This window comes from Rousettus aegyptiacus, unplaced genomic scaffold (assembly GCF_014176215.1).
Source record: "Rousettus aegyptiacus isolate mRouAeg1 unplaced genomic scaffold, mRouAeg1.p scaffold_m13_p_6, whole genome shotgun sequence".
NCBI classification, from domain to species: Eukaryota; Metazoa; Chordata; class Mammalia; order Chiroptera; family Pteropodidae; genus Rousettus; species Rousettus aegyptiacus.
The window spans coordinates 75555697-75699022 of record NW_023416309.1 but is presented as its reverse complement, the minus strand read 5'-3'; the positions used below and the strand labels follow the sequence as shown (position 1 = coordinate 75699022).

General features: G+C 41.0%; 5 protein-coding genes and 2 pseudogenes across 20 annotated transcripts; 4 read left to right on the top strand and 3 right to left on the bottom strand.

Annotated features, from left to right (window-relative positions):
* Positions 1-9816: 9816 nt before the first annotated feature.
* LOC118604665 lies at positions 9817-9935 on the bottom strand (annotated as a pseudogene).
* Positions 9936-19233: 9298 nt separating this feature from the next.
* Positions 19234-48233, top strand: SLC13A5 (solute carrier family 13 member 5). 3 transcript variants are annotated; one of them, XM_016138778.2, is made up of 13 exons: positions 19234-19442; positions 20984-21056; positions 23692-23820; positions 24057-24193; positions 26689-26876; positions 27881-28049; positions 29476-29598; positions 34199-34414; positions 34878-34978; positions 35864-35982; positions 37974-38135; positions 41321-41458; positions 42598-48233. In XM_016138778.2, the coding sequence occupies exons 2-13, from the start codon at positions 21024-21026 to the stop codon at positions 42727-42729; spliced, it is 1647 nt and encodes a 548-aa protein (XP_015994264.1). In that variant the 5' UTR covers positions 19234-19442; positions 20984-21023; the 3' UTR covers positions 42730-48233. The 3 variants fall into 3 exon arrangements, with proteins under 3 accessions (XP_015994264.1, XP_015994262.1, XP_015994263.1); XM_016138777.2 differs by lacking the exon at positions 19234-19442 and adding an exon at positions 19626-20204; XM_016138776.2 differs by lacking the exon at positions 20984-21056 and having other exon boundaries at positions 19235-19442.
* Positions 48234-65912: 17679 nt separating this feature from the next.
* On the bottom strand, positions 65913-74893 carry CUNH17orf100 (chromosome unknown C17orf100 homolog). 2 transcript variants are annotated; one of them, XR_004951236.1, is made up of 2 exons: positions 73875-74208; positions 65913-69912 (listed from the first exon to the last, which is right to left on the bottom strand). XR_004951236.1 is itself a non-coding variant. In XM_016138770.2 (2 exons), the coding sequence occupies exon 1, from the start codon at positions 74602-74604 to the stop codon at positions 74206-74208; it is 399 nt and encodes a 132-aa protein (XP_015994256.2). In that variant the 5' UTR covers positions 74605-74893; the 3' UTR covers positions 65913-70753; positions 73875-74205. The 2 variants fall into 2 exon arrangements, 1 of the variants encoding a protein (XP_015994256.2); XM_016138770.2 differs by having other exon boundaries at positions 65913-70753; positions 73875-74893.
* Positions 74894-74975: 82 nt separating this feature from the next.
* Positions 74976-83336, top strand: MED31 (mediator complex subunit 31). Its single transcript, XM_016138767.2, has 4 exons — positions 74976-75089; positions 75943-76020; positions 76289-76385; positions 80872-83336. The coding sequence occupies exons 1-4, from the start codon at positions 75062-75064 to the stop codon at positions 81062-81064; spliced, it is 396 nt and encodes a 131-aa protein (XP_015994253.1). The 5' UTR covers positions 74976-75061; the 3' UTR covers positions 81065-83336.
* On the top strand, positions 75955-142073 carry KIAA0753 (KIAA0753 ortholog). Of its 13 annotated transcripts, none has more exons than XM_036222013.1 (18): positions 84720-84771; positions 90158-90317; positions 95941-96565; positions 99137-99243; positions 100403-100465; positions 100871-101086; positions 103226-103436; positions 113948-114174; positions 115468-115634; positions 117053-117172; positions 118242-118331; positions 121898-121976; positions 123252-123335; positions 126169-126354; positions 127495-127576; positions 131625-131745; positions 132222-132446; positions 140547-142073. In XM_036222013.1, exons 2-18 carry the CDS (start codon positions 90222-90224, stop codon positions 140662-140664), a joined length of 2817 nt encoding a protein of 938 aa, XP_036077906.1. In that variant the 5' UTR covers positions 84720-84771; positions 90158-90221; the 3' UTR covers positions 140665-142073. The 13 variants fall into 13 exon arrangements, 11 of the variants coding, with proteins under 11 accessions (XP_015994248.2, XP_015994249.2, XP_015994246.2 ...); XM_036222016.1 differs by having other exon boundaries at positions 84749-84771; positions 96276-96565; XM_036222015.1 differs by having other exon boundaries at positions 84749-84771; positions 96128-96565.
* LOC118604249 lies at positions 78045-78160 on the top strand (annotated as a pseudogene).
* On the bottom strand, positions 82254-84340 carry TXNDC17 (thioredoxin domain containing 17). Its single transcript, XM_016138775.2, has 4 exons — positions 84172-84340; positions 83534-83615; positions 83039-83114; positions 82254-82433 (listed from the first exon to the last, which is right to left on the bottom strand). The coding sequence occupies exons 1-4, from the start codon at positions 84314-84316 to the stop codon at positions 82365-82367; spliced, it is 372 nt and encodes a 123-aa protein (XP_015994261.1). The 5' UTR covers positions 84317-84340; the 3' UTR covers positions 82254-82364.
* Positions 142074-143326: the final 1253 nt, after the last annotated feature.

Below are 143326 nucleotides of genomic sequence, written 5' to 3'. Positions count from 1 at the left end.
ATATATTTGACCCAATATGTCAGTATTGGTCAGGAAAAAATAAGACAATATGCCAAGTCAGCAGGATATTATTTTACAAAGCAGAGGGCATGATCTGGATTGAATTATTCCTTTATCCAAGTTTGCTATTCCAAGATATAGTAGGTAGATTATAGCCTACTCTATTTTCTACTTTATATGGTATATTAATTGATGTATTTAACAACCAAATGGCCTATTTACACCTGGCTCAGGGGACCACAATCACGAACAAAGTCTCTGCTCTTAGAGAGCTCACAGACTAAAGAAGTGAAGCTAGCTAGGAAAGAAATGAATCCAGTTGAACCTGATAAATATCAAGAGATAATCTCACCCATGTTGGCGAATTGGGGGATTTGATCCATTTCAGCTGGGTAGCGGGGATGGTCTTGTCAGATTACCATCATGGAAAGGCGGGACCCAAGGGAGTATGAGTGTGAGTGTGTGTGTGTGCGTGCACGCACGCGCGTGTGTGTGTATGCGAGGGTGAGGGTGCGGTGACATATAGACCGTAGGTGAGTATGTGGAAGTGGAACAGCACGTTACACACCTATCGTTCCATATAGGCATAGCGAGCACTGGGAAGGGATAATCTATTTCTTTTCCCCAGAAAACAAGAGGTTGAGACGCTCTGCTTCCATATTTTAATAAGAATGCTTAGTACATTAACACTTAATATAATTATCGATATGGTTAAATTTAGGTTAGTTACATTGTTGTCATTTTTTCAATGCCTCCTGTTTTTGTTCCTTTCACCCCCTTTCTTGCCATATTTGAATTGTTCGAATATTGTTTAGAATTCTGTTTTAATCTATCCTTGGCTTTTCAGCTGTGTCTCTTTGCATTGTTTTTAAGTTGTTCCTCTAGAGATGACTGTGGTAGACTGAAAACTGGCCCTTGTCCCTCATGTCATTTAGGTTTGAATCCCTGGAACCTGTGAGTATTGTGTTGTATGGCAGAAAAGATTTTACAGATGTGATTAAATTAGGGATCTTGAGATGGGGAGGTTAACCTGGATCCTGGTGGGCCCTAAATGTAATCACAAATGTCCTTAAAAGAGGGAGGCACAGGGAGATTTGACTAGAGAGACAGTACGGGAGAAGGTAATGTGTTGACAAAGCAGAGAGAAATTTGAAGATGCAATGCTGTTGACTTTCAAGACAAACGAAAGGGCAGTGATCCAAGGAACCCTGCTCTGGAAGCTGGAAAAGGCAAGAAATGGATTTTCTCCTAGAGCCTCCTGAGGGAACTCGGTTGAGCCCACACCTTGGTTTCTGCCCAGTGAAACTGATTTGGGACTTCTGACCTCCAGAACTGTAAGAGAATAAATGTATGTAGTTTTAAACCACTGACTTTTGTAGTAATCGGGTTTTTTTCTTTTTTTCTTTTTTTTTTTTGCTCATCAAACAGTACAAGATTGAGTCTTGAACATTGTGAATATTATGTTGTAGAGATTCTGGGTTCTGCTATAGTCCTCTGAAAATCATTGAGCTGTTTTTTTAAGCAGGCAATAACTTATTGCATGCAAATGCAGACTGAATCTCAAATATCAGTTCAGATTTTTATTTGTAGCGAGGTCGTTTAGATCTGCATCATATATGTGCGATTTAGGGGTCATCCAGGGATTTGGGAAGAATTTATAAAAATTTAAGTCTCCCTCTCTACGACACTTTTTTTCCCCCTGAGATTTACCCATCACTTTCCAAATGCTGTGGTGGTTCTCTGGTCTTCCAGGCCTGAAAAAATGAGGATTTTCTATTAAACTCTAGGTAGCTTGCTTTTATACTAAAAGCTATGAAAATGGAAACTCGCCAATTTCTCTCCCCTCAAGTGTTAACTAACGTCAAGCTATTCCTGAGTGTTGGGTAGTGCTGCTTTTCCCCTCTTCAGTGCCTTTAGGTAGGTGTTTTTCTGTGTGGAGGGGGAGTATTTTCCCCAGAACTTGACAGTTATTATATATAAGAATGTCAGTCCTATAAAGAGATTAGTTGGCCATGGTGGAAGTGGAAATTCCTCTGCTTTCATCTTGAGGTCTCCACAGTGTTGTCTTTCTCATTCATACCCCATTACCATCGCACTTGCTCGCTCCATTCCAGGCACACTGGCCTCCTTGCTGTTCAATGAACTAAAACCACGCATGCCTACACTACAGGTGGATATTTGCATTAGTTGTTCACTAACGGAAGTCTGGAAGTCTCTTATCCCAGGAATCAGCTTCTTCACTTCCTTCAGATCTTTTCTCAAAGACATATCTCAGGAGGGCCTTTCCAGGCCACCCCATGTAACATTTTTCCTCCATTCCATGACATTTCATATTTCACTTTTATGCTTTGTCCCCCCCACACACACACACACATTACACTGTATATCTGATTTATTCTTTATGTATCTTATCTCAACTAGACTATAGCTCCATAAGGGAAAAAATTTTGTCTGGTTTGTTCACTATTATAACTCCAGTAATTAGAACATTGCTTAAGACATACTAGGCACTAAATAAATACTTACTAAATGAATGATTGAATGAATATATGCTCTCATCATTATCCCACATGCAAACATTTTGTTTCTGCATTTTCCTCTCTGCCAAGTCAGCTACTTTTTTATTATTCAAAATTACTTTGCTTTTTCTTCTCCACTCCTATTTGTGGGTTCATACCATTTTTGTATTGTGTTGTATTTCTATCATTTTAATAAGATTTGAGGAAGACACAGAATTAAATACCCACATTCAATTCACCATATTTAACTAGAAATTCAAGTTATTCATTCCATTTCCACCTTTTACTCAGTTTTTTCCTTAGCTTGTTTGGAAACATTTCATCGTCTGAATAATTTAAATACCAATTTAGCCAAAATGTTGATATACTACATTGAGAAGATATGGGGAAGCAAAAGAGAAATGGGTGAGTGCGTTGTGTTAAGATTTGTGAGCTGAATACTTATCTTTTTATTTTAGAAAGTCAATAAATAGTTTCTAAAATTCAGAAGTTACAAAATAGCAGTGTAAGTATTTTGTTTAAAAATATGGAGGTAAATACTGGAAGAAAGTGCTGGAGGTACTTTTGTAAGTGTGTGCCTCTGGGGAATGGAAAGAGATGGGGTAGGCGGGGTAATTAATATGTTTAATGCTGTTGAGCATCTTGCTTTAGTTCCTTCTTGGGGCCGTCTGAACCCTGTCTAGTGGTACCAGGGAGCAGGGGGAGCAGAAGAGATAACAGGCTGCCACAATGATGATGGCCGTTAATGACCAGATTAAAAATGTTTTTAGGAGAACGAACTCTTGTTCTCTTTTATTCTGGGGACACTTGCATATAGGAATGCTGATGGGAAAAGCAAGTCAGGCAATGTTGGTTAGATCGCACTGGCTTATTTTACCTTGACAGCAGTCTGTTAGTGAGAAGAAACACCAGCGTTCAGAGTAATCAAGAAATTCTAGAGCACGTTGTTGAGAGAACACTCACATTTATATACAATCTAAGGTTCTGCCTCTCTGTCTCCTTCCTCCACCTATACTTCCAGGGTCTCAGAACTATCCCCAGGGCAGATAGAAAGTACCATACATATCAATTCCAAATTAGATTCATATATCCATCCTTTTGGAATTATACTAAGGGAAGTCATTTTAGTGTGCTAGGAAACTTTCCATCTCTTTGCACAATTTCTCTTCTGTTGAAATTCCTTCTTGATTGTCTTTTTTGTACAGTCATGTGAAGAGAACTGTCCCTTTTTGGTTGAAATCAAGCAAAACTAGATTATTTACTAACTCAGGTCTTATAAAACAGCTGGGGCTTTGTTGATATTTTCTCTGACGTATTTTCTTTTTTGCTAATATTTTTAAACAGAGACCTGAATTTCCCTATTTCCATCTTAAATAAAATTTGATCTCTCTATAAACTTTAAGTTTATTTTTTGAACTAATCTTTTCACTGTTTTTATGTAAATAAAAATTATTAAGAATATTATAAAATATCAAAATTAGACTATAAATATCTGTTAATCTACTACTGACTTTAAGAAAGAAAATATTAGAAATAACAGTTGAAGTCTGTTATGTACCCCGATTCTATTTCCCTGCCTCCCCATGTGTAGCTACTCTCTTGAATTTGGAGTTTATTGTTCCCTTGCATAGCTTTTAAACATCTGCTACATAAGCATGGACCATAGGAAATATATAATATTGTTCTTGCATACTGTTAAAATGTGTAAATATATTTTAACTGAAGTTAAAATGTATATAGATTTCTACAGCTTACTTCTGTCAGCCTTATATTTTTGAGATTTATCCACATTCAGACATGTAACTCTAGTTTATTTATTTTAATTTCTGAAAGTTGTCTAATTGTCTGACTATGCACAAGTTGTTAAACCATTTAGATTTATAATTTTCTATTTTTCTGTCATTAGAAACAATATCATAATGAAAAGGCTTCAAAAGAACTATTTTTTTTAAAGATACTCTTTGAAACAAAAGAATGCTATTAAAAAAACTATTCAAAGAACAAAAGACCACCCTTGGAAATTAAAAATGTAATAGCAGAAATTAAAAAAAAAAAGCAACTCAATAGAAATCTTGGAAGGTAAAGGTGAGAAAATTCCCCCAAACAAAGCAAAAAGACAGACAGAAAAAAGAGTAGGAGAGAAATGATAAAAAATTAGAGTACCAGGAGATCCAACATCCAAATAATAGGAGTTCCAGAAAGAGAATAGAAAAAATGAAGAGGAAGAAATAATCAAAGAAAGAATTTAATAAATTTCCCAGATCCAGTTTGATATCAGTTTGTGGAAACTTCCAAGTGCTCAGCACAAGAAAAGTCAACATCCTGAGAAGAAGGCATTTAATATGAAATTTCAGGACACAGAACAAAAAGAAGATCCTCTGAATTTCCAGAGAGGGGGGAAAAAAATTACAGATTTTCTTTTAAAAAGCCAAAAGCAAGAATAGATTTAGACTTTTTAATAGTGACTCTGGAAGTTAAAAGAAAATAGAGAAATGCCTTTACATTTATGAGGGAAAGCGATTTTGAACATAGAACTCTGTATCCAACCAAACAATTAAGGATGGGTGTAGAATAGACATTTTTGATGCTCTGCTGGACTGAATCTTGTAGTAATTTCTTTAGGACATGTGCATATGTTCTTCTGTCAGCTAGGCTTTTACTTTTTATTTTACAAACTGCACTTCCCTGATTCTGGTGTTGAGGTTATGTCAACCTCGTAAAATACTGTATTTTTCTATTTTCAGTAGCAATGTACATGAGATTGGGCTTATCTCTACTCTTTCAACTTTTCCATTTGTCTGAAAATGTTCAAAATAAGGTGATAGGAGAATAATTAGAGCAAAGGGGAAAATTTGAATCCTCACTCAGCCCAAAGGAATCTGCAGTTTCAGGTTTACAGACTGTTAAGACCATTATTATGATTTCATGACACAAAACTGTGGACCCAGCATCAATTTAGAAAAGAGATCAAAGTTCACATTTTAATTCAGACATCATTTACATATACAGTGATCAAAAGGAACTTGCCTAACTTAAAAAAAAACACTACAGGCTTTTCATTCTGTGCTGCTCTCTCTTGGTCTTGAACTGCTCCACTCCCCCACCCTCAGCCCCCACAATGATGACTTTTAGAAGGGACTAAATTTTCAGTAAGTGAGATATTAGCTCTTCTTATTTTGTCTGAAATATTTGTCCTTTACCTTATACCTTGAGTCTCACTAAGGTTTTTCTGGTGTTAAATGTATGTAAGCCCCTTTAAAAATGTTATAAACATTTATTTTGCAATATATAAAGTATAAAAGTAAAAAGGATAACATCTCTGTATCCATATCCAGTTAAAATAATAAAATTTCAGAATCAATTGAAGATCCCTCTCTAATTACGGGCCCCCTTTCCCATCAGCTTAAAACAAGTAAATTCTGTATTATACTGATATTAATTTTACTTTTACCACTTCATTTGTATTCTCAAGCAAAATATAGTATATTCATACTTATAAATATACCTCTAATTCCTTCATTTTTCTTGCTATATAAAAATTTGGCACGAAAATACCCCAAATTATTTTTGTTAATTTAATTCACTTTCATTTTTAAAAATATTTTTTTATTTTTTAGTTATGATTGGCATACAATATTATATTAATTCCAGGTGTGCAACATGGTGATTAGACATTTATATAACTTACAAAATGATCACCCCAATAAATCTAGTACCCATCCAACACCATACATTGTTATTATGATATTATTGACTATATTCCTTATGCTATACTTTACATCCCCATGACAATTTTGTAACTACCAATTTGTATTTCTTAATCCCTTTCCCCTTTTCACCCCACTTCCTTAATCCCTCTCCCATGTAGCAACCATCAAAATGTTCTCTGCATCTATGAGTATATTTCTGTTTTGTTTGTTTATTTTGTTCTTTAGATTCTACCTGTAAGTGAAATCATATGGCATTTATCTTTCTCTGTCTGATTTACTTCACTCAGCACAATGCCCTCTAGGTCCATTCATGTCATTGCAGATAGAGAGATTCCATTATTTTTTTGTGGCTAAGTAATATTCCATTGTATATATGTACCACCTCTTCTTTTTCCGTTCACCTATTGATGAACACCCAGGTATCCTCCATATCTTGGCTATTGTGAATAATGCTGCAATGAACATATGGATTCACATGTCCCTTTGAAGTAGTGTTTTGGGTTCGATTAGATAGATACCCAGAAGTGGGATTACTGGATCCTTTTTTGTCTCTTTTTATAGCCTTTTTTCTTAAAGTCTATTTTGTTCATTGTAAGTATTGCTATCCCAGATTTTTTGTTTGTTTTTGTTTTTATGAAATATCTTTCCCCATCCATTTACTTTTAGTCTGTATATATCTTTCAATCTGAAGTGAGTCTCCTGTAGGCAGCATATGTGAGGGGCTTGTTTTCTTATCCATTCAGCCACCCTATGTCTTTTGATTTGAGCATTTAACTCATTTACATTCAAAGTAATTGTTAATAAATATGTAGTTATTGTCGTTTTATTATTCATATTTTTAATCTTTCACCTCTTCCTCCTCGTTCTTCTTCTTAAAGAAGACTTCTTAAAGAAGTCTCTCTAACGTTTCTTGTAATGTTAGTTTGGTGGTGATGAACTCCTGTAGCTTTATCTTGTCTGTCCTTTGATTGTCCTTTGTTTGTCCTCTTGTTTGTCCTTTGATTCTAAATGATAGCTTTGCTGGGTAGAGTAGTCTTGGTTGTAGGTCCTTGTTTTTCGTCACTTTGAATATTTCCTGCTAATCCCTTCTGGCCTGCAAATTTCCTGTTGAGAAACCAGCTGGGAGCTCTGATGCTCTAGATGCTCTCCTCTTGCTGCTTTTAAGATTCTCTCTTTGGCATTTTAATTATGATGTGTCTTGGTGTGGGCCTCTTTGGGTTCATCTTGTTTAGGACTCTCTGAACTTCCTGGGATTTTATGTCCTTTTCCTTCACTGGGTTAGGGAAGTTGCCTATTATTTCTTCAAATAGGTTTTCAGTTCCTTGCTCTCTTCTTTTTCGGGTACCGCTGTGATGTGAATGTTTTTACATTTGATGTTGTCCCAGAGGTCCCTTAAACTATCCTCACTTTTTTGGATTCTTTTTTCTCGTTGCTATTCATATGAATGTTTTCTGCTACCCTATCTTCTAAATCACTGATTCGATCCTCCGTTTCATCTAATCTAGTGTTGATTCTCTCTAATATATGCTTTGTTTCAGGTACTGGATTCTTCGTTTCTGACTGGTTCTTTTTTATGTTTTCTATCTCTTCGTTAGGGCCAGTGACGCAGTCTTCCCTGGTCATCTGAGCCAGGTGCTTCAGTTGTGTCTCTTGAATGGGTTATGTGTGTTCTCTCATTGTAGTTGAGCTTTGGTTGCTGTTTGCACATCATAGGGAGGGATTGACCCTCAGGCTGATTGATTTTGAGGACTGGCCAGTAAAAGTCTGACCACACAGAGCAAGATTTGCTTTAGTGGGGCCCCGGTGCCTGCCCAGTCTGCTTTTTTGGTGTGTCATCCTCAGATTCAGCCCTGGGTCATGCTCTGGCTTGGTCTGAAGTCTGCCACTGGGTGTGCTGGCACAGGGGTCTCCTGGGAGGGGCCTCACTACAGGCCAAGTTCAGTCAAAGCCAGTGCCCTGCCCAGGGCCACCTGGCTTGGAGGTTCCTTAAGAGCCCAAACTTTAAATTGAGGCCAGCTACCACTAATGCTGGGCTTGGGGCTGTTCAGTGAGAGGTGCGGGGCATGCTGTGGCCAGATGCTGCTTGTTTGGGTTTTGTGAGCCTTTGAGAAATTTCAGGAAAGTCTGCAGTATGAGCCAAGATAGGCCATTTTTATGGGAAAGCCACTGGAAGTGGCTTGGGGAGGCTTGCAAATTGGTTGGGGCAGGGTCTCAGGGAATCAGCATGGCAAAGTGACCAGTGTTAGCTAGGTTGATGGAGATGCAGATATGGCAGCTGCCTGAGTCTGCATGCTGAGAGCAGGGAGGGCTCAACAAAGGCATAGTGGCTTCCACTAACTCTTCTGCTCCTCCAGCTTTCACCCTGAAGCCAGAAAACTCACTTACTCCCTGTATGTACCTTGGTACCTTTCAATCTGCTGCTCTAGTGCTAGAGTCAAGAGCAAGTGACTATGTCACTAAGTCTATGTACAGGCCTCTTAAGAGGAACGTCTACTTCTAGCTGTCCTCTGCCTCACACAACGACCATCTCTTTTGGTTTTCATAGCCAGAAGTTGTGGGAACTCCTATTCCTGGCACTGGATCCCTGGGCTGGGGAATCCAGTGCAGGGCCAGGACCCCTCACTCCTCCGGGGGGACCTCTGCAGCCAAGATATCCCTCCAGATTGTCAATCACCACACACGAGGGTGGGACCAGTCTAATTCGTGTCTCTGTCCTTCCTATCTAGTTGAGTTGGCCTCTTCTGTATGTCCCCAATTGTAGGACTTCTGTTCAGCTAGACTTCAAGCAACTCCCAATAATGGCTGTGCTGTAGTTTAGTTGTAATTTTGATGTGGTTGTAAGAGGAGGCAAGCACAGCGTTTACCTACTTGGCCGTCTTGACTGGAAACCCTACTGCAATTTATTTATTCATGCTCCTGTTATTGCATGTTTCCAAATTTTTGTTCTTGCAAACACAATTACCACAACTTCCTTTTATATATATTCTTGTACACATATGCAGGAGATTTTATTTATTTTAGGACAGGGGTCTTTGAATTTCTTGGCTCATATGCTCCCTAAAATAAATTTGGAAAAATTATTTATCTCTTTCCACATTTTTAAATTGGCATCTAAAATTTTTAATCATAAGTTTAATATCAATTTGAACCATATGGATGCCATATTTATAGGTTGAAATGGTTCGATCTTAATAATTTCTTATGGTTCAAACTAATAGTTGTAAAGAATGTCATGTCTGGTTATTATAAATATCATTTAAAAATAAAACTGCTACTTCGCTCTTCAAGATGTATCCAATGGAATTCAAATACCATAGTAACTTGATACTTGCTATTATTTACTTTAAAAATATTTAAATAAACTCTTCCTTGACAGACCAAAATTTTATGTAGTTATTTTTTTCCCATGAATCTTATATTTCCAGTCCATTTAGCTCATAAAATATGTCAACATATTTTTCATTTGAAGTCTTCTATTGTTCTCCTAATCATATTTTTTTTTAGGTGAGGCAACCCTTGGTTGACCTCACAGATTGCAAGGACCTTGTCAGCTTACGATCCCTTATTTTTAATTACTCATTTTTTTATGCCTATTGCACCTGGTCTTCCTAGGTGGTCTCCCATCCAAGTACTATCTAGGCCTGACCCTGCTTAGCTTCCAAGATCAGATGGGATCAGGCTTATTCAGGGTGATATGGCTGTAGACCCAGTCACATATTTTCTGCAATAAAAATGTGTATATAAAAAATGATGTAGAAGATAGAGGCACTGTTTATCCCTCTGATGACCAAATCAAAGTTGTGAAAGAAACAAGGAACAAACAGCAAAGAAAATCACCTGCGACCCAGATAAATAAGCCCTACAACTAGGGGGAGAAATAAAAAATAATAAAGAACACATTATCTTAGATAAGAAGTATATTAAATGGAATAAATGAAGAAATAAACAAAGTGAATAAAGAAGAGGATCAAATGACCTGGGAAAGCCAAAGACACTCAATCAGAATGGCAAGAAAAAAGAAGCCAAGACTATAATAATTTAAGGAGCCTATGGGACACTATTAAAAGTAAAGATGTATATGTCATAGGGGTACGCAGAGGAACACAAGATGTTGAAGAGCCATTTGAAGAAATAATGATGGAAAACTTCCCTAATCTGGTGAAGGAAACGGACATAAAACCCCAGGAAACTCGGAGAATATTTAGAGGGATACTAGATGGGAGGGAGGTTGCAGTGGGGAAAAAGCAAAGGGATTAGGAGGTACATATGGATAGTGCCAGAATAGACATAGAGATGTAGAGTGTAGCATGGAGAAGATGGTTAATAATGTAATAAATATGTACAGGGAAGTGGGGTAATAGATTTAGTGGGGTGATCGCTTTGCGAGTTATATGAATCTCTGATCACTATGCTATACAACTGAGACTGGTATATTATTGTATGCAAACTATAATTGAAAAAATTCATTGAATTGTACAGTGTAAACACAAGCAACTAATTGTCTATTATATTTCAATAAAGATGAAAAAATAATGCAAAAAAAAAAGAGTTAAGCCCACTATGCCACAAAACTGTGATGACATCTTAAGAAACGATGTCCTCTTTTCCATATTGTGGTGATGAAACAATTTTAGAATTAATGCGCTCAAATGTCAATATTATTACAAATTAAAAAGTAAAAAAATGTGTGTATAAATTGAAATACTCATATTTTAAAGTTTCTTATGACAATAAAACTAAGTGTTAAAATCTTCATCTGCTTTGAGTTATGACAATTATTAGTATATATTTGACCAAAGAAACATAAACGTAACATGGATTTTAATAATTATTATACATAAAAGCGAAATTTGATAGGAAAGGCAGTGCAATAAGGTTGTAGAAGCTTATTTTTTGTTATCAGTTAGCCAAGGATGTTACTTACTTGGGTAAAGCAGGATTCAACATCGATTCTGTCGTTATTTTCTGTTATAGATGTGATTTCTGAGCAACTTTGCTCATATGAATGGATAGGAATAGAAGATGTTTCTCTTAATTCTATGACCTTTTTTCAAATTACACCAAATTCAACAAAAATTATGTAATGCTCTATCATGGAAAGTTGTTTTGGATGTTGTAAAGATTGACAGCTTGATTAGATTCTCACTCGATTCGGTTGACCGCAAAGAATTGGAAATAACCTAACTTGGAAATACATTTGTTGTTGAGAATTTAGGGTTATTTTCTTCTTCAACTTTCAAGATGTACACCAAAAAGTTTTTATTAGGATTTTCAAATGATAATTAAATATCTATTTCATGTAGAGGCATTATTGAAGACCCAATATTCTTGGAACGATTTGGGAAAATAAAAATACTGTTAATTTCGATACATTTCGCAATTTCAATGCATCTGATAAAATAGAAAATTATCTTCTGTTATCATGTGCCTTAAATAGTACTTGTTTCAAAATCTTGGAGCTACAAACTGAGCCCAGTTGGCTTATGGGAAGCATCCTCTGTATAACCTAAATGGCAAAGTGAGTCTTTAAAATTTTTTAAAAATTTATCAGGGTAACAATAGTATATATGCTCCTATATTCATTGCGACGTTATTCACAATAGCCAAGACATGGAAACAACCTAAGCATCCTTTGATAGAGGATTGGATAAAGATTTGATACACATACATACACACACACACACACACACACAAACACACACATACACACCACACACACGCAATGGAATACCACTCATCCACAAAAAGGTGAAATATTGCCATTTACAACGACATGGATAGATCTTGAGAATAACATGCTAAGTGAAATAAGTCAATGGAATAGGACAAGGACCAAAACAAAAAGCAACAAAACAAACAAAGGAGTCTTTATTGTCAAATTAATCATCCAAATCAGCCTTACTTTTTGTTTAAAAAGTTTTATTTCAATTTTCCAATTTAAATATCTATGGTAATTTGCATCCCTGTAACAACCATCTCACTTCTGAATTCATGTAATTCAAGTATCCAAGCTCATATAATTCACATAAGTTGATACCGTTTCCACACGTATAACTTTAAAAAATTGTAAATGTATTGGCCTGGACTTAATAATATTTATCATGTGTGGTAAGTCATACTATTTGCACACGATTATTTATTCCCTCCCCACCTTTGCAATCCTTATCCATAGACAAAGTACATTTCCTCATCCCATTGACTTTGGACTCGATCATGAAATGTGCTTAGGCTAGTAGAAGGTGAACGTTGTGCCACAGGCTGTACCTGAGCAGACGCTTTAGAGGTGCTATAAGGTTTCACCGGCCCTCTTGCTCCTGCTTATCACCAGAAGAGCATGTCCTGAGGGTGTCTACTTCCTCAGTCTGAGTCTTGGAATGGGAGAACATGTGAAGCAGACCCACAGTCCAGAATGAGAAGACTATGGAGTTGGCCACAGTCTACCCACAGCCAGGAGCAGAGTTGCAAAACCACACTCCCAAACGACCTGCAGCTGGGAGTAAATATTTGTCGTTGCAAGCCTAACCTAATTAAAGTTGACCAATGCTCGCTCTCTTTGAACGGTTAACACCCAATACTCTGAGCAAATCAGGCCCTGACTTTTTAGCAAGCAAAACTTGTTTACAAATAAAAGTGTTCCCAAATTAAAGTGGGAAACAAATGACATCAGTTTGGTGACTGGTCGTTAGAGCAAACCTATTTATAGAAATACTTACACACCCTGCCCAAAGATGCACAAAAAGATTCAAATAAAAGCATCCAAAGTTTAAGAAATTTATTTACCAGCTGCATTCTTAGGCAAACCTTATGCATGTCACAATTTCATCAGTAATATCATTTTCTTTACTATGAGCCATAAAATATGAGCTGGGGGGGACAGAGTCATCAGTCTAAAGTATATTTTTTATTTATTGCAATTTAAAAATTGATTTTTTCAGCATAGTTTGAGTTGGAAGGAGTTGTAAAAATAGTACAGAGAGTTCCCAAATACTAGTTCTCCAGAACACCCCTATATAACATTCTACATAACAGTAGAGCATTACTAAAAACTGAAAACTGACATTGGTACAATACTACCAACTCAGCTACAGACTTTACTTGGATTTAGTGATTTTTATGTGCACAGTTTGTGTGTGGATGTGTGTGTCTCTTTGTGTAATTCTCTCAAATGATATCACATGTGCAGATTAATGTATCCATCATTACGATTAGGATATAAACCTGTTCAGTCACCTTTTTATAGTCGCATTCTCCCCCAACCCTAACCCCTGGCAACCACTGGTCTATTCTGCCTCCGTCTAATTTTTTCACTCAGAAAATGTTTTACAAATGGAATAATACCATATATAACTTTTTGAGAATAACTTTTTCACTCAGCATAATGCCTTTGGGATCCATCCAAGTATTTTTTTTTAACTGCTGAGTAGTATTCCACTGTATGGATGGACTTTAGACTGTTTATATACTTACCTGTTGAAAGACATGTGGATTGTTTCTAGCTTGGGGCTATTATAAATAAAATTACTGTGAACTTTATATACAGGTTTTTGTGTGAACATTAGTTTTCATTTCTCTAGGATAAATAGCCAAGAATATGATAATGGGCTGTATGTCAAGTATATGTTTAACTGTATAAGAAACTGTCAAACTGGTTTTCAGAGTGTCTGTACTATTTTCTATTCTCAACAAAACTGTACAAGAAATCCAGTTGCTACACATCCTCATCAGTACCTGGTCAGTATTTTTTATTTTAGCCATTCTAGTAGGTGTGGATATGTACTGCAATTTATGACAAAATTTGATCAACAATGTCTTCCCCCTCTTCATTCCCTCTATGGAGTGCAGTGGTGTCTGCTAAGGAAACAGATTTAATTGAAGAAATTAACTTGACATTCAACGACTATTTAGCACCAACAGTGTATCAGCCATGAATATTTTAAAGAGTAATCTATGATTTTTTAGTCTTTGCACTATTTTATATGTTTTCCAAAGTTGACTTTGATGACCATGTGAAAATTTTAAGCTTACTTAACATTCTTATTTAATATTCTCAGCTTTTCTCACACAAAAAAAGTTAGCGAGTGTAAGCAATCTTGAGAAGGAAGAACAAGCTGGAGGCATCACACTCTTTGATTTTAAATGTATTGCAAAGCTATAGTAATCAAAACGGCATGGTATTGGCATAAAAACAGACACATAGACCAATGGAATAGAATAGAGAGCCCAGAAATAAACTCACAGATGTGTGATATATTAACATACAACAAAGGACGCAAGAACGTACACGAGGAAAATCTCTCCAATATATGGTGTTGGGAAAACTAGACAGTCACATGCAAAAGAATGAAATTGAACCACTATCTCACACCATATACAAAATTTAACTCAAAATAAAGACTTCAATGTAAGACCTGAACCCATAAAACTCCTAAAATAAAACAGGTGATAAGCCCCTTGACATTATTCTTGGCAATGATTTTTTGGGCCTGACTTCAAAGGCAAGGACAACAAAAGTAAAATAAACAAGTGAGACTACATCAAACTAAAAAAGCTTTAGTACAGCAAAGGAAACTATCAACAAGTGAAAAGGCAACTTACTGAATGAGAGAAGATATTTGCAAATCATATATCTGATAAGGGATTACTATCCAAATTATATAAAGAACTCATACAATGGAATAACAATAACAAAAAATCCAATTAAAAAAAGGGTAGAGGATCTAAGTAGACATTTTCCCAAAGAGGATGGCCAGCAGGCACATGAAAAGATACTCAATATCACTAATTATCAGGGAAATGCAAATCAAAACCACAACGAGATATCACCTCATGCCTGTCAGAGTAGTTATTATCAAAAAGAAAAGAAATAATAAGTATTGGTGAGGATGTGGAGAAAGGGAATCCTTGTGCACTATTGGTGGGAATGTGAATTAGGACAGCCACTATGAAAAACGGTTTGAAATTTTCTCAAAAAATTAAAAATAGAACTGTCATATGATCCAGAAATGTAACTTCTGGGTATTTATCTGAGGAAAATGAAAACACTAATTTGAAAAGATATATGCACCCCTAAATTTATTGCAGTGTTATTTACAATAGCCAAGATATGGAAACAACTTAGTGTTCATTGATAGATAAAAGGATAAAGAAGGAAATCTTACTATTTGTGACAACATGGATGGACCTCAAGGGTACTATACTTAGTGAAATAAGTCAGACAGAGGAAAGAAAATATCATATGATCTTACTTATATGTGGAATAAAAAAAAACTGAACTCCTAGATACAGAGAACAGATTAGTGGTTGCTAGAGGCAGGGGCGGGAAGGTGGCAAAATAGGTTAAGGGTGTCAAGGTACAAACTTCCAAAGAAGTCAAGGGGAGGTAATAAATGCATGGTGACTATAGTAAATAATACTGAATTATATACTTGAAAGTTTCCAAGAGAGATAATCTTGTAAGTTCTTATTACGAGAAAAAAAAATTTTGTGACTGTATGTTGATGGATGATAACTAGACTTGCATTAATCATTTTACAATATATACAAACATAGAATCATTACATTGTACACCTAAAATTAATGTATATGCTAATTAGATATCAACAAAAAATTATTGTTTGTATTTTTAGAGGCTGACTGTTTTGCAAATCAATGCTTTTGCTCAATAGATGGTTTCGTGAAACAATGTTTTTGCTAGAGAGATGGCATTCTGAACTCAGCACTGATTTGATTGTTCTTGGATTTTGTGGAGTTAAAAAACTTTCTGTACTTGTATCATGTCTGGAGTCTGTTTTATTGAAAAATTGCATCTTCCATCTTACTGTATCCAAAAAATTTTTTATTGCTATTTTCTTCAACATTCCCATCTTCTATTTATTAGAAATGTATCCATAGACTGGTGAATTTTCAAAAATTTAAATTGTATATAATGCCACTTAATTCTAACCAGAAAGTAGTAACTGCATATTGAAAGTGAGGTCAAGTTGATAAAACACACCAAACTAAAAGTTTTTTATATCGAAAAGTAGAATTTGACCACCTCAGTTTTAAGATGAAAATTCTATTAAATTATTCAGATGAGGATAAGAGTAGCATCACACAATTACATACTATATATCATTATAACTAAATATTCCAAAATAATTTTGATTTTATGTACGTCTCTATTTTTAGTTAGGGAATTGTTTCTTTTTATGTTCAAAATACACATTCTATTATTTGGATTCACATTTTGACGAATATTATTTTAAAAATCCAAGAAATAAAATATAGAACACATCCTGAGATAAGTTCCTAAAAGTAGCCACACTGAGATAAAATGATTGGCCCCTAACTTAATTAATTTGTTTTATGATGTTATCAATACAAGATGTAAATTGATATGCTCTTTTTCATACTTAATTTGTTATCATATAATATGTGGCTAAAATTATAAGTTATTTGTAAGGTTGGGAGTGTGATAAAAAGCAGAACATTTCTTTGGTAAATAAATTTGCATGCATAAATTGAACTCTCGGCTTTTGCAAGTAATTCAATGACTTATAAATAAAAAATCATAAATAACTTTATTAATTTATTACATATACGATCAAACTTTTCTTATGTGTTTAACATATTTAGTGAAAGGAAAATGTCTCCACTGCTAAAAACTAATTGGCCCAGCAGCTGCCAATAGGCATCAAATAGTCCATACGATCGCTCTTATAAATTTCTGTGTAAGCATGGGGCTATTTCTATGCTATTTCGTGACTCTTTATTCTATGTTACTGATCCATTTTTCTATCTCATGCTGATATTTAATGATTATATTAATTATTATAAATTTGTGAATCTTGAATTCCGATAGGTAATTTCTTCCCAGTTCTCCAGAAATATCTTAATTATTTTTGGCTCCTTGCAAAAATTTGAATTTTAGATTTAGCTTGTCAAATAAAAATTCTGTTGGGACTTTAACTGGAATTAAAGTGAATTTACAGATTAATTTGCAAGGAATGAATATTTTTACAATGTTTGGTCTTCCTACCAATAAACTTGGCATAATCTCTCCATTTATTTAGCTGTTTTTGTTGTTATTGCACTTTAGTCTCCAGTATTCCTTAATTATCTTGGGATTTTTCTCAACAATTTTAATATGATCTCATTCATTGGTGGTTTTGACTAGCCTCCATTGCTGCCTAACAAATTTTACTTAGCCTTGAAGTCTCAGTTCAAATGCCACGGCCATGGTGAAGCTCTCCTCCATTCTTCCTGCAACTCAGAGGATTTTGCATATAATTGCAGGAGCAAATATTTACTGATTGCTTACTATATGCCATAGCACTGTGTTAAGCACTCTCTGGGCATTAACTCATATAATCTTCAAAGCAACCGTTTGAAATCGTAGTTGGTGTTATTATCTCCATTTATGAAAAAATAAGCTCAGAGAGGGCAACTTGTCTAAGGCACACAGCCAGGATTAGATAGGGCCAGGATATGGGTCCAGGCAGTCTGTCTCCAGAACTCTTGTTCTGACCATGTCATACTCCCCTTCAAGCAGTTGTATTATTGTATGGAAATTGTATACATGCATTCATTCTTACATCCCAGAGAAAAAATGTCGTGTGCACACACTGGATCAGAAACTGCAGAAGGTGCTGGTGGAACATAGGGTGTTAAATAAAACAGACATTAAATAAAAATCACACCAGTAAATATATAGGTACAAATAGTGCCGAGTGTCCTGGGATGAGGGAGAGGAACCCAAGGTTAGATGAATGAAAATAAACAGGGGGAGGGTTTAAGGCAGGCAGATGCAGCAGGAAAGGTATGGGGAATAAGTGTCTTTAGGTGGAGGTCACAGGAAGAGAGTTATGAACTTGATTTAGGATGTGTTGCGTTTCAGGGTCTGAGGCACAGCTAAGCTGGCAAAGGTTGGAAAATATGGAGTCTGGGACGCCCGCATCGTGGCTGGGCTGAAGACAGAGGGTGGTAATTACTAAGGAGCAGGCTGCGGTTAAACCCCAAGCAGCGGCATGACTCCCCAAAAGAAAGCTGCAGAATAAGATGACAGGCAGGCAGAGGAGGAGAAGGGAGCAAAGTGATAAAGGTGACAGTATCTGTATTTTTGTATCTCCAGCACTTAAAACAAGGCTTGGCACGGAGTAAGTTCTCAGTACTTGTCGGCAGGCGGCCTGCTGAATGAATGAATGACCCTTTGTGTAGCCATGGCTACGTCTCATCCTCGCTGAGGACCCTCAGTCTCCTCCGTTTCCCTCCGTAAAATGGTAGTAGCGGCTTGGGTCAGGCGAGCAGTGGCTGCTGGGGCTCAGTCAGCCTCCCAAACGGACTTCTGATTCCCACCAAAGTAACTGCGTACAACGGCAGGTGCGTGGGTGTCCACTGGAGAGCTGAAGGGCCTGGACTGCGGAGGACAGTGACCTCGCCTCCTCTGCGATCGCCGAAGAGCGCCCGGCGCTGGGTGGGAGAGGGCGCGCGCGGGGTCCTGTGCCCAGAGCAGCACCGACATGGCGGGGAAACAAGGGGTGACGCGGGAAGGGGAGGTCGCCGATACCGAGAGTCCAGGCGCGGTCACCACCTCTGCAAGAGATCCCTCCGGGATGCGAGTGCCAGGGGCAGAAGTAAAGAGGTGGAAGGGAGCGAGAGATTGGGGAGATAGATTTGAAAGATCCAGAGGCCTGTGGGGACTTTCATCTGGGATCCCTGCAGGGCCCGGGAACGGCAGGTGCGAACGCAGAAAGGAAGCCGCTCGCCAAAGCTGGCAGAACAGATGACCCATCACATCCCGCCTGGCAGTCCCGGGGCATGCCTCTATCCAGGACAGAGAGGAAAGGCTTGGAGAGTCTTTAGGTGCCCGGGCTCCAGTCGCTCCGGTAGGATGTGTCTGAAGCGCTGGGAGTCCGCAGGCTCCTCCTGCCGCCGCCGGGTGGCAGAGTTGGGGGCAGGCGCACCCCACCGACCCCGCCCCGGGGCCGCGGGGAGGCCCCGCCGTGGGGGGCGGAGTTGCTACCGCTTCCCCCCCACACCCCCCCTCCGCGGGGACTGTGGCCCCTTCTTAAGCCCGCGGAGCCTCTGGCTGCCCCTCACTCGCCTCTCCTGTCCGCTTCCCTCTCGCGCGATGGCCTCGGCACTGAGCTATGTCTCCAAGTTCAAGTCCTTCGTGATCTTGTTCTTCACCCCGCTACTGCTGCTGCCACTCATCATTCTGATGCCCGCCAAGGTCAGTTGCATCTCCGGGCAGCCCCGCGGACTCCAGGCGCCGGGTCCCAGCAGCGGGCACCGAACCCGGGAGTACTGAGTTGGAGCGCATGGACTCCCGGGCAGGCACAGCTCCCCCTGGGGCGCGCACACTCGGGAGCTCCGGATGCCAAATGGGAGGTGCTCTATAAAAAATTCCGAGGGGCACGAAGGCCCCGAGGCGCACCCACTTTGGGGTTCACAGATCCCAGGGCGCAAGAACCGTCCCAATAAGCACAGAATCCTAGAAGTTAGCTTAGGTCTCGGCCACACAGCACATCCATAGGCTCAGCCCAGGGTGCAGAATCTCCCTAGAGTGCATAACTTCATTCCCTCCCCCTACTCCCAATACCACCGGTGCTGACAAGGAGCCTGGGCCTTTGTCTTTCCCATCTTCTCACTCCTGTCTCTTAGTGAAGGGGAAATTCCCAGCTGTAGGGACCCACAGGAAAAGATCATCAACGAAGTGGATCCTAAGTGCTGTCTTTGCCACTCTCTGGCCCTTCTTAAGCCTCAGTTTACCTATCTGTAATACACATTTCTTTCCAGCTCCGAAACCTGGGAAGCCACAACTAAATCAAAATCCTGCTCAGGCTGAAATGCGGATCAGGATTGGCCTGCTTAGCTTGCTGCCTGCTGTGGCTGTGGCAGGAGGCGGACATGTTCCCAGAGCTCACACCTTGGGTGGCAGGACCCAGGGTTGCAGGGAAGCGGCATCCCATGCCCTGGCCTCCTAGTGTTCCTGGTAGGCGGGCAGAGAATGAATGGTCTTGGCCACAGGGTGGGGGTGGTGCTGGGAGCCCTTGCCCGGGCTGTGCTGGGCTGTGCGAAGCCTGTTTGGCAGAGGCCCGAGCCCTTTGAAGCCTTTTGTGGCTTCTGGCTGCTCCTTCCTCATTCCCTCTTTCAGCCCTGTTACTCTCAGCCCAGACAGGAAATCCCCAGCTTCCCCCCACCCCCACCCCTCCCAGGCAGGTTTGGGAAACAGAGGAGCTCTTTAGGGGATACTCTGGAGACAGTCCTGGAGGAGTGGGGCTGTACTGGTACATCAGAAAGCCAACTCGGCAAGAAAACCGGACTTCCTCCATTCAGTCATTTTGTGATTTTAGCTAAGCCCCTGGGTTTTCTGGGCCTTGGTGTTCTCATCTGTACAATTGGGCAAGGTAGTTTGGTTCTGACACTTATGGCTTGGGTGCCCAAAGGAATTATGCCAATTCCTAGGATGGAGGAGGGGGAGGCTGTGAGGAACCCTTGGGTGGGTTGGGCACAGGCCTTGGATAGACCGAGATAGCAGAGCCAACTGTGATGGCCCTTCAGTTGCTATACCAACCATGAGCAGCCATATACCTTCTGTAGATTTGGAGATGTTATCATCCCTGTGAGGGAGCCAGGCAGGAGAGCTGTGATTTTAGCTCTGCTTTGATGAGTGATGTTCCCTGGAATATAGTAGCTTGGCTGACTTTCCTGCTCTGGGAGACTATGACTGAGACCCCACTTCTACCCTGTTCCCTCCACTTTCACACGCAGGTGGCCCTGAGATGGAACACCCAACTCAGTGTGTGTATATATGTCGTTAACCTGCCCTGGGAGTGAGAATCAGGTGAGAGAAGATGAGACATCAGTGAAAGTCTTTCCTAAGGGGGCCCTCACGTGGTGTTCCTCTCACCAGGGCAGGTGACTGGAAGCCTGGACTCCCATCTTGGTGTTTTCTCCCTTTGTGCCTCTGTTTTAGTCACCGCTGAAGAGCTCCCTGCTCGTTCCCCCTCCCCCACCCCATGGCCACACTATTGTGCAAGGAAACCCAGAGGTACTGGCATAGGGCAGAGAGGCCGAGAAGCCAGGGAGAACTTGGCAGCCTGGCAGATACTGTCCAAGTGGAGTGGTGACTCTGAGTGCATGCCGCCCTCAGCTGGTGCCCTGGCCCCTCTCCTGCAGGCTTCCTTTTTTCCTCCTTTCCTTCACTTTATTTTTTTTCTGGCTTCACCTCTCTCCACTTTTTCTGCCCTTTCTCTGGGTCCTTTTTTTAAAAAATAGCTTTTTAATAAATGATATGTTGATCGCATCATTTATTTTATTAAAATTATTTTTTAAATCTTATCTTTAAAGTCTTAACATATGAAGTAAAAATGAAAATACCCTCAATCCCATAACTTATTAATATTTTGGTGACCTTCTTTCCAGAAACCAGTCAATTAATCTCTTCTCTCTCTCTCTCTCTCTACACACACACACACACACACAGAGCATGTTCTCGTAACTACATTTTTTCCATTAAGCAACATGTCGTGGACATCCTTACTTGTTAATAATTAGACATGCTTTTATTCAGTTGTGCATCTAACGTGTATTTATCGAGCTCCACTATGTGTTAGGCATGTGCTGGGTGCTGACTTTTAAATCCCACTGTTCATTTTTAACTCAGCTTTAAGAGCTTTTCCAGCCACGTCCCATCTGCAGGAAAGCACTATGACCTCACCCACAGGAAGCCAGCCTCCTCTCTGCAGGTAGAATCCATCTCATTCTGCACAGTTACCACCCCCTCCTCAGACTTGCTAACATTGCCCATCCTATTCTGCTCTCTCCACTGATGCTGTGGGACCATTCTAGACAAGGAGGGTCAATTTTGCTTCAGGCTGGGGCATCTTCTGGGCCTCCTGAGAGTGGCGTGGAGGTGAGGGAGTCGTCAGCCTTGCGTCTTTTATATTAGTTATGATTGGTGCCTCCAGGAACTGTGCTGTGAAAATTGGTTACATGTGCCACCTACTGCTTCTAAGTTTGGCTAACAAACTTAACAAAATTTCACTGAGCACTTTCCGTGTGCCATACATTAAAAATACATATTAAATCCTCAGTTTTTAGGTGATGTCATGAAACAGTGGGGAGTGAGAATATTTTATCAATGGTATTGTTGAGTGACAGCTGAAGACCAGACAATGGCAGACAGTGGATACTGATCAGGTCTGCTTGGTGTCAGCATCTGGACTTCTAATTACACTGCTGTCTTGAGTCTGGTGGCTTGAAGCAGCATTTGATACCTGCAACCCCCCAAGCAGGGGACATCTGGCAAAGCTTGGAGATATTTTTTGTTGTCACAGCTGGAGAAAGTACTACTGGCATCTTGTGAGGTGGAGGCCGAGGATGCCGCTAAACACCCTATGATGCACAGGACAGCCCCTTCTCAATCAAAGAATCATCCAGCTAAAAATGTAGTGCCGAAGCTGAGAAGCCCTGCATTAGGCAGGCGGGAGGTGTCTGCAGTGCTCATGGGATGCTGAAGGAAGATTGTGTTATGATTGATAACACAATTCCAACAAAGAATTTCTAGGTCTTGCTGCAGTTCTTCATGCACTTAATACGTGCTCACGTACTTAAGTAGTGATAGTGTACAGGTATATCTTTACAGCACTTTATTAGCACTCTAATAGGCACTTACCGAGGCCCATGCTAGGTACCAAGGACAGAGTGAATCCACAAGCACTGGCTCTGCCCTCAAGGTGCTCACCTTGTGGTGGTGGTGGTGGAGACAGTTAAGAAAACAAACACTGACAACTCAGTGTGTGAATTGCTGGGGGTTGGGGGAAAGACACAGAAGCAGGCACAGACCAAAACCGTGGGGGAGCGGGGGAAGGTGCCGAAGGAGAAATGCCAAGCTGAGCCATGAGGGGTGGCGTGCGTAAGAGAAGGAGCCTCAGTTACTGCCAGTGCTCTGGGGTGGCTGGAACTCGGGTGTGAGTGTGCAAGGGGGTGGGGCTGGAAGGGTCTGTAGGCCCTGCTCTGTTGCAGAGCATCTCCCAAGTCATGCTAAAGCATTTGGGTTTTGTCTTGAAGGCAAGAGAACGGTTTTACACAGGGAGTGACATGATCAGATTTGCAAAAGATAAAGAGGGAGCAGCAGTGTGGAATGATACAGGCAGAATGATCAAATTAGAAGATAGTCTCAGCCATCCGGGCCACGGGAGATGTGGTCTGAGCAAAGGCGGTGGCCATGGAGTGAAGGCGGGAGGGAGAAGAGGCCAGAGAATAAAGGGCAAAAAGCTACAATCTTGGTGGCTGATTTAATTGGCTGGGTTGGGATGAGGGAGAGGGCAGAGTCTGGATGGTTAAACATAGTTATAAAAATGCTGATGAGACATTAAACAACCTAGGGAAGTGGGTGTTATTACCCACATTTTAATAGATGAGGAGACTGAGGGCGGCAGCAGCAGCATGCTGAGGCCTCAGGGCTGTCTCTTCAGTTTGTCAGGTGCGCTTATGTCATCATCCTCATGGCCATTTACTGGTGCACAGAAGTCATCCCTCTGGCTGTCACCTCCCTCATGCCTGCCTTGCTTTTCCCACTGTTGAAGATTATGGACTCCAACCAGGTGAGCAGACCCAGGGGATCCTGGGAGCTTCCTGCGTCTTTCATCGACTTATTCTCCTAGCCTATGGATATTCTTTGCCATGAAGACATACCACTTGACCCTCCATCCCCACGCCAAGCTGTCCCTGAAGTCAGCATCTGGTCTGCTCACCTGTCTCTGGGGACTTGGGTGGTTGTGGGCACAAGAAGTATGTGGCCAGGAGGCAACCCTGATGGGGCCTTCGTACCACCTTCCAGGTGTGTGTCCAGTACATGAAGGACACTAACATGCTGTTTCTGGGTGGCCTCATCGTGGCCGTGGCTGTGGAGCACTGGAACCTGCATAAGAGGATCGCCCTGCGCACGCTTCTCTGTGTGGGGGCCAAGCCTGCACAGTAATTATACCTTCTCTTTCTTGCCACGGGGCTTCCTGTGGGCCCCAGGGCTGGGGAAGAGCTGTAGCACAAACCAGATCACTCACAGGCGAGGGGCCATGGGATTACCTGGGCTTGGCAGGCAGGTGGATCCCTGGGTGGGACATATGACAATCTCAGCTAGAGACACTAGATGCATGGGCGGTGGTGGGGGCCAGTGGTAAGCAGCAGTTGGTAAAGGTTCTCTGAATCCAGAAGAGACTGGTCAGCAAGGGTCCCTGTATGTTTAGAGGACTTCCTGGAGAAGGGGCTATGGGGTTCCATAGGGAACGAGGTAGGGAGGGGGAGGCTGAATCAAGCCATGCCGGATAGGGCATTTGTGGGAGAAGCAGGCCAGAGGTGGCTCAACCACCCAGCTCAGGGGAAGGCAGAAAGGTCATCCTTCCAAAGCTGGCACATCTGTTCCTTCTGTAAAGAAGCTTCTTACCGCATCTCCCTCCACATCACTTAGAACCTCAGCTTCTCCCTCTTCTGCAAGATCTTCCCTCACCAATAACAAGCCATTTCCAACCAACCCATGGAGTTGATGTAATCGGAATTACCTGCATATATCGAGCGTCTGCAATGCACCAGGCATGATGCTAGGAGCTTATTTATTCCCCTATCTAACTCTCACCACAACTCTAAGAGTTGGGTATTATTCCTACCACCAAGTTCTGTAGATAAGAAATTTGAGACAGAGAAGGGTCACATGGGGATTGGACCTGGCCTGTCTGATGAGGCCTTGCCCCCTCTAGTCGAGAACTCAGGGCGTACCTTTCTTTTGAGGCAATGTGCTCCTTAAATGATGGCATGCCCCAGATAGCCCTGGGAAGGCAGTGGTTGTTTTTCACAGCGAATTCTTCCCGAGATGTTCATGTGTCAGGGACTTTGCTGGGCCCTGAGCACACAGACTCTGGTCTGCCCTCTAGAAGATGATGCCTGGCTCCCTTGGTGCCTCGGGCTCTCCTGAGCAGAAAACGTTGTGACTCTCTGATCTCTGTTACCCTTTATGGTGTCGAATCCCACCGGTGATTGATTTATAGGGTCATATCAAAAGCCATTGCATTTTCTAGAAATGTGAGAGCTCAGGATCCTTTTGAGTGGCCAACTTTTCTCCATCAGTGGGTGGGCCTCATCCTGAGAGTGCTGAAGAACTTTTGCTCCCAAATCCAGAAAGTTTACAGATGCTTCTCCCTCCTGCCACCAGGCTTCTCCTCTGAGCTTGGCTTCCAGCTGTCCATGACACTGCCTGCCCTGGGGGTAGACCTGTATGATGAGGCCCGCTTGGTGCCTTGAAGCATCATGTCAAAGCCTTGTTCATGCACTTTTTGACTTTCATCCCAGTCTGGCTTCCAGCCTGCCTCTCAGCCTTTGTTCTTGTGGGTCCTTGAGGCCAACCTGCATGAACACCAGCTTGGACCTTGGTACAGTACAGCCCCTAGACCCTTTCTTCAGGCAAATTAGTGGCCTTGGGGAGAAGACTGACTTCAGAAGGGCATGGAGACCAAGAGCAGATGTGCTCCATTCAGCCAGCCCTCCCTGAGCACCTTCCATTCCTGGCTTTGTGCCAGAGTACATGGAAGCCATGGAGAAGAATCAGACCCTCCCCCTGCTCACCATCCAAAGAAGGAGCAGACATGGAAACAGGTTCTCCGAATCCAGCCAGTGCTTAGTGTTAGAGGGAGGATGGAGGAGATGTGTTCAGCCCTCCCTGGTGTGAGCTGGGAGAAAGGCTACAGAGGAGGGACAGGTTTTGAAGAACCATGAAGTGTGTTCTAGGCAGATGATAAAGATGAAACAGAGGTAGAAGACAGGTGTTATAAATTAAGGGAGTATCTTTTCCGAATACTATTAGCTTGATCTAGTCCATTGCAGAGTGGAGGGGACACAAAGTGTGTATGTAGAGAGGGGCGGTGGGGTGGGGGTGGTCAGCCATGAGGAAGCTCCTGCTTCCCTGGACCCCTCCCAGGCTCACCCTGCTCCTGAAGGCTGACTCCGCGTAGCCCTTCTGAATTCATGAGAGGTGGAGCAGGGTCTGGGGAGTGTGGGAATCTTCTAGATAGAAGTGAGATGTTGAGGCTACTTGCACATAGGACTGTTCCAGCCCACTCCTACATCATACTAGGGCCAACTCTCCACATCTGGATGCCTATGCTGCCCCTGCTAGATGGAAGCTTCTTAGAACCATTACTGGATCTAAGATGAACCTTGGTGACCTCTTGGTGACCCTGGTAACCAGCAGAGTAGACATCAGTAATGTTTGCAGGGAGAGGTAGGAGGGAGGAAAGAAAGAAAGAAGGGAAAGAGGAAGGAAAAGAGGGTGGTAGAGAGGGAGGGAGGCACTAAAACTGCGGCCCTCTCCTGGACTCCCTCTGCATCCTTGCAGGGGGACCTAGCCTCCCTGTTACTTCTAAAGGCTTGGGGGTGGGCCGGGTGGGGATTCTCCTGCTCCCCTTCCTGCTCCTCCTCTGCAGGCTGATGCTGGGCTTCATGGGTGTCACAGCCTTCCTGTCCATGTGGATCAGCAACACAGCCACCACCGCCATGATGGTGCCCATCGTGGAGGCCGTGCTGCAGCAGATGGAGGCCGCAAGCACAGCCACCGAGGCCAGTCTGGGGGCCCTGGAACTGGCAGACAAAGGCAAGGCCAGTGACCTGCCAGGTAAGCCCCCAACCAGGGTGCTGCCAGGGTTCCCAATGACAGACTTCCTCTCTGTTGCCAAAAGCTTTGGCCAGCTCCCTGAATCCTGAAACCCACTTTTAAATAAGCATACAGAGAAATACTTAGAAAATGCTGTTTTCCTAAGTTTTAGGAATATAATCATTGCATAAAAGTTAGATCCGATAGCAAGTTCCCACCTTCAGTTCTTGCCAATCACAGAAATCAATATGTGTTCATTTGGTTATTCATTTGGTCATATTTCGAGCACCTATTGGGTGCCCTTTACCCTCTTCTTCTCCTATTCATCCTTAGGTAGGAGACCTCCCCTGAACAGGTCAACCCCCCCCCCCACTCTCTGCTTTCACAGGTATCGGGGTGCTTTCCCACTATGTGCTGAGCTCAGAGAAGTCAGATGGTGCCTGTTTTAGTCTCTGTGTTGTTTGCTACCCTGTTGCCAGGGCCCAGCGCAGGGGGCTTGACCCATGCTGATGGCTTGATTGCCAGACCCTGGGCCAGGAACTTGGGTTGCTGAGACGAAGCAGACACACTCATACTGGACTCATGGAGCCCAAGGGGTGGGGAAATAAGGCTCCTTGTACAGTTCCTCTGACTTGGGGGAAAATACAGGATGCCACAAGCCAGATACTGAGGGAGCCCAGACACGGGAGAGGCCTTGCTAGGAGAAAACAACTGAGATGGATTTGGACACCCCCCTAGATGGAGGGACAGCTAGAGTAACAGCAAGAAGACAAAACAGAAGGGTGTGTGTCTGAAGTTGCTCAATTTGCACAGGGCATCAAGGAGCCTTGAGGAAGCTGTGGGAAGTGACTTTGGGAAGGCAGATAGGACCAGACTACAGCTTTGGGCTAGAGGCTGAGGACAACTTGAGAAGGGAACCGGCATAGTTGTCATGTCCCCGCCCTCAGAGCAGCAACAGAGTTAAAAGCTGGAGCTGAGCCAGAGGCCCCAGGACTGGCTCAGCTCATGGCGGTGTGTCACTACAGGGAGCCAAGTGATTTTTGAAGACTCTGCTATGAGGCAGCGGGAGAACTGTGACAGGAAGAGCATATGCAAGGCCATGACCCTGTGTGTGTGCTATGCAGCCAGCATCGGAGGCACTGCCACCCTGACCGGGACAGGACCCAACGTGGTGCTCCTGGGCCAGATGCATGAGTGAGTCACTGGCCATGCCTTGTGGGGACAACAACGTGGGCCCTGGGGTTGGAGGGACCCATCCACCTCTCCCTCTTCCTTAGCTGGTTCCTGAAGCTAGGACCTAGCTGGGGTGGGAGGATATGCCCCCATAAGCCTCTGGGTCCCAGCATGGCTGCACTTGCTCAGGACCCATTGTGGGTGGGAGCTGATGACAGCCCTCAGATCTGGTTGCTTTCTGTCCTGGGCTGAGTCTCACCTTTTCTCTCTGGGCTCAGGATTCTTGCTCAGACAGGTCATGTGATTGAACTCTGCACTAAAGTCATGGAAAACAACAATATAGTTTCAGATGTCAGGTTTTTGGTTAAAACTTGCAGAAAATAGACACCCCTACAGATGCTCCCCTTAAACCTGGCTCACTGACCTTGGCTGGGAGTAGTAATGGTTTTACGATATCGGGGATCTAGGGATGGCTTCAGGGGTTAGAGGTGAGAGCACTCATTGCCTCACCAGCTTATTCGCTATAGTTCCTCTAATTGCCCTTGAGGTGACTGGTGCCCTTGTGAGGCCCCAGGTGGAACATAGGGGTGGTCTGGAACTTTCGTTGGTCATGAAGGGACATAGGCCTCGAGGACCCAGTTCTGTGCCTGGCATTGTGCCCAGTGGGGCTGGGATCACAGAAATGAGGGAAACCTTGGCCTTGTCAGAGGGATAGTCTTAGTTGGCTGAGGGCAGTGGATGTCTGGAGAGTTCTAGGTGGGTCATGTAAATGCATTAATGAAGGTAAGTACAAACTGCAGTGGGCACAGAGGGAAGAAACTTAAGTATGATGTTTCTCGTTCTGCGCATACAAGAGTTCTGGACAGGCGGGGAGGGCACTTAGGAGGTAGGAAAGACAGGCCTGGAACCTGGCTGGCACAGTTGAGATCCAACAGGCAGACTATTCTGAGCCTGTGAATGTTTTCTGTAATGATAGCCTTACGGTTCTCCCTGGAGTTCCTTTGAGAATGGCAGCTGTCCAGCTGAGTGCAGAAAGCTCTGTGTTTACTTTGACACCCTTGGGCCACAGAGAGCAATGCCTGGGGGCAGAAGGCGGGGCCTGGAGTGAAGTCCCACCCTGAAGAATTTTGAGATTTGCTTTCCTAAGGGGGCTCTTCCTTTGCAGAAGCCCACAGAACGAGGGTTCTGAGGCATCCATAGATCCCCTGAAGCTTCCAAATTATGTGTGTAGAAAGGTGTATTTTTCTGGAGGGACCATGGCTTTTATGATCTTTTCATCAGGGTCAGTTGGTCACCATGTTCTGAGGCCCCCACTTGACTCGGGTAATACCGGGTGGCAGGCTTGGGTGGCTGAACCTCAGGAAGATGAGTTCCCTGCTCCAGACCATCTCTCGGGGTCTATGGCTCAGCATCTGGTAGAGATGTGGACCAGTGTTTCTCCCTTCAGATTGTTTCCCGAAAGTAAAGATACCGTGAACTTCGCCTCTTGGTTTGGATTTGCCTTTCCCAACATGGTGTTGATGCTGCTGTTCGCCTGGTTGTGGCTCCAGTGTATTTATATGAGATTCAAGTAAGTTTGATCTACTTCCTGAATGAAGAGTGTAATCTGCAATGCACCTGTGGAGGAACCCTCAGACTTAGTAGGCAAGTCCAAAAAGTTTTTCCTGTCCAGCCCCAACTACTTCCCCAGCCCCATCACCTGCTAATCTGCCCTCCCATTTTGTCCACCTCAGCCTGCTCACTGTGTCCTTGCACAGGCTGTTCCTTCTTCCTGGAATGACCTTCCCTATCTTCCTACCTTCTAATCTCCTCAGCCTTCAAGGCCAGTTCAAATGCTGCTTCCTCAGAGACACCGTTCCTGACTTTTCTCCACCCTCATTCCATCGTGGAAGAATTTCTTGCTTGCTCTTTCGTCTCCTCTGGGCTATGAGGTGCCCTGTCCCTTGGTACCTGTAGTCATGTTCCAGTGCCACCTCTGCCCCCTGACCTGAGCTCCTCTGGGGCCTATGGTAAGTCCTCACTATCCAGGCTCCTGGCCCAGGGAGAAAGAGTGTGTCATCAATGTGAGTCAAAGCAATTAAAGGGAATCTTGTTCCCGTGTGGAAATCGATACTGCTGGACAAACTTCCACTTGGCCGTATGTGTCCGTTAGGTCAGGTCACAGCACTAACTGATAATGTCCAAACAATCCAAACCCAGCACTTTACTGAATGCCACAATGTTCCTAGCAGCGTGTAGGTTCTGGAAAGTTTACCTTCCTCTCCCCAGCACACTGGCAAGTTCACCAAGAGTCGACCTTGACAGCAGCCAGACTTTGGACAGAAACCACAATGTGTGGCTGTCAAACATCTAAAAAAGCTGTTGTGATTTTAAAACACACAAATGTATCTATGGTTCAAAAGTGGCCTCCTTACACTGGGATGGAACGTACTTAGCTGTGCCTTAATTTACAGGCAGCTGGAGCCAAATGAAAGACACGGGCCTTTGTGGCCAGAGGGAGGAGATCTCAGAGATGAGAGGCAAAAGTGCCCACAAAAACCTATGAGTCAATGGGGAAATGGGGCAGTTTTATAAGTTTTCTTCTGAAGAAGGAGCTGTTTTGAAAACTGCCAATAAAAAAATCCCTATACATAATCAGAGCAGTCATAGCGACTCTATAACAGTAGTAGCAACCCTCACATGCCGCCCTCATGTGCGGACCTCACGTGAGAGGGAAGCTGCTCCCACAGGTGCTTACGTCCAGCTTGGTTTTGACTGAAGAGCTTTTCTCTGCTTCTCACACCTGCTTCAGGACGAAAATCCTCACGCCCATCAGTGGGCCTCAGGAGACCTGCCCCAAACCTGTTGCAGGCTGCAAGTGAGTGTGTGTGTCTCGTCAAGGGCAACAGTAATAATAATGGCCCACATCTATTAAACGCTTACTAAGTGCCAGACAAGATTTTAAGCACTACGTATATTAATTAATCTTCACATCAATCTGTGAAGTAGGTACTTTTGTTATTCCCAACTTACAGGTAAGGCGGCTGAGGCATGGGGAGGGTAAATGGCCTATGCAGAGTTGTATAGCTTGGAAGTCGTGGGACTGAGATTTGAACCCAGGCAGTTTGGCTTTAGAGCCTGTGCCCACTACTCTACATTCCTGTCTCAGCCAGCTCGGGCTGCCATAACAAAATGCCAGACTAGGTGGATTAAACCACAGACATTTATTTCTCGCAGTTTTGGAGGCTGGAAGTTCAAGATCAAGGTGCCAGCCGATTTGGTTCCTGGTAAGAGCTTTCTTCCTGGCTTGCCGAAGGTCACCTTCCCACTGTGTCTGTACATGGGTGGGACTGATGGGGGAGAGAGACAGAGAGACAGAGACAGAGAGAGACACACAGAGAGAGCTCGGCTGCCTTCCTCTTCTTATAAAGGCACAGGTCCTAGTCATTGGGCCCAACTCTCATGACGGTATATAATCCTAGTTACCTCTAAAAGCCCACCTCCTAATACTACCCCTTTGGGGGTTAGGGCTTCAGCATATGAATTTCCGGGGTCACAATTCAGTTTATGACAGTCCCTACTTGGGGAGGCTGAGGGTCGCTGCCCTCGACTGCCTTGAGGCCTAGGTACAGCTGGGTGTCAGAGACACCAGTTGTGGCCACCCCTCATGCTGGGGTTGGGGGCCTTGAAGTCCTGAGGCCTATGGAGTTCCCTGGCAGATAAGCACAGGGGAGCCAGGGTGGCCTCAAGACCGCAAGGAACCACCAGCCTCTAGAAGTGGACACCATGCCCCTGGAAACTCACAGCCAAGGACCAGAGCTGTGGTTTCACCTGGCCTGATGTGGCCTCAGTCATCTCTTCTTGACTGGCAGGGAGCCTAGAGACTTCTGGAGTCTGCCTACGGTTGGGTCAGGGCTGCTGCCTATTCCACCCCTTTCTGGCATGTGGCTCCAGCTCAGGAGCCCTCGCCGACCGGACATGGAGTGTAGTGGGCAGGGGGTGGCTCGCAGGCAGCCTCCTTTGGACAGCTTTTTACAATCAGCTTGAAAGACAGGACAATAGGAGATGTGCTCCGGCCCAGGTCATGTCCTGACATATACCGGGACCCGTTTCAGGATTCCTGCCCCCATGCCTCCTGGCCCACCTCACCTGAGGCAAGGCAACACCTGTCTCAGCTGTGGAAAGCATCTTCGCTGTGCCCTCACTTGACTCTCTCATCTGGAGGGTCATGGAGAGCAATGTTAGGGCCCTTGCCTTTGGCCTAGTCCATATAAACTGGATCTTCCTAAATTTATGGGACCCCCCAGGACTCTCCAGGACTAATTGGGTATCACTGATAGCTTATGCCCAACTTTCCTAACTAGGCTGATCCCTGGGTGAGGGCTCTTCTGGACACCTGTCGTAGCAGAGGCAGTCCTCAGGGACTCAGGGGTTCCTTTGCCTCTCTTTGGCTCTTCAGCATTTTCACCCAGTTGATCTGCATCATCCTTAAGGCTATTCTACTATAGAAGGACAATTGGCACCCACCTCATCCCCAGACTCCCACAGGCAAACTGGATCAATTTGCCTGTATCTCGCGCTAGGCCTGTGACACTAGACGGGATTAACCCAGCGATGAGGGTGAAACTGCTTAGTGTAAGAGGGTCTTGAAGGCTTGGCAGCACCACTGTGGGGGATAACTGCATGTGCATAGCAGCCCCCAGAGTCTGTAACCACTCTGGTATCAGGACTCATCAGCACCATCTGACACAGGCTCTGTAGCTGGGAGTACCAGAGTCGGCCCTTACCCTGGAAACCTGAAGCCTCTGGCCCAGCCTTAGAGGCTAGAGAACAGCAGGTGCAGCAGATGGGTGCCTGATAGGACACTGACTCTCACACCGAGGGGGCAAGGCCACCTCCCAGGCCAGCAGAGTCGTCCTTAAGTTGGGCAATCTGGAGGGTGTCTCCAGCAGCTGATCCTTGGGATTCGTGGCCTTGCTCTTTGTTCAGCATGAGATCCTGGCAGGCTGTGCAGAACTGAGGCCCCATCGCTGTCGCTTCCTTTCCCAACCCCTGAGCACCTTGGGAGACGATGTTCTAACATCCTGTGTCCCACGCTGCAGGCCCTGCCCCATCACCAGCATGGCCTTCACCCTCTCATGGGTGGTTCACATCCAGCCCTGGTTTCAGGAATTGGCACCTTGGCATCCATTCCAATACCCACTGCTCTCCTAGGAAGTCTATCTCAGGGCCCCAGGAAGGACATCCATAGGGCGGGCTCTCTAGGAAAAATCCTCTTGGCTTGGCCCACCAGTTTCTGGCCAACCGGGGCTGGAATGCGTGTATGGAATCCTCAGAGAGTTCCTCAAGGCCTGCGTCCTGGGCCCCAGTGGCCTAGGTTAGCTCCTCCCCAGCACTGAGGTCCCCTTTGCACCTTCTCCAAGAATCCCTCCTTTCTGCCCTTTCTTGGGGACGTCTTGCAGGGAACCCTGGGCAGGCTTTGTTGGCCAATGGGCACCAGTCCATAGGGAGCCCATCCAAGAGCAGGGCCAGGGCTGGCTTCCTTCCTGCCATAGCCATGCCTGCTGCAAGCTCCAGAGTCTCTTGGATCCTGAATCCTACACTTGCAGCTCCTCAGAATGGAGGCACCTACCCTGCTCCTGTTTGGCCCACTCTGGTTATTCCTTGTGTCCCCTTGAGCCACCCGATGATGGGGCTGGCATCCCAGGACCATAGAAGGCAGCTCCAGGCAGTGGTGGGAGGAGGAAGACTCAGGAAGCATGTGACAGAGCCGTGCCCCCACCTTGAGCCAGCTCTAGGACTCATATCCTCTCCCCTTCTTCTCAGCCTCCCACCTTCCTGGATGCCCTCTCCTTTCCTGCCTTCGTTGTCCCTGAGACTTGACCCAGAACTGGCTGCCTCACTGGTGCCATTTCCGGCCTTCTCTGGGAGTACACTTCAGTTCTGGGGGCACCTTGGGGCATGTGCTGGGCACGCATAACAGAGACTTTCCCCACTATGTCCTGTGAGGTAGGGGAGGCAGAAGACAGAAACGAGGAGCAGGAAAGGGACTTGTTCAAGGCCCCCACAGGTGACAGGCAGCGCCAAAGGCCTTTATGCCAAGTTCTGCTGACCGATATTTAGGCTTCTATCTGACCAGCCCCTGAGCTAACCAACTTGCATTGCTGTTCTCTTGTCTTCACATCTTCTAGTTTTAAAAAGTCCTGCGGCTGTGGGTTGGAGAGGAGGAATAAGGAGAAGGCTGCTTACAAGGTGCTGCAGGAGGAGTACAGGAAGCTGGGGCCTTTATCCTTCGCCGAGCTCAACGTCCTGCTCTGCTTCCTCCTGCTGGTCAGCCTGTGGTTCTCCCGGGACCCTGGCTTCATGCCCGGCTGGCTGTCGGTCGCCTGGGCGGAGGGCGAGACACAGTACGTCATTTCTTCTGCAGCACCCTCCATGGCATCCCTGTGTTCTGTAGTTGAGTTCTGGATCACTCTGTTGGTTTCATCACAAATTTTTTCTCACCGATCTTCATGACAAGCCCATGGACATGTTCCTGTGACCCTTCTGCCTCATCAGGCTGAGCAGAAAATACTTGGCCAGGAAGGGTGACCAGGGCTGTGATCAAGAAAGATTCGTTGGGCTAGAGTGGAACCCCCAGAGTTCTGCTCTGCTATCTTTTCTTTCTTCAGAGCCAGAGCAAGAATGGGGTGTCTTGGTTTCCAGCCAGGATTCAGTCTACCACACCACTCCTAATCTTGGTCTATGGGATTCCAGGTTCTGTACCCAGCTGAGCCTGTTTCTTCATGTAGGAGCATTTAGGCACGGTATAGTTTTGTTGCATGACTGCCGTTGCAGCTGAGCTGGCTCATCCCACTGTCCCCTACCTAGGTACGCCTCTGATGCCACCGTGGCTATCTTCGTGGCCATATTGCTATTCGTTGTGCCTTCTCAGAAGCCCAAGTTCAACTTCTGCAGCCAGACTAAGGAAGGTAAGACTCCTGTCCTGGCCTTCCATCCAACAGGGTTGAGGCCCTGGCCAGCAATGTTTCTCTGTGGGGGTCCCTGGGCTCAGGAAGGAGAAATTCGCACCCTATGGAAGAGGACTGGTAAGGTTACAAAGTATGGACAGAGAGAGTTTTTCAAGCCTTCTCTGTATTGTTTAGTTCCAAATCTCTTCTTTGCTTTTTAAACATTTGAAATTTTACTAATATTATAATAGAAGCAGAAAAATGTTTCACATTTTTCATAATGCCAGCAGTACTTTTGAGTTCCTCTCTTCCTCCTAGTCGTTATTAACATATACATATATTATATGGGTATAATTAAAACACACAATTTGAATATCATTACTTTTTTGTATTTGTTTTCCTATTTTTACTTGAGGTTACATAAGTATTTCCTGTTATTGCTACAATCTTCAAATTTATCTTCTCTAATAATAGCATTATATTGCATTAAGGGACTGTAACCATTCTCCTATTATGAAACAATCTGTTTTTGAATTTTTCATTATTATAAATTAATGTATTCACATATGTAGCTTTTTCTTGGAGGGTGTTTCTTCTTTCGGATAAATTTCTAGGACTGATGATGCTGGGATAAAAGAGTATGTATGTCTTAATGGCTCTTAAATGTATTGCCAAATTACTTTTCAAAAAGATTGTACCAATTTATAATGCCACCAGGAGTGTGTAATTGTTTTACCATATCTTCACCAGCAGTGGGTGTAGTAATTACTATAAATTTTAGCTAATTTACAGATATGAGACGGTACTCACTGTTCTTACAGGTTTGTATTCCCCTTCATTAGCTCTCTTTTGCTTTCAAATGCTGTTCTGGGTTGTGTATATGTGTGCTTTATTGTTTCTTCTCAGAAAGGAAAACTCCATTTTATCCTCCTGCACTGCTGAATTGGAAGGTGACCCAAGAGAAAGTTCCCTGGGGCATTGTGCTGCTACTGGGGGGCGGATTTGCTCTGGCTAAAGGATGCGAGGTAACTTCTCCAGCTGCGGGTTGCCTGGGGCTCCATTCTTTCACCAAGAGGGTAGCCAAAAAAACTACTATGTCCCTACACCTCTGTACCCCTGGGCTGGTTCTCTGCCAGTCCCCTTCACTAACTGCATATTACTTGAGGACAGGCACTCTGTCTTGTCATCTAGGAACCCTGCACCACGAATAGTGCCTGGAATAGAGAACATACTCTGCGTGATTGCAGAAATGAGTGAATTTAAGTGACCCTGGTTAGCCAAGAGAGGCAGAAAATGATGTGAGGTCTCCTTTGGGATTTGGTAATAAGGATCTTTGCTCTGATTTATCCAAGGGAAAACTTTCTTTCAAGTCCTTGTGACTATTTTCACCATTACCTTTGATTTTTCTACTTGCTGAACTCTTCCTTGATATGGCTGGCATTTAAAAATTCTTCTCTAGCTAAGTATACAGCAGTGTAGGAGAGGAACACCTTTTGGGGGAAAACACCCCAATATGTAACTTTCTTACCTCTGACAAAGAAGAAATGAGCCAGAGGAACGGATGAGCCAGCATGGCGCTGCTTTCCTCCATCCATCCATTTACCTATCTGTGTATTCATCCATCTGCCCATCCACCCAGGAATAGAATGTAATAAACAGAAAGACTTGATTTATCTTGTTATCACTGCTTCCTCAGCATCTAAGGCAGAGCCTCGTGCACAGTGGGTGCATAAATATTTTTTAGATGAACAAATCCATCCGTCTAGTCACTTCTCCATCCAGTCCTCCATTCATCTATCATTCATTCATTCATGAAACATTTCTATTATGTTCATATTAGTCTAGGCATGGGAATTACAGAAGAAATGGAAATTATTCCCTGTTCTTCAGGACTTCGCAGCCTAGAGAGGGGGACATATTTGGAAGAACATTTAAAGAAGAAGTGACACATGAGTAAAGGAATAAGTGTGTGGTATCTAGCTGAAGAACAGAAGATGAAGCTGGCGAGGCTCACAGAAAAGACATAATGGGGGGTCTTGAACTCAAGATAGGGAGTGTGGACTTTATTTTGAAGACAGTGGTCAGCCACTGAAGGATTAAGGAAGAGGGTTACTTGGTCAGACCTGCACTTGGGGGAAAATCACTCTGATTTCTGAAGTGGAGGCCTGGGCAGGGTAAGGGTTGAGGGAGACCCAGGAGACACTCTATAGCCTTCATCCAACTGAGTCTCAGAACACTGGACTCCATGAACCATTCTCTTCTTCTTGAAAGTCCCTCTTTGGCCCTCAAGACACCATTTTATCTTTGTTTCCTTCCAACTCTGACTGTTCCTGTTCAGCTTCCTTTGCCGACTTTTCCTCCGTTCTCCCTTAAGTATGATTGTTCCTCAAGGCTCTTGTCCTTGGCCTCTTCTTTGTTCACTTTTCATTCTCTCCCTTGATGATCTCTTCTCAGCCCAAAGAACCAAATCTAGATCCCCAATTTCTAGCTCAAATCATTATCCTGAGCTTCAAGAACTGTGGGAGACTGAGAGGAGACAATGGACATGAGATGTTTTGGGTGACTTGGTGACTGATTGAATGGAAGAAATTGGAGGGGCAGAGACCCCTAGGACAACTCTCAGTCTTCTAGGTTAGGTTGGACAGTAGGTAGATGGTGAGTCCATTCACCAAGCCGGGGAGCCCAGGGGGAGCAGTAGACTCTGAGCTTAAGAGGATGAATGCAGGTTGGGCTATGTTGAGTCTGACATGCTCATGAGACATTTGGCTAGAAATTTCTAGGAGTATAGATGTTTAAATCTGAATAGTAGACCAGCTGGGTTGGAAACACAGACTTAGGAGACAGCAGAGTGAGGATAATGATTGAAATTTTGGGCATGGATGAGATCACCTATGGAATGTAAACAGACAGAATGAGAAGTGGGGGATGGGTTGAGCTCCCTGGAGAAAGATGAGGGTCTCTACTGGCCCTGGAAGAATTGTAGCCCTGCAGTGACTGCCTTTCTGGTGCTTTCCAGGTCTCAGGGCTGTCCGAATGGATGGGAAAGCAAATGGAGCCCTTGCATGCTGTGCCTCCGACAGCCATCACCTTGATCTTGTCCTTGCTTGTTGCTGTGTTCACTGAGTGCACAAGCAACGTGGCCACCACCACCCTGTTCCTGCCCATTTTTGCTTCCATGGTAAGTAACTCTGCAGGCAGTGGGCCCTTACCCATCATTTCATAGGAAGCTATCGAATCAGGGGCCAGGGCCCAACCAGGCTTTGGAGACCTGTGTCTGGCTCTGGCTCCGATGGGACTTGTGTGCCATTGATGACCCTGGGCCTGTCCTCAATGCTTTGTTAGTTCTTCTTTGTGACCCCTCTGCTGGCCAAAGTACTAAGCATGAACCAGGTGCTCAAAATTTATAAATGTAACTGACTACTTCTCCAGATGAGAAGACAGGACCTGCACCAAGGAGGAGCAAACAAAAGACACGAGGGAATGATAGAGGGTCTCAGAGTATGTAGTATGGGTATGCAGGAAGCCTGCAAAGCAGGGAGATACTGCTGGCTAGGACCCACCAGGAAGCGGTCTTGGGGAGGGGAGGGCTTGGGAACGGTTGAGGGGAGAGGATGTTCTGGGAAGATGGAGAGCCCAAGTAAAAGAAATGGGGTACATGACAGAAGACTCCCAGAAGCCTTGTGTGGTAAGTGCAGGGATCAGGGGTCAGTAGTGGGTGGTGGTGGAGGGGGGTGCTGAGTGCCGGGCTAAGGAGCTTTATTTTATGCGCAAGCATGTTTTGGAGTTGGGACTTAGAAGAAGGCAGAGCTTATGGAAGAAATTTGCTGTGATCTTTTCTTGCATTTCTTTCTGTCACTCATCACATGGCGGTACTGACCTCAAGGTGGCACTGGAAAAGCCCTAGGCTTGGAGTCAGAAAGCCTGAGACCCAGTTGTGGGATCTTTGAGCATATCACTTACATTCTTTCCTCCTATACTTACATTGAGGGCCAAGAAACCGCAAAACTAGCCAGAGAGAGGCTGTGGTTGTCATTCTAGAATTGGGAGACAGACTTATCAAAACCTGAACACAAGATTGCAGTTGGTAAATTTCCACTTGGCTGCTGGGGTGTCCATGTGTACAAAAAGCGAACTCAAGAGGTTTTCTCCTTCTGTCCAAGCGAGGTTGAAAGTGTGAGTGATAGCAAGGTGGCTGCACCTCTTCCTCCCCTAAGCAGACTACCCACTCAGATATAGAGAACATCTTCTGGTGATGGGCATGTGGGGAGGCCTCTCTCCACCCCCAGCAAAGACCTTGTTTTGTCACCTTCAGCCCCAGCAGTGAGCACTGAGGGCCCCAAGCCAGACAAATGGAGGTCTTAACCCAACAGGGTGGCCAGGCCCTTTGAAAACCAGCTTTTCTAGAACAAGAAGCCTCCAAGTAGGATTTCCCATGCTATCTCCAAGCCCACTCACACTCCTGCGCCCACCTGCAGCAAAGGGAAAGGTGGTGACCCCTTAGCTAGGTCACGGAGTCACATAGGGTGCACACATCATGCATACCCAAGACCAAGACAAATGAAAAAACCAGGAAACAGACTGTGCTCCTGCCTGGGTCCTCTCAGGTATTCCCAGAGGGAGTGTAACTTGGTTCAGCCTTTTCAGAGACCTGTTTACCCACAGAAAGCTTAACCTAAAACCTGTTCATACCCTTTGACCCAGCAATTTCATGTCTAGGAATACATCTTAGGAAATCATTGGAGAAGCCTACAAGTATATACAGTTGACCCTTGAACAAAGCGGGTATAAGGGGCATCGACCCCCTCCACAATCAAAAATCCATGTATAACCTTTGACTCCCACAGAACTTAACTATAGTCCTTTAGTATCCATGAGTGATTGGTTCTAGGACCTTCCTCAGATACCCAAATCTGTGGATGCTCAAGGCCCTTATATGAAATGGCACAGAATAATGCATATAGTTGGCCCTCCCCATTTGTGATTCCCAACTTCAAATGGAAAAATAATGTTTTCAATCTGTAGTTGGTTGAATTTTCAGATGGGAAACCTGGGGATATGGAGGGCTGACAGTACATTTATTGAAAAAAATTGTATAATTGGACCTGAACAGTTTCAATTCATGTTGTTCAATGGTCAACTGTATTATAAAGACTCACATCACAGAATTATTTATTATGAAATATTTCCATAATAGTAGATTGATGAAATAAGTTATCATATATGTGTACAATGTATTACTATCAAATCATTTTTTAAAAATCAGAGTTTTGAAAGGCACTTAATAAAATGGAAACATGTATAATTTTTGGAAGTCGAAAATGTAATACATTCATGTGGGCTAAAATACCTAATAATACCAAGGAGTATAGGCCCTGACGCTCTAGCATCTTCCCTAGAGACAACTTATGTTATAAATTTCTTAAGTATCTTTCTGGATGTATATCACACACGCGCACACACACACAGACTCTTTTTAAACAAAAGGTATTATTGTATTATTCTATGCTTCTGCCCCTTAATTTTGTAAATCTAACAATAGAGCTTGGAGCTCTTTCCATGTTAGCACATAAAACCTATTCGATTCTTCTTTACATCTGCAAACTATTTCATAGCTTGTATGTATGTATTTTATTTAACCATCCTGCTATTGATGGCTGTCGGGTCTGTTTCCTATGTGTTTTGCTGTTATAACGTTGCAATGAAGATCTTTGCATATGTGTCTGCCCTCATGTGCATGTAAATCTGCATGCTAGATTATTAATTTTGATAGATATTGACAGGTGTTATGAATTATATCATGATATTCATTCATTCAACAAATATTTAATGAGTGTCTGTCTACTTTGTGCTAGGTGCTATTACGGGTGGCTGAATTTTAAACTGTAGCATAAAAAGATGGATACCAAATTTTATATTTAAAATGATCTCAAATGTGTACAAAAGCACATACATACATAGATGTATCCACAGGTGAGAGGACGTGGTTCCTACCCTCTAGGCTCTCTTGGTCTGTGGCAGGATGGACAGATAATGTGCACACATCGACTGCAGGGACACTGAAAGATTTATTGCAGTCTCAGTGGCCAGCATGGTCTCTGGCACACAGTAGGTGGCCAAAAAATATATGTTGAATGAATTGAGGGGGTTCAGAAAGGCCTCCCAGGGAGATGGCCCTGAGCACAGCTCCTGGGGTCCAGCCGAGTTATATTACCTGAGACATGGCAAAGGGTAGAGGACCCAGAAGGACAAAGGCACAGAGGTGGGAACACATGCAGTACATTAGAGGAATGTTTTTCAGAATGATGGTTCTGGAAGCTTTTGTTTTCCGTATCTGTGATGCTGCAGTGCTGTGTTTTCCCCCAGTCACGTTCCATTGGCCTCAATCCGCTGTACGTCATGCTCCCCTGTACCCTGAGTGCATCTTTTGCCTTCATGTTGCCCGTGGCCACCCCACCTAACGCCATCGTGTTTGCCTATGGACACCTCAAGGTTTCTGACATGGTAATGCAGCCACTTTTCTTTATTCCTATCAGCTTTGATGCTTTTGTTGTAACAGATGTCCCGTTTATTAATGACATGTGATGTCATATGATTTTGGAATACCACCGAATGTCCAGATCTAACCTCATTGTTTGCATTTATATGCAGCTTTTCTTCTTTCTGGAAACAATCTCAAATTTCATACTCCCAAAGCTGAAATGGAGGAGGTAGATTGACAGAGGTGTCTGCAGATGTAGAAGCAGGGAAAGGGCGAGAGAGAGAGAGATGATAGATATAGAGGGAGGGAGGGAGGGAAAGAGAAGAGAGGAGAGAGAGAGAGAGAGAGAGAGAGAGAGAGAGAGAGAGAGAGAGAGAGAGAGAGAGAGAGAGAGAGAGACCATTGCCTGGGAACAGAAGATGCTTGGAGAAACTCTTTAGTTCTGCTCTGGCTTTACCACCTCTGACAGGAGAAGGAGGGCAGCTTTGCAGCCCTTGGAAGGGGAGAAGAAAATGTGTGGCAGGGGCAGGCTAGAAATGAAGGTCCCTATCTCAGTCCAATCAGGTGTTATGTATCTCGGATCCTCCTCTGGGTATCTTTGAAATTCCATGGAGCATTATCACAAAGAGGGTAGATTCCAGAAACCATAGACTGCAAACTCAATTCCAATCCACGGTAAAAAATCTACAACAGGGCTTGAAAGCAATGGTTGATGAGCATGAGGAAAGAATGCAGAGCAGGCATCAGAAAAAGCCAGGAGAGGTTCTTGGGAAGCCAGCAAGTGCTTGTGGGACAGTAAAGGTGCTGGATGAGCAGAGGACCTAGAGTCAGGCCCGTGCGCCCCCAATAACTCCCCAAGTGGCTTAGAAGATTGCCTCAGGTTGCCTCCCTGAGGCCATTTTCCAAATGCTCAAGTGAGCACAAAGAACCCACTGCCCTGCCTGTTTTCTAGGGATGATATGAACACCAATGATACTTACTGGACAGGAAGTTGCTTTGTCTGGGGGTGGGGTGAGCACAGAGCATGACTCAGCACTGTGGGGGCCAGCAAACCAGCCATTGTCCCCTTCTCTGAGCACACTAGTTCCTAATGTCCCATTCACTTTTGCTTTGACAGCCCTGCTGACCCAAGGATACTGATTCTGGCCCTCTTGTTTTCCAGGTGAAAACAGGAGTAGTGATGAACATAATTGGGCTGTTCTGTGTATTTCTGGCAGTCAACACCTGGGGACGGGTCATATTTGACTTGGATCATTTCCCTGACTGGGCCAATGTGACGCATATTGAGACTTAGGAAAAGCTACAAGACCATGACACGGCCTCCGCCTTCCTGAGGACTCCTGAACCTTCTGGCACACGTTACAGCAGAGCTTTGGGGTTTACACCCACTGATGCCCATACCCCACAGAGACCCAGGCCCGGGTCATAGCTGGGGATGGGAAGCTGGAGGGCAGACACAGAAGTTAAGGGAGCCTCCCAAGAGGCTTCTGGCATCCATCTTTCCCAGAGCCCTGTTATCATCTCTGAGACAGGCAGGCTGCCGAGGGACCAGCATGCATGTTCCTAACCCCATTCGGCCTCCAGTTGGCCCCACGCTGGGCTCTGGCATCTACTTACTGAGTCCCAAGGTCATCTAAATGGGATTCAAATCCCAGCTTAGGAGGTGAGAAAACTACCCTCCAGAGCCAGTGCCTCTTGCAGGTGACCTTGGGCTGTCTCAGATCACTCCTGGCACTTGGAAGGGACGACCCAGGCCAGGGACAGAATGTCTGGTCCTGGGCAGCTTCCCACTGCTGGAGTAAGAGTGGAAATCAGAGCCTCCTGGAACCACTAGCAGTATAGTGTCACCACCAAAGAATGAAGAATATGAATTAATAACTTCTAGATGATACCACCTACAGCACATCATGGGCAAACCTGCTCCCCTCCTTCCCTTGCTGCATTTTAACTGACAATTTGGACCCCTTTCCCAGCTCCCCAGTACACCTTCTTCAACTCCCAGGGCCCCCTTTTTTTGTCTGGACTGATGTTTTCTGTGATCCTCTGGCTGGGGCCCCCTCATATCCTCTTTTCCCGCAGGCAGGTCAGTTTGGCTCTTCTGGGAGATGCTTTTCCTGCCACCCCACACAGCTGGGATCACACTCCAAGTAAGGGAAGTGACAGATCCTCTGGGGCCACAGGTGGGTATCTAGGTCCTCCCTCACCAGAGTGGACAGAGCTGCTAATTGCCAAGAGCAGGGTCCCTTCAGAATTATCCTGTCCTGCCAGAGTTCCAGCTCCCTTGGGGAAAGCCTTCCCTTCACTGGCTGGCCTTTGTGGCCATGCGTGGTAGTGACAGAGCATTGCTGAGAACAGGCAGTGCTTGCTGGTCCCTGAGCAGAAAGCCCCTGCCTATGAATGAATCTACCTGAAGCAGACGGAGTAAAGACCCCAGGGTGGCTGTGGGAACCCTCAGAATCCCTGTGAGAGAAACATGAGAGACACCTACCCTTTTGCCCACCAACCCCATTTTCTCTCCCTCTTATGCTGCTCTGGAAGAGGCAGTAGCAGATATAAGAGGTCCATCGATGGCATTTTTCAAAGCAGGAGAAAGTATGGGAAACCAAGGAAACTCTCTCAAAAACAGAGTAAGTACCTGGTTCCTTGGGGGAGAGAATTTTTGACCACCCTGTCTCTCTCCCATGGAAGGGTGCACTGTGTTGACTGTCTCTGGCTTTCTGCCATGTGTGAGGGGCAGAGGCAGGTGGCTGAATGAACACTTACTGCTCGCCTCCTGTGTGCCAGGCCTCCCTGTACCTGGTACATCCATTACTTATCTCATTTGATCTTTGCAACATCCCTGTGAGATAGATAGGTATTATTATCCTTGTTTGCCTTTCAAGAATACTGAGGCTCGGAGAGGCCAAGTCATGTGTCCAAAGTCACATATCAAGTTAGTAGCATTTACGGTCCTGATCTAGATCTTTCACCTCCATGTCCACTGCCCCTTCCTCCTTAAGGGCCTTGGCCTTATGGGACCTATAGGGAAAAGTGTGTGGCCAAGAATGAGTCCTCCCCAAGGCCCTGCTTGCTCAGGAAAGATATCGAACAAGAGCCCCTTTTGGCTGCCTCCTCTGAGATGAGCTCAGGACAGTGTTGGAGCCGATCTTTGTCTGAAGAAGCAAAGCATTTAGTCAGAGAAGTATAAAAATGGCTACATGCTCCCCCCACCAACGTAAAACCGACCTACCCTTCTATTACTGCTCTGTGAATGTGTCTGCCACACCAGTCTGAGTGCTCCCCAAGGACTTGCACTGCCTGTTGGGTCCCATGCGAGCACTATGACATAGAGCAGGACACGAGTGTGACTAGTAAAGAAACAAGTGATCAGTGTGGTCCATTAGATCAGGGGCTCCCAACTCCAGGCCACAGGCCAGTACTGATCTGTAGCCTGCTAGGAACCAGGCCGCACAGCAGGAGGTAAGTGGCAGGTAAGCGAGTGAAGCTTCATCTGATTTGCAGCCACTCCTCAGTCCTAGCATCACCGCCTCAGCTCCACCTCAGATCATCAGGTGTTAGATTCTCATAGGAGCACCAGTCCCTGGTACCAAAAAGGTTGGGGACCGCTGAATTAGATGCAGTGACGGTCATCCAAGGTGGGCATTGAAAGATGAGCAGGACTGGCTAGGCTGATGAGAGAGGATGCGATGGGGTGGATAGAGGACTCTACCAGACTCCATTTGGTTGAGGGCCGACAAGAAGCTAGGTGGAGGCTTCAGGAGAGCAGATTCCACAGTGAAGAGGCTGACCAAAGGCTGTTTGTATATAATTTCTCTTGAAGTTTTCTGGAGTTGCACTAACATTTATGGCCAGGATTGCTTTTAACTGCAAGTAAGAGAAAACCCAGCTAACAGTAGCTTAAACCATAAGAGTATTTAATGTCTAATTAAAAAGAAGTGTGGAGGTAGACAGCTGCTGGTATTGGTCAGCAGCTCACTCAGGCCACAAAGGACTTGGGCTCTACCACCCACTCTGCTATCCTAAGGGTAGCTTGCATTTCTTTACTCTCATGCTTGACCCTCATGCTATATACACATCTGCATAGAAGACAGGAAGAAAGGAGTATGGGGCAGGGGCATGACAAAGCCTGCTTCATCTTTCTCTTTTATTAAGAAAGCAAAAACTTTTTCAGAAGCCCCTCAGACTTCCCTTTATGTCTTAATGGCCAGAACTAGGTTATATGCCCATCCTTAGGCCAATCCTTGACAAAGAGTAATTGAAATACTTTGGGAATATTACTGAGACTAATTAAGACTCATCTCTTGAGCCTGGGGAATTGGCCTGTATTTCCCGAAATGAAGAGATATCTGCCCACAACAAAATCCAATTTTGGTAGGACAAAAGAGTAGGAAGCTGTTGGATGGGTGATAAACAGGGTCTGGTGTTATGACACTTTCAGAGGGCTGCCCTCATTCCAGGCTACTTGAGTGGCTCCCTTTCCATGGAATTTAGTAGAAACATGTTCCAAGGTAGGCCAAGAGTATATCATTGTCTGGTCAAAGGCTTCAGCTCTGCTTCCACTTCCTAAAGGCCAGGTCTCTTCCAGGAGACCCGCTGGATTGGGAGGCCAGAGTCTGAGTCATGAACCACGCTCAGTCCTGACATCTGACACTGAACAAGCCAGTCCACTCTCTGGGCCTCAGTTTCCATTAGGAGGGGGCTGGACTAGAAGATCTCTAAGGGTCTGTCCCCAGAGTCATGAATTCCATTACCCCACCAGATTCTTCATCAACTTGGGCCAGACGCGGTCCCTATCCCCAGTCTCCACTCTGTCTCGTCTTGGAGTCTATTACACAGCCCACGCCCTGTCCCTATCTGGGTCTTAGCCATTCTATGACTTTTTCCCCATCCATATTTTTGCCTCTTACATTCTACAAAGAGGTTCTAACCAAGACTCTTGAGTTCTTTCCTCTTAGCATCCAGATGAGACATTTAGGCCAGAGGTTAGCTGAACACATAATCCTGACCAGGACTGCTCTCTCAACTGTTTTGCCAGGGACTTATGGGTGCACAAGGATCCCATGCATTCCAAAGGTTTGGCCCCTGGGGTTCTTTACCCTCTGATGCCAGAATCGAGACCCTTCCCCTCTCTGAGCTGAGAATTTCCTTAGGGAAAGGCCTGGGCCACCTCCTCTGGCAGGGCCAGTGAGCAGGGCATCTCCTGGGATGCAGGAATTCCTCTCTCCTCCCCATCATCTCCTTAATACTAACAAAAATAATGAATGGTGAGGAATTTGCATTAGACCCCAAACAGGGAATCATGTCAGTAGCACAGAGTCCAATTCTCAAAATGAATACAGACATTCTCAGGTATTGATGACATGTCCTTGTTTGTGGAAATAAAAACCATATGTTGGATTGTCCAGTTAAAAATTGTACCTGGAAGTACCACTCTTAGCTCAGAACTCCTTCTTCCAGGGACTCTATCCCCCTAGCTCCACAGACTCTGAAAAGCTTGGTCTCTCAACCCACCAGGGAAGCTTGTTGTCACATTAAAAAAAAAAATTTTTTTTTCCATCGAGATAAATCTTTCACACCATGGGAGAGGTTTGTAAATTCCTTAACAGAAAGCTTATCATTTCAGGCTGAAATCTTTGCAATCAGATATTTAATTTATTTCCCCTGATGTCCTGAGCCTGAGCTCAGGTTCTCACTTCCCTCCCCCAGGAATGTCTTCCAGGCACTTCTGTGATCTGCCTTTCCAAATGCCCACTTCCACACTCAGAGACACAGGCCGCCCACTGTTGACAATTTTAGAACAGCATTTATGTCCCTGCTTCCAGCTATCAAGGGTAAAGAAACACTAAAATTCAATCTCAGAGCACTGTGTTATCTAATCGAGAAATTTTAACTAATTTTTATATTTAAAAAACGATATGAACACAGTAAAAGAAATTCTAACAGTACAAAAAAGTATTGAATTGTGCCCTCTCACTTAAGACCTGACACCTCCATCCGCCTCCAGAAAGACAACCACCGTCAACAGCCCCTTACATGTCTTTCCAGAGATATTACGAGCTTATGCAATAGATATATATACTCTTCATTACATATGGGAGCATACTACACACATATTCTGTCCTTGTTTCCACCACCCGCCCCACTCTCCACCCGCGCTAAATTTATTTGGAGATCATTCCATTTCAGGACATACTAAGTTTGACCAGGGTGTGTTTTTTTTTTAATTCAATAATTTTGTTTTTAAATTGAGGTAAAATTAAATTCAGTGAATAGCATGGATCTTAAGTGTACAATGCAATGACTTAGACAACTATATACCCCATGTCAGCAACACCCCATTTTCATTTCCTCCCCGAACACTCTCCTGCCCTTTCCAGTAATCTGCACCTTCTCTAGGCAACCACTGTTCTGATTTCTGTCACCATGGGTTAGTTTTTCCCGTTAAACTTCATATAAATAGAGTCCTACAGTACATACTCTTTTGCGTCTGATTTATTTTACTTAACAAAATGCTTTTGAAATTCATCCGTGTTGTTGTGTATATCCATTCATTCCTTTTGTTAGTGTTCCATTGTATGAACATGCCACAATTTGTTTATTCACTTTTGATGGACATTCGGGTTGTTTCAGTTTGGGGCTATTATAGATAAAGCTGTTTTAAAATTCTCTGTGCAAATCTTTTTGTGAACATACGTTTTCATTTCTTTTGAATGTATGCCTAGGAGTAAGCCTCAGTCTTTTTAAGAGCTGCATAACATTCCATTGTAAGTATATACCATATAATAAAGAAGTCTCCTATTGGTGGACGTTTGGTTTGTTTCCAGTCTTTTGCTAATACTGTAATAAACACATCTGTACTTACATCTTTGGGCACCTACATAAGAACTTTCCTAGAATGGCATGTTGGATCAAGGGATATGTGTGTTTAAATATGGGACAGATATTGCCAATTTACTTTCCAAAGAAGCAGTGCCAATATACATTCTCAGGAACTGTACATGAGACCTTACGATCACACACTCTTAGCAACTCTGTGTGTAATCAAATTTCTCAATTTTTGCTAATCCAATAGTTAAAAAACACTAATGATTTTCATTTTCATTACTTTAAATTGCAAGTAACATTTAACATATTTTTTCACATATTTATAATCCATTTGTGTATCTTTTTTTGGTAAATTTCCAGTCTTTTTATCATTTTTTAAAGTTTTTAAAAAAGTCTTTTCTTATTCATTTGTAAGAACTCTTTATATATTAAGGAAATTAGTCATTTGTCATAGGAATATTTATACTACTTGTTAAGATTTGGTGAAGCTAGTTACTATTTATTCTTTTCAATATTCTCCCTAGCTAGTCTCACATACTTTTCCCTAAGAATTTCCGAATCAGCTTCTCTAGTTCCCCAAAAAACATAATTGACATTTACTTCTCTGGCTAACTCTCCTACTCCCGTTTCTCTCTCTCTCCAGGGTTTCTTGACTTCAGCACTGCTGACAATTGTACCAAATAACTCTTTGTTGTAGGGAGCTGTTCTGTGCACTGTGGGATAGTCAGCAACATCTTGGCTTCTATTTACCAGATGTTAATAGCAGCCCTGCGCAGCCCCCCCCCCCCCGCCCCAGCCGTCTCCAGGCATTACTAAATGTCTGAGAAACCACCGATTCACTCTGATCTAGCTACACGGCTCTCTTTAATGTTCCTAGAACATGCAAAGGACATTCCTGTTCCCTCACCTCTTTTCGATCTCTGCTCAAATATCACTTCTCAGACTGTTTCAAATTGTAACTTCCCTACCCATCCCCCACTCTCTATAGTGTCCCTGATTTTTCCTATTGCAACTTTCATCTTCTAATATACGGTACAATTTACGCCTTTGGTTTTTTAATTTTGTTTGTCTGTCCCCCATATTTAAGAGTGTAAGTCCCATGAGGGCAGGGACTTTTATCTGTTTTGTTCACTCCTGTATCCCCAATGTCTAGGACACATCTGGCACATAGTAAATGCTCAATAAATATTGAATGAATGAATGAGCGAGATTTGTAGATTGTGTTAGGTGAGAGATGACATCCTTACAATATTGATTCATCCTACATAATAAAATGGGATATCTCCATATATTAAAGTTTTCTTTTATGTCTTTCTGTAAAGTTTTAAAATCTCTTACAAAGGAGAAATTCTCTCTCTCTCTCTCTCTCTCTTTTTTTTTTTTTTTTTTTGTAGTAAATATTTGTCCAGCTTGTTTTTTATTTTCTCTATTAGTGGACTTGGGAACTGAAACTGCCCGACTCACAGGAATGGGGAATGGGCTGCCAGTGGGGCGAGCGTCCCCAGTGACTTCTCTGGCAGGGTGACCCTGGGGCCTGCTGTGATGTCTGGAGGCTCCTTGTTCCCCATTGCCCAGCCCAGACCTCTTCCTCACAGTCTTCTGGGAGGGCCCCTGGCTTGGCTGACAGTGCTTCCTAGGCACGCATCCCCATCCTCCTCTCTGAGGGGGCTCTAACCAAGAGACATTGAAGAGACATTGCTCAGGACAGTCCCACTGTGTGGGGGCTCTGCAGAGAACCAAGGGTTCATCTCTGAGTGCTCCTGTGGAGCAGGTGACACAAGCTGAGGAGGATCTAACCTTTCCTGGCCTATTCCTTAGCCTGAAGGGAGGCACCATGCTAGCGGACAGTTTGTTCAGTAGAGTAGTGGATTGAAGGAGAGACCTTTCCTTGGCAGGCTCTGAGAAGACAGAGAATGAGGAGCCTTCCTTTCCTCCGTTTCCACAGACTCATTCAGGTGGGCCCCTGCTCCCCAACTTGCACTGTACTCCCACCCAGGCCTGAACTGTGGATGGGGAGACCCAAGGCACAGCCTAGCCCTGGACCCTCCTTCATAAGTGTGGCCCCTCACCTGGAAAATGGGCACAATAAGCTTTTCGAGGTTCTGAAAACTCTGGGCTGAGCACACATTGGGCACTTTGTGAAGGAGGCTGCTCTTATCTCATCACCCATGGGTGTCACACCTTGGGGCCTCCTTTTTAGCAGTGCCTATGAGGAGGGCCATCAGGACCAGAGGAGCCCAAGGTCCACCCTGATTGTGCCTGAGGTAGCCACCAGATGGGCCTAAAACTGTGATCTAGTGCCACCCAGGGCAGGAATAAAACCTATAGAAAAATCAAAGTCCAAAAAGTTTAGTTTTCGAGTTTAAAATTTCCAAATGGGCCCCCTCTTCTTGGGTAAGTCAGCATAAAACAAGATATGCCTGTGAGGCAAGACCGGAGGCACTGACTATTGGTGTTGTGCTATGTAGTGCCTGGGTGCTCTGTCAGGGGGTCCCCAACAGGCTTGCTTAGAGCCCAGGGATGGAAGACCCAGCAGGCAGGTCTGGGCTGTTTCAGAGGCTTGGCTGGGGGCCCTGCAGCTTGCAGGGAGCCTGGGAGGCTATGGGGCTGCGGCAGTGTCCCGCGGTTTGCCACTTTACATTTATAGCTACAGTGCTTCTCAGTTTACTGTCCCTGCAGAGGGAGGTCTGGCTCTCTGGAAACCACAGCTGTGGTTAGTTGGGTGCCTGCCTGAGTGCTGAGCTGTGAGGGAGGCTCAGAAGTTTCCCAGGACACTGAGGCCCGGTCCCCACCTTGGGTTTGCCCTGGTCTCTTCCCAGAACCTGGTTCCAAGTTGGAGGGAGCTACTAGGATATGGAGGTCTCTGGGGACCCCTCCCCCAATTGGCCTTGCCAGAGAGTGCTCCTTCAGGCCCCAGTGGACTCTGGGACAAGGGAGCTGATGCAGGAGGTGAGACTGAGTCGTGAGACTAGAGAAGGGGCTTACTAACCAGGGCTGTGTTGCCTGGAGCTTGATACTGGATGAGCACACAGCATGGAGCTGCTGTTCTCCAATACGAACTCCTAACCCTGAAGGGTTTCACACACAGTACCACTGCCACAGTGCCTGGCCCTGTGCTTCCCCTGCCTCATGGTGTAACTCTCAGCGGACAGTGCATCAGGTGTGTCTCCATTTAGCCAGTATGGGTTCTGAGGCTGGGATAGGTTAGGGAAGCAAATGATTGCCTAAATGGTGGCAGCTGTGGTGGAGCCAAGACCAGGCTCATGAGCCTAACTCCAAAGCCCTGTTCTTTTCACTGTACCATGTGGACCCCAAGTTTTGTCTAAACTAGGGAGAAGGATCCTGATCGCTTAAAGGAGACCTGGGAGATACAAGGCCTGGCTCCTGTGTACCCACAGTGAATCTACCATGCTCTGCTCAGTTAAGGGGCTGCTCAGTCACTGACTGGCTTCCTGCCCTGCCCTCCCCAACCTGGGCCTGTAAGCCTTGACTCTGGCCTGCCCTTTGGGAACCCTAGGATTAGAAGGGCAAGTCAGGGAGAGAGGAAGGGAGTCTGGGGCCAGGCCTCAGGGGCGCCTGGAAGCTCATACCCTGCAATCGAGGGAAACCCCAGAGAGCAAACAGGGGAGGGGTTCGGAGCAGGTAGGGTCATGATTATTGGGTGAGGTTTGGAGGGGACCCATGAGAGGGCAGGGCCAACCTTAAGGAGGTGAGGCAGGAAGGCAACTACCTAAAAATGAAGCTGAATTTCATATAAATAGAACACCTATTGCATGTGTTTTTTTTTACAGTTAGGATTTATTTCAGTGTTCCCTTCCTCAGCAAACTCTCGTGGCATGCCAGGCTATGGTGGTTTCAGCCTGGTGACAAGGGCAGCTGGCTGGTTCTGGTCATGGTTACCCTTGATCTGGGTCTCCAAAGCCAAGAGCAATTTAATTCTATGTTTACTGATGCTGCTAGATTCCTAGTCTGGGCTGAGATGGGGACACAAGGAGGCATCAGGTCCTGTCCCTGACCTCCAAAGTGTAAATAATCCTCCTACAGATTATATAGGAGGGGACAGGGTTAACTCAGTCTGTGTCAAGCAGGAAAGACTTTCCAGGATCTATTCTAAGCAGAGTTTTGGAGGATGAATACGAATTTTTCAGACCCTCCTATTTTTTATTGCAACAAACCATAAGTACCCAAGTGCCAAGTGTCAAACTAGTTAACACAGAACACAGACTCTGCCCTGAGAAGTCTAATAGGAGAACAATGTGAATAGTGATAACAATGTCTTAACTGTTAAAACTGAAGTTTGTGCAAGATGCATCAGAGGCCAGATGAAGGAACCATCCATTCTATGTGGGGACATGAGAGCAAGGGTTTGTACAAGAAGCTAGCTGGCTTGTCCCAGGGAGTTGTGGCAGCAGAGCTTGCTAAGAGATAGGTACTGAGATTCAGCTTTCTTAGTTGCCAATTGCTTGAGCTGCCCAGGGGCTTGGGCCTGCCAAACAGCAGCAGGAATGGGGCTAGTTGTTTTAGGCCAATTGTCTGTGGATGTGCTCTAGGGACTTTTGAACAACTGGGTTCTAGCTCCCAGTCCCTCATGTATGCGCTGGGTGGCCTTGAGCTCCATACTTCACCTTTCTGAGCTCCATTTGCTCATGCCTAAAGTGTACATCATAACACTAGTCACATCTACATGGCAGCAGTGATGTAAATGACATGATGCATGTGACGGATCTCCTGTAGTTTATCGATAAATGGGAGCTGTTCTATCCCCCCTATGGGCTACCAGGAGGCAGGACTGGGTGTGGAAGGCCCATGCGGAGGAAGTGGTGCTCTAGGTCTGCAAGCAGGGATCCAATCCCACCCTTGCTTTGTCAGGGGCACCTTCATGGAACAGAGAGATGATGTTCTCTGGTGGTTCCTAGGACAGGGAGGGGTGCAGCCCACTGTGAGAGAGGCCTGAATTGGCCCAGGCCTGGTTGGTTAGTCATGGGGGCTGACTGTGTAAGCCTGGCTCCTTCATGCTCCTCTGCCTTTTTATCCTCTTTTTTGGACTAGGCCCCTTTGGGTGATGCCAGCCTATCTGTGACAACTATACCCAACAGCCAGGGCTTGGCCCATCTGACCCCATTCATGCATCTTTTAGTTTGCAGAGGTCTGCGACTGGCCTGACCGATGGAGGCTGGCCTGCTCCCCTCAGCTTTCCAGGCCCCTGCTCAGGCCCCTGGCTCAGGAGGGCAAAGTAGGAGCATCCCAATTGCTCATAAGCATCTACAGTCTTCTCAAAAGTCCAGAGTTGACTCGGTATTCATGCTCCTCTGGGAGGGGCGCCAACATGACAAGCCTTGCGAAAGACCCGTTACCTGCCAGTGCTCAGCATCCAAAATAGAATCTTGAGAGCAACAAGGCCTTTAATTCAATGTGTCCCAACAGCAGGTCGGTGTGGGGATAACTATGATCTGACTGGTCTTGAGCTGTAATTATGGAGTCAGAATAAAAAATTACAGGCATTGTGTGGGCTTGTTTTAAATATAACGTAATCCATACCGTCCTCTCTCTTATTTGCTAGATTTGAGGTGAAGATTTTGGCAGTTGGAACAGGTTTTGCCTGACGTGTAGCAAACAAAAATGACCCTTGCCCAGTGAGAAGGACATGGTGGGAGGCCTCCCCAGGCCCCTAATGTTCCCGACTGCCCTTGGCCCACAGCCCACAACCACACGCATGCACATGTCTTGTGCAGTCCTCTTCGTTATTATCTGCACGTCACATCTCCCCAACTAGTCTGTTTCCAGTCTCCCCTCCACCAGTCCTCCAGAAACAACTTTGTAAAACACAGTCTCGATACACTTAAGAACCCATTAATGGTGCCACTCTATGGGTAAATCCAAACTCTGAGTTCCTTTACATCATGGTCCCAAACCACCTTTCAGCATCTTATCTGGAAACAGCAGCTACAGATCAGAGATGAAGTACAGGGCCCTGGGGTCTGACTGCTTGTGATAAAATCAGGCTCCCTGTCTTGAGAACTGAGTGTGAGTCTAGGTAGGTCACCTCCTCTGTGTGCTTTGGCTCCTCCACTAGTGTTGTAGTTTGTTGTGAGGATGGAATGAGGTGACATACTCCTAGAGTGACCCCAGGCATGTCCCTTTTTTTCACCAAGTCTCAGGTTACCTACTAAAAAAAAAAAAAAAAGCAATAGACTTCCTGCCTTTTAAATTAGCAATTGTTTTTTAGAATGATATATTTTTGGTGCAGTAGTGTGTGGTAACGTGGGCATGCATTAGTTCAACCTTATAAAAAGCAAAACAGAAACACATATGAGAAGTCTTAAAACATGCTTAGACCCTATGAGTAGGAATCTAACCTAAGGGAAAAATCAAATTGTGGACAAAGATTTATATCTAAAAGATACTTACTTTAGTGTGTTTTATGCTCTTGAAAAACTGAAAACATAAGTGCCCAACATTTGAGTACCAGTAAGTATTTAGTGTGTCCACTTGAAACATTCTTATGCAGTCATGAAAAATTTATGAACATTTCAATAGACTAAAAATGCTTATAATCTAAAGTTAATAAAACAGATAAAAATTACATATGCTGTATGATCTCAGTGATAATAAAAATATATATGACCACAGGGAGTTGAGATGGAAATATAACAGCAGTTATCTTTGGCGAATTTACAGGATTATATTTTTTTCTTTATTGTTTTCTGTATTTTCCAAATATTTTGGAATGGGCATGCACTACTTGTATAACAATGATTTTTTAAAGAGCTGAGTATTAAAAATGGTAAATAAAATGAGAGGGTAGAAACTGATGTCAGAGCTCCCATCCAGCTTTTAATAATCTCTGACTGTAATGTGCTGGAACTGTCCATAGGGTCTGAGAGGTGACAGCAGAGACCCAAACTCTCAAGGCCTGTCAGTCTCAGTAACGAGTAGCAAAAAGTCCAGTGCCCAGAGTGAGCAACTCACCAAGCACAGGGTACCCCAAGAGCATCTGCATGCACTTCCTTTGAGGTTAGCTGTCTTTCCGGAATTTTCCCAAGGGCTCAGGAACCTTCAATGCCACTGGACGTGGGGCAGTGTGCTTTGTCCTTGCCACACCGTGGATTGTTGGTGTGCCTCCATCCACCTGGGTCAAGTGGGTTTTCAACCTGAGAGATGAGCTTTCTGCCACTTTGGGCAAGAGGCTCATTGGAGCAGGAAGACAGGCTGAGCTGCTGCCATCGCTGTGCGCCCCTCTGCTGTCCGCACATCTGGACTTTGGGGACCCTACTCACTGGCTCTGCCAGACCATACATCTCCAACTACCAGGGCATGCAGGTCCCTCTGGCAAATATGTTTGTCCTGAGGGTAGAAAGCCTGTAACACTTCATTAGAGCGGTGTCACTGAGGGACAGCCCGGTCATTTCCAACCATTTCTTGGGAGGTCAGCTCACATGAGGCCACCTGGAGAGATGAAAGGGTCTTTTGATGAGCCCGTGGTGCAAGTTAAGGCCCTGAGTTCAGCAGAGGAGGGAGGCCTTAGAGGCCAGTGGCCATAGTGTCTGGGTCTAGCCGGCAGCTTGTCCAGGATCTTCATGAGCCAGCCACGTGCCTGCCCAGTTAGAAACCAGAGAAAGACAGGAATCAGAAGCTGAAAGACCAAGACAGACAGACAGACAAGCTTAGAGAGAGAGCATGGACAACATATAGCAAGAGGCAGTGAAATGGAGAGAGACAGAATGACAACCAGTGTTGCATGGAAGGAAGACCATCACCAAGAATGAACCCCAAGGAGTAGATCAGCACCTAGAACATGCTCATCCTGGCTGCAATCAGAGAAATGCATATTAGAGTAGCCTAATGTGCCACTTTTTTAAAAACTAAGTTTATTGGGGTAACATTGGTTAATTATATAATTTTCAGGTGTACATTATAATTTGACATCTATATATTCTATTGTGTGATTACCACCCAAAGTCCAGTTTCCTTCAGCTACCATATATTTGATCCCCTTTACCCACTTCACTCTACCCCTAGCCCCCTGTATTTGTCTCCCTTTACCCCATCTACCTCTCCCCTCCTCCTGGACCCCCTACCCTCTGGTAACTACTAGTCCATTGTCCACATTCCTGAGTCTCTGTTTGTTTGTCCTGTTCATTTGTTGCTTTTAGGTTTACATCCTACATATAAGTGATATCATATGATTTTCAACTTCTTCTTATTCCACTTAGCATGATTATCTCGAGGTTCATCCATGTTGTCACAAATGGCAGTATTTTATCTCTTCTTATGGCTAATATTCCATTGTATATATGAACCACAGCTTCTTTAGCCAATCATCTATCGTAGGACACTTTGGTTGCTTCCATGTCCTGGCCACTGTGAATAATGCTGCTATGAACATCGGTGTGCAAATATCTTTTGGGATATGGGTTTTCAAGTCTTTGGAGTAAATACCCAGAAGAGGGATTGCTGGATCACATGGTAGATCAATTCTTAGTTTTTTGAGGAACCTCCATAATGTTTTTCATAGTGGCTGTACCAATTTACAATCCCACCAGCAGTGTATGAGGGTTCCATTTTCTCTGCATCCTCTCCATTTGTTATTACTTGCTCTGTTGATTATAGTTATTCTAACAGGTGTGAGATGGTATCTCATTGTGGTCTTGATTTGCATTTCCCTACTAGCTAGCGATGGTGAGCATCATTTCATATATTTGTTGGCCACTTGTATGTCCTCTAGGGAGAAGTGTCTGTTCAGGTCCTCTCCCCATTTTTTGATTGGATCGTTTGTTTTTTGTTGTTGCTGTTACTGAGTTGTATGAGTTCTTTGTATATTTTGGATATTAGGCCCTTATCAGAGTTGTTGCTTGCAAATATGTTTGCCCATTTGGACGGTTGCCTCTTTAATTTGTTGACAATTTCTTCTGCTGAGCAAAAGCTTTTTAGTTTGTGGTAGTTCCATTCATTTATTTTTGCTTTTACTTCCCTTGCCTTTGAGGTCAAATTCATAAAATCCTCTTTAAGTCCAAAGTCCATGAGATTCGTTCCTATGTTTTCTTCTATGCATTTTATTGATTCCAGTCTTATATTCAGGTCCTTAATCCATTTTGAGTTAATTTTGGTGTGTGGAGATAGACAAAGTTTATTTTCATTCTTTTGCAGGTGGCTTTCCAATTTTCCCAGCACCATTTATTGAAGAGGCTTTCCTTTCTCCACTGTATGTTTTTGGCTTTTTTGTTGAAAATTATTTGCCCATATAAATGTGAGTTTACTTCTGGACTCTCGATTCTGTTCCACTGGTCCGTGTGTCTGTTTTGCTGCCAATACCATGCAGTTTTGATTACTGTCGCTTTGTAGTATAATTTGAAGTTGGGCAGAGTGATGCCTCCAGCCTTATTCTTTTTTCTCAGGATAGCTTTGGCAATTCAGCGTCTTTTGTCCTTCCATACAAATCTGATGATTTTTTGTTCTATTTCTTTTTTTAAAAAAAGCCAATGGGGTTTTGAAGGGGATTGCATTAAATCTGTATAATGCTTTAGGTAATATGGTCATTTTAACTATACACACACACACACACACACACACACACACACACACAGTCGTCCATTTTCTTCTGCGTATGCTTTATCCCCACTCCTGTTTGCAAATCTGGATGTTTGAATCCTCCCCTTTTCAATCATTGTTATCTTAATTTGTCCCTATGTATGCTGAATGTTCATTACTATCTTGCTATAGCAATTCTCTTATTATTTAAGCTTATAATGCTCTATTCGTAGTAAAGATTGCACTCCTCTACTTCTATTTGCCCGATGGTCACTTTACTCCTAATTATGTATTTTTTTGTTGTTGTTATTCTGTTTTAGATGAGCTGACCCCTTTCAGTATTTCCTGTAGTGCACACCTCATAGTGGAGAATTCCCTCAATTTTTGTATGTCTGTAAGGTCTTAATTTCTCCTTCATATCTAAAGGAGAGCTCAGATACATTATTCTTGGCTGGTAGTTCCTTTCACTTAATAGTTTAAATATTTGATTCCATTCCTTTCTGGCTTGTAAGGTCTGCGTTGAGAAGTCTGAGGATAATCTAATGGATTTTCCTTTACAAGTTACCATTTTCTTCTCCCTGGCTGCCCTGAGAATTCTATCTTTGTTGTTGATTTTTGATAACTTTAATACAATGCGTCCTGGTGAAGGCCTTTTGGGGTTGAGATAATTAGGTGTTCTGTTGACTTCCTGAATTCCAAGCTTCAGCTCATTCCTTAGATTTGGGAAATTCTTGTCCACTATTTGTCTGAAAATGCTTTCTAGTCCCTGCTCCTTTTCCTCACTTTCAGTAATGCCCATTATTCCTATGTTTCCTCTCCTGATAGTATCAGCTGAATCTTGTATTTCTCTTTCATTATTTTTTCATTCTTCAGTTTCTCTCTTCTTCCTTCTGAGTAATTTCTAGATATCTGTCTTCAATATCACTGATCCTTTCCTCCATTTGGTTGATTCTACTTCCCAAGCTTGCTATTTCATTTTTCAACTCTTGTAGTGTGTTTTTTTAAATCTCCAAAAGATCTATTCTGTTCTTCTTGAGGGTTTCAATCTCCTTGCTCTGCTCATCTAGTTGTTTTTTTTTTTCAATTCCTGAAATTATTGATATGAGTTTTTTTTCAGAAGTACCATCCTGAATTCTCTGTCATTCAAGTCACATATTTCTAAGTCTGTAAGCTTATTTTCTGGAGATTTTTCTTTTTCTTTCTGAGATGCCTTGTCACCTTTGTTGTACATGGTATTTAATGGACTATTTCTCCACCTGGGCATTACTGGAAGTGTATTCTGCTGTTTTTCCAGAAAGAAGATTTATTATATAAAGGTCTCTTTAGCCAGCTAAAAAGAAGGCATTTTTCTTTTGGTTTCCAGGAGGTGTTGCGTAAACCTCTTGGATCCCTTTTATATACAGCTTAAATAATGTTGTTGTTTTTTTTATTTTCTCGTAGAAATTTAATCACACTCGTTACTCTCAGTTTCAGGCTCTGTCAGTGTTAGCAAACAGTTTCCATAGTGTTTGCTCAGAGTCCCTGGGGATCCGTGGTGTTTGGTCTCAGAGGGTATGGGGGAGGGGTCTTCTGGGTCGGGGTTTGGGGTCTGCAGCTCAGACTCGGTTTTGCAACCGGAGCTGGTAAAAAACAACTGTTGTTCCTCTGTGGTCCTATCCCACTTCTCTGTTTTCTGCCCTGATGACGGGGCCTTGCTACCAGCTGCATAGAAGTCCCAGCTCTTCCAGGCAGGGTCGTTCAGGGAAGTCGTCGCACCTTCACCCTGTCCCTTCTTCCTGAAAGCAGCTCCAGAGTCTGTGAGAGGCAGCTTCCTTTTTCTCCCAGTCACCCGGGGTTCTGATCTGTGGTAATACTTATGCGCAGATCCCATGCTTAGACATGCTGGTGTGTAGTTTGTTTGTTTTTTGTTCAGTTTTAGATGTTTGGTTTATTGTTTCAAGGGGAAGAGATCTGAGGACATCTCTCACTCTGCCATGTTTCCCAGAATCCTCAATTCACAAGCTTCAGCTGCTCGTAGGTCATTGCCGCCATCCTGCACCACCACCTCCTTCCCTGACATGCCATTTTACACCTACTAAATTAGTATGCATTAACAAAACGATAACATCTCATGTTGCTGAGGTTGTGGTAAAACCAGCTTACAAACACACTGTCAGTGGCCCTGCAAATTAGCACGACTTTTTAGGGAAGAAATTGGGCAATATGGCTCCAGTACTATTAAAATGTTCATCTCTTTTTATGTGGTAATTCCATTTCTGGGAATGTGTTGCAAAGAAATAATTTAATGAATAAATGACAGGTTTGTACATAAAAAATGATGAGTGTAGTGCTATGTTATGTCCGACATGCTACAGTATGGCACCATGAATATTTTTTTAAATAGAGAATATGAAGACTAAAAAACATTTCAAGATCTTTATGATATGTGTAACTGAGCACAAAACTATTTATGAAAATTAATAATTACATAAAGTAGCTGTCTGGATGCCTAGCCGGCCCCACCCTCGTGGGTGAATCGTGGTCCTTGACTCCTGTAGCCATACAGACTCTCCTGTCTTCCCAAGGGATGTGCCCTGCCACTCCCTGTCTGGAACTCTAACCAAGAAGCCTAATCCGCAGACCTCAGACTAGAGCAGAGACAGTCTCAACTGAGCCTGCCCACCTGGCCAACTTGTAATGGCAGCCCCAGAGAGTCTGGATGATGTCCACTGAGTCACTCCAATGTCATATCTCAAGAAGTCAAACCGAACAGATAAGGTAGAATTAGGTCCTCATTTAAGAAAAAGGGTAACGTGGTTTTTTTAGGCTGTGAAGTGTCTTGCTATTTGCAAGCACAGCAATCTGTTTAAGCCAGCTGAAGTCTGGACTCCCATCTGGAGCATTACAGGGTAAAGAACAGACTAAAGGCAAAAGGAGGAAGAATCGTGGGGTCACCCCTGCTGGCCTGCCTCAACAGGAGGCACAGATCTGATTCTGAACTTGAATTATCCAGTTCTATGTCTTCCCCTCACTCCTAGTGGCCATCACAGAAGCTGGCAGTGAGTGAGAACTCAGTAAATTGTGGGTGAATGAAAAGAATAAAGGAAAAAGATCATGTAGTATATGAATGAACATGTGTCACCAAACAATTCTGTCTTTATTCAAAGCCTGTCTGGCTTTCCAAAGTGCCCTTAATGGTCTGCAGAGAAGCTACGTCCCTTGTGCCTGCCCTGCTTACTGCCAGAGGATGCCCTGCCTTACAGGGACCAAGAACATTCAGTGACCATGCCTGTGTCCAGACAAACTTAATCTTGTTCATTTGATCCATGCATAGTTACTGGACACAAAGAGGCTTTATCATAGTCCTTCCCCTTGATGTGCTTTCAATTTCATGGGAGAGACAGGAGTAAACAAGGAAGAATAATTCAAGGAGCGATCACGAGTGCTGTGAAAAGAGGCTGCAGCGTGAGGGAGTAAGAACATCCAGGAAGTGGGCTCAGATTGGGGTGGAGGACCAGGGAAGGCTCCTTGGGAAGGTAGAAATGGAGAATTCTATCTGACAGAAGAAACAACAGAGGGCCAGGGACAAGCACTGGAGTCCACCTCGGCTTTCCCCGGCTTTTCACCCATGGGCCTGCCAACGACCTGGGCTCTGTTCCAGCCAGTCCTGCTTGAACTGATGTAGAGAGTGCAGTACCATCCTGAATCTGAGTCTAAACTGCTGAGGGTTCTAAAAATTCACCTTGGCCATTTATTCATTTCTTCATTTGCTTACACCACGAACACTTATTGCACACCTGCTCTGTGCTAGGTGTTATTACAGGTTTTAGGGGATATAGTGACAAAAGAGTCAAAGTCCTTGCCCTTCCAGTGGGGAAAATGGAAAATAAACAAGTGATGAATAAAATAAATTCACACTAAAGAAATAGAAAATAAGGGTCAGGGGATAAGGGTGATGGAGGTGGGAGAGGTGGAAGAGGTATTTAATCAGTAAAATCAATATCTGATTTAACACCTAAATGATGTGAAGAGGAAAACCATTAAAATCTGGGGAAGAACATTCTAGGCAGCATACATGGAAAGTGTAAAGGCCCCGAGGCAGGAATTAACTTGGCATATATAAGGATTAGCATGAAGGCCAGCAAGGTAGAAAAGGAGTCAGTGGTGGGGGATGAGAGCAGAGAGGTGGCAGAAAGCCGGGCCTGGTAATGACACTGGCTCCTGGGTTCCAGGAAATTACAGCATGTCTTGCATCACAGCCAGGTTCTTGCCTTGAGTTAAAGGTCTCAGGACTAGACCCAGGCCCTGCACATGAATATGCTTGACTGGGCCATATTCTCAACCAGAAGTGCCCACTGGATCAGATGAGGACAATGGACAAGTCACACCTGGTGTACCATTCTCACAGAAGACAAGATCCTCCAGCTTCTTTGGTTTCACCCATTTCTATGCTCTACGCCGCCTGTTCCTCCTGGGAGTAGAGTTGGGAGTCCCAGCATAACGTGAAATCAGGTCACAGAAAGTGCGCTATTCAGGAGTGAGCACAAGCAGGATGTGGGCTGGAGCAGTGCCTGGAAGGGCCTTGTCGAAAATGATGCCAGAGAATTGAAAGCCGGGCTGGAGTAGTGTAGGTGCAGAAGCACTAAAATGCTTGAGGAAGGGAGAAGGAAATAGTGAAATGTTTGAGGAACTTAATTTTAGTAGCATTTTGGACATGGATCAGGAGACAGGAAAGGAGACCAGGCAGAGAGATAATAAGACTCTCAATTAGGGCAAGAGGCATAGGCTGGTTTCAAGAGACAAAGCAGATAGACCCATTGGACCAACTTCTATAGGGGTAGTAATTGTGAGAAAGAAGTAAAAAATAATGGCTATTCCTACCAGGAAAGTGAGCAGACAGCATTATTCACTGAGGACCAGCAGGTGGAAGTGTGAGGGAATATGGCCAAAGTTTTGGTGGGGAGTAGGGGAAAGGAGGCACGTTGGCTAGTTTTGGATGCTTTGAATAGAAGATGAATCTAGGCCATGAAAAAACAGATGTCCAGGCCAGGAAGGTCTGGTGCTCAGGAGAGAGGTCTAGGTGGGAGGGACATAAGCATTTAGGCAGCAGTTGGCACTGTGCATGCTGCGGTATGGTGTACGTAATAAGAAGAGGAGGTGGGGAAATAATTCTGGGGACCACCAACATTTGCAGGATTTGGGAGGAGGAGAGGACATAGTGAAAGGAGACTGGGCCAGAGCATGCAGGCTCATGAACACCCAATGGAGGTGGAAATTTCAAGGAGGGGATGGCTCTCAGTGTCAAATGCTACAGAAGGATCAGGGAGGATGGAGACTGAAGAGAAGCCACTGGATTTGACGCTGGGAATAGCAGGAAGAGATACTGGGAAGGACAGATTTGGTGCAGCTAGGCTGCAAGAATAGGAAAAGACTACCAGGATGTGCAAGTTTAAGCAGTGAGTACTGACAGCTCTCTGAGGAAGTCTGGGAGAGAATAAAATAAGATGGAATATAGCTTAGGAGTGAGGCGGGGTGGGGTGAGGAAAAGGGACTCCAGTTTGGAAACAGGGAAGATGAAACATTTTGTTGACTTAGGCAAGGAAACAGGAGTGGGAGAGGTGTCTCATGGACCTCTCACTTCTTTCTTCTTCTCCCCCTGTCAAATCTCAGACTTCCTGGGACCTTGCAGGCATCTCTTCCCAAGTGGTTGTCCGGCTTCCATCTGTTCTTGCTCAGGAAGGCAGTGTTCAGCACTGTGTGGCAGGCAGGCAGCCTAGTCCATCATGGGACTGGCTCAACTGTTAGAAAGCTTTCCTTGGAGATCTGACACAGATGTGGCATAGATTTGGGATTTCAATGGGGCTGGGTATTCTATGTTTGTAGATCTTATAATAAATTTTAAAAATTCTTCCTGCTATTGGGCCCAAATGCATCCCCATGTAGCTTTTTACCCTCTGATTCCAGTTCTACTCTTAAGGCTTCCTCTGACAAAAATAGCCCTTCAGATGGCAGAAGGAAGTGGTGCCCACCTTGTCCTCCTATCATGGGCTTGAATGTCTCCTGCTCTTCTGATGGTCCTCCAAGATTTCTCCTGAACACAATGCACCCTCACTAGTCTTTGAAAGAGATACACTACTAGAGGAATAGACATCTATTCCTCTCATACTAGCAGAAGCTAGTGGTTGAGAGCCAGCCTGGGTTTGTATCCCAGCTCCACTTCTTCTAGCTGGCATCCTTGGGTAAGTCACTTACCTCCACTCTGTAGTAGAGTCCTGACCTACCTCATCTAGGTGTGAAGAATGCATGAGTTAGAACACGTGGAGTGCTTTGAACAGCGTCCAGGGGAGAGTGGGTGCTCAATGCAGGTTCACCGCTCTCAGATATCAAAGCTCCTTTTGGAAGGGACTGTGAAACACAAGAGTCCTCTCTAAATCAAGGTGGGCATATCACATGAAGATGCTTTGATTTCCCAAGATGAACATGGTTAGGGCCCAATCCTGAATCACAGGACCTTGGTCTGAGAAAAACAAGACACCTGAAGCATCCCAAGGGTGTTTTGAAAGTCCAGAGACAAGAATTCAGTCTGGGGATGGAGAATGGAAAGTGGCTACAGCAAAGCCATCTGGAAAGTGCCTCTCTCTTAAAAGCTGTCACTCCTGTAGGCAAATGAACTGGACTTTCCGTTAACAACTGTCATCTTAGCCCTGACCTCAGGCCTCTGTCCTGCTTGGCACTTCCCCTAGGTTTCTGTTCATCCAAGGATCAGTCTTTCCTGTTGTGTAGAGATTTTCTGACCCCTGCTGTCCAATGTCTGTCATGGCCCAAATGTAAAGATGGTCACTGACTCAGGGGGCCCTGTAAATGGGAAACCTCCGACATATATTTTTTCCAACTTTTCTGACAGTGACTCCCAGTGTTAATATATTTCACGATGTGACTATACACAAAGGTTTCACGAAGCAACTCCTACCTTTACTATGTGTGTACTCTAATATATTCTATATTTTTCTACCTTATGTTGTTAATAAAAAAATTCTGATTGCAATCCACTGAATTGATGTCACAGCCCCAGGTTTTCTTCTAGAGTTCACAAAACATTAATTTAATTTACTAAATTAGTACTCTAGTTTCCCGAACTTCATTCAGTGTGTACCATATCACTTTCAAACATTTGGCCACATTAAAGGCCAATTTTTATTTAAATCAATTCACTAAAACATTTTTAAATGCCCACTATAGCTTAAGTAAAATATTGGTGAAATTATAAATTTGAGGACTAGCTGTATATTTTCCCAATATATGCTGAATAAACATTTAACTATCAAAATAAAAAATATTTCCATACCTCCTAAAATCATCTTGCACACCAGCAGTGTCTGTATTCCTCACTTTGGGAATCACAGATCTAGAGATTAGTTCAAACATTTCATTTTACAGTAGGGGCGGTGAAGTCTAGAGATCTGAATTAACTTATCTGAGGTCTAATTTCTCAATCAATGGGAAAAAATATGTTGTCTGGTCACAGGAGGGAAAAAGGGAAACAAAGAAGACCTACGTCTAGGCTGCCACTGGCCAAATGCTATGCTAAGTCTATCAGTCTTACCATTACTGGAGGGAAGCCCAACCCCAAAATCTCACCAGAGCCCAGAGATCATTTATTTTATAGTTATTTTGGCAGAGCCATTTTAAGACTTTCGTAGGCCTTAGACAGCCTTATTTTTGGAGATCCTGATCCATATCATACCATGAATATCACAATTTGTTCATGTTGGCACCGACTCATTTCAATTTCATTTTTTTCTTTTTGTGCTTTGAAGCCAATGAATTTTATAAACTTCAACCATTTTTGCAGGCCCTTAAAAAAAGCTTACAGGCCCTACATTTATAGCCTGCTGTAATGGCTGAAGTGGCTCTGGATCTGGCAAAGGAATCTGATCAATGAAGACACTCTAAAGTGCAATTTTATTACGTAAACCACTGACTACTAAATGCATGAGTTTCCAGTAGTGAAATCTTTGTTATTTTGGTAGACTGGTGAGAGCAGTGCCATTTCAGGTGGGCTAAAAGCCATGTGACTGACAAGCTGTCAACAGTCTGAGTCTCAGTTTCCTCGTTAAATAAAACAAAGGGATTAGACTAGATTGATGAATTTCAAAGATTTTATTTTAGCATTGAGTCCCTTTTCCAAATGAAATTTCATTATCAGACAAAAGAAAAGACCTTGCTCTAAGATGGACAAAGTTCTGATCAGCCCTCTGAATCTAACAAATATGAAGGTTATGATGTGAAGACATCCAGGAGAATCTCCTCTAGGTATCTGTAAAGATAGCAAAGTTTCATGCAGGGGAGGTTTCAAGACCTCTGAAATTCCCCAAGCCTTGATCAGATCTCAGCTCTAAAATACAGTACATTTTTCAAAACTCTTTGACAGTGGTTCACAATAAAAAAATAAAGTTTACATCAAGCTAAAGTATGTATGTACTGAAAATAAAGATTACATCAAGCTAGAGTATGTATGTACTGAAACAAAAGTATGTTCCTAAAACATACTTTTATACTGTAGAAGAAAATATTGTCCCATACTTGATCTGGGTCAGGGACATTTAGGGAATACAATCTTAAGAATTATATTTCTGATAAAATGCTTAAGCAATTTTCTGATAAATTTTGATAAGACCTCTGTGAAACCAGTTATCTATGGTTTAGCATTGAGCTAAATCAACTAATCAGCTAATATCAACTTTGGGAGAGGCCCAACGCCCTTTAGCTATCTTTCAATAAATCTAATAATCCTTAACCTGAACTTTTCCCCCTCATATCCAGTCTAACATTGCCTGAAGCTTTTTCTGTCCTTCTCTCCATTCATTCCTTGCTGGTGTGATGCACTCTGATATTTTCTGTTCCATTCTATTTCATTTTTAAAAATGCTGATTGAGACCCAGTAAATTTATTTGTCTTTAATGGTTTTGACTGGAAGCTTAAAAACCATCAGAATAGCACTCCTGGTGTATTAGCCTATTAAGATGGAAACACACTGCTACTATCATAAAATAAAACCAGTGAAAAAAGTCAGGTCAAAGAGTGCTTACTTTCCTTGAGTATCTGGAACATGGCAGGAGTTGAGTAACTGTATTTTGAAACTTAAAAAATAATTAAAATTTAAAAAAGGGAGCAAGTCACAAACTTTGAGAATACACTTGCAATACAAATGAGAATTTGTATTTAGAACATTTAAAGGACTCATAAACATCAAGAAGAGAATGACAAAAGAAAAATAAGCAAAGGATATAAATAGGCAATCTCAGAAAAGGAAGGTAATAAGCAAATAAAAAGATGTTCTGCCTCACTTATAGACAGTAAAAGAAAGAGAATGGAATTATTAAAACTGAGAAACTTAGAAGAGGAACCCCTTAGAGCTGAAACTCATATATCCCTCTCTGGGAGACAGTTATTACACTATCTGTCTCTTGGCTACGGTAATTCCACACATTCAGACACAAGCCCATCTGAATATTCAGTTATCTAAAGACTAAATTGTAAAATTAATGTTCAGTGAAACATTAATTAATGAGGCAGCTTCCTGCCAAGGTGAAGTAACAGGAATCAAATTTACCATCCTGTCTGAGATAACTTAAAAAAAAAAAAGACAAAGGTGAACCCTACAATTGCCCTAGCTTAATGCCTGAAGGAAGTTTTGAGTCTGCAGTATAGGAAGGAGGAACCCTGAGCTGGGAAAACAGAGCTAGAAGTCTGGAGAGTTCACGACAGCTACAATTTGCAGGGTAGTGTATTGAAAATGAGAAACCTGCATAGAGAGAGAACTAGAGATGAGCAAAGTTCCCCTTGAGTATTCAGCTGAGTACAGATTATCATGTGCATGGGAGGGCATGAAAAGAAACACCTGAAAAGAGAGGATACAATTCCATTTTTTATCAGGGTTTTGCCTCAGTAGTGGGAAAAAATTAACCTTTGATTTAACACTACTCTGGACTCACTGAACAAGGTTTAAAAGCAAGTCCTGAAAAGGATAAAATTGTTTCCAAATAATTTAAATGTGTCCTAGAACAAAGCTCAAGAATGTTTATAAGAATACAAAAATATCCAACACACAACAAGATAAAATCACAATGTCTGGCATGCCAACAAAAATTACCAGGCATGCAAAGCAGCAGGAAAATACAGCCCATAAAGAAGAAAAACATCAATTAATGGAAACTAACCCAGAAACAACACGAATGACAGAATTAGTAGAGAAAACAATTAAAAGTTATCATAACTACATTGCATGTATTCAAGAAACTAGAGGAAAAGTTGAACATGTCACAAAGATATAAAAAAAAATGAAAAAATTTCTTTATATATGGAAGATATGAAAAAGACCCAAATTGACCCAAATGAGAGATAACTGAGATAAAAACCAAACTAAACCAAAACCAAAACAAAAACACTGGATGATATTCATGGCAGATGAGAAATTAGTGAATTTGAAGACATAGCAATAGAGACATTGGGTGGCAGTGAAATACAGAGGGGAAAAAAAACTAGTAAAAATAAAAGAAAAAAAAGAAAGAAAAAGAACAGAATCAATAAGCTGAGGGACAGCATCAAGTGGCCTCATATACTTTTAATTGCAATCCATGAGAATGGTGTGGCAGAACAATTATTTCATGAAATAAGAAACGATTTCCAAACTTGATGAAAACTATAAAACTACAGATCCAAAAAAACCACAATGAACCTCAAGAAACATGCTTTTATGCCACATAAAAGCACATCATAATCCAATTGCTAAAACTAATGATAAAGAGACATACTGAAAGAAGTCACAGAGAAGCCTTTGTACAGAGGAACAAAAATTAGGATAGAGCAAGATTTCTCGTTGGAAATAATACATGTCAGAAGGCAATGAAATAATACTTTTAAAGTACTGGAAGAAAAAGAAAATAAGAATTCTTTACCCAGAAAAAAGATATATATCAAAAATGAGGGCAAAATCAAGACTTTACTGGACATATAAAAATCGAAAGACTTCATCATCAGCAAACATCTGCTAGAAGAAATGATTAAAGAAGTCTTTTAGGTAGAAAGAAAATGCTACCAGATGGAAAGTTGGATCTACACAAAGAAATGAAGAGCACCAAAATGCTAACTATGTGAATAAATAATCATTTATATTTCTTAAAAAACTAATTAACTGTTTAAAACAAATATGCTAACAGTGTACTGTGGGGTTTATAACATACATACAAGTAAAACGTATGACAATGATAGCGAAAAGGCCAGGAAAAATGAAAGTATATTCTTGTAAGGTTCAAGTAGTACATCATCATGCAAAGGTAGAACATGATAAGTTAAAAATGGATTCTACAAACCCGAATAAAACTAAAATAAAACAGATGAGTAAATAAGCTAACAAAGGAAATGAAATGGAGTAATTAAAAATATTAAATACAAAAGAGAAAAGAAAAAAAGGAGGAATAATAACCAGAGAGAACAAATAGAAAACAGCTAGATGGTAGATTTAAATCCAACCATAACAATAATTACAGGAAATATAAATGGTCAAAACATTCTCGTGTTAGCAGAAATTATTAGGATTAAAAAAACACCAAGGTCCAATTATGTAATAAAACAAATCCATTTAAGTATAAAGACACCAACAGGTTGAAAGTAAAAGGGTGGAAAAAGGCACACCATCCTAACCATAATCGAAAGAAAGCTGGAGAAGCTATATTAATATAAAATAAAATAGATTTCAGAGCAAAGAATATTAGTGGGGCTACAGGAGGTAATTTAATAATGTTAAGGGGGCCAATTTATCAAGCAGACACGATGATGCTAAATGTTTATGCACCTAATAACAGAGCTTCAAAACAGTAATGAGATGTTTTTGGAGCCTTACAGGAATGAGAGTGCTCTGTAGAATTGCACATAAATGTTACTTTCTTCCTTTTCTATTTTTGGTATTATCTACTATACTTACTATAAATTATACTTAAGGACACTATACCTACCTTTATTTGACTATCAAAAGAAACCATCCTAGGAGGCAGTAAATAGTGGTTGTAAGAACCACTGCTCTTGGCAAGTTACTTTTGGCTTCCATGGACTTCAGTTTTTCCATCTGTACCATGAAGATCAAATGCTTTGGGAAAAAAAATGTTTTTAAACAGTAAATTCTTTCTACAGCCTAATAGTATGTGGAACTCATATAAGCATGCAGAAGCCCGTAGAGGCTGGGTCAAGTACCAGGGCTTGCACTAGCCATACTGGGACTGGGGCAACAGCAAGGATGGAGGACTAGGAGTCCTGGGAGATATAGACAAGAACTTGTGCCAAATACCTCACTGGTTGAAATATTAATTCTTCCTGTGGCTTGTATTATCTGGGTATTCTATTAATTGTATTCTTTCATTTCAAGTATTTTTAATACAACAGACAGCAAATAAATATGCTGAATTTCATAAGCTGGCCTTAGCTTATATATATAAATGAATGGACTAGAGGAAAATGGCAGGTGCTGACTTGTACTTATATAATTTTTTAAACTAACCTGGTTGGCAATAACTGAAGGCAAGTCACAACTATTTCCTAACTTAAAAAACCCAAGAGATAAGTAGATTGAGCCATTAAAGGCTTTCTTGGTTGGTAATGGAGGGACAGCACTGCTCTTCGCTCTTTACTGTACATATGTATGTAGCATTATATATCATGTCACAAATACAACAGCACCTGTGCTCCTTTGGCGCTTCCAAGAGTGGACAATGTGGGGAGGATGCTGGCACACAGTATGAGTAGCAGACACTTATAATATGCAGCAAAGACATTAAAAATTATGACAGATACAAGCTTCTTTAATATACAGGATCATTTTAAAGCTGTGGAATCTGACGTGTAAAACTATATGTATAGCAAATATCTTGTCACATACTTTTCTTCATGTCACTTGTCTCTTTTGACACGTTCTTGCTCTGTGTGGATTTCAGCTTTGAAACATGGATAAATGAAATTAGGAGGAAGAAACATTGGTAAAATTCTTCTTATGAAACAAAAAGAAAGAAGCTACCAGAATCTTGTATCCTTCTAAGAGAATAAATAATCTAGAAACCAAGTGTTTGGCTATTTCACAGTACCAGTCTTACAAGCACTGCTAAGAAGGGGGATAGAAACAATGCAAAAAAGTCTGGAAGGATACACTCCAAGTTGCTAACATTATTTCTAAAGGATGTAAATGGAAAGGAATGATGACAAATTATTAAATTGTTCTTTATACATCTTTCAATTATTTCATTTGCTACATTAAACACATATCACTGTTGTAATGATAATAAGGAACACTTAAAGAAAGCAACTACTCTGTTCATTGAAAAAACACTGATTAAGAGAGTTTTATGTAATGCACATGGTCTGTCATGTTAAAAAGAATTAGTAAGCTCACCAAAGCCTAAAATTCCAGTCTAATTATTAGTTTATAGCAGAAGTTGTATGAGGCAGAAGCATGAGCGTAGCCTCTGGGGTTTCATAATATTCCTCTGGCCTGAGCCCCTATTCTACTGGGCAATCCAGTGTAATTGACTGTAGCGATGTGGGTAATGACTTAGCACAGTGCCAAAAAACAGCAAATACTCTACTTCACAATAAGGTCCTACAGAATCAAGGTCATTTATATCCTGCTAGATGGGACTGATTTCTTCCTGGGGTAAATATCATATAAATTATTGAAAACAGAGATGTAGGGTCTCCTCAAAAATCAAGATATCCTTCTCCTCTGAGAGCTCTTGCCCTGATATTTGACATAGGTTACTACCGCTAAACCTCTCCCATAGCATAATCCTGCTATGATTAGTAGGGTGCTTCCTTAAATGGACCATGCTTTCACTTTCTAAGTTGCTAGAATCTTCAGGGTTTTCAACCTTGGTACTACTGACATTTTGGACCCAGTGATTCTTTGTCGTCAGGGGCTGTGCATTGTTGGATGTTTAGTAGCATTGCTGGGCTCTACCCACTAGATGACAGTAGCACCCAACCGCCCCCCCCCACCTCCCCCCTCCCAGTTACAAAAGTATCTCCAGACATTGCTAAGTGTCCCTTGCGGGGCAAAAATTGCCCCCAGTTGAGAACCACTGTTATAGATCACTTCAGTTGTTCTTCAGCCATCCCATAAGAAACTGAGGCTAGGACTACACATTAATATCCATGCACCCCTCTCTCCACCCCTCTCCCCCACAAAAAGCAAAAAAAATCCTTGAACTTTTGAACCTTTGTTTTAAGACCTTCCCAGGAGCAATGTAATGTTATCTGTGAAAGTCAAGTTTTCTGAAACATTTCTAAAATTTTAGCGCAAACTTTCTCCCTTATTGGTGGCTATCAAAGGACTACAGGCAAGGAAAAATTAGGTATGTTAAGCCAGAGCTCTGTGGAGATGAAAGGCAGGGAAGAGATGTTCAGCCAGCTGAAGCTCCCTAAAGAACATGATTTCAAATTTATTCATGCAGCACAAAATGAGTGAAACAGACTGGTAGACGACAGTCACTCAGTCCTGTGGCTTTAAATACCATCTATGTACTGATAACTCCACATTTCATATTTCCAATCTTTACTTCTCTTATGGTAGCCAGTTTTTGCATTCAACTGCCACCCAATGTCTCCAATTGTACAGGTATCTCAAACTCAACAAGGCAAAAATGGAACCGATTTTTCCCTCCTAAACCTGATCTTCCCCTGTATTTGGGCCATACTATCATACACCAAATTGCTCAAACCAAAACTGCGAAGTCATCCTGGATTCTTCTATTCTTCCTTCCCTCACCTCCATATCCATCAGTCATGTCAGCTCTGCCTCTGAACCTATCCCTAATCTGCCTTCTTTTCTATAGCTCTACTTTTTATAGTTGTCACCCTAGTATGAGCCACTATCCTTTCTTACTGGACCACTACATTAGCTTCCTAACTAGTTCTTGTTTCCTCTCTTGTCCTCTACATCAAGATTTCTCATTCTCACACTATTGACATTTTAGGCTAATTCTTTTCGTGTGTGTGTGTGGTGGGGGGGGCTGTCTTGTGAACTGGAAGATGTTTGGCAGTATCCCTGGTCTCCAACTACTAGAAGCCAGTACTAAATCTTCCCCCACCCTTCAAATGTGACAAATGAAACTGTCTCTAGACATTTCAAGGGGATAAAACCAGCCCCCAGTTGAGAACCACTGTCCTACATGCTACACACAGAAGCCAGGATATTTTTAAAACATAAATTGCATTATGTTACTCCCCCGTTGAAAACTCTCTAATGTCTTCCCATTGACCTTAGAATAAAACCAAAGCTCCTTACCGTGGATTCCAAGACCTCCATGAACTGGCTCCTGCCTATTCTCTAACATCCTCTCTTCCATACCATGCTATCCCTCACTAAGCTCCAGCCCCACTGGTCTTATTTCTGTTCCTTGAACATTCTAAGCTTGCTCCCATACAATCTTAGCACTTGCTGTTCCCTCTGCCATGCACTCTTCCCAAATTTTTGCATGGCCCACTGTTCACCCACACAAATATCAGCTCAAATAATGCTTAGTCAGCAAAGCCATCCCTGACCAGTCTATCTAAAGAACCCCTTACATACATTCTTTATCATGTTACCTGTTTATTTCCTTCATAATGCTAATCGCAATAGAAAACTGTCTTGTCATTTATTGTCTGCCTCCTCACCAGAGTGCGAGCTCTTCAAGAGCTGGGACCCTGTCACTGCCATAGTCCAAGTGCCAGAATATTATCTGAGATAGAGTAGGAACTCCATAAATATTCCTCCCCTCTATCTCCTCAAATATCAGGTCAGGGTTCCCTTCTAAGAACATTCTTGTCGATGTTACTGACCTTCATTTTTAACTATATTTAACCTATGTTAAAAAGTGTGTGGCTGGGGATACCACGTCTAGGGGCTAGTATAAAGAAAATAATTATTTTGAAACATAAACAAAGGTTAATTAAACTCTGGTCCTTGTTCCTCAGGTTTTTGGCAGGCATATAATTATTCTACTGGTCATCATTTCAGTTTGCTCCCTCTCCCTAGGTTTGAAGCAGTGAAGGTTGTTCAGGGACTATGAATTTCAAACTCACCTGGCTCAGAGGATCAAAAAGCCTCTCTGTCCATCAACTCAATTTGTACAGTACCATGGGCCTGAAATCTTTTTTTTGCTGGCTTCTGGCTTCAAGTCAAAATAGTTGCCTGGGTCAAAGGCAGGATAGGTCTAAAGTGTGGCATGGTCAATAAATGTTGACTGAGTTCCAAAGCCATAGCCTGGCTGTTTCTTACACTGATTTATGGGCTGTTTCCACGAAATCAAAGATGATTGGTCCACTTGGAAGTTGGAAGCTGGATGGCTGCAAAAAGGAGGCAATTCAGTCCTGTCTGAGGGCCATGACCCTTTTGTGGTCTTTGGGAAGCATTTCATCTGGCCATTTTTACATTCTGGCGGGCTGCCGGCTTGTCTTGCCGGAGCTGGCTCTCCACGCGGTGTAGAGACGTTTCCACCCGCAGGGATGAGGCCCTGACGTGGCGGGAGGACGATTCTGTGCGCTGCGAGGAGATTTCCACGTGCTCGGAGGACACCTCGAGAACGTGAGGAAGCCGCTTCCCAGAGGGGGAGAGCGAGGGCCCCTCACTGCAGCGCTGGGAGGTCTCCACCTGCCGAGAAGATGTGCGCACTTGCCGGGAGGAGGTCTCCACACGGTGGGAGGAGGTCTCCACGTGGTGGAAGGAGGTCTCCACGCGGATCGACGACTTCTCCTTGTGGCGAGCAGTCTCCACCTGGGGCGAAGCAGGCTTTCCTCGAAGGGGTGACGCCATTCTACGGGCGTACGGGGGCCAAAGAAGTCTCAGAAGACCCCACAGCCCAACCTTCCCCGATAGTCTTGCTTCTGGGTTACGTCACTGGGTAAAGGATTATGGTACAATGGCGCTTTATGTCACCGCAAGCAAAAGGGTAGACACGATGACGTGAAAGCATAGGGGTCCCGGGGGGGGGGGTTACATTCTTCCTTCCAAATACTGGGCCCTGCCCCCAGGCGCTTTTGCTCCCCAGCACCACGCCCTAGTCTTTTGGAGCCTGGGGAGGCGGAGCGAGGAAGGAGCCAGGACCAGCTGGGCATGGGCGGGACCTCCCGCTCCCGCGCCCGGCCGTGCCATCCCCCGTATCCCACACTGCCTCGCGACAGGAAGGCGGAGCCGCGACTTCCGGAACCTCGTCTGCCACTCCCGGCAGTTGCTGTGTTCGGCTGGTGGTGGCCTAATATCTTTGCTGGTGATGGCCGCGGCTGTCGCTATGGAGACAGGTCAGTAGCGCTGGGAGCCGCGAGTCTTCGCAAACAGAACTGTCGGAGCCCATATACACCTCCTCCCGCCTCCTCCGGGACTCCTTGCAGGTTTAACTCCCGGCAGGTTAGAGTTAAGATCTGGAGGCGCGAGGGCTCTTGTAGCGTCTGGAAAGGCGAAGGTAGTTTGGCCTTTTCAGAGTCTGATATGTTTGCAGGCCATTTTTCTTCACTTGCTAGGTAACACCGACCCCACGGCCTTGCTGGCGCGAGCGAAACCGAGAGTTCAAATCGGTTTTCTCGATTTGTATTTTGCGCCTGAAATGAACATGCATAAGTTGAAGTGTCGTCGACACACCTGTACATTTTTCTGCTACTGACGCTTCTCACATATGCACACACTTCCTGATCTTGCACACCGCCTCTTTTTCAGCTTGAATTCTAAACCTTTCCTTTTTGATTTAGCATTCACGTAGCTTTTGCTTAACTTAATCACGTAACAGTTGTAACGCATAATTAAAATAGGGGATGGCACAGTTAGTACCATTTACTCCAGTGATCACTTAAAATTCCTACATAGTGTCTCACGAGGGGTAAATATCCTGCCTCTCCCCCGCCCCCGCCGTATGTTTCTATTTGATGACTTCTCTTTAACTTTGGAGAAACTTCTAACAATTCTTTTAATCAGAGCTTTGCTTTTATTAGCCTTCTAAGGAAGGTTTACTTCCTCCCACACTCAATTTAGGCAAACCATCACCTGCCCTTCATGTGGAAGTGTATCAGCATTAGGTGTCTTTACTACTATTTTCTTTCTACAAATCAATATTATATACTGAACTTTATTTTGGATGATTTTTGCTGTCTTTTCTCCTAGATGATGCTGGAAATCGACTTCGGTTTCAGTTGGAATTGGAATTTGTGCAGTGTTTAGCTAACCCAAATTACCTTAATTGTAAGTTGTTGAGCACCTCATTGAATTGAGTAGCTGTTAATTTTTGACAGAAGAGTTGCAATTCATAAGTGTCTACTTTCATACATTCTCAATTGAATGGAATTACTTCTACACTTTTATATAATTGAGCAAACTGGGACTTGTTTTTATTAAATTCAGTGTGTGTTGGTGGTGGGGATGTTATGTAAGTAAATTATTTATGTTGGGAGTCACAAATCAGTACAAAGATTGGTTTGCTCTACAGATTTTTTTTTTTTATGCCTTTCAGTTCTTGCCCAAAGAGGTTACTTCAAAGACAAAGCTTTTGTTAATTATCTTAAGTACTTGCTTTATTGGAAAGAACCAGAATATGCCAAGTATCTAAAGTAAGTTTAATTTTTATAGTCCTAAATAAGTATATACCTTATTATACTCCAAAACACTGATATTTAACGAACTTCTTAGTTTCACATTGAAAAAAATATATTTTGAATCTCTTCATTTCTTTTATTTGCTACCACCATATAAGACACAGTCATCTCTAACTTGGATTATTGTAATAATCTACTCATGTATTATCTCTCCTTCCACCCTTATCAGCCAAACAAAGCAAAATAATTTTCTACACAGAAGCCAAATTGATTTCTTAAAAATGTAAAATCACAACATGTCACTCTCTTAGACCTTTTCAATGGCTTCCCATTGCATGCAGAATAAAATACAGTTTCTTTTCTTGAGCTAAAGTTATATATGATTTGGCTCTATCTTCATCTGATCTTATATAACTCAACATATCTCACTAGTTTATTGACTCCAAGGAACCCACTATCAGTAAATCCAAAGAGACAACCATAGGCCGAAAATTAAAGAATGCAGGAAGGGGTACGTGTAAGGAAGGTTTTCTGGAGGAGGAAACCTTATCTGAGTCTTAATAGCTACTTTTTTTTTTTTTTTTTTTTTTTAGGGCCTCCTATGTACCAAGTACTGTGCTCATTTAGAAAAATGTATATAATTATATAATAATTGAGGTTGTGCAACAGATGCTGTCATTTTAAGAGGTACTAAATTGCAAGAAGCATAATCACAAACCTATTTTTTTTAATAGTAAAAAATCTTTGAATTCACTCTTCTGCTCTGTCTTAATTAGGTAGTCAGAAAGCATTAGTGAAACTTTTTGTCTTTTCTAAACAAATACAGATTTAAGAGGAGAATGTTTCATACTTTATCCAACATGCTTTTCTGTGTTTGATAGGTGATACTTGAAGCCCACATCATTCTGTCTGTAGGATTCTTTGCACCCTAACTGGCCCTTTATAAACAACCACTTATTCATTTAATAATCCATAGAAAAGACTTTTTTATTAGATTGCAACATGTATGTATGTAGACTTAGAGACTCAGTGTTGGATATTGAATCTTGAGTCTTAGACACTATCACGTTCACACACATTACTGATATGGTAATCTATGGCTAGAGCTTTCCAGTGAGCATGTGTTGCTCCATTCAGGGACACCCAGTTTGATTGTTAGCTAGACGCTACAAAGTTCTGCCTTATATTGTGATATAATACACCTCCATATAACTTTAATCCATGTCCCAGTTTTATCGCTGAATTAATCTCGAATCAGTCTATGCCCTATTGAGGCAAGGGCCCTTCTGATATTTAAGTTAGGTTGAGAATTAACCCCTGTGAGCATATTATTCAGTCTGCACAGGTTTTCCTTATTTCAATAGTTGCCAACATTTAAAGATTGGAAACTTTCATATAATCAGATTTCTAGCTACTCTTTGAAATCTGGAAGATCTGGTGACCCCAAGTCTTCATTTTCATAAATCAATGATGGGCTAGAGCTGAGGAGCAGCTACTTCTTCTAGACACTTTCTACCATTTAACTTGCTTTACTAACAGCCAGTATCTGCAGTCTGCAGTACAATGTCTTTTTTACATTTATTTTTCTCAACTACCTTCAGGTATTTCTCATATGCCCTCCTTTGGATATTTTCTAATTGTGCCTTATGTTGTTCAGCCGAGAACTAAACACAGGTCTACAACCATGCCACCCTGAACACACCAGATCTCTGATCTTGGAAGTTAAGCAGGGTCGGTCCTGGTTAGTACTTGCATGGGAGACTACCTAGGAATACCAGGTGCTATAGGAGATAAAAAAAAAATAAATAAACCTTAAAAAAAAAAAAAAAAGAACTAAACACAGGCCTTCAGATGTAAGCAGACCAAAGAGCACTTTCTTCTTCACATAGACACTATATTTCTATTAGTTCAACGTGGTTAGGGCTGGGAGGGGAAGGATTCACATTGTTGACTTGCTAGGAGCTTTATGCCAACTAAAATCCTTCAGTTCTTATTTTCATTAGTACTATTGAATTCTCCATTTATATCTTGTTTACTTCTTAAAAATCTAAATGCAGAACTTTCCTTTTATACCTCCTCTTGTTGATTAATACTATAATTGTAGCCTATCAGAATATTTATGATTCCTTATTGTGTCCTTTAATATATTCTGAACATTGTCTTCTACAAGTTTGATAAATGATCCATGTGTGTCTAAATTTGTTATTGACTAAATGCTACTTGAGATCATTCTCTTGGTTTTTACATTAACTTATTTTACAAATGAACTAAACCTTTAGAGGTTAAATACCTGTTGAAAGCCTCCCAGCTGGTGAATGGAAGAGCTGGTATTCAGACCTAGATCTTTTAAATTACCAAATCCCTCATGAAAAACAAATAGCCAGGATAGGTGTGATTAGGGCATTGCAGGCTTAGCTACTAACAGTTAGAAGCAACTATGTATCTTTGAAGTATAGATAGAACTTGTAATACCTTGGAAGGACAGTATGGTATTGAGCTCTGTTACCCAATGCGGTCCTCAGACCATTAGTGTTGATATCACTGGTGAGCTGGTTAGAAATGCAGAACTCGGGCCCTACCCCAGACCTACTAAATCAGAATCTGCATTTTAAGAATCAGAATCTGCATATTTAAATTTGAGAAGCACTGCTGTAGTAACTGTTTTCCAAACTTTAGTCATTTGTATCCCACTTGTGCAGTTTTGACTCTGTGTACTTCCTATATGATTTAACATCTTCTAATTGATTCATTTAAATTTTGTGTTTTCTATCTAAAATAACTTCACATACAAAACAGATTGGGAAACTAATGAGAATTCCTGTATATTCTTTACTCAGATGTTTTAAAGGTTGATATCTTATATAACCACAGTACAATGATCAAAATCAGAAAATTAATATATTATCTAACCTTATGTAATATACAGACTTCATTCAAATTGTGCCATCTGTTTTACTAATGTCCTATGTCTAATCTAAATGCATCAGTCTTTTTTCCTATGATGGTGACACAGATGTGATGTTGTATCCTCATAGGTGTATCAGAATTCACAGGAAGTCAATTTACCCACCACTGGCGATGTTAATTTTGATCATGGTCGAGGTGATGGCTGCCAGTTTTCTCCATATGAAGTTACTATTTTTTGCATTTAATAAGTATCTTATGAGGAAATACTTTGAGACTATGTAATATTGTTTCATATCATACTTTTACCCACTAATTTTAGCATCTATCGAAGATACTTGCTTCAAAGAATTTTTACTATGGTGATTTTCTAATTCTATCATTCTTTCTACATTTATTAGTTGGAATTCAGTTGTAGGGAACTTTCACTTGTTCCCGATTTTCCTCTTCATTTAAAAAGTTTTCTCAATATAGACTCTTGGACTCTTTTTTATGTTTTCATAATTATGTATTTTCTTGCTCTGGCGATTCCAGATATGGTCATTTGGGGCCCCTTCAAATGATTCTTGAGTATTTTAGACCCAGCAGTCCCCAATCTTTTTGGCACCAGGGACCCATGCTCCTATGAGAATGTAATGCCTGATGATCTGAGGTGGAGCTGAGGTGGTGATGCTAGCGCTGGGGAGCGGCTGCAAACACAATTGAAGCTTTGCTTCCTAGCCTGCTGCTCACTTCCTTTTGTGTGGCCTGGTTCCTACAGTGTTGGGGACCCCTGCTTTAGACCATATCCCTATAGTTTTTTGAGTACTTTTCTTTGCCACTACACAATATTCCAGGCTCATCTTGTGCTTTCTCTGCCTTAGCCCTGAAATCAGCCATTTTTCAAAAGGACCCTGGAAAATGCTATTTAAAACCCACGATATGGGCACTAAGTGTTCATTGGTACCACAGTGTCATTGTTTCTAGGCCCTCAGCACACAAAGCTCTTCCTTTATGTATTAAAAGTAGTAAGTTCATATTGATGTTTTCAATTTCAGCCCAACAACAGGGTTTATTCTTGCTTTCCTCCTTTATCTTTTTCTCATAGCCAGAAATTTAGCTTTCTTTGTCCACAGTATACTTACGTATTTGCTGCCTTAGCATACACATAAATTTCAGAATTGGTATATCCCCAGGGAAAACTAAAGTACAATATTTGTGCATAGTTCCTTCTAAAATTGACGCACTTTTATAAGTTCTTTTTATCATTATTGATGGAAAATCAAATTATCAATTAAACACATAATTACTAAAATTAAAAATTCACGTTCCTCACCTTGGAAACTACCAGAATAGCATTATTTGTCCCTAAATGTTGATTCCGCTGACCAGTTATTGTGTGGTCTTGGGAAAGTTACTTTATCTTTCTGAACTTTTCACTTTTGAAATTTTAATGCTGACTTTTGATCAATAGTTTGTTGCCTAAGCAGGAAAAAACGTGTACTAAGTTAATGTCATAGAAGTGGTAGGCTATATGATCATTTTTGAGTAAATGAGTTAGAACTTGACATTATTGACTTAAATTATGTCGATTATTAACTTATAAACTTAAACCCAGGTACCCTCAGTGTTTACACATGTTAGAACTACTCCAATATGAACACTTCCGCAAGGAGCTGGTGAATGCTCAATGTGCGAAATTTATTGATGAGCAGCAAATTCTGCACTGGCAGCACTATTCCCGGAAGCGGATGCGTCTTCAGCAAGCCCTGGCAGAGCAGCAGCAGCAAAATAACACATCAGGAAAATGAAAAGCTGGAATCCAGACCAGGCTCTTAAGACATGTATTTATTGCTTTTGTACAGTGAAGACAAAATACTTCCTACCTACCTTTATTGTGGTAGCACCTAGAATCTTTAGTGTGCTCTTTATCCAACTAACTTTTTATTGTTAATAGATTATTTGTTTAACTAAAACCATTGAGTTCCCTGTGGATTTGTAAGTTTTTATTAGTATTTTAACAGTCAAGTAAATAAGAACAGAAACATGTGCTTTAGGCCTATTTAAGGAGACAGTGGGGATGGAGCAAGGGGAGGGTCACCAAATATCCCAAATTCAGCCTAGCAGTCCATCTCCTGGAACCTACTGTCCCTCAGATCAGCCCTTCTACCTCTCTTATCTATAGAATAAGAGGAATGGAGTTAATGACCTCTTTAAATCAGAGAGCAGGAACTGCATAAAGTTTCTTAAATTCTGCAGGAGAGTATGACATAGCTGTATCACTACTTGCTTTGCAAGAGCTTTATCGAAGAATCATTGGTATGTCGCTGACCTAGTGATGGTAGGAAGGTTGGTGGTTAACTACTAATCGGACTCTTGACCTTAGACTAAAACAAAGATGAGGAGCCTCTTTTGGGAAAGCTAGTATTTGGCAGGTACCACAAACCAGGCACTGTGTTAAGTGCTTAGTTGCATTCCCACTTATTCTCAGAATAGTTGTTCTTAAAGGAAGAAACTGAGGTTTAACTTGCCTACAGTTACACAACTAGTAACTACTAATCTGTGACTCACGGGCTGGACGCCTTCCCACCACTAGGTTATATAACCTCTGATCTCTCTACCACTGCCTCATCCGAAGCAGTAAAGCTCATTCAAACAGTTGTAAGACAAAACCGCATGAAGCAGAGGCCGGATTAGATGTGCTGTGCTTTCCTTCATTGGTTAAGTTCTAAATTCTAAAGCCAAAGAAGGTGTTTTAGGAATAACAGTTCTTTGTTTCATGGAATTTAAAGTAAAAGATCTTTACTCCTTTAAGGAGATTTGGAAGCTGTCTATTCCACTATTAGGGGCTTTCAGATATTTCTATTACCTCCAATAATACATTGCTTTGTGCTATTACCGCCACTCTTGAAGACTTATTTTACCTATATTTTAAAGATATCCACATATTACAGACTGAGGGTTCATGAGCATTTTAACAGAATTCTACTTAGACATATACCAATTTTTTAAATGTCATGTTTATTGCTAACACGAATTCAAAGCAAGTATGCAGTTCCTTTTATAGTAGAACAAATCAGGAAATCAGTACACAATTGCCATCATCAGATCTTAATCTTCAGAGAACAACATCTCCACAAGGTTGGCCTGAAGACACTCAGATTCTACCAGTTTTTGAGGCTGTAAGAGAAAAACATTGTAACCCACAACTACAAAAATGTTATTAGGAGAGGACAGTTCTATTCGAATTACACAAATTTCTTAGAGAAATTATACCCTTCAGAAAACTATCAACCAGTTGTAACAAGTTTTGTGAAATAGTTAAGATATTTGCTTTAAGATGACTCACTTGGCTCTAAACTTAGACTGAGGCAGCAAGCCTAATACTATCCTCCTTCCCCACAACTCTTTAATTTAGAATCGCAGGGTCATGACTAAACTAGAGGAGGTAGGTACCCCTTCTTTTCAACCAGAATTATGAATTAAATGGGAAACAATGATGCCAGTGTGTTAAGAAATTATGTGAAAACCAACTTTCTTTAGCAGTACTTACAGAATGTTAAACTAAGAATAGCTTTTTAAAAGCATGAAAAAGATAATACTTATAGATATTTGCATTATTAATAGTTTACTGGGATTGGCCATAGGGGATGGACACATGTACTCAGAACAGCAATGTGATGTTTGGGACGAAATGTCAAGATCTTTTAAATTTGAATCTACAACAAGTTAAAAGAATTTTCTTGGTGAATTGTAGCCCTAAAGCATTAAAGAAAGATACTCACTGTTCCATATTTAAGTAGTGTAGGCACTGCAGTTACTTTCAAGTTTTTTCTGAAGTCATTATTTGGATCTTTCCAACTATTTTAGAAAAGAAAAAGTGATCATGAAATATGTTTACTTGGTTTCTTACATTTTAATATTTGATATATTCCTACATTTAGTCTTTTAGTAATCACTGTTTTTGTTGTAAACATTTAAGAAACCTTGAGGACTGTGACTTATCTATCCCCCTGTGTAAAAGTTTTCATTTAAAGTGTGACTAAGATATAAAATAAATGTTAAAGACAAGTTCTGAACTAACACCAGGCCAAATTTACCTTATTATCCCTACCTAATACAAGTGGCTTAACATTCAAAATTTTAATTTGTATTTAACGTCTTCTTGGCTCATCCAATTGTTCTTTAGAATGGAGAACCTGCGTCCCGTAGCCCTTTCCACTTTTGTTTTCAAGAGTCTAGTAGTGCATGTCAGAAATAGAGTATACTCTATCACTTACTAAGGTTTTTCTCCTACTTGGCAGTAGATGAACACACATCCTTCACAAATATGCTTCAACCCCTCTCGGACGACTGGTTCAGCTTTAAAAAAAAAGGTTGATATAAAGTAATGACACATTAACTCTACAACCAGACACTGATACACAGTGTCCTTCTCCCCTCCCCTCAGGGTTGCTAAGAACTCAGACTTTAACCTGCAGTTAGCTGAAGAGATTAACAGAAATCATGTGTTCTCTGATTTGAGGGCCACTTTTAGGGTAAGGACTATGTCTCAGCCCTGATTGTCTCCGCCACAGCACCCAGAACAATGAAAGGCATAAATATTTGCTGACATTCAAAGGAGACCAAATCACCTCTCCTATAAGACACAAATCGCACTGGGGAAGTGAAAAGTTTTAAAGGTTTAGATTCCGAGCTTAAAAGAGTCGCATGGTAGAGCACTCTCGGTGGGGTGGGGAAAGACAAGAGGAGAGAAAAACAGGATTGGAAAAGGAAGTAAGGTAACAGCTCAGATCGCCCTGCGGGTCTCCGGGAGCAAGACTCCCTCCTCTGCATCTTTTCAACTCAGCTCTCTGGCCATAGCCCTCAGCCTTCCTGCCGCTTCCTCTGGACAACAGTCCTCGAATCCCGACCTCACCCTGCACGCAGTCGGGGCACCAGCTTTTCCCTTCGGCGTCCTTGGAACCGGTAAAGTAGGCGAAAATGGTCTTGCCTTTGTGCTGCTCCACAGCCCGGCTGAAGTCCTCGAAGCCAGATACACTCACCTCCTGGTAGTGGGCCATCGGAAAAGCGTTGCGGACCGCGGGAGGAGTTTTTGGGTTGTGCCGCCGAGAGGTGAGGCCCCACGTGGGGCGGGGCGAAGCTGTTTCCGGGCGGGCTAGGAGCAGGGCGGTGCCTAAGTAAGCCCAGAAGGCTTAGAGGTGTTACGGGAGCCTCTGAAGGCCATAACTCATCGTAACGTCTTTCTCTTCTCGCTTCTCCGGTCTTTCTGTGCTGGCTCCATTCTGAAACCAAGGCTTCTGCCCTAATCCAGTCTCGGCCCCAGCCCCGTGTACAGTGGCTGCACAACCAGCTGCCGCGCAGCTCCTGGACCCTTGTGGTTCAGGAGTCCTAACGGCTCCCAAGCCGCCCTGCGCCTGTTGCTATGGCGACTGGGCCAGCGGCCGGAAGCAAGGCCTAATTGGCAGCCCCCCTCGCCCCGCCCGTTTCCCTGTAGCCGCGCCTCGCCCTAGGCCAGGTGGGCTCGGGCCGGAGCTGGGGGGATTCTGGGAAGCCGCGTTAGGAGTCATGGACCTGGGGGAGAGGAGATCTTGATCCCGGGCAGATTGTGCCGCTTATCGCCCCCAATTATCTATTGTTCTGCCTTGGTTTGGCGGGGGGCGATATTGGGGGGCGGGGGTGGGGTGAGGGATTGGGAGGGAGTAAGGCTTTGAGGTTGGAGCTGAGTGTGTGAGTGCGTGTGTGGAGCAGGCTTGGGAGTGTGGTGCTAACACAGAGTGTCCTAGAGGCTGAATTGGGGAATACAAGAATTGTCCTCGAGCTATGAGCAGGGCGACTGGCCATGAGGCCTTGCCCAGGCTGCGCATGGGCGGGCGAGCGGCAGAGAGGCCAGGTCGCTGTGTAGGGCCCAGCAGGTCCGGGCGCGGAGTTCGGCGGCCATGGGGGAAGAGATGGAGTGCAGGGACGTTCCGAGGCCGTGGAGCAAGGCGCCGGGCGAGGTCCTCGGTGTGGGAGACGCGTTGTGTGAGTGCAGAAAAGCTGCAGGACCGTCCGCAGCCATGGGGTAGAAGACGAGTAGCGGAGACATCCAAGGCCGCTGGGGCGAACGAGGCTTCAGGGACACCTGCCACTGCAGGCTCGATTGAGGCTGCAAGAGACCCAGGGGCTGTGTGGGTGAATGGGGCTGTGGGGGAACCCCAGGTGGTGGGGCCTTCTGGATCTGTGTGGGTGACTGGCACTGGGGAGGAGGAGGAGTCAATTTACAGGAGTCCCAGAGGCGGTGAGAGAAAAGGTCGTCCGGGATCTATGGGGCACGAGAGCATTCTGGAGCTGTGGTTGAAGGTGCAGGCTATGAGGGCAGCTTCAGGATGCGGGGAAGGAAGCAGAGTCGAGCTTCATCCTGTTCCTGCAGGAGAAGGACCAGTTGAAAGGGGCGTACCTGGTCGAGCTTCATGGGTAGAGACCAGCCGTGGTGGTCTCACAGGACCGTGGGTGAAAGGACAGGCTCGGTCAGACCCCCAGGCCTCAGGAATTTCTACAGCTGGTGGCCTAGGGGCAGGTTGTGAGAGGCCCTCAAGCTCATGTGGGCAGGGACAGGCTGCGAGGTTGCCTTCTGTGGGTGTGCCTGGGCCTACGGAGACAAATTCTGGGATTGCTCCACACCTGCTGGGGAGAGGACAAGCTTTGGGGGTGCCTGAGGCTGTAGAGGAGATAGGCTATGGCGTTGCCCCAGGCCCTTGGGGGAAAGGACTGACTATGGGGATTCCTGGGGCCATGAGGTGGCCTGAAGCTGTGGAGGTACCCAGAGCTGTGGAGGGAGAGATAGGATGTGGGGGTGCTCCAGGTCTGTGGGAGAGAGGGCAGTCAGTGCAGGTGCCTGGGGCTCTTGCACAAGAGGCAGTCTGTGGGGATACCCCAGGCTTATGGGGGAGGGGACAGGCCGCAGGGATACCTGATACTGTAAGGGTACCCAGAGCTGTGGAGGAGGAAACTACCTGTGTGGGCCCTTCAGGCATGTGTCGGAGGAGACAGGCTTTGGAGGAAATAGGCCCTAGGGGTATCCCTGGCCTGTGGGGGACAGGACAGCTTGTAGGAGTGCCTTGTTCTGTTGAAGAGGAAACTAGATGTGGTGGTGACCCAGGATTCAGGGAAAGGGGACAGGCTGTGTGGGCAGAGACAGGCTCTGGATGTGACCGAGGGTCGTGGGAAGCTGCACAGACTGCAGAGGTATCTGGTTCTGATGAGCAGGAGGCAGGTCCTGGGGTTGCTTCAGGCCTGTGGGATGTAGAACAGGCTGTGGGAGTACCTAGAGCTTTGGGGAAGGAGACAGGCTGTGGGAGTGTCCCTAGTCTGTGGGGAGCAGAACAGCCTGTTGGGGTGTCCCAGGCTGGGGTGGTACTGGGAGCTGTGGGTGAACAGACACGGTATGTTGGTATCCCAGGCCTGTGGGACAGGCAGCAAGCTCTGGGGGTGCCTTTGGCTGATGCAGTGCCACGGGTCGTTGGGGAAGAGACATGCTGTGGGAATGTCCTCAGGCTGTGGGAAAGGAGGCAGGCTGTGGGAGAACAAGAGGCTCTGGTGCCTACAGTTTTAGGGATACATGGGTCTGTGGATCAAGAGACTGGCTATGGGGATGTTTCATGTCTGTGCAGGAGGAGGCAGGCTATGGGCTTGCCTGAGACGGTCGGGATGTCTGAGGCATCTGGCATTCCCAAGCACAGGTGTGCCCTAGAAGGGGTACCCACTACTGTGGGTGTGCCCAGGTCTGGGAGAGTGCCTGCTGCTGTGTGGGTGGCTGCCCCTATGTGTCCAGAAAGCAGCTCTAGTAACGTCTTGAACCTGTGGGAAAGAGTTTGTACTGCCAGAATACCCATGGCTTCAGGGATACCTGTGGCTCCAGAGGAGTTGTCATCTGTGAGAGAGGATGCTGGTTCTGAGGCTTTTCCGGGATCATGGGGAAAGAGACAGGCTGTTGGTGTTTCTGTGACTGATAAGGTTTCTGTGGCTCCTGAGGTACCTGGGTTTGGAGAGGAGACCGGCCCTGGGGGTGTTCCAAGATCTTGGGGAAGGAGACAGAGTGCCAGAGTTCCTGTGGCTGCCGAGATGCCTGTAGCTCCTAGGGTGCCTTGTCCTCTGGGGGTGGAGACTGCCTCTGGGAGTTTCTCACACTTGCCAGGAAAGAGACAGACTGCAGGAGTACCTGTGACTGCAGGAGTGTCCACAGTTTGTGGGGTGCCTGTGGCTCCCAGGGTTCCTAGGACTGTGCAGGAGGAGACTGGATCTAGAGGTGTCTCAGGCTTGTGGGGAGAGAGAGAGACAGTGCAAGGACCTGCAGATCCCAAGGGCCCCACAGGGAGGGTGATGCCCACCACTGCCAGGATGCCCATGGATGGAAAGATGCGCCCTGGAGGCATCTCAGGCTTATCAAGAGGGAAGGAGACTGCAGGGGTATCCGTGGGTGTGGGGTTGTGCACAGCTACAGGGGTGCCTGGGGCTGTGGGGGAGGAGACACTCTCTGGGGGTTTCTCGGGCTTATATGGAAGAAGACAGACTGCTGAGATGCCTGTGGCTGCTAAAGTTTCCATGGCTATGGGAGTGCCCACAGCTGATGGGGTCCCTGGGCCAACAGTGGGTGATACTAGCTCTGGGGATGTCTCAGGTGTATGGGGAAGGAGACCGATGACTGAGGTGCCTGCTGCTGCCAGGGCTCCAGCACCTGTGGACAGGGAGACTGGCTCCGAAGGTGTCTCAGGGCTGTGGAGAAGGAGACTCAATGGAATAGTCCCTGAGGCTGTGAGGGTACCTCTGTCTTTGGGGGTGCTGGCAGCTGTAGGAGTTCCCATGGCAGGGCGTATGCCTGCTGAGGTATGGGTGACTGGGTCTACAGGAGAAGAAATGAATGCTGCTGTTTCAGGCCTCACAGTGGTGAGGAGACAATCCACAGAGGGACCTGGGGCTTCAGGGGAGGAGACAGGAGGTAGAAGTATCCTGGGGCTGGCAGGAAGGAGCCAGGCCGCAGGGGTGCCCTACACCTCTGGGTGTGGAACCAGGTTATGGAGCTGCCCAAGTTCTGTGGGGGAAGAAACAGACTATGAGAATGTGCCAGGAGTGTCAGGGACAGGAATGACTGGGGCGGTGAATGAAGCTGTGGAAGCATCCGCAGTTTCAAGGGAGGAAACAAGCATTGGCCGTTTCAGAGATCACTCACAGCAGAGTGTGAGGAGACAGACTGGAGGAGTGCCTGGAATCAGAGTGAGGGGGAACAATTTGGGAGAAAATGGTGTGGGGGAGGATGGGTTGGGGGGGGCGTTCTAGTAGTATGTGTAGGGAACAAGTTGGGGGATCCTGGGACTCTGGGAGGGAACAGTTTGGGGGGTGGGTTTGTCCTGGGTTGTGATTGAAGATATAGGCTATAGGGGTGTCTCCAGATGAGGGAGTAAGATACTTTGTGGAGATGTTCCACAGTCTGGGGAGTAGTAACAAGTTGGAAGATTCCTGGAGCAGTTGGAAAGGGACAGATTGCAAAGAGAGGTGTCCCGGGACTCTATGCAGGGGAGTAGTTTGGGGGGTGGGGTGTCCCTGGACATTACGTGTGTTTTGTGTGTATGTGTGTGCTGTGTGTGTGTGTAGTGTCAATTCGAGGCATCCTGGAACTGTAGAGATCACCTAGTTTTTTCTTGGTGAACAGATTATTAGGCCTTTGACATCCAAGGGGAAAGTGTTGAGCACATAAAAGTTGCAGATGCCCTTGCTGTAATTCCTCAGACTCCTTCATTCTGCAGCTCCAGCCCCTGAACTGTGGTGATACCACGTCAGTTGGGATTGCCTCGCTCATGTGCCTCCTCCTTTCTTCATTTTCGATCATTTCTCTGTAGCCTTACAAATGAGTCTTAGACAGCTGCCTTTGTATTCCTTCAGATGTATCTGTCTTTAAGCAAATCCAGTCTACAAAGGTTGGGTTTATTCAACAGCTTAAATTAGGGATTTTTAAAACCCGAATTTCCCAATTGATTTACTGTGGGATTCTTTAAGAGAAAAATTCCCCAGTACGTTTAACACTAGTCAGTTTGTGGAAAATCAGCTTAATTCAACAAATGTTGAGTTAAATGTTCTACTATGCTCAAAGCACTGTGCTGTGGGAAATATCAGAGAAGAGCAAGACAAGGCCCTTACCCTCAAGGAACCTTGTCTAGCTGGGAAGATGGGACATATACCTGTGAAATAGGTAAATAACCTGAGGTAATTATGTCATAAGCACGTGATGTGTGCAGGGATAATAAAGGGTCTATCAGAAGGCATTTAGAATAGGGAGAGGCAATGGTAAAGGTGTAGCCCATAATGGCTTACAAAATGCTTTCATATCTTTTATCTCACTGTGTGTATATATGGTGGGGGGAAGATGGGAGAAACTGAAGCTTTAGAGAGGTCATTCAGCTAGTTAATGGCAGATCCTGGCATAAATCTAGATATGCTGATCCTGCAGGTTTACTTAGAGTCATTCAGTTCTGTCTTTTGGAGCTACCTAGTAAAGCGTACTTGCTTTCGACTAGTGGTTAGGATTTGTTAATGAAGACGCCGTAAAACTGCCCTGCCAGAAGTGCTTGTCTACCATAACAGTTCTGTCTGGGGATTGATGTCCTACTGGAGACCCTTGAGATTTGAAATTTGGAATTAAAAGGGCTCAAGAGATTACTATTAAACAATAACAGTCTATTCTCTTGGAAATTTCAAAAGCAGAGTTGCTTTTGTAAATGGAAGAGACTACCGTAACTGTCCTTAAGCATTTGTTCTTTAGTATGAGGTTACTGTGGACTACGAATATTGTTATGTGAGCATGGCATTGAGTTTTACTTATTTCCCTTCATTTGAAGACTCGGTCTGAAAGTAGCTATCTTTCATTTTAGGCAGTGGTTTTAGGGAAGAACTGTTGGCCGATGACTACTTTTTCACTGTTCTACACTGTCTGACATGATGGGACCAGGCGGACCAGCTTCAACCTGTGTTCATCTAGCATCTACTGTCCAACTAGATGGGAGAAGTGACCCCATGAGACTTCAGACCCAGGTAGTTTTGTTATTTGTTTATATTTTTGTTATGAAACTTTCAAACTGTAAGAGTAGAAAGAAAAGAACAATGAACTCCTTTTAAACCTACCTCTGGTTCCATAATTGCAACAATTTGTCTTGTTTTTCTATCTACTCATCTCTCTAAAATGCTTGCAGAACCATTTCCAAGTAAGTTGCAGATATTTGGACACTTCACTTCCAAATATTTGAGGATACTAATCCTAAAAATAAACTCTTCTACTTAATTGTAGTGCCATTATCACACCCAAGAAATGGATGAAATATTTCCTGGTATTATCTAATAACTAGCCTATTGAACTTTACCCAGTTGTCCCCAAAAATGTCTTTACCCCCAACATTGTATTATGAAGATCTTCAAACACAGCAAAGTTGAATCTCACAATAATTAGCTAGATTCCATTAGTATATCACTATATTTGGTTTATTGCATATTCTTCAGGCCATTCTTCTAGAATCCATTCATCAGTTCATATTATTTTTTGACATACATTAAAGTAGATTGCAGACACAAGTAACCTAACTGCTTCAGCATGTATATTATATACTAGAATGCATTCTTTTTTTTTTTTTTTACCATTTCTTGGTTATAAATTTTATATCTGAAATGAATACATTGAAACATATACAACTTGTCACATTTGCTGAATTTTGACAAGAGTAAATACACATAACCCATATCTCTTTCAAGATACAGATAATTTCCATTACCCTAGAAAGTTTCTTATGCCCCTTTCTAGTCAGTCTTTACCCTACTATCCAGGGGCAACCACTATTCTGATTTTTTTCCATCAGATTGGTTTTGCCTATTCTAGAACATCATATAAATGGAAATATATACTGTGTATTCTTTTGTGGAAGCCTTCTTTCACTGAATATAATGTTATTAAGATTCATCCATGTGTTGTGTGTCCCAATAGTTTTTTCCTTTTTATTACTGAGTAGTATTTCATAGCAGGAGTGTTCCATAGATTGTTTATACATTCTGCAATTGATGGACACCTGGGCTGTCTCTCTAGTTTGGTTTATTATCAATGAAGGTTCTGTGAACATTCTTATATAAATCTTTTTGTAAACATATTTTTATTCTATTGGGTAAATACCTGGGAGTAAAACCTCTGGGTTTTAGGGTAGTTGTATGTTTATTTTTTTTAAACAAGCCAACAGACCTTTTCCCAAAGTGGTTTTGCCATTTTACGTTCCAAACAATGATAAATGAGACCTCCTCCAGTTGCTCCACATTTTTGCCAACATTTGGTGTTATTTTTTAAATTATAGCCTTTCTGGCGAGTGTGGTTTACAAAGAAATATTTTTTAAAAATTTGACATAATTTCAGACTGAGAGTTGCAAGAATAGTACACAGAATTTCTGGATACTCTTCTCCCAGATTCCCCAAATATTAACACTTATTACATTTTCCGTCCCCACGGCCATTCTTCTTCCTTCCCGTTTTATATCTTTCTTCACACATGCACATATTTCTAAACCAGTTAAGAGTAAGTTGCAGACATGATGGCTTTTTACTCCTAAGTACTTGTATATATATTTACTAAAAACACAGACTTCTCAATATAACCATAGTACAATGACCAAAAGCAGGAAATTAACATTAAAATAATGGCATCATATAATCTGTTGACTTTACTGAAATTTTATTAGTTATTCCAATAATGTCCTTTATAACAACAAATCTAAGATCATGTTTCTTTAGTTTCCTTTAATCTGAACAATTTCTCAGTTTCTATTTGTATTTTGTGACTTGACATGTTTGAAAAATACAGGCAGTTATTTGAAGATTTTCTCTCAGTTTGGGTTTTTCTGATGTTTTCTCCAGATTAAGTTGGGGTTATGCACTTATGGCAGGAAAATCACTGAAGCGATGCTGAGTTCTTCTCAGTGGATCATATCAGTAAACGCACGCTGTTGATTTAGTCTCATTACTGTCAGTGTTAACTTTAACCATTTGATTAAGGTGATGTCTGCCAAGTTTTCCATGGTGAAGTTACTCTTTTACCTTTTGTAATTGAAAGTACCTGTCTTTGAGACTATGTGAGTATCTTTTTACTCCCCAAACTTTCATCTACTTGTTTTAGCATTCATCGATGATTTGCCTGAATGACTTTTTTTATTATGATGATTGGCAAATGGTAACTTATTTATTTATATCAGAGCAGACTTGGAGTCTTACTACAATATTTATAATCCTTTACTTTCATTTTTATGTTCAAAGATCTATTTTGATGTTCATATGATCTCTGACTTGGCCTATGAGAGCCACTTCAAGCTGACTCTATCTCCCTTTTGCATGTTTTCATCAATCTTTGACTGCTTTTTGGTATAAAAAGATACTCCAGGATTAGCTTTTTTTTTTTCTTTCCTGTTCTAGTCCTGGAATTAGCCATTTATCCAAGGAGCCTTCTCCCCTTTAGTGGAAAATGGAATTAGAAATCAATATATGGATACTAGAAATGCTCATTGATTCTTGAGTTTTGATTGTTTTTAGGCCTTTTCAGGGGACATAACTGGGAAATAGATGTATATAATTGTGTGCCCGTACATACATATCCACACTCATATCTATATCTCTCCCTCTCCTTTCCCTTCTCCTTTCCCTTTCTCCATTCTTCCTTTTCTAGTTCCTTTCTATGTGTCTGTCTGCCTATCTACCTATTTGTCTACATGTATTAAAACCTGTGAGTTCACACAGGTATCTCCAATTCCAATCCAACACTTTTCATATTTGTAACTTCTTTATTTAACAGTGTGAAACCTTGCTCCAGTTATCCACGATATATTTCCTTATTTGCTCAAACCTAGAATGTACAAAAATGTTTCAGAATTTTAATCCTCTGCAAAAAGAGAAGCCTACAAATTAGAATTCAGTATTTGTTTAGAGTACTCTTTATCTTAGCCTGAGGTCATATAGTCCAAATGCTATGTTCAGAAGTTAATTGGGTTAATTTTTTTAACCCTCACTTTTTAGTGTGGTTATGTTATTTATTTGAAATTCAGTTTGGTTCATTAATTTCTGTTAGTATTCATTTTTAGGGCTTTCCTTCATCCTTATTTTATTTGTTCCCTCCCTTCTTCTTTCTCTTCTTTTCTCCCTTCCTATCTCTCTAGTATATGTGCAACCTTAACATGGTTCTGGGTATACCTATACTAAAAGGTATATTCAGAGATGTGTTATCCCCTCTGCCATTCCTTCTATCTTTTCCACACAATTCCTACTTATACCCTGGAGATAACCTAATCTTAATAGTCTCTGATTTTTCTTTCCTGTGTTTTGTGCGTGTGTGTGTGTGTGTGTGTGTGTGTTGTTGTTGTTTTTTTCTTTTTGCACAAATGATCAGATGTTATGTATGTTTCTCATGGAATATTTTTCCTCTTTTCTGAAGGGTAATATATCACAAATAACTCTTTTTGCACTTTGCTCTTTTCACTGCACAATATGTCTGAGAAATCCCTCCACATTAGTTCATAGTGATTGTCCTCATTCTTTTTTCCATCTTCATAATACTCCTTTGTGTGGATATATAGCATAGATTGATTATTCAGTCATTCTCCTACTTGGGCATTTAGATTGTTTCCAGTACTTTGCAATTGCAAACAATACAGCAGTGAGTTATACAGTGCATAGGCATTGATTCATGTGTACATATCTTCAGGAAAAATTCCCAGAAGTGAGACTGCTAGGTCAAAAAATAAATACATATGTAATTTTGTTAGGCTTTGACAAGTTCCCTTCCCTAAGGATTGTACCAATTTACATTCCCACCAGTACTCTATGAGAGTGTCTGTTTTCCCATAGTCTTACAAAGAGCATGTCTTGTCATACCTTTCAACTTCTGCTAATCTGTTGCTATTTCAGTGTTTTTTTAAGTTTGTGTTTTATGATATTGACCAACATTTTATATTTTAGGGCCATGCTTATATCTTTTTTGGTAAATTATCTGTTCATGTGTTTTTCCAATTTTCTATCGAGTTTTGATCTTTTTTTCACCTCAGTTTTTAAGATTTCCTTATATTTAAGGAGACTTTGTATTTACAAATATTTTGCTTCCAGTTTTTCAGTTGTTCTTTGACTTGTTTTATGGTTGTTGCTGTTGTTGTTTTTAACCATAAAAAACAAGTAGAAGTGGTTTTTTAAATTATTTTAATATAGTAAAATTTATCACTTTTCTTTTATTACATATGGATTTTGAGCCATAGTTTAAAAAAGCCTTTCCCTACACCCAGGTTAAAGGGGAATTCACCCAGTTTTTGGGGGGTGCTTACATCAAATCCCCCAGGTATTTTAGGTTGTTTTTATTGGGGGGGGGAGAATTGCTCTATTTTTCTCTCTCATAACCTCTAGTGAAGTTTTAACTACTTTTTTTCCCCAAAATACTTTCCTGAAGTTTTATCACAATGAATTTATTTTCAATTGGCTCTTCACACACAATTACATAAACATACTTTATTATAGAGTTGGGGAGACCATCCTCAAGCTTCATTGAGTTCGTCATTGACAGGTCTAAAGCTATAGAATTGTTTTGCCTTTTTAACTAGTAATCCCAGAATAGATAATTTATTCTAAAGAAATAGCTCGAAAAGAGAAAAAAAACTAAATGCATGGAGATATTATTTGAAATAATATTTTTGTCAGTAGAAAAACTTAATGTAAATGTTTAATAGAAACCTATAGTTAGGTTAAGCATGAAAAGAGCATTAATTGGATTTTGGAAATGTAACCATGAAAAATAATGAAAACTGTGGGAATATGGAAACATGCCTATGTTTGTTAAGTAAAAAACAAAGTAAAACTCATATATGTTACGATTAAAACTGACAAAAACTTAAGCCTACATAAGAGGGTGTAAGTGGATTGTTTAAAGCAGTGATCCCCAGCCTTTTTGGCACCAGGGACCGGTGTTCCTATGAGAATCTAATGCCTGATGATCTGAGGTGAAGCTGAGGCAGTAATGCTAGCGCTGGGGAACAGCTACAAATAAAGTTGAGGCTTCTCTTGCTCACCTGCCGCTCGCCTCCTGCTGCGTGGCCCAGTTCCTAACAAGCCACAGTCCAGTACCAGTTAATGTCCTGGGGGTTGGGGACCCTTAATTTAGAGCAAGATGAATTGAGGTGTGGAATAAAAGATATATTCCAACCACCTGATGAAAAATATTAGGAAGACCTGCAGAGGTATTGTCAAATGGCCTAGGTCCTGTGTGGCATGTCCGGAGCCATTTTTAAGAATGTTCATAATGTATCGTATTGGTCACTTGATGGAACAGGACAGAAGTTCATAATTGGGGAGTTGGGGAACTTACTGGTTTCTGCTTGAACCTTTTTGGGTTGATGTTTAGAGGAGGATCCCAGGATGCTATTAGTAAACAGAAGAATAATACTGTGGGTCTGGGTGATTGGAGGATGGAACCAGGAGTATGGGATGAATTTGGGGGCATGTGAGAGTGGCCGATTCTACCCGTACAAAAGAAATGTACGGCTTAGCAGTAATAGTCATGTGGATGAAATATTAGAAACTTGATTATAGACATATACCAACCATACAGTGTGTTATTTTTCTAATGAGTGCTTACTTTTATTTATGTTTTTAAAGAACCAGCTGCAGTTTAATAAGAATGTTCCTACACATTCAAGCAACTTGGCAATCCGATATTCTTGCCCACATGCAATTAGAATTGAAAAACTGAAGCACTCGTACAAAGAGTCATACCATTGTAAAGATTTGGATTTTAGAGATGGTCCTCACCTAAGCAGTTCTGTTTCATTTTCTGTCATATCAGAAGAGAGACTTAGCTATGCTGTCCACCTAGCCAAAAGAGATGTGAAACGAAGACAATTTGAAGAACACATAAAAGAACATCATCTCAGAAGTCAGCCCCAAATCTCTCAGAAATGTGGACACACTAACCATAAAATATCTGACCATAGGGCGGAGAGAAAGGAATCGGAGAGTCAAGAAGTCTGTCATGGCAGCCACCAGCCATCCAAAGTAGAAATTTCCAGCTCAGGTGCCAAGGTATACGTGTACACATCTCATCCGAGACAGTCAGATCTGACCATGCCAGCTTCGTCAATGACCCATGATCCAGGACTTCCGCCACATGTGAGGACAGGTGACCACAAAAGCCTATTTGAACACAAAAGCCTGCTAGAAGTTCAGCGACTCCAAAAAGAGTTGAGCAGTTGTATCCATAAAATTGAAGAGGTAACTAAAAAAGGTGAGAAAAATTTGGATTCTTCACTTTGAAGAGATGCCCTGAGAGTGGGATAGTTCAAATACATTCCTTTGGGACCCCCACCCCATCAAATTTCACTCCCTTCTTCTGTCACTAGAGTGACCAGACAGGTGGACTTTGAGTTTGTCCAATGTCTTTTTTTCTGAAGAGTCTGACCTGCCCTACCCCCTCTTTCCAGCAGAGGCACATGATACAACTCCTTTCCTATGAGCTGCACTGTGTAATCAACTAACTGAGGGCCCAGCCTAGGAACAGGGAACCTGCTGTCTGAATCTTAGGTCTTCTAGCACCAGAGTACAAATTGTCTTGTAGTGTTTTGCGTCTTTATCCGGAAATCTTTCTGACAATGTTACTTTAATTCGTTCAGAAAGAGCATAGTATACATATATTGTGGATGAATCCACTTCTAACTTAGGCAGTGTTTGGAACACACAGCAGTGACAAGGGCAGTGGTAGATATATGTGTAAAATATCTGATGATAGGGTAGAAAGGAATGTATAAAATCACCATATACTGTTTTCTACAATTTTTCAAAGTTCCCTATGCCCTTCTGTTTCCTTGGGGAGTAGAGACTTGATTCCATGTGGAAAATTTAGGGTTACCAAAACTAACTAGTAGGGGAATTAAGCCCAGCTTGGACTGCAGGGAGTAGGGAGTTGAGCATCACAAGGAATCATCTCGCTAGAGTAATACATAGTCTGTAATGCTCTTAATTTAAATATACGTTTATACATATATGCATGTTACATGATGAACTTAAGGTGCTTTACAAAAATATCTCTGGTTGAACAAGATAGAACACACACATGTAAGTAAACGAGGATATTGTGGGACAGGAAAAGAGGAAAAGAAAAATAGGATTTATTAGGGATGAGTTACAAATTTGTTTCTGAGCTTCCTAGCAGCCAGTTAGGGAAGGAAAATGTAATCAGCTGCAGAATTTTCAAAGTCGTTTAGAAAAAAACAGTTGTGTCAAGAAGACAGTTGTTTCATATATTAAGGTCAGTGGGTTTTCATGAAGAGTATGTTATGTAACATGAACAATTCAAAAACATTCCTACATCAAGATAACAGGAGCATTACGGCTCCTTTCTTGTAACATTCCTCTGTGCTGGTGTATGGCATACATTGGGTAGAAGCCATGCTCCCTGGGGGAACAAAGCCATGACTCTCACTGCTCTGATGATGTGGCCTGCTATAGGGGGACCTTTAGAACAGAGCTGCTCAAATTCTGTGGGGTTGGGTGGGTTTTTTTGCTTGTTTTTTATTTTAAGTTAAAAATGTCACAAATCAATACTTTCTAAACTATAATAAAAAGTCTCAAAAATGGCATATTGCTATTATATCTTAAATTCAAAAGACAATCCTTTCTCCAACATATTAAGATTATAAAAACCTGTAAATGCATATTTTCGATTTCTGCTCTTAGTTCGTCGTAGACTGGTAATAGTTTGCGACGACACCTATCTGCAGCCCACTTTTTTAGTAGCCCTGAAATACCCAATGGTGCTTCCCAAATGCTGCTTTGCAGACTGGTTGCATCAGAATCGTCTGGAAGGTGAGCAGTTAAAACCCCACCTGAGCCTGTTACCACTGATATTCATGTAAGCATATGAATCCCGGGTTTCTTCACGCGGTGCAGCCCCACCAAGAGATAGACACAATGTAGCTTGTAGGCTCCTCTGAGACAGCGTATGTGTCCACTCCTGATTTCAAATTTTTGATTTTTTTTAAAGCAAAAATATTAGTTGACTTTTTAATGAGTAAATATTAAAGATTTGAATTTATAGACTACACTTATAAAGCAGTGCTTTTATCTAACTTGTATATTAGAGTTTTACATAAGAATTTGTTATATAAGTACATTGGAGTAGTACATAAGAATTCTTTATGTAAGAATTTGTTTTATATAAGAACTTACATAGGAGTTTTATTTAGACCACATTTGAAAACCACGGACTAGAAGAAATGGATGAATTGCATATCCCTCAGGCAATCATCCAGAAACAATTTCTTTGAACTAATCTTTTGAAAATGTGGAGCTTTAGTGTATACAAGGGTGTGCTTCCCAACAAATCTATGAAGGCTTTGGACATTCATATAATCTTAATATGTTGGAGAAAGGATTTGTCTTTTGAATTCAAGATAAGAAAGTGTAAAAGAAACCTTGCTAAACATAAAAATAGGACAGTAAAGGGTTTTTGTAAAAATAGAAAGCATTACAGTTTTGGGCTCAATATAAAGAATTTTAAAATAGTAAGAGATGCCTCAGTGGGCTGGGCTGTCCAGTGGGTTCTGGTTCAGGGAATTCCTGCATGGAGGGGAGCTTGACCTAGTTAATATCTTCCTGACCCTTCTGTCTCTGAGTCATTACACAGGTCCACTTCTTCCTGATTTCTTGGCTAATGAAAAATGACATTCGTTGTTAGGACAGTCTCATTTTTTTTTTCTTATTTAAAATAGAGATCTTTATTACCCATTTGAGTAATTGAAATTTTTGTAAGTTTTTATATTTGGCCTATAATTCACTTTTGGGTAAAAAATATTTTCAGACAGACTGGAAGAAGCCTTGGATCCAGATGAAGAACGGCGAATCCATGTCAGGAGGCAGGAGCAAGCTGTTCGTTGTGCTCGAATGCTCTATGTCCTGCAGCAGCAGGTACGAAAAGCAGGGCGGAGTGGAACATTCAGCCTTCTGCATTACCTTCATAGAGAATTTGTTTTCCTTTTATCTCAGAAATATAGCGCCAGTGTATCCTTCATCAATTCTGATGCTTTTGCGAGGCTAACTTGTCTGAACACGTGGACAAATAATTCTTTTTCTTTTTGTCATCTGCCTTTATGTACATTTGTGTATTATGTATATCTTGCCAAACTTCTTAAATAGTGTTTTTTACTTTTTGGTGTCATAGACTCTTGAGAATCTCCTAAAAGCTTTGGGTCCTCTCCCCAGAAAAAAATGCTTATACAGCACATATTTTTGTAGTGAAGTCCAGGGAATCAGTTACTCTAAAACCTTTGGTCCTCAGTTATGAGCCTTTGTCTTAGAAGAAAAGGACCTTGTTAGTTTCCATGTGTCTCATGTTTGTAATGTACTAGAAGCTTAGGAATAGGAAATAATTTGATTATTAAATAGTAAAGAATGAAGACCGTTAAGTGTCTTTCAGGACACATTTAGTGGCTGATAAACAGGGATTTATGTTTACATTATGAGTAGATTTTTTAAAAATGTTTAACTTTAATGCCTTACTCATTAATAAGTCTTTAACTCATTTCTGGTCACTTAAGTCACATGTTGGCCTTATTGCTTGAACTGACAACTGGACCTTTTCATTTAAAAGATAATGCCTGAGTTAGATTTTGTTCTGTATTCTTTTGGATTCTATTTCAGTCCTTACTCTACATTGCTAAGAGATTACATAGAGATTATTCTAAAACATGAATCTCATCCTGTCAGACCTCTGCTTAAAAGATTTCAGTGGCTCCCTGGAACATAAAGGATGAAAGCTAAATCCTTTAGCATGGCACTGGAGACTTCATGATCTGGCCTTCCTACCTTTCTGGGGTCACCTCCATCTTCACTCCTTCATGTTAACTTCCTATTACATTGGGGACCAAGGGATGGAAGGTGAACATTGTGCCATCTTGAATTGGAAACTAGTAATTATTTTGGGGGGACATGAATGAAGAGCCTTATTTCATTTTCAAGTGACATGAATTAAAATGGTTATATTAGACAAGACAGAATGTATCCTTTCCTACAAAAAAGATCAGTGGAAAGGTATGAAGTTTTTCATTTTTCCCTTTTTACAAAACAGGTCAAAGAAATCCAGGAAGAATTGGATAAATTGAGTCCACATAAAATTAAACACACTAAAAAGGTATGATGCAATTTAAATATAATTAATACTTATTATTTATAAATTAGATTTGCAATGTTTTCTTAGTATCGCGTGTGTGTTCTCTGCACTAATGTTATCTTCAGTGCTTATAGAAACCTGTTAGCGAGGGTGTGAGCACTTTAAATATTCTGAATTTGGGGTCTCTTTCCAAGGAACAGGTTCTAAAAATAGATTTTTGTTGTTGCTGTGTGAGAAACAGAGAATAGGAGAGAAAAGACTTTGTCATTAGAAAACTTTTAAACTTTACAATTCCCTCTACTGTGAAAAAGTTTTCTAAATGTAGTTCAATATAGAAAGAAAATAGACTAAATATTCTTAAGGGTTGGGTTAATATCAAAAAGTTCTGCATATTGAAATAACTTATCACATTTCATTTATTGCCAGTCATGGGCAATGTCCAGGCTCGCAGCTGCCCATCGAGGAGCCATTCGGGCCTTACAGATGTTTATCACTCAGTTTACTGACCGAGGGGAGCACCCAGTTCCTGTTCAGTGTAGGGAACTGGGCAGTCTTATCCGCCAGCTTTCACTCTGTTCTGCCAAGCTGAATGCTGATTCTTCTGTCCCTGATGTGGTTATAGATATCCTGCAACAAATTGAGGTATGAAATTGACTCTAATTTTTGTTAAAAGTACATTGTTTCTAAGCAGGGAAGTAATGTTTATCATCTCCAAGTTTCATTGGGATTTATGGAGCATACAATGCAAAGCTTCTACACCTAGTAAATTAAAGCTTTGCTGAGGGCAGAAGAAGCACTTCATTTTTATTTTATTGTTTTACAGAGTAGTGTATAATATTGTATTTCACTTCTTTGAGAATTGATAGCTTGAGTCCAGAATGTATAACAACTCTTAACCAGGTCCATTAATTAAAGACTTTTCCGTTCCTTGACTGTGCCATTTAATAAAGAATTTTTAGCTTATAAAAGTAAAAAGTAAAGCACTCTTAGATTAGTGCTTTGATTAAAATATCAGTGTATAATCTAGATAGATTTTTTTAAATTTATTATTTTAAGTATACAGTACAGTGGTTAGACATTTATATAATTTATAAAACACTCCCCTTAATTGGTTTTTTTTTGCCTGTGGCTCTCACCTAGCCATTACATTAATGCTCTTTGTGTTCCCTATGCGTGCTCCCTATCCCCATGACCAACTATGAACTACTCATTTGTACTTCTTTTTGAAAAGAAGGGATACTTAAAGATGTATGGAAGCAGAACCTCAAGTCTCATGATATGGCTAGAGACTTCTGGAAATCACAACTGATATGTACTAGTCAAGAGTATTCTTAGTTCTTATCGGTGACAAAGACAAGAACAATATGCCTCGTTAAAACTTAATTGTTCTCTGAAGTTCAGAGTGCTACTACATATTTTTGTCATTTCATCATTACTGCAATGCTGTGATTTGCAGTAGGTTTTATTACTACTATTTTACAGATAAAATTTTAAAAAGCAAAGGTCAGAAGATAAACACAATTATTTTTCTTGAGAGCTGGAAATTAAATTGCAATCTTCTGACTCCTATGCCACTGTTATTTCCACTACACTACACATTGTTATCCACAAGTAAAAAGACCTTTATGTTAGTGTGGTATGGTAAGCTGTTAGCTATAGAGGAAAGGTGCTATAGCGGGGAGAATTGTGAACTAATTGACATACCATTTCTACAGTTAATTAGCCCTTGGTGGTCTTAAGGCCTCTTCTACCTTTATAGTTCCATTATCCAGAAAATATGTTTGTATTTTACATCGATTATATTCGTGTACATATCACTCACTATCAGGAATGTTATTGTCAAATGCAGACCTTTCGATTGCATGTCAAGTCATGCGATGCTTTTTAAACTTATTAAGAAACATTTATTGGCCAAAATGAATTCATTTAGAGGACATATCTTCATATCCTAGAAAGGATCTCAGGAGATTATGTAGTCCCTTTCCCAAATTTTGAGCAAGAGTACTTTAACATAATGATTCTTAAACATTTTTATCTCTCCTACTTTTGAAAATACTCATTAGTGCAAGAAATTTATTCTTTCTTGTTGGTGTAGTGCATCATCCCACAACTTATTATTTTCTTATTGCCTTACTGTCATCTGAAGTACATCTCCCTGGCTGTGTTCACTTGTTCTTAATTTGTACTGACCTGATGGAGACTAGGCCCTTACTGCCTGGTAATAATGAATAAGTGGGTACTTATTAGAGGATATTCCTCTTTTGGAAATGAGGACACAGATCTGCTATTGTAAATGGGTGACCAAAGCCACTGGACATGCAAAATTTCCTTTAGTTTATAAAAATATATATTAAAAATAGGCTGCCCTCTTAAAGTATTATTTGAGTTTATATGGTTTTCACTGAGAATTAAAATGCTTTTAAAACATATAGGATTACATCCTATTCTATAATATAGGATTATATTTCATTAACTATATAGTTTCTAAAAGGATGATTCTTAAATTTAGGATTTGAATGTCTTTAAAAGTAGTCATATTCTTTATCTTTCTGCTATCGGTTTTCTAAACATGTAAAAGAACATGCAGAATTTATTTTATTAATTAATTAGATGTCCTAAATAATAAAGTTTTAAAATTAAACAACATTTCATTAACCATTAGAGATAGCCATTTAATAAAACATTTCTCTGGAGTCCTCATTTTCAGTTTTGTGATTAAAAGTCAGACTTTTTAATCACTAAGAGATCAAGTAAGAGAACAATTTGACTGTTTCATGGCAGGCTTTGGAATTCCTTCTGGAAAAGAAACTATCATCAAAAAAGGTGAAGAAATGTTTCACTGAAATTCGGAGCAGATTTCCCATTGGTAGTCAGAGGGCCTTGGAGAGATGGCGAAGTGCATTGCCAAAGAGTGAGAAGAGGTCCCTCATAGCAAAGGAGATATTTCCACAGGAAACAAAACATCCTTGGGTGGCAAAGAAGCTTCTTGCTGGTATGTTTCTTAAAGTGTTTATTGCAAGATATTTTATTCTTTGGAATTGTCTACACTGAGGGGAAAGTGAGGATTTAAAACTGAGTCAACGATGGGTATACTTGAACTGGGATTAGTGAATAGCAACCAAGTTGCTTCCTTAGACTGGAGGCTGGAGTATTCTTTCATACAAGAGAGAAGAAAAAGTAAAATTTCCTTTTCCTACATCATAGCTTTTGGTCTACCCAAAATAAATTCTACAGAGCTGGAAGTTAATGCCCCAGCCCTTTTTTAAAGTTTATTTTCATTTTAATGTTAGATATATGCATATACACATATTTTATATATATGTATTTATTTTACATTGGTAATAACTTCTTGTTATTCCAAGTGGAATTGCTAGCTTATATGGTATGTCATTTAAACAAATACTGCCAACTTGCCCTTAAAAATGGGCATACAACTATGTTTTAACTTTCAGTGACCATCAGTATGTATTTCCCCATATCCTTGCCAAGCATTTAGTATAAGGAAATTTTAAAAATTTTCCAGGTCTCAGTGGAAAATGGTATCACTGTTCTATATTGCATTTCCCTGATTACTAATGGAGAAGATCATTGTTTCTCTCATGTGTTCCCTAGCCATGTCTATTTCCTCCCCTGTGATTTGTCCATATCCTTTGCCATCTCGCTGCTGGGCCTTACGTCCTTTGCCTATGGATATATGGAAGTTCTTTATACATTCTTGATATTAATCTTTTTTTTTTCTTGATTTACATATATTGTTAAATATTCTCTTAATCCCTTAACTTTTGAAATTTGTTTATGATGTCTTTTCTGGTGCACAAAATTTTAATTTTGTGGAAAATCATCCTTTTTTGCATATTTTAGTGCTTCATGAGGCAATTCTTCTCCCTTTGTTCTCCTTTTGCAAAATTTTGCTGATGGAGATTGCTTATCTTCACAGAAATCTAAAATGAGGTTCCGTAAAAATCTAAAATCAGGTTCCTTAAAATAATGCTGTCCAGATTTTGATTGGTGCTACATTGAGTTCATAGATTAATTAGGGGAGAAATGACATCTTTATGTATGAAGTCATCCCATCAATTTATTCATGTTCTTTTTCCATCCCTTCAGTTGAATTTTATATTTTTCTATATATAAGAATTCCTGATATAAGACTACATATAAATTCTTAAATTACTTGTTAGGTTTATTTCCAGTTTTTATATTTTATAGTTTTTATTGCTGTTGCGAATGTGATCTTTTTTTAATTACATTTTGAAATTGGTCGTTGCTACTTACAGGAGAGCTTTTGGATATGTACATTGCTCTTATATCTGGTACCTTGCTGAAGTCTTTGTTATGACAAGGTATACATTTGAACATTTCTGAAATTGGGATACATTCTTAAATTGATGTTATCTTAGAATTAATTGGCAATATTTTAAAATTTGTTACTGATGGACAAAATAATGCTATGTTTTGTGTTTTTCCAGATAGATGAGATCACATACAAATAAGTAAAGCTTCGCCTCTCTTTTTGCAGTTTTTATACCTTTTCTTTTTTCCCTTTCTGCTTTAGGGAATAGGTTTTAATTCAGAATAATATTAAATAATAGCTATAATGGTAGACATCATTCCCTCCCTAGATTTAATGGGAATGCTTTTTTTTTTAAGATTCATTTCTTTTTTTTTTTTATTTTAATTAGTTTCAAGTATACACTACATTGGTGAGACATCTATATAGTTCATAAAATGATCCCCCCAATTGCTCCCTCCCCTGACCCTCCACCACCTAGCCTATGTATTAATTAATGCTAACTGCGTACCCTATGCCTTGCTCCCCATCCCCGTGACCATTCATCAACTACTAATTTGTACTTTAATCCTTCACCCCATTCTCCTAGCCTCCTTAACCCCCTCCCCTCTGTAACCAAACTGTTTTTGATTCGTTTGTTCTTCTTATTCTATATAAGTGAAATACATAGTGTTTATCTTTCTCTGTCTTAAATACCTTCTGGGTCCATCAAAGCAATATCTTTTTCCATCCCCTTCCTTTTCATATGTAGAAGTCTTGTTTTTTAATCCTTTCAGCCATTCCATCTTTTGGTTGGAGCATTTAATTCTTTTCCATTTAAGGAACTTATTGATAGGGATATAGTTGTTATCATTCTTTATTCCTATTTTTGATACATGTTTATTCTTCTTAAAGAAGTCCCTCCAACATTTCCTTTAGTAGTGGCTTGGTGGTGATAAATTCCTTTAGCTTATTTTTGTCTGGGAAGCTCTTTATTTGTTCTTCGATTTCAAATGATAGCTTTGCTGGATAAATTATTATTGGTTGTAGGTCCTTGGTCTTCATCCTGTTGAATAGTTTTTGCCAGGCCCTTCTGCCCTTCATAGTTTCTTTTGAGAAATCAGCTGCCAGTCTTATGGGTGTTCCCTTATAAGTAACTATCTGTTTTTATCTTGCTGCTTTTAATATTCTTTATTTGCATTTAAATTTTGGCATTTTAATTATGATGTGTCTTGGTGTGGGTCTCTTTGGATCCCTGATTTTTGGAATTCTCTGAGCTTCCTGGGGTTTTATGTCCATTTCCTTCACCAGGTTAGGGAAGTTTTCCATCATTATTTCTTCAAACAGCTGATCAACATCTTGATTTTCTTCTGTTACACCGATTAGATGGTTATTTGGACCCTTAATAGTGTCCCCTATTCTCCTTAAATTATTTTTATAGTCTTGGCGTCTTATCTCTTACCATTCTGATTGTGTGTCCTTTCCCATTCCTTAGATAAGGCATTTGATCCTTTTCTTTATTCAATTTGTTTATTCGTCTGTTTATTCCATTTAATATACTTCTCATCTTAGGTAATGTAATGTGTTCTCCATTTCAGAATGGTTCCCTTTTATAATATCCATTTCCATTTTTATCTCTTCGTTGGAGTTCTTTATACTTCTCAAAAGTTCATTGAGCATCTTTATAACCAGTGTTTTGAACTCTGCATCTGTTAGATTACTTGACTACATTGTATCTGGATCTCTGTTCTGTTCTGTCATATGGTTTCTGCTTCTTTGTCTTCCCATTTTGGCTGCCTTTCCATGTCTGTTTCTATGTACTAAGCAAGCTTCTAAGTCTCCAGTCTTAGTGTGGATTCGCAAAGTAGGTGCACAGACCTGAGAGGGGTTCAGCTGCAGGCCAAATGTAGCCCAGGCCTCTACCTCTCCCAGGCTACCTGTTAAGAATCAGCAAGCAATCCACAGATACTGTGCTTATAGTTGCCTCAAAAGGCCATACCAAAAACCGAGGCCAGCTGCCTCCTCCAGTGTGAGTCTCAGCAAGAAGCACCTGATTCCCTGAGAATACACCTGGATGTGGCTTGGGTGGGGCCGTGAGTTGGGGAAGGCGGGGTTTCAGGGAATCCTCTGGGTGGGGTGACTGACCTCTATTATCCAGTTCGATGATATCAGGGTTATGGAGGTGCTGTGCCCCGCACTCTGGGGTGGAGGAGGGGAGGGCTTAACAGGGTACAACAGATACCGCTGGCACTTCTGTACCGAGCAAATCTTGCTTCGGCACTCACTCTGACAGTGTCTCCCTGTAAGTCCCTGGTGACCCCTGTGCGCAGCGAAATCGCAGCCAAATCGGCACTGGTGCTCAGAGCGAGCAGGTCTGTCATCACAAAAATCCGCTTGCAGACACAGCCCTTTCAAGAGGTTTCTGCCGCTGCCACAGCCTCCGTCTCACTCAGCCGCTCAAGACCCGGCAGCCCTGCATCCTCGCCCCGTCCTACCTTCTGCCATTGCAGGGTGATTTCTTGGACTTCTCCCTAGTTGTATGGCTAGTTTATCCCTGGCAATTTTTCCTTGCTGCTGCTTCTTGTTTCCATCACAACTTTGATTTGGTTGCCAGAGGGATAAACAGAGCCTCTGACATCTATGCCTTTTTTTTTTTCGGAAATGTTTCTTTATATATGATGCTGACTTGGTTTTTGGCCGTTCTGCATATGAGGTTAAAGAAATTTTCTTCTGTTCTTGTTTTGCTTAAAGATTTCCTTTTCTTCTTCTTTTGTCTTTCTTAAACCGACAGAGCTATATATGTTGTTAGTGTTTTAAAATAGTTTTAAAATTTTAATACCGAATTTTTTAATGTGCTCTTCCTATCGGAGTGTGGATAAATCCAGTAAGCTAGTTTTCCTCTTTTAATTGAAAAAGAAGTCAAATATACACATAGAAAAGTACACAGAATATAAATTTACAGCTCAGTTAGTGATGAGAAAACGTATATGTGTATAATCACTACCCAAGTCAAGAAATGGAACATTATGAGCACTACAAAATCCCCCTGTACCCTTCTCTTCCAATCTCTTATCACCTGCCTCCTCTCCCAAATTAACTATCATTCTGATTTTAATGCTATACATTGGTTTTGCCTGATTTGGAACTTTTATAAAAATCAAATTATATAGTGGGCATGTTCTTGAGATTGGCTTCTTTCACTCAACACTTTGTGAGATTCGCCTATTCTGTTTGTGTAACTATGATTTATGTTCATTGCTGTAGTCCTTGTTTGAATATACCACTATTCTGTTTTGTTTTGTTTTTTTTTAAGATTTTTATTACAATATGGATAACATGCATTTGTTTCGGATGTACATGCTACACCGTAGTTATTCAACATAATAGTTGAGTTTTTTCCATATTTGCGCAATTGTAAAGAAAACTACTGTGATTGTTCTTGTATGTGTCTCTTGGTACATGTGTGCATATGTTTCTCTTGGGTATATTCCCAGGAGTGTAATTGTTATGTCTTGTGATACATGTCTGTTCAACTGTAGTAGATAAAGAATTTTGTTTCAAAGCACTTTCGTCATTTTATATTCCAGCCAAGAGTGTCTGAGAACAGTTGCTATACATCCTTGCTAGCACTTACTAGTTTTTAAATTTTAGCCACTCAGTTGGTGTATAAGCTTGTCATTGTGGTTTTAATTTATATTTTATGGATAAGTAATGGTGTGAGTACTTTTTCATATATTTATATGCCATTTACATGTTTCTTTTGTGAAATGCCAGTTCAAGTCTCTTGCCCACTCCTCCCTCCCTGATCTCTGTCTCTCTTTTACTTTCTCTTTTATTGACAAAATTTTATGTGTTATTATTATTAAATATTTCTCTTTGTAGGGGTATTTTGTGTTATAAATATCTACTTAGAAATAAGATGTCTTGCTTTTAAATGTTGCAGTGGTGTCTTTTGATGAACAGAATTCTTAATTTCACTGTAGTACAATGTAGCAACCTTTCCTGTATTTTTTTTTTTGTATACTGTTTAAGAAGCTTTTCCCTATGTCTAAGTTAAGAAGACATTTTTCTGTTATTTCCTAGAAAAAAAAAAAAGGTTATATTTTCTTCCAGACGGATATCCAGTTGAGCTAGTACTATTTGTTGAAAGGATTAATTTTTCGCCGAAGTGGTATATAGTGTCACTTTTGTCCTAAAGTAACTGTCCACATATGAGTGGGTCATTTTCTTGGCCGCCCTGTTCTCCTCCATTGATCTAATTGTTGGTTTTTATGCTAGTGTACACTATCTTAATTATTCTAAGTCTCGATATCCAGTTAAACAGCTTTGCCACCTTTTCTTCCAGAGTGTCTTGGCTAATCTTGACCCTTCTTGTTTCCATAGAAACGTTAGAATCAGAATTTGTCCGTTTTTACTCCCTCCCCGTCCCACTGAAAACATCAGTGAAAACCAAACTTGGAATTTTTATGAGGAATTGATATCTTTAGAATATTGATTTCCCAATTCGTGAACAGGGTATATCCCTCCATTTTTTTTAGATTGTCTTTAGATACTCTAATTTATAGTTTCTGTGTGTGTAGTTTTGTTCATCTTTCATTAGATTTATTCCTTGATATTGCTATTTTCAATGCTTTTATAAATGATGTCTTCTTAAAAATCTAATTTCTGATGTATAATGCTGATATATAGACGTATGGTTTTATGTATTGTTCTTGTATTTAGCAACCTTGCTAAGCTAATTTATTGATAATAATTTATCTGTAGATTATTTGTATTTTTCTGTGTATATTATCATATCATCTCTGAATAATCATTGTTTTATTTCCTCCTTTCCAATCTTTATTTCTTTTTCTTCTATAGTTTTCTGGTTTTATTTACTTGATCTGTAGATGACTCATATAAAGGTATGTTAAAGTCTCTTATGATACTTGAGATTTTCTTATTTTCTTATTATATTTTTATTCATTTTTGTTTTGTATATTTTGAAATTGTGCTGTGGTGTGCCTAAGAGTTTCTGACTGCTAAATCTTTTTGGTGGATTTTATGTGTTATTATTATTAAATATTTCTTTTTTTCTTTTGTAATATTATTCACTTTGGATTTTGTTTTGTTTGGTATTAATGTTGTTTCATCTAACTTGTTTGACATTTACTTAGAATAACATTTTCCATTCCTTTATGTTCTGTCTTCCTTTACTGTCTTTATTTTAAGAAAGTTGCTTGTAAATAGATTATTGTTGGTGTTTTTAACACTTGTAGAGTTCTATATTTAACCTAAATTTACTGAGATTAATGATACATTTGAACTTCTTCCTACCTTATTTTATGATTTTCATTTGCCAAGTTTTTTTTTCCTTTGTTGTAATTTACTATATTAATCAAGTTTTTCTTGTTTCATTTTGTTTCCTCTACTGATTTGAAAGTTAAATGTCAGTCCGGTTTTCACTCGATTTATTTCTCAATCTGCCACTAATTCTGTGGAACCTTAATAGCATATAATATACTATCTCTAACATGAATGTAGCAAAACCTAATTTACTGGATTACTATTAGATATTTTTTCACTATAATGCCATATTCTTTTTTCTTCATTGGTAGGTAGTTAGAACTAAATAGGTTTGCCTTTGCCAGCCTTTCCTTTCAGGACAAGAGTTTCTATTTGCTGTTCTATCCTCTGTGACCAGCCCAGTGTTAGGCACTTAAGTGAGAGACTCAATGAAGAGGTGCCACTGAATAAGAAAAGCAGATCATAGTAGATTAAATAGTGAGTGTTGGGGGCTCACTTGTGATACTCTGGAGGAAATGTGGAGAACTTTCCAGATCTGCAGAAAGACGTGTTTCCTAAATGAGCTAGGAGATTAGAGGTGCCAATAACTGATTAGTGAAAAATAGGAACAGTTTCAAAGAGAGAAGTTGGAAAACCTACTAATCGAAAACTCGCCATAGGAACAAATGGGAAAGCAGGAAGACAGACCACCATGGGAAAAACGCAAACCAAAAGGACCTCACTTCTAGTCCCGGCTCTGCCACTTTGTGACTTAATCTCTCAAAACCTCAGTTTTTTCATTTGTGAAATGGGGACAGTAGTCCTTATCCTATGTGATTTAGTTGTTCTAAGTAGCAAATTAGGTACTTACTAAATGCTATGAAAATGTAAGAAATTGCTTTTAATTCATAATAATCATCTCAAGAATTGGACTAATCACTGTCCTGCCTGCTGTGTTTGTCATGGTGAGACTCAAATGTGAATGCGAACTATGTTATAAACTGAAAGTTTGTGCAGATATAAGTGATAATAACCATTATTATCCTATTGCAAATTGAAGTGTGGTTATAATTAGTCACTTTGCAAATTTTATAGATTTGCTTATTGTAAGGATGTGGTACCCCTCGTATTTGCATTTTTCTTCTTTTCCTTATATGATCTGGATTTCATAAGGTTACATTTTCCGTTTCTGTTTTATATATCACTTTACCTAATTTGTCCATTCTGACTTCTACCTTCAAAAAATCATAGGGAGCTACTTGAGTAGAAAACTGTCTCTCTTGCCCTTTTCAGTTGGGAAATCTTTGTGAGCCTGATTAGATCTTATGATTTATGTCATTGTTGGCTGGTACAGTTCTTTTGCGGCTTCTGAACTGTTCTTGGAATGGGTTGATTGCATTAATATAACTTGTTGGATATGAGGATGGTGGCTCCCTCCCCACCTCCAGCAAAGTCCTCAAACTCAGCTACCCTAGAACTTGTACTGCATTTGCATGTTGATTTGTGCAGATCATAACTGGAAAGGCATTAGGACCTAGAGGTCAGAGTTGCCTTGCACTATGTAAACTTGGGGGTTAATAATTATAGATTGATGATTTAGTCATAGCATTCTTTCCTTCTTATTTATATTTCCTTGCTGTGTAACTTCCATGGCCTTGAAAAGTACCTGATTAAAGAAGAGTTGCAGGGGGATCTGAATCTGGCTCTTGAACTACTGAACGCAGTTCGCTTTTCATTATGAACGATTTAAAACAAAGAATGAAAATAGTAAACATCTGTGTATCCATCACCCAGATTTAAACAAATTTTAACACTTTTGTTTTATTTGCTTCAGAATTTTTTTTTTAGAACTAGAAATGATAGGTAGACCTGAAAAACTTTCTTTTATATTTCTCTCTCCATTCTATTCCCCTCCCTCCCTCATCGGAGGTTACTCTTGTTATTAGTATAGTATGGACCTGTTCTGGTTTTATGCTTGTACTGCTTATGTATCTATCCATAAGCAATACACAGTATTGTCACATATACGTACGTTTACTATAAATAGTGTCTTGCAGAAAGCATCACTCTGCAGTGTGCTCCCCTATCTATGTCTGTACGCCTTGTTCATTTTGACACATGCATTCTAATTTATTAATCTAGCTGTTTTATAGGTTTCCCTTGTATGAATATACCATAGTTTATTTTCACCTCTTACTGTTGGCCATTTGGGTTATTTCCAATCTTTTGCTAAACAATGATGGCATGTATATCCTTGCTCATGCTTTCCACATCCTTATTTATACTTGATATTTCACATTAAAAAGTGTCCTTCAATCTGGTAGATGTGAAATGGAACCTCATTGTTTTAATTTTGATTTTTCTGGTCATCTTTTCATGTTTTTATTGACAGTTCAGCTTTTCTCTCTAAGTTGCTAATTTCTGTCCTTTGCCTGTTCCTCTATTGGATTGTTCATTTTTCTTAATAGATTGTAAACATTTATATATTCTGGATATTAATCCTGTGTTAATTATATGCATTACAGATATCTGCTTCCAGACTTTGCCTTATCTGTTGACTTTATGGTGTCAAAAGAAGTTGTAGCTTAGTATAATTAAATTTAAACTTAATCATATTTTAATTCATATATTTGATAAGTAAGCCTTGTCTTGCTATACTTCTAAAAGCTTTAAAGTTCTCCTGTCACATTTAGGTCTTTGTTCCATTTAGAATTTAAGTGTTGCTCTGTATGAGGCAAGGATTCTGTTTTGTTTTATTCCTATGAATAAGGATAGTCTCAGCCCTATTGAACAAGCCAGTTCATACTCAGTGATTTGTCATGCTGCCTTTGTCATATCCATTTTGCTTCATTGGTCTCTGCCTGTTCCTGCTGCACTCCCACACTGCCTTAATTATTACAGCTTTATCACAAACACTACCTCTGGTAGAATAAGACTCCCGCCCTCACCCCACTCCCCACTTTGTTGTTATGCTGTGCAATTATTTGGGCAGTCTTGGGATTTTACTCTTCATAAGAATTTTAAGATCAGCCTGGTTATACCCACACACACACACAAAAAATCTGTTGGATTTTAATTGAATTTGCATTTGAAATTATAGATTACTTCAGGAAGAATTGACATCTTTACAGTATTCTTTCCTTTCATGAAAATAATTTATCTGTATCTTATTCAAGTTCTTTAAAAATACCATTGAATTTTTTCTATAAAAGTCTTGTATATCTTTTGTTAGATTTCTTTCTAACTGCCTTACAGCTTTTATTGTCAGTGTTAATGGCTTGTTTTTTTCTCTTATATTTTTCTGTAATTATTTTGAAATATGGAAATGATACTTATTTTTGTATGTTTATCTTCTTTTATCCAGAAACATTGCTGAACTCTCTTCTTAGTTATTGTTTATCTGTAGATTCTCTTGGATTTTCTACATAGAAAGCATTATCTCATCTTCAAATAAAGACAGTTTTATTTCCTTTCCCATTGCTAGTCGAATGTTGTAGAGGTCAGACTTTATTCTGTATCAAATTAGGAGACATTTAAATATTTACATTTTAGAAAAAACAATTTTGGTAGTCAGGTGAAAAAGGTGTGATTGGTGATAAAGAAAGGGTCAGTTAGGAGATACTATTATTGTAGTCACAAGATATTGCAAGCCTGACCTTGGCAGAAGGGTGGAGGTAAGTACAAGAGCTATTTTAGAATTAGGGTCCAAGAGACCAGGTGAACGAGTAAATGTGGGCAGTGAGATTCAGGGAGTTAACCATGACACTTAGGTTTCCACCTGTAGAGCTGTAGTGGGAATCATAGGATGAGGAGCACCAATCATAGGATGAGGCCATGAAACACCTCACTTTTTATTTTAACAGGGCTGGGATAGATATTTGGAGCTTATCTGTCTGTAGATAATCATTCTCACCTACTTGATTTGAATAGCATTTCCCTCAGTTTGTCCTTCTGAAATCTCCACATAGATAATTATCAACCTGATATAGAGCTTCCAGTGACTCAGAGATTGGAGAATGAATTTGATGTATTAGATGCTGATATCCTTCCAGAAGAAGCTCTGTCGATTTTAGACCAAAATGCAAGCTTCAGAGACAAGGCATTGGCTCTGGCAAAAACAAAAGCAGCGGAGAAGAGGCCTGCAACTGAGCCAGTTAGGAAGAAAGATACTCTGGCACCGACAAGGCTACAGCAAGTATGAAATTACTTCCTTCTTTTGGCCCATTTGTATTAACCTGACACTGCCCAAGGTCACATAGACTAGTACAAGATGTACTAGTCTATGGAATGTACTAGTCTATGGAATGCTAGTCTATAGACTAGCCAGGATTTGAGTTCTCAGGCATTTGAATGCAAGACCCTTGAGTTCAACTATCTAAATTAAGCTGACTTAGTTTAGCTCTAGGTTGTTTTTCTTTTTTAACAGAAAATAGCAATTTTTAATATTTTGGTAGGACAGAGCATTCTCTCTTGTCCTGGCTTGGTTAGATCCTAACTAGTTTGATAGCAAGGTCCTAATCAGGCAGGCTATTTTAAAATTGAGGGTTTTGTTTTTTTTTCTGCTTCTGATTTGAAGTGTGAAAGTTGAAGGGATTAAGATTTGGTTCCTGATAGAGATGAATATTGATATAATAACCACTCAATATTAAAAGGCAACCCGAGGTGAGTACTTTTTAATATGGCTTTGAGAGCCAGCTGGCTTGAAACTGTATTTTAAGCTTCTAAAATTTAATTTAAGGCCCTACCAGTGGAGAACTGGCCAGAAGACTACCTCCTATTCTAAATATTCTTAATGTGGTTACTGTTATCTGATGGTGCTATCTAGAGGCTTCTGTAGCAAACTGATAAAAAGATATTTAGCATTTATCACCAGATACTGCTAGATCATGGATTTGGGTCAAGTCTTTATTCCTTTCCAAACAGACTTTTATATGGGATCATCGCGAAGTTAGGATTAAGTCTATAAAAATTCAACTTGGTGATCTTCTCCAAAGAAAGCTTCGTCCTCTATAGCATTTTAAAATAGCCTGAGTCATTCTATTTGATGGCATATGCCTTTCTCCTTCATCATAATCTTCCTATATTAGCCTGTTTAATCTTCTAGAACCCCATGAAGAAATTACCTCTTATTTTACAGATGAGAAACCTGAGACTCAGAGAGGTTAAGCATTTTAACTACGAATGTTTAACAGTTTACCTTTTTTTGTTTCTTTAATTAGGAAAAAAATATATAAAGATAAATATATTTTATATATTATATATAAAGCAATGGCAAAGCTAGGGATTCCAATTTTATACCTTCTCTCCCCTCCACCCTACCAGGGTGGCTTCAGTATAATTTACACTCTCCTCCAAATTTCTACTGCAGTGCTTTCCAGTTGGTTTTTGCATGAATAGCATAGGGGCACTTGAAGTTTCAGTAACCCAGAGGCTAAAATCAGTTTTTTCGATGTCCTTTGGCTTTATAATTTATACTTATCTCTTACAGGGACTCCACAAAGCTGAAAAAGGTAGACCAACCCAATCTCACAGCAAAAGCAGGTTGCAACGAACAACAGTTTCATCCAGATTAAAAATGAACCAACAACCTGTGAAAGACGATAGGGCTCCTTGGATACCTCCAAACCCTACGTCCCCACCAGCATCTCCTAAATGGTGTGTAGAAATTCAAGGGACTGTTTGGGTATGTGATTTTATTTTTCCTCCATAGGTAAAAGTGACCTATTATTTAGAACAAATAAAGCAGCAGCCTGGGTTTCTATTACAAAGAATATCTCAATTAGGTGAGTAACACATGGTAAGTTTTTATTTAAAAACCTGACTGTGGGTAGAGTAACTTCCTGTGGGCTTCACTTCACTTGTCTCTTCACCCACAGACTCTAGTTACCTGAGGCCAGGAACTGTGTCTTCCCCATATCTGAGTGTTAAGTGCCCAGCACAGTGCCCGACACTTAGGAAGTCGTAGGCTTCCTGTAAATCTTTGCTGAATGAATGAATATTTTAAAGTAATTCTAATTCTAAGTCAAGAATTATCAAACCATATATATCTCATAGACACTGTCCTGACTGCAGGGGACAGTTAGGATAATGCAGACATGATTGCCACGTCACCCTCATTCGTAGCGCATGGAGAATGAGGAGCTAGGGAGAAAACACTGTCTTCCAGGGCCAGTAGGGTCAGTTAGGTGGAAGTAGTCTTTGGGGAATTAGTTAAAGATAAAGAGGACTCGTTTACCATTGGACAGTGCTGGAAAACACTGTAGGGAAGAACCAAGAGGTAGGATATTAAAAGGAAGGGAGCAGAAAGCAGTGATGTGAGGAGAAAAGTAAGTGAGAAGTTAGGTGGCTCTAGGGGTCTGCTTTTTGGGAGGCCAGCAGAAGACAGTGAGAAGCCTGGGAGAATGGATTCCCCTTAAGACTTTGAACGATTCGGAATAAATGGTTATGCTTATCCATCAACCGTCACTTTAAAGTTGAAAAAACCATGTCTAGAGAATTTAATGTCTTGTTTATATAGCAGGCATGGGACTTTTTCATTTTTATTTCTCTGCTCTAAATTCTGTTTTTATATATGCGTTAGTATAGAGTGTGAGCTCAGTTGGTAAGCTCATAAAAACATCAATTAGTTGAAGTTTATATTGCAAACCAAATATGTAATGGACTATCTTGTAGGGTGAATGTGCGATGGGTGAGGGAGGGGGGCTGTTAAGGCTTGTAGGCTCATAGTGCTGTATTCGGCGGTATAAAGCTACAGAATTGCTTTGTAATATGGAATGTAATTAGTGACCCAGATCTATATATTATAACATAGTTTTGAAGTTCACCCATCATTTTGTAATTGGTAATTATTTTTTGTTATTTAAAATAGTGATTGCTTCTATGAAGCAAAGAACTTCTTTCCTTTAACACTGAGCCTGAGTCCTAGAGGATCACATTTATCTTCCACTTTAGGGCCCCATTCTAGAGATTACCATTCAGTTAATGCTCTTGTCATCTCTGAGCTGTCACCTTTCAGTGAGTCATTAGATTTGGAATGAATGATTAAAAATATATACTTTTCCATTTTTTTGCAGTGCTGCGTGGCTAAAGGTGAAATCTAGCCCTAAAGATGCCACAAAAGAGCAGTCTGTCCAGCAAGAAGATACTCAAGAGGAAAGTCAGTCGAAAGGTGCTATTGAGCATGAAGCAGCTAGGTTTGTGCTGGTATTTTTCAAATCTTTGAAAATTTAAGGGCCCCTTTTACATAGATTCTAAAGTGAACTCTTTCTTCTCTTCTCTCTACATAAAGTTGGTTATTAAAATGTAAATTACTAACCTTTTCTGTCAAGCTATACAGCTTAGACAGTGAACACCTCTTGTATTCTTTTTTATTTCATTCAAAAATTGTATGTGTCAGTTGTCTACCAGTTGCTTGTTTTGTGCATGGTACAGTTGTGTGCTCTATGGAGGAGACTTTTCTAAAAAGTGTAAAAAAGACAGAATCCCAGCCTTCTGCTTGCTATTTACAGTCAATAGGGAGGACATGTCATTAGCTATAATTTAAGATAAAACATGATATATGCCCTAAAGACTAAAAGGTTAAGAACAGAGAGATTTTAGAAGGAGGACAGGATACTTCTTGTTGCAGAGATCTAAGCTTCATGGAGGGAGATGAAAAATAAATTAGGCCTGGAAGAATAGTTCTTAAATAAGGAGTGATGAGGTGAATACATTCCATAGGGGACAGCAATGAAAATAGGTCTCTGCAATTGTTCCTGCAATTATGGAAGAGCAAAAATGAAAATGGGCCATTAAATAATTTAGTAATATTCACACATCCTAAACTGCAAGAATTAAAGCCCTTCCACATACAGTAAAGTTGTTCAGAGTTAGCTTTTCCTTCCTGTTTTTATTTGACTTCATAGTGCCTTTATTGCTCTCCTAGGAGTCCATTTCTTTCTCTAAATTTGTAGCTATGGCAACAGTTTTATAGTCGAACAAGAAATCCTAAGTCCAGTGTTGACTAGTTTTCTTGAGAATATTTGTGGGCAATTTTTTGTTGTTCTACACACTAGCTAGGAGTGCTTTTGCATAGAAATGTCTTTCTACATGGAACATTACATGGAAAGCTTTACAAGTACAGAGAGATTGCATTACTTCCTGAGTCCTTCATGGAGCCAGGATTGGTGCTCTGTGCGATCCTGACTCCCAGTCTCTTTCTGTGGTAATGACACCCTGCAGGTTGAGGCAGAATTGGTCTGACTCTTTTGTACTGTCTCTTAGACTTGCTTGGCTTGATGCTGAAACTTCTAAAAGATTGAAGGAACTCGAAGAATTAAAAGCTGAAGAAATGGACAAAATGCAAAAACAGAGGTGAATATCTGTTTCTGAGGTAGAGAAAGATAAAGCAGACCTGTTCTACATCATCCAGCTATTTTAACAATTAGTCGAGATTATTTAGAGATATAGTCACACTTAGGTTTATTGGCTGCTTCCTGTTTAAAAGACTTTGAAGTTGCCTAAGAAGCCTATAATAGAGCCAAGTTTGGAGCCCCAGGGAGTCCTGGCTGCTTTCAGGAGAGTTGGGGTGACTGCTTTGTATTATCCTCTAGGCTCAGTTGGCTTGATGCTGAAACTTCCAGAAGAGCAAAGGAATTTATTAAACTCAAAGCTGAAGAGATAGATAGACTTCAAAACTTGAGGTTTGCATTTGCTTCTGAGGAAGAATACTGAATGCTTGCATATTCTAATTGGTCTAGACAGTTACCAACCAACCTGGATTATTTAGGCCTAACCTCACTGAATGAATGAATGAATGAATGAATGAATGAATGAATAGAGTACCTGCATGCCTACATGTAAATTTTGTACAGTAGTTTTGCTAGGAAATACTTCTTTCATGTGGAGTTTGAATGATAACTGAAGAAATATCTATAATTTGCCAAAATTTCTGTCTGAAAGATCAGTCTTTCATCTGTTTGTTTGTGCTGCCCTCAAAGGTACTTTTCTCTTGGCCTTAGAGAAGGTTATCATGCATGTCCTGCTCACCTGTAAGCTTAAATATAGCCTAAGGTTTTCAAATAGGTTGCCTTTTTTTCATTCTTTCCCTTAGTGTTACTCCCTAACTATAAGCATAAAGAAGTTTGCAAGAAGATTTAGTTGATGCTGTTGCTCCTGCACTTGGCTCATTTTTCTAGCTCTGATAATTCACCCTGAAGTCAAATGAACAGAATTTCCATTGCGATAGCTCTGCATTGTGTCACCAGTCATGACAGAACATTCATTCCTAGGTTAGAAGGGCGTGGCTCTATCATTAGAGGGCCAAGTGTTGTTTTTGTTCGTTTGTTTGTTTGTTTTGTCTATAGTTAACATTTCAAATTATACAATCATAGAATCTTCGAATTTGAAGGATTTTTTTCCCCAACTGATACTTCTGTCTCCTCTGGACCATCTGCACAAAGTAACTGTCTGGCATATTCATACATAGCCATTATGATAGAATGGTTACCACTGTTCAAGGCAGCCAGTTCCTCAGTCATCTCTAGCTATTAGAAGGTATGACCTTAGATTGTGCTAGAATTGAATTCCCTACAACTCCTACCCACTTGTCCTTTGAGCCATATAAAAAGCATAATTCTCTCTTTGTACTACATTTATTCCTTTGAGTGTTTTTTACTTTAAAAAATTGCACATGTAGAAGAACATATTAAATGCACATGTGCAATCCAAAATAATACAAAATGAACGCCCGTGCATCACCACCCCCAAAGCAAGAAATAGATCATTACCTCTACTATAAGAACTCCTGTGTGTTCCTCCTTGATTGCATCCCCTTTTTTTCCCCCAGGGATAATGACTGTCCTGATTCCTATGTTAATCTTTTCATTACCCTTATTCATAAAATTCATCACCTAAAAAACTGAGAGGCAAGCACAAACCTAACTAAACAAGGAAAGGGCAATGCTGCTGCCATTAGATGAAGATTCCCAAGGGGAAGTAGGCTGAACAGAGTCTGGCTTGGAATCTGACCTGAGCTTCCCTGAGAATTTTTAGGCACTTGTCCGAGGAAGCCAATGGACAAGGTCATGAGTGAGTCCTTGCAAATGTTGGGCTTACCACATTTAGGACATCTGGAAATGAACCAGGTACACTGGACTTCTGGAAGAAACCTGGCCAGGGGAGCAGTGGGCTGCCCTGTATAGTTTGTTCCATTATTTCTGAGTGGTATTCCATTGTATGAATATCCCGCAGTCTATTCATGCTCCTATGAATTAACATTTGAGCTGTTTCCCATTTTTAGTTAGTATAGGAGTTCCTTTATAGTTGTTTTACATCCTAGCTAACATTTGGTATTTCTTGTCTTTTTAATTTTAGCCATTCTGGTGAGAGAGTGGTGGTTTTGTTTGGTTTTGATTTGCGTTTCCTTGAAATCTAATGATAACGAGCACCTTTTCTAGTGCTTATTGTGAAGTATATGTTCAAGTCTTTTTTCCATTTTTTAAAAAAAATTATTGATTTTTTTAAAGAATTTTTGAAATATTTTTTAGATTCTAGTTCCTTGTCAGATATATGTGCAGCCAATATTTTCTCCTGGTACTGTGGCTTGCCTATGTGTCTTCTTAATGGTGTCTTTTGATGACTTGAAGTTTTAAATTTTGATTAAGACCAATTTATCAACTTTTAATTTTATAGTTAGTCTTTTTTGTGAACTAAGAAACTACTGCCAGTGCTAAGGTCTTAAAGATATTCTTCTATGTTTTCTACTAAATGCTTTATAGTTTTAGCTTTTATTTTTGTGTCCATGATTTATTTCGAATTAATTTCTGAGTATGAAATGAAATACCGATTAGGGTTCATTGTTTTCTTTATAGGTATATGGCTATTGTAGCACATTTCTGATGAAAGAATTGTTGAACTTGAGCTTTACCCTAGAGTCATTTGGGTGGATTGTTTGCTAAGGATCATCATGTTGGTCTTTGGGTCTTTCTATCCAGAAAGAGTTGGATCAAACTATCCAGAAAGAGTTTTCTGATCTTTCTACCCAAAAGTTAAGGATTTAGATGTCAGTGTCCTAGGAGCTGAGTTGGGGAGGAGGGCTGTAAGTCTTACCATGTGGCATTCCACATGCATACGTGATTCCCCCTTTTTGGTAGGGTACCTACAGCCTCAGCTATGATTGGCATTCCTTAGTGAAGAAACTCCTCCAGAGAATGAGCAAATAGATCTCTCTCAGAGTTGGAGAGAGAAAGTTGTCTTAACTGCGTAGTAGGGAAAGGGACCCAGGGATCTAACTTCTCAAACATCATTTGACTCTTGTCTCCATATTTAAGCCACCCTCTCCCAGCTCAACCCCAGGGCCAGAGATGCCTGGTACTACCAGTCCTGTGCCTGTTTAAATCAGCAGTGCAAATTGCGTGGATTCTCAGTTTTTCCCATTACTGGCCAAGAATTCAGCTTTCTCAAGTCAGCTAAGTTAGTTATTGCCTGTTTTCCAGCAGCATTTTTTTACGTTCTTTGTGGATTTATGTCTAACTCTGTTACTGTGGGGTTTTGAGAGAGAACAAAATTAGTTTAATTTGTTTAGTCTTCTAACCTCTTCAGTTGTATAAAGGCAGCCATTTTTTTTGAAAGGTACTGAGAGCATAACATACTTCCTCATATGTTATTCAAACCTTTGTCTTCAAAGTGGGGTCAGGACTAGTAGTGTTGTATCTCATGGGAGCTTGTTGGAAATGCAGAATCTCAAGCCTTGCTCAGACCAACCGAATCAGAATCTACATTTTAACAAGATTCCCAGGGGACTCATATAGCCATTAAAATTAGGGAAGCATTGTAGGTTTATAATCATTTGATTTTCCTCACCTGGAATGGTAAATAAATGTGCAACATAGAATATTTTCCTACTTTTAATTTTAATTGTCATTTTTATCTCTCCATAGTGTTTCTGCCACCCAGTTAGCAGACAAGGTAGAGAAGGCAGTTCTGGAGCATTTGAAGCCTCTCCTGGTCAAGGCTCAGGTAATCTAGTTCATCTCATTTGCTTGTCTTTTGGAAGTTCTAGAATAAAAAGAGTTGTTACAAAGGTCACATCGACCCTTTGTAGGACTGAGTGTTTGGCAGCTGGAGGCTGCAGTGCTTGCAGATTAGTGCTGTATGCAGTGGTCCTCAGCCTTTTTGGCACCAGGGACCATTGCTCCTGTGAAAATCTAATGCCTCATGATCCAAGGTGGTGATGCCAGTGCTGGGGAGCAGCTGCAAATACAGATGGAGCTTCGCTCACTCGCCCACTGCTCATCTCCTGCTGTGCGGCTCAGTTCCTAACAGGCCACGGACCAGTACTGGGGCTTGGGGACCACTGCTGTATAGTGTGGGAGTAGTGCATGCAAGAGCCCCTTGTGGACACCCGCAGACCACTCTACACTATTGATGTGTTTTCCATTGTGGGTTAGGGATAAAGACAAGGGGAAGAGAAAGTCCCACTGTTGAGAAAGATGATATTTTAGTTTGAGGAATGAATTTAGCTTACAGTTTCCATTCTTAATCAAATAGATCTATTGGTAATGTTAGTGTTCAGTTAACTGCTTCTACTCTAATCCTGTGCTTTTTCACCTTAGTGATTTGGAATGGTTGGCTCTATTTTCCCAAAGGAGAGAGATGTTAGGACAGCTTCGGTTCACAGACTAGTACTTTTTTGAAGATGAAATTGCGCACAGCATCACCAACAGGTTGTGCCATCCTCCTATAAGCAGTAAGCCGAATGCTGCGGCTAGACCCTGTAGATCTACCCTGTTCATACAAACAAGACTGTTTGTATGAATAGATGAGGCCACAGAAGAATCTTGTCATCTTAAATGGAATGAAATGATGTTCTGGGTTCCTGAACAGGCCACTAAATTTCTGTATCTCTAGTTTAAGAAATGTTGAATTATTATTAGACTTCACGGAAGTCTCATGAATATAGAACTAGGAGAGCACTTAGAGACCAAATCGTCCATCCTCCTCATTTTATCAATGAGGAAACTGTGGAACAGAGAAGTGGTGTAATTGCATCGAAACACACAGTTACTCCGACAGCGTTTACAAAGTTGAGGGAAAAGTGGGGCAGAAAGCCAAGATCAACACATGGCATTTAATTTTGTGATGACAGAATGCTTTGAATTGCTGCAAAAAGCCTAGTGTAGCTAAAGCTGATAAACAGTTCCACACAGAAGTTATTCTGGTAACAGAATTCATTTGTACTAATACAAGTTGTACATTTTGTTAATTCATGAACATGCTTGTCTGTTTTAATAGAGAGTCAATTCTTCTCTGGAAGCAGATACTCATTTGAAGGGTCGACCATCAGTAAACACAGAGACAGCCCAGCCTGCAGAGGAGGTGTGTGTTGTGTGGTGTGGGTATTATGACTGACACCAGTATTATTACGTGATAATGTCTTCAATTGTAAGGAAAATGATGTGCAAATTACTTTGCAAACACTAGGTTATCCTACTCAAGAAGGGTGGAAGTTGTTTTTTGTATTAATTCTTACAGTGTATATTTAGTATTATGACTCAGATCAGCCTTGCAAACAGCTCACAGAAATCTCTAGAGCCACAGGTTTTTGCCAGCGGCTCGCTTTTTTTTCTCTCCTCCTGATGACAGAATGTGGGTGCACTGTGTGACCCTGAATGTTGATGGCCTGCAGCAGAAGGCTAGCTGTCCCATTTCCTTTCATTCAGCCTAGTTTTGTTCATTACCAGCCTAATTTCCTTTATGCTCAAAGCTTTATATTCATTGTTAGGCAAGCATGTTTTGAGTGCCTAGTAATGACCAGTATCTGGCCTAGCAGAGAAGGTAACCCAAGAAAAAAAGATAACATCTGAGGAAAAAACAACAGCATATGCTGTGTTTGTCCACCGTTGTGCTCTTCCTCTGGAGGACTTGTGGTTAATATTTGTGGGAATACTTGTACCCTGCCTAGGGCTGTGAGTGGAAGGTGCCAATTGCATCTTCCTGGAGGTTGGGAAGAAGTTGCTTTATTTGCTCAGAGCAAGTGTGATGGTTCCAGAGTTAGAAGGAAGTTGGAATGAAGCTCCACCAGCCCAGTGACCTTAGGAACAGGGGGAGAGTAGATTTCGAGACTATATCCCTATTCTAATTATTAAGCAATATTTTAGCTGCAGCATATTTTCTTAATCTTTTTGATTATAAGTTTATTATACCAATATTTTGTGACAAAACCTCATCTGAGGTAAGACTAGAAGCTGAAAGCCTACAATTAGCTCTTACAGATAAGGTGTGCTATGGCTTGGTGTTCTGTGCAGCACAGCCATCAAATGATACTTCTTTTTTTCTAGGAAAAAAATGAGACTAACCTCTAATCTAGAGAGGCAACTCTATGTGGCATTTTAATATGAAAAAGGAATGAAGTGATTACAAATACTGTCAGTGAAGTAGACATGTTTAAATATTATTAAGAATGATCAGCCTTCTATATAAGTATTATACTGTAGGCATTAAATGGTCTTTAATACAACTTATTGAAAAAGAAAAGTATCCATTTGTAGTATTCTGGGCTGCTATTAAATATCAGGATTGTTTGCAAAGAGTTTCCCAGGCGGTACCACCAAGAGTTAATGTTTATAAATAACTGAGTAAAAACAAACCAAAAACCTCATTGAAGTTGGCACGATGAAGTAAAAAGAGTTATTTTGCTGTGTTAACTTATAAAAGAGCTATGGAACTGTAAGTGCAAATTCTGAGAATTCTCATTTCTAAAATGGGGGAAACATTTGCTGTACTTTATGAGTAAAATAGAACTCTTGGTAGGCTTACTTATAGACAGGATGGACAAGGTCTTGGAAGGGTACTATTATAAAATATTTGTCTATCGTTGTTGCTTTTGTCATTTTCAGAACTTGTAAATGAAATACATTTTTCCAAAATGTGTGAATTTTTTAAACTTAAAAGTTTTATATGCACATGGCTAAAAATTCAGACAGTCAGAAAAAGTGTAATCTAAAAAGTTAAACCTCACCACAGACAGATACCATCTACTGTTCTGTACCCAGCTTTCTTTATATTTTGATGATCTTTCCATATCAGCACATTTGAGACCTTATCTTTTTTAATGACACATAATATTCTTGATATTCTATTCCTCATAGATGAAAACTATTACACATGAAAATATACACATCCTAATTAACTAGACCTGTATTAATTGTTTAGTTGTCTCTAGATTTTTTGTAATTTTATTGTATTGATTATTCAACTAATTTTTATTTCTTTACGATTAGGGTTGGACATTTCTTCATATCTTTATTGGTCATTCATATATTTTCTTCTGTGAGTGAACTGTCAAAAGGTTTTTAACATTGACTATGGCACTAACCATTCATTGAGTGTCTTACTTTTTGCCAGCCACTGTGCTAAGTGTCCCATTATGCAAATGCTCGTGTAATCCTTACAACTCTGAAATAAAACTCTTATTATTATTTCCATGTTACAGATGAGATAATTGAGGCCCAGGGAGGTTAAGTAAACTTGCCTATAGTTGCAGGCATATCAGTGGGCAGAACCAGGATTCAGTCCCAGAAATATCTCATTCCAAAGCCTGACGTGATCATTTTGCCAGCAGATATTCTTTGCAAAAGCCTCTTTCAGAGGAGATTATAGACGTGTTAGAATCATATATAGACATATCTTAAAGTCAAAAGAGATACAATGTATGTAAAAATGCTTTGCAGGCTATAAAGTGCTTTGTGAATGTCAAGAATACAAGGTCAAACTCTCCTGGGTTATAGATAGAAAGTGTCAAGCAAAGACAGTCATGAACTTTGTGATGTCATGAACAGACATTTTTTACAAAAGCATTGAACCAAAAAAGAATAGATAGATTCTCTGAAGTATGCAACCTAGAAAATATTGCACATTCTTCTGAGTATAGCACAAGGAAGATATTTGCTTTACCAAGTGGCAAAACAGATAATGATGATAATTTATATGGACAATAATTGTATTACTTCATTATTAATGCTACCATTTAAATGACTGTGGTAAAAATTGTTAGCGCTTTTGATATTTACTGACCTAGGAGAAGTTTGATTGAATGTAGAAACCCTGACAGTTGGAGCACTATGTGATTGTTTCATTATGATCAGAATTCATCTTTCAGTTCCTTTATTGTCTTTGTGTTGCCTTTCTATCACCCTTCCATGTTTTGTAGGCTACTGTTGTTAATTGTGATTTCAACAACATTCATCAGCTGGATAATTTTTTGGAAGATACCACTCATGAGTTCTGGGCAGTGACTCATTCTAAGATCTTGGAGCCTGACACCTTAGCCACCTTGGGGGACAACAAGGACAGCCCATATCTGGAGACCATGATGATCCGAATGGAGGAAATGGAAGTAAGGCCTCGGGCTTCCAGCTCTGGTTGGCCCCTGGGGACTGGCCTTTGCTGAGTGCAGCTCCTCCACATGCTTCTGTAGTACTTCTGAATCACACAGTCCTGGTTTTAAATCCTAGCTCTACTGCCAACCAAGTGTATGACCTTGGTAAAGTCACTTACCCTCTGTAATTAAGTGGAGTGTTTTTAAAGATAAAATAAGGCATGAATTATTAGCACACTACCTGACAACACAGGAAATGATCATTATTAATATTCCCTGATGTCGTTGATATGTGATTCAAAAAACACCAGGACCATCAACTTCTTCATCCCTCAACCTGTAAATGCTGTTCAGGTGCCTCTTCCACCCTGCTAACATGTGATTCTACCAAATCACAAATAAGTTTACCTTCCTTAATCCCCATGGTACTATTTTAGAATGCATTTCTCAGAATTTTTGATCTCAGAGATTATTTCGATCTCAGAAAAATTCTGACCCTAGGATTGTCAAGCAGGAATTTGAGACATAATAAAGCAGTAAGTGATGTAGCCAAAGTCACAAAAAATTTCCCCCAGATCTAGGATCCAGGTCTCCTAACTCCCAATTGAACGTTATCTTTTTAATTGCACCATGATTAAATCTCATTTTGGCTTTGCCACTACATAGAAACATTAAAGAGAAGATAATTTTCTGTTACTTTTTGAAAATTTAAAGACATATAGTTTATCCTACTACTTGTATTACTTGGTTAATTTGATTTTCCCTTCTTGAGGCTGTCTAGACCAGAAATGTCCAAAATGGTAGTCTCTAGCCACATGTGGCCATCTAAATGTAAATTAAGATTAAACACAATACTCACATTTCAAGTGGTCCGTAGTTTGTGACTGACTGCTGTATTGGATATAGCAAATATAGACCATTCCATCATCACAGCAAGTTCTAGTGGGCGGCGCTGGTCTGAATTAGATTAATTAGAATAATCGCCTCATTTTATTTTAGCCTCACCTCATAAACTGATCACTTTCTAGCCTGCAGATGCTCATTTCTAGCAATGTGTCTGTATCAGATATATCTACTGAACTGTTCTTACAAGCTCTGGTTTGTAATGAAACTAATTATTTTCTCCCAAATTAAACTTTTTTTTTTTTTTTTTTAAAGAAATACCAGGAGACAGTTCGCCAAAGATATAATAAAATTGTATATACTGACCCTCATCTTTGGATGCAGGAAGAAAAAAATGGTGAGTGTTACCCCCAGTTTTTCACAACCCCAACATTATATTCTGAAAAATTTCAAAGATACAGAAAAGTCGAAAAATTCTATAGTGGACACCCATATACCTGCCTTCTGGGTTCTACAATTCATATATTGCTGTATTTGCTTTTGTCATGTATTTATCCTATATCCATCCATCAATTCGTGTTATTTTTGGATGCATTTTTAAAGTAAGTTGCAGACATTCTTACACATCATCCTAAACATTTCAACATGAATATCAGCGACTAGAGTTTAACATTTGTTTACAGCTCTTTCCTTCTGAGATAAAATTTATGTATAATAAAATGTACAAGTGTTAATTGTGTCATCTGATGAGTTTTGATAAATGGATACATTTTCGTTACCCAAACTCCTATCAGAATATACTCTGTATCATCACCTCAGAAAGTTCCCTTAAACTCCTTCCCACTCAGTTCCCCACCACCCAAGCAACAATTGTACTTTTTATATATATATAGAATATTTTCCCTATTCTAGAATTTCATAAATATGTACTCATACATGCATGTACTCTTTTGTCTAAGGCTTCTTTCATTCAGTGTGTGAGAGATTTATCTATGTTATTTATTTCCTATTGGCACTATAACAAATTTAAGTTTGTAACAAGTTAAAACACAAATTTAGTGGTTTAAAACACAAATTTATTCTTTAACAGTTCTGGAAGTCAGAAGTCTGAAGTGAGTTTTAAAGGACTAAAATCAATGTGTTGGCATCTTCTAAGGATGCCTGCATTTCTTGACTGGTAGCCATACTACTCCAGACTGTTTCTGTTGTCACATTGCCTTCTCTTCTGTAGTCAGATCTTCCCATGGCTGCCTATTATAAGAACACTTTGGTTACATTTAGGGCGCACTCCAATGATCCAGAATACTCTCCCCATCTTAAGAGCTTTAATGTAAAATCCCTCTTGCCATAGAGAACATTCCCAGGTTACAAGGATTAGAATTTGAACACCTTGGGGGGGCCATTATTCAGCCTACCACACTTGTATCAGTAGTTCATTCCTCTTCATTGCTTAGTAGTATTCCATTGTGTGCATGTACCACATCTAGTTTATCCATTTTCCTGTAGATCTACACTTGGTCGTTTCTAGTCTTGGGCTATTAGAAATAAATCTACTATGAATATATTCATGTATAGTCTATGTGGGCTTAAATTTTTATTTTTCTTGGATAAACGCCTAGGAGTAGACTTGCCAGGGCATGGGATAGGTGTATGTTTAACTTTATAAAAAGCTGCCAGACCTTTCCCCAAAGTGGCTGTACCATTTTATACTCTCATCTACATTGAGTTCCTGTTGTTCAGTATCCTTGCCAACATTTGATGTTGTCAGTCTTTTTTATTTTTTTCATCCTGACCCATTTATGGTTAAAATTAAAAAATAAAAGATACTATTCATCTTTTTTTTAGTTAAGACCATTATAGTGGGTATGTAGTGATGTCTCATGGTTTTAATTTCATTTCCATGATGAATACTGATGTCTAGAACATTTTCAAGTAATTGTTAACCATTTGTATATCTTCCTTTGTGAAATATCCAAATCTGCTTTTTTTTAATTGGTTGTCTTTTTACTTTTGAAGTACAGAAATTCTTTATGCATTCTGGATACAAGTTCTTTGTCAAATATATATATTGTTTTTTAAATGCCAGCTTTATCAAGATATAATTCAGATACCATAAAATTCACCCTTTTACAGTGTATAGTTTTGTAGTTTTTAGTGTACTTACGAAGTTGTGCAAACATCACTACTATCTAATTCTAGAACATTTTTATCACCCTAAAAAGAAGCCCAGCATCCATTATCAATCTTCCTCATTGCCCTTCCCCTCACCCCTAGCATCCATTGATCTACTAAAGGTTTGCAAATATTTTTTCTCCATCTATGACTCACCTATTTTCTCAAATGTGTTTTATTATGAGCAGACATTTTTAATTTTGATAAAGTCAAACACCAATTTTTTTTTGTCTTATTTTTGCTTTCTTTGATCTTAGAATCTTTGCCTACTCCTAATTTGAGAAGAGAGTCTCTTATTTTCTTCTGGAAACTTTATGGTTTCAGCTTTTATGTATAGGCCTATGATTCATGTTGAATAAGTTTGTCTGTGGTTTGAAGTTGAGGATTATCCACCACCACCCCCACCACCCCCCTCCCCACCCCCCGCAATGGATATCTATTTGTTCTCATACCATTTTTTGAAAAGATTTTCACTCTCTCCTCCACTTTTAAAAATTCATATATATACATTTTAGTTCCAGTTGCTAGGCTGCTATCACAGTTTTAGCTGGGAAGTGTTACTCAAATTCTATCTGACTCATGTTTATCAGTTTCTACCTTACTCAATGAAAGGAGGAGAATAAAATATTAAATATTACCTCTAAAGGAATTGAAGTATGATGAGTACTGAGGGATATAAGGGAAATTTTAGATATTGAAGGTTTAAAACAACAGCCTCTGTTACTATAGTTTTTAAAAAATATGAGTTTGGGGTATTTAGAAAAAATATTCTCCCTGTCAGATTTTGACAGAGGGATGAGCCATCTAAACATAATCCAGAGTTGTTCCTTTTATGTTTTCTGTAATTTTCAAGCACTCTATTCTATGCTCATGTTGTTTTCTCTCCCCACCAGCTCTATCTACTCCAGCTTCCATTATCATCATATAGCAGTTGAACCATTCTTCGAGGTTTGGCTCACATGATCCCACTTGAGCAGTGCTTGCAGTGCTTTTCCTGGCATTCCTGCGCTGGAACGTGGCTCTCTTCCTTGCCTCTGAACTCTCATAGACTCCTAGCATGTCCTACCATGTGCAGAGCTGTTGGTAGAGGGTTCCTATCTCTCTCAGCTAGACCACAGATCCTTTGAGGCAAGAGGGTTTGTCATATTCATTTGTGTCTCCCACTGTGCCTAGCACAGGTCTGGCATAGGGTAGACCCTTCTATTCATGGTTTAGTGACTCAGTAGCAAGGGAAATGTTGAAGGACAGTTCGTCTCACTGATGGTATGGCCATAGGCCACAAAGTTAGGTTGCATCACACAAAAGACAGTCTTACCTAGAACTCAGTGTTCTCTTTTTTCAAGGGCAATTTGAATTATTAGTCACTGTCTATGACTCTGCATAAAGTCTAGGTGTGCTTTGAAAAGGAGCTCTTGAGAACACTAGGACTGAAATGGATTTTTGGACACTTTAATTCCAGAATTATGAAACCATGTTTAGCAACTTTATATTTCTAGTTGTTCTGATTGTATGTTCATTTACAACCCCAAACCAAATTTAAAGTGATTTTTGAATTTTGAAAGGTCTAATCTGTATTTCTATATCTTTTTTCTATGAACAGTTGAAAATTGATTGTACTCTCAGTAATGTTTTTACAAAAACTGACTTATGCAGTATTTCTGACAGTAAAAATCATAAGCATATAAATGAGCCAGAGAAAGTTCTTTGCCTTAGAGATGCTTCTTACCTAAGAAAAGGGCAGATCTTCTTACACTTGAAATGCATTTAAAATTATAAATAATCCAAAACTCAAAAGAGCTGTCAAGCCTGCAAGGTATAGTTAATAAGTTAATGTTTTGACTGTCATCATGCAGATTTTCCAGCAAAGCCCATAGACAAATTAAATCAGCTAATTAAGTGTTCAGGTGTAAGTGGTTTTTTCCCTTCTCCCTGATCAAACCATTTAAAGGTTAAAAAACAACTAATGGAACCCGCGTAGCCTGGGGCTTTGCACAGACCTCTTCATGTAGTCTTCCTCAGAGCTAGCCTCTAGAGGCTTCCAAAGTTCATTATTTCTCAAAACTGATTTTCAGTGGTTTGTTTCTTTGTAACTTTTAAATTCACCTTTTTTTCATTTAAAATGAGAGTTTTTTCCCATTGCACTGCTTGCTAAACCTGTTATGCTTAAGAGGTGTTCGTGTGACTTCCTCACAGGTTATTGGCCACTAGGACAGCTCTGATGTATACACTGACTTTTCTTTATATGCAGTCATTTTGTTCCTCTCTTTTTCTAGACCAGAAAATCCCAGCAGTAAATGGAAGGTCCCTTTCTCCTCATCCAATCAGGATCACAAAGACAGCTGCTAGCAAAGACCCTAACGTGAACATCGTGTTAGGAAGGCCCTGGAATGGCAAGTAAGTGGCAACGAGACTGTCTGATGTCATTGTAGTTGGTTGCCTTTGATGTTGCTGAATTTCATATTCCTTTAGTTCCCACAAGTCAGAGAGAAATTTTTCTTTTGAGAAAGATCTTGCCAACTCCAAGATGGCTCAGTAAAACAGCATGTGTTTAAGATGGGTATAGAGTATGTTGCATCTTAAGGAGCCTGATTCTTACTCTTGAAAGCATCACATTGGCACATGTGGTTGTGCTGATAATTACCGTAGGATTTGCTTTAAGAATTTTTCTGTCTCCAGGTCAGGAATTCCTACTGTGTGGAGGGTTAGTCCAGTGGAAAGGGGAAACAATAAGCGATGATAAGATGTTGAGTTTTGTTCAGCATGAGAAAGAGAAAGTAAGCCTTTAGTTATCAAACCATGGGATCAAATGAGCAGTTTACCCTTCCTTACAGATGATTTTGGGTGCTTTCATAATTTTTATTTGCTTTCAGTTCCCTGGATGAAAGTGTGGGAACAGAGGAGAAATCAGAGAAAAGAGAGGCTCCCCCGCTCTCCCTGTCGGAAGGTTCTCCGCGGCGAGAGGGTTGCACTGCCCTCTTTGTCCCACCCAGTATGCGGCGCAGCATTGGTGACTACTGCAGCCGTTTCGAGCAGTACCTCCGGATGGTATCCCACGAGGCCGTGGGCTCCTTCAATCCATGGCTGATCGCCGAAGGGTCAGTAAAGTGTTATGTGCCTCTGTTTAGGAGCCAGGTGCCAAATATTAACCAACAGAAGGGCTGGAAAAAGGACTGGCCAAGGTCTCGTGCTGTGCTCTCGGGCCATGGAATTCCAGTGGTTGCTTTTGGGTTAGTGGCCAGGTTTCTCTGATAACTACCTTTTTGCAGGTAGAGGAGACTGGGACAACCTGGGTGATGCCATGCGAAGGAGCATGCTGCATCCTCTCCTTAGGCAGAGGCACAACATTTAAGTCAGAGAGGATTTCCTGTTGCTGTTAGTGAGGACTATGTCCATCAGAGAACACAAAATATTGCTGGGCTGGAAACAGTTATGGTTGTAAAATCTTAATGGTTGGGACAAATTTGCACACAGGAGCAGCAAGCCTTCGGACTTTGCAACATTTTCTTTAATCCTCCTTCAGAGGGTCCCCTCCCTTGAGAAAGGTTGTTTTGTGGAGTCGAAAAACAGTCCTACTACTGCTAACTTTTTGAAGAATAGCTAGCCTTTTTTATGTAAATAGCTGAAAAATATATATAAATTTATTCTTTTTAAATAGGGCCCAAATTTAAATTCATCATGGATATCACTTTATAACAAACATGCAAATATTTTTCATCATTGAGCTAGTGGTATACTATGATTTCATTTCTTTTTTGAACAAGTTTTAAACATAGTCCAGGAGTTAATAATTGCTGCTTTTTTATTTGCTTGCTGTTTTATATATTTAACTTTTCTCACACACTTGCTAGTCAACACCTCTCAATGTAATTTTCCTCTTGATTAGATATATTACTTAATCCTTGTTTCTCGCCTCCACCTCCTACTCTTTCTCTTGAGACCCTCATTCTCCTACCTGTCTGGCCCAACTGGTTTTTAGATCTGCATGTGATTCTTGCCCTGAGACTTTCCTTCAGTGCTCTGAGTGTTAGATTTTCTCCCTCTCACATTAGAGTCCTTATTTTCTAGTGCCCTTATTTCCCTCTTTCTTGGTTTGCTCTCTTTTTTGATGGAGCATACCCTTCTTTGTGTATTGAAGGACATTTCCTGAGACTTACATATTCGAAAGTGTCTGTATTCTATCTTCATACTTGATTGATAATTTGGCTGGGTTTTAAATTACAGGTTTATTTTTTCAGAAGAATAGAATATATACTTTTCTTTTGTGAGGATAAAGGAGGGATTGCCAGGAGCAGGGGTGGAGACCTATCAATCTACCTTCTCATTTTGCAAATTTTCAACCCATGCCCTCATATTTTACCCCTTATTTCACTCCACCTTCCTGAGTCTCCCTGGTGTTTTGTGAGACAAATCAGCTTGCTTTTTCTTGGCATCTCCCTTTATAGACACTTAGGTTTCAGCTTTCTCTATACTGCTGAATCCGTTACGATTCTTCTGTGTGCTTTTTATCTTCTGAAAATCTTAGACATTTCTCATCTACTTTTGTCTTTCTTTTTCTCCTTGTAGATTTATATGTTCATTTATATATATCCTTTGATTTTAGTGGAGTTTTGGATAGGAACAGAGATAATCACTTATGTTCAGTCCCTCAGGTTTAACCTGAAGTCCTGAGACTTCTCTTTAACATAGGGTCCCCTTCAAAGCATATGAGACCCTTTGTTCTGGTTGAGATGCACATTTGTTCTGTGGGAGTGGAGAATAGGTAAACTTGACTTGTTTCTATGTGTAAACACACAGTCCTGTAGCATGCTCACTTGTTTTCCCAGAACCTGTCTATATTGGTTAGGCTAATTGGCATATTAGGAAATCCAAAAACCAGCCAAAGAAGATATAATGTTCCTTGTATGTTCTTACCACTTGATAAATGACATATTATGTTCATAGTTGTTTTGTTGATACAGGGAAAAGCTTTCAGCCTATAAGGAATAATAGGGCAAAGTATGGCAGACAGCTATTAAAATATGCCTGAATTTTTACAAATGTTCTCTTCCTCTGCTATCCTTTGGCCTTCGCATAATAGTGCATCTGAATTTTCGAGCTCTGTTTTTGATCTCTCATTTTTGTTTCTGATTTGAGTGTTCCCAAGAGAGCTATATTGACCAAATCTTGAAAAATTATCCTAAGGCAGTTGACTTCATTTAACAACCTCTTACATGAGGGAGAACTTAGATGGCTTTTTTCTTTCTTTTAATATCTCCATTTCTCCTTACACCTGAAGAAAAGCACTTTTCCACTGATCAGAGGGAGCAGATGATATAAATTGGATGTAAATAAAAGATTGATTGTGAAAGGAAGAGCTTAAGGTGATGCTTTGATGAAAGCAAACTCTTAAGGTTCCTGATTTGAAAAGACATTGATCATATCCATTTATTTTTACTCCCTGTATTCCTATCCAACGATATGTCACTAAAAAAAGGTATGAACCTATAAATGACAGTAAATAAGAAATAGCAATAAAACTTTGGAGGCCATAAAGCAGTTAGACAAATAGCAAATGATTTAGCAGACCTGAAAGAGCCAAGTGCCTGATGAGGGTGAAGCCAAGAACCAGATTGATTAATGCAGAAGAACATTGGGAAGATTCAAGAATGAGAGGCATGAGGCGCTTGTAAGGCATGGGTGCAAGTGAGTCAGAAAATGGGGGGCTTGGTTGCAACTCTCATTCTTGAATATAGCAGGTAGGTGAGACGACCAGACATTTGATGAAAGCCACGGAAGATAATAGGCTCTTATAACGGATAAAAAGAACAATGAGGAAGCCAAGACAATGCAGGAAGGAGACTAAAACATTAAAAACAAATTAGAATTAATATTCTCAGAGAAATAAATGAAGCTATTACATCACGAAACAAGAACAGGATACTATAAAAAAAACTTTCAAAGAGAAAAACAAAAGTTCTTAGGAAGTAAAAATATGGTGGCTGAAATAAATTCATTAGAGGGATTCAAAAAAAAGATCTCTAATGAGGGAGAAGAAAAAGATATAAGGAGATAGATACTAGAGAAGAAAAGATTTTAAAAATTAGTGGATTTTGTAGGAGATCCAGTGTCTTAACTCAGGCTGCCACAACAAATACCATAGGCTGAGTGGCTAAACACAGACATTTATTTCTCACAGTTCTGGAGGCTGGGAAGTCCAAGATCAAGGTGCCAACATACCCATGTCTGGTGAAGGCCTGCCCTGCTTCCTGGTTTGCAGACAGCCATTTTCTCACTGTGTTCTCACATGGCTGAGAAAGAGAGACCTCTTTTATAAGGGGACTGATTTGATTTATGAGGGTTCTATCCTCATGACCTAAGTACCTCCCAAAGGTTCTACCTGTAAATACCACATTGGGGATTAGGCCTTAAGATATGGATTGGGACATGGGGCATATAAATTCTTAGTCCATAGCATCCAATGTCTGAAAAATAGGAGTTCCAGAACTTGAGAACAAGGGAAAAAGCAGGAGTAGGAAATTATCAAATAAATATATATATATATATACAAAATAAGAAAATTTTCCAGAAGACTGTTAGTCCCTAGATTGAAAGAGTTCATCACTTGTCCACTGTTAGTGAGTGAGTGAATAAATGAGTAAATAAAGAGAACACACCGTGCTACATCATTATGAAAAGGAAATTTGGGTATCCCAATATAAGGAAAAGGTGCAAAAAGGTTCCAGAGAATTAAAACTGGGCATATTCACATAATCAGAAGTAAGAATGACATATCGTTTCCAGTAGTAACATTGCTAGGCAATAATAGAACATACTTTCAAATTTTAATCTAGAATTCTGTGCTTATTAGCCAAATTATCAATTAAATCTAAGGGTAAAATAATGACATTTTTTAGCTATGCAAATGTCCAAAAATCTAGTTCCCATGCACTGTCAGTAAGCTAATGGAGGATGCGTGCCACCAGTGCAAGGAGTACCTTGAGAAAGAGGAAGGCAAGATGATCTAGGAAACTTAGACTCCAACATGGAACTTCCAGAAAAATGGCAAAAGCTATTTGTAAGAGAAGATTTTTCAGTGAGCATGGAAAGCAACTAGATTGGAGTTGGAGGACAGAGGACTCCGGGAGGAATGGTTCCCAGAGGGGGAAGGCAGGGTGAGGAAGGTTAAAAAGAAGAAAACAGATATATTACTTAACGTGTTTAAATGTATTGGGAGTACCTTGGTATTTCATAGTATGATGAATTATTGTATAGAAGAATAGGAATAAAGAAACCAAAGCAAACATAAAAACAAGGTTATCACTTCTGTTTATAGTAATGACGCACATGGTGATTTGGACCACTTTTCCCAGTGAGGATAACTCTTAATAGAAAAGCCAGATTAAAAATAAAGCATACATACTGGAAGGCATCAGGAAGTTAACTAGGTAATAAAGAATAACTGGGGCAGGATCCTGGAGAAGACTGAGACCCAGGGAAGTTAGCCTGTTGTCTGGCACTGGAGCGTCAATTCTAGAGGGAGAGAGTGGCATTTTGGATGGCCTTTTCAGGTCAGAGGACAGAGGTGGGAATTCAGGGCTTGCTGTGATAGGGGAGGTGCCCTGGTGAACTTCCCTCAGTTTTGATTGGGACCCTGAAGGATGGCACTCTGAAAATAAGGATGACTTGGATGCCAGTAGGCCCTATCATGGACTGCACACAACTCCAGATTATTTCAGTTCCTGAAATTATATTGAGGTGATTCTAGATTATTGACCCCCAGGCACCAGGCAGAAGCAAACATAAATTTTCTCTAAAGGTATATGACATCGGCTTAGGACTTAGGTTATTTCTAGAATTTTCAGATAGAATGGTTGGTATGTGGTGAAAAATAACCAGGCAATGGAGAGGCATGACGGTAAGAGCAGATTCACAGTAGCTTTGCGTGTTGGACCTTTCACACACAGACGTTAGAATAACTGTGACTACTACTATGCAGGGAATTGATAGAAGAAAAAAAAAAAAGAATAACTATTACTGCTATGTTCATAGAGATAAAAGACACAATTTAGAATTTTGGGAGAGAACGGGGAGCCTAACTAAATCCAAATGAACATTCTGGAACTGAAAATACAATTTCTGAAGGATTCATTGGATGGACTTAATAGCAAATTAGACACATCAAAAGAAAAAATTAGAGACTGGGGACATAGGACAGAAGAAAATCTCCAGAGTGATGCATGGAAACATAAAAAAGATGAAAATAAAGAAAAGATAAAGGGACAAAGTCTAATATATATGTGGCTGGAGCCTCAGAAGGAGAGGAGAGAAAGAGAATAGCTAATAACTTCCCCAAGGTAACAAAGACATCAAATCATAAATTCAAGAAGCTCTAATAGCCCAAGGAAGAAAAATAAAAATAAATTTATACATAGACCTATCATAGTATTATTAAAAAATTAAAGATAAAGAGAAAATCTTAAAATCAGCTGGAGGAAGAAAAAAGGATAAACAGAAACAATGGAAGCTGGAAGACCTGGCATTTCTTTTAAAGTTCTAAAGAAAAGAACCCCAATCCAGAGAGCTAAGCCAAATAAAATGTATTTCAGAAAGGAAGGTAAGAGAGATTTCAAACCATGTTGAGAAAATTAACCGTAGACCTTCATGATAGGAAATATAAAAAGGATATTTTTTAAGCAGAGTGAAAACAGTCACAAATGAAAGGTTATAAATATAGGAAGGCATGAATGTTTGAAAAGGTCAATATGTGGGGTGAATGAATATTGACTGTATAAAACAATAAACCGATTTCTTATGGGTGTGTGTGTAAAGACAAAATAACAATAGCATGTAAGTCAGGAAAGTAATAAATAGCGTTCGTGTTCTAAGGTCCTCGCATTGTCTGAGAAAATGGCAAGAATATCAACGTTAGACTATAAGTCAGGGATTCTTATTGTTATCTAGGGTGGCTGTTAAAAGAATAGTAAGAGTGTATAATATGCAAGTTAATAGCGAGGAAAAAGTGTACTCTAAATTGAGAAAATCCACAAGTAGGCAAGGAAGGCGAGAGAACAAATAGACAAATAGTATTTTAGTAGTGGAAGCTCAAATATGTCAGTTACATTACATGCAAATTAAAAGATAAGAGATTGTCAGAATAACCAAACAGTGGGATAGGAATGGGGTAAAAAGGGATAGGAGAAGGTGAGTGACACTTATTTGCATTTACCTTTTTTGAATAATTCTGACTTTTGTAACCATGTTAATGTTTCCTATACATCCCTCCAAATCAAGGATGGGGTAACCATAAATTAGAATACAAACAGAAACATGAACCTAACTGTATTTCTAGTAAATAACATTATGCTAAAGGGAGCAGGGACAGATAAAAACTAGTCTAAGTAACTTTTGAACATGGTATTTTGACTCTGTATCCTCTGGGTTAAAGACCAAAAGAACTAAACATACTAAATTCTAATCAGTAGGTTTCTTTTTACACTATGGCATGGGTTAACAATTCTAAAACTACTTTATAGTTTAGGATTAATCAAATAATTAAGTATATTGTGAATGAGAGCCAGGTTTCTGAGGGAGGCTAGAATGACTCCTCTGTGTTGAATTGGCATTGGAGGTATTATGAATTTATGGTTTTTGATAGATACAGAAATAGGTGAGTGTAAGTATTTGTCTGTCTGAGTCTCTTGCAGAGAGGATTTAGAAGCAGTGAGCGCATTTAGTGCCCAGATCATGGTTTCTAAGTACTGTTTTCCATGAAAAGGCAACCAGGGCTCCTTGGAGAAATGACTGATTCCAAGACTGGGGCTGGGAAAAAGTAAGATGAGCCTGAAACATCATGTTGTTCCAGAAGGGAAAGCTTCAGAGAAAGATGGGGACATGTCAAGAAGACCCAGGAGCTAGCTTGAAGGGGCTCCTACTGGCCAATCTGGGACATTTGAGTATCAAAATAAGTAATAATAGTAATGGCTTACAAACTGTTAAATGAAATAAGAATCTACAAGCCAAGCCTGTATGAAAGAATGAGTGAATGAATGAATATAAATAAAGGGGAAGGGAAAGCTCGTCATTATAGTAAAATGACAACTATTGAATAAAGAAAGAATGATGGAATTAGAAAATCAGTGTTGGCAACCCTGTAATAATTGATTCAGGCAAGTTTGATGAGAAACAAGATATTTACATAGTCACACAGTATCTCCCCACAATATACTTATTAATTACAAAGGGAAAATAGTAATACTTTACAAGGGAGAAACCTGGCAGACATCACTGTAACCAAGTGATAAATATTAACATTCTTCAGTAATAAGACAGCTATAAGGACTAAGAAGGCACTATAGCCCTGCTGTGGCATTTGTTCCAAAAATGTAAAACCTGAATCTGACCATGAGGAAACATCAGACCGACCCAAATTGAAGGACATATATATACTCTTTAAAAAGTAAGGTCGTGAAAGATGAAAACTGAAGAATGATTCCAGATTAAAGGAGACTAAAGAGACATGACAGCTAAATGCAATGTAGGATCCTAGGCTGAATCCTAGGTTAGAAAAAGTTTTCTTTTAACGGGCGTTTATTTGGACAGTTGGCAAGATTTGTAAAAGGTCAAGATTTGAAAAATGTAGATAAGATTAGATAATAATAGTATTGTATCAACATTAATGTTATGATTTTTATAATTAAGGTTATTTAAGAGAATGTCCTAGTTTTTAGGAAATGTACACTGAAATACTTGAGGGATATCAAGTCTTCAATTTACTCTCAGTTTGGAAAAAGAAATTTGTGTGTGTGCATGCATAAAGAGCGAGAGAACACAAACTTGGAGTCTCTTACCCCTTGTCCTGTAGAGAAGGCATGCACCCTTTTCTATCAGGCAGCTGGGTATCTGTCAGTGGTGGATCTGGATTGGGGCTGGGTTGTAACTGGTTAGTGTTTGGTCACCACTGGTTTCAGCCATCGCGAGGGTGAGGTCCATCCTGTGTATATACAGGCCCTTCCCTCTAGCCTGACTTTGGGATCTAATATCTAGGAAAGTAAGGTCTCCCACCTCGTTTTTCTTCTTCCAAAGTATCTTGGCTATTCTTAGCCTTTTGAACTTCCATTTAAATCTTAGAATTGACTGGGTGGTAAGTTCCCCAGCTGAGTAAGAGTGGCTCCCGTATTTGGCTGTACATACCTTTAGCTGTGTTATTTGTCTTCCAGCTTTTCAGAAGAGCTGGTAGATGAAGCTCTGGGATCCGTGGCTGCTGAACTTCAGGATATATGTGAAGATTATGCAGAAGCTGTGTTCACCTCAGAATTCTTAGAGGCTGCTACATAAACGCTCTCCAAAATGGGGTCCCCTCATGTCACACTGGAAAAGGGACAGCACCACCCTTTGTTTTAGGCCACAAGAAATCTTTATCCTCAGCTGTTCATCCAGGCCCAGAAGGTGCTGCCCACTGAAAGGAAGGAAATGCCAGTGAGGTCATCCTCCCCGCATTTTCTCATTGTCGTAGCAATGATTTTGGTAGTTTATGATGGAGAATGTGTTGTATTTATCAGTACCCAGAAAACGTGAATTGATTATGACAATATATTTTCTGAATGTATAATTTTCCTATTGAAATACTATGTTCATTCCACTGGCTCAGTTTGGCGATTAGAATGTTTTGAAAAGTAATAGATGTATTTCACAAAGGGATTCAAATTGCTGTTGAGCCTGTGGATGACATCAGTGCCTACAAATGTGCAATTACTCTCTGGTCCTATCACCTGGCTCATGTTTTCGTCTTTGGCAGTTTCCTATCAGGACACCTGTATCCCACTGGGCTACAGACTTGTGGAAAGCACAGGGTTTGGTTATGCTGCCAAACCTCTGTCCTGTTGCAACTCATTAAAAATAGGGACACACCAGTTACCAGTACACAACAGTAAACACCTTCTCTAATGTGCAATTCCTAGGTGGTTTTTCACATTTGAGTTCCTCAAAGTCTCTTATTGCTATGGGTTGATGTATTCTGATATACAAAACTTTCTCTGAATTCAGAGGAAGCTTGAGGACATCAGAAGTGGATCAGGCCTTGTACCTCGTTGAAGGTACAAGAGCTCACTTCCATCTCTGGTGTGTTCAGAGATTTCTACATTTCTGTACCACAAAAGAACCTTGTGTGGGAGGAGAGAACAGATCTGGATGGTATGAATACCTCTGGGTCTCTCCAGAGAAAGGAAGAAACTTAAGAACCATGATAGCTCGGTCCTTGAATATCTTATAAGTAAGTCATATTTTACCTCCATGTTTTCAGAAACTCTGAATTAAGAAAAAGAATATGTATAAAAATAAGGCCGCTGTCTGGAAAAAGATTCTCTCATTTTTTTTGCCCGAGGCTTGGTTAAAGAAATGTGAAGAATGAGTGATGTGCGGTGTACCCCATGGGATAATGTGAATCTTTTTTATAACATATATAATGTTGTCATCTGGGATTTTTTTTGCTGGAGTACAAATATTTCAGGTGATAATTTAAGCTGCTTGATCCCACTTATTTGTACAAAAATGACTTTTGTTTAATGTTAATGTGTTTCCGTTTAATTTTATATAACCTCAGAATTAAAAAGTCAAGGGAAATTAAAATTTGAGAAATTAAATGTATACACTTGAATTGATAGGCGTGTCTGTCATTGATAGCTTAAAGTAATTTGTGGCAATTTTTACTGTGCTGGTTTTTTAAATAAACTCGGTATTTTAAAGTATGTACATGTCTGTTTAAAATAATTTACAACTCTTTTTTTTCCCACAGACAAAGTGAAATGCGATTTACAGAAACCACGGAGAATACTTTTATATGTGATGTGAACATAGTGGATTATTTGCCACCCCTTACCACCAGAAAGAAATAAATGATAGTAAAAGCTAACATTTTTTGAGCAATACTATGTACCAGGCATTGCTCTAAGTGCTTCCCACGTATTCGTTTTTTTAATCTATGTGAGGTTGATACCATTATTATGCCTATTTTATTGACGAAAAAGATTAAGCACAGAAGGGGCAAATAGTTTGATCAAACAAGCCTATAATCAACGATGCCACGATCATGGATTCAGTTATTCCCATAAAAGAAACAATTTTGAGTGTTCACACAAGTGCATTCTCCTGCCTCTTGTCCCTGCTCATCACATCTCAGGTCCTAGATTCTGTCATCAGGAGGACTCTTGTTCCTGAGCACTTCTTGTCCACGGAAGGGTCAAGTCGACTCCTTTGCTTTGTTTCAGGATTTTTCTAGTAGCTCTCTCCTCCTCTTCCCACCAGATGGTTCTTCCGGTCTCTGGCTCGGTGTGGGTGAGGCTTACACCTGCCTCCATGTCTGGGGTTTATTTTATAGCCCCTAAGATACAGGAAGTTAAATCCTTCAAAGATAAATTTACCAGACCTCTAGAATTTTTGTTCTTCATAAAGTCTGATTGTGTGTAGGTTATTCTTTAATCCCATTTTTCTGGTGACCTATTCATGTGTTATTTTCAGAAATAGACATGTGTGAGTACAGCATTTCTGTGCCACTTAGACAGTCCCAATTTACAGAAATGTTAAAATTCATAAGCATGTGTTTCACGCCCCCCACTGATTTGTCTAGCTTCACAGCCCTGGTTACATGAGGTTTTTACCTGTGTCCATGCTTGCCTCTAGTCTCTGAAGCTCCTCAAGGGCAAGGCCTCTCTCTGCCTGGCATGTAGTTGGTGCTCAGTAAATTCTTTTGAATTAATGAAAGAAGGAAGGCACGCTTTTTCTTGGGATGGTTTTTGTTCAGGGATATATCATATCTCTATATAGACCTGATGTAGGATGCCACACATGAAGAGTGGCAGATCCTATCTCCGAGGCACTGATGCATTCGGAATTCCAGCTCAGAACCCCAGGAGTTTGTCTCCCTCCTAAATGGGGTGCAGTGCGCCTCATGGCCTTGTGCTACTGCTGGCCTTGAGTGCCTTGGTCAACGAACAACAGAGTG

What these genes read in the sequence shown, in the direction of transcription:
- SLC13A5 (XM_016138776.2), top strand. Translation starts at nt 19,341, where the DNA reads ATGGCCTCGGCACTGAGCTATGTCTCCAAGTTCAAGTCCTTCGTGATC. An exon ending in AGATTATGGACTCCAACCAG is followed by an intron (nt 23,821 to 24,056) that starts GTGAGCAGACCC and finishes ACCACCTTCCAG; the next exon opens with GTGTGTGTCCAGTACATGAA. An exon ending in TGTATTTATATGAGATTCAA is followed by an intron (nt 29,599 to 34,198) that starts GTAAGTTTGATC and finishes CACATCTTCTAG; the next exon opens with TTTTAAAAAGTCCTGCGGCT.
- MED31 (XM_016138767.2), top strand. Translation starts at nt 75,062, where the DNA reads ATGGCCGCGGCTGTCGCTATGGAGACAG. An exon ending in GGCTGTCGCTATGGAGACAG is followed by an intron (nt 75,090 to 75,942) that starts GTCAGTAGCGCT and finishes CTTTTCTCCTAG; the next exon opens with ATGATGCTGGAAATCGACTT. An exon ending in TAACCCAAATTACCTTAATT is followed by an intron (nt 76,021 to 76,288) that starts GTAAGTTGTTGA and finishes TATGCCTTTCAG; the next exon opens with TTCTTGCCCAAAGAGGTTAC.
- KIAA0753 (XM_016138762.2), top strand. Translation starts at nt 90,222, where the DNA reads ATGATGGGACCAGGCGGACCAGCTTCAACCTGTGTTCATCTAGCATCT. An exon ending in CTCTCCTGGTCAAGGCTCAG is followed by an intron (nt 121,977 to 123,251) that starts GTAATCTAGTTC and finishes CTGTTTTAATAG; the next exon opens with AGAGTCAATTCTTCTCTGGA. An exon ending in CAGCCCAGCCTGCAGAGGAG is followed by an intron (nt 123,336 to 126,168) that starts GTGTGTGTTGTG and finishes CATGTTTTGTAG; the next exon opens with GCTACTGTTGTTAATTGTGA.
- CUNH17orf100 (XM_016138770.2), bottom strand. Translation starts at nt 74,604, where the DNA reads ATGGCGTCACCCCTTCGAGGAAAGCCTGCTTCGCCCCAGGTGGAGACT.
- TXNDC17 (XM_016138775.2), bottom strand. Translation starts at nt 84,316, where the DNA reads ATGGCCCACTACCAGGAGGTGAGTGTATCTGGCTTCGAGGACTTCAGC. An exon ending in CAAGTAGGAGAAAAACCTTA is followed by an intron (nt 83,115 to 83,533) that starts GTAAGTGATAGA and finishes TTTCTAAAATAG; the next exon opens with TTGGAAAGATCCAAATAATG. An exon ending in CACTACTTAAATATGGAACA is followed by an intron (nt 82,434 to 83,038) that starts GTGAGTATCTTT and finishes TTTCTCTTACAG; the next exon opens with CCTCAAAAACTGGTAGAATC.